At 38.8% G+C, this 144,179-nt stretch overlaps 4 protein-coding genes across 11 annotated transcripts; 1 reads left to right on the top strand and 3 right to left on the bottom strand.

Moving 5' to 3' along the window:
* Positions 1 to 1,157: 1,157 nt before the first annotated feature.
* On the bottom strand, positions 1,158 to 13,714 carry TMEM267 (transmembrane protein 267). Of its 2 annotated transcripts, none has more exons than XM_063422949.1 (4): positions 13,562 to 13,714; positions 11,328 to 11,519; positions 9,421 to 9,808; positions 1,158 to 3,338 (listed from the first exon to the last, which is right to left on the bottom strand). In XM_063422949.1, the coding sequence occupies exons 3-4, from the start codon at positions 9,742 to 9,744 to the stop codon at positions 3,003 to 3,005; spliced, it is 660 nt and encodes a 219-aa protein (XP_063279019.1). In that variant the 5' UTR covers positions 9,745 to 9,808; positions 11,328 to 11,519; positions 13,562 to 13,714; the 3' UTR covers positions 1,158 to 3,002. The 2 variants fall into 2 exon arrangements, with proteins under 2 accessions (XP_063279019.1, XP_063279020.1); XM_063422950.1 differs by having other exon boundaries at positions 13,458 to 13,690.
* A 236-nt stretch (positions 13,715 to 13,950) lies between these two features.
* Positions 13,951 to 24,512, bottom strand: CZH5orf34 (chromosome Z C5orf34 homolog). 4 transcript variants are annotated; one of them, XM_063422952.1, is made up of 12 exons: positions 24,188 to 24,512; positions 23,823 to 23,912; positions 21,080 to 21,723; positions 20,380 to 20,475; positions 19,155 to 19,278; positions 18,219 to 18,310; positions 17,936 to 18,005; positions 17,459 to 17,629; positions 16,978 to 17,066; positions 16,178 to 16,270; positions 15,318 to 15,358; positions 13,951 to 14,566 (listed from the first exon to the last, which is right to left on the bottom strand). In XM_063422952.1, exons 1-12 carry the CDS (start codon positions 24,380 to 24,382, stop codon positions 14,376 to 14,378), a joined length of 1,896 nt encoding a protein of 631 aa, XP_063279022.1. In that variant the 5' UTR covers positions 24,383 to 24,512; the 3' UTR covers positions 13,951 to 14,375. The 4 variants fall into 4 exon arrangements, with proteins under 4 accessions (XP_063279022.1, XP_063279023.1, XP_063279024.1 ...); XM_063422953.1 differs by lacking the exon at positions 20,380 to 20,475; XM_063422954.1 differs by lacking the exon at positions 19,155 to 19,278 and having other exon boundaries at positions 18,290 to 18,310.
* Positions 24,513 to 27,646: 3,134 nt separating this feature from the next.
* PAIP1 (poly(A) binding protein interacting protein 1) lies at positions 27,647 to 54,773 on the bottom strand. 3 transcript variants are annotated; one of them, XM_063423758.1, is made up of 12 exons: positions 54,635 to 54,773; positions 53,170 to 53,287; positions 49,686 to 49,867; positions 44,226 to 44,414; positions 40,767 to 40,879; positions 37,561 to 37,672; positions 35,894 to 36,019; positions 33,675 to 33,781; positions 31,577 to 31,694; positions 31,392 to 31,446; positions 30,685 to 30,778; positions 27,647 to 29,055 (listed from the first exon to the last, which is right to left on the bottom strand). In XM_063423758.1, the coding sequence occupies exons 2-12, from the start codon at positions 53,198 to 53,200 to the stop codon at positions 28,962 to 28,964; spliced, it is 1,221 nt and encodes a 406-aa protein (XP_063279828.1). In that variant the 5' UTR covers positions 53,201 to 53,287; positions 54,635 to 54,773; the 3' UTR covers positions 27,647 to 28,961. The 3 variants fall into 3 exon arrangements, with proteins under 3 accessions (XP_063279828.1, XP_063279829.1, XP_063279827.1); XM_063423759.1 differs by having other exon boundaries at positions 54,631 to 54,768; XM_063423757.1 differs by lacking the exons at positions 53,170 to 53,287; positions 54,635 to 54,773 and adding an exon at positions 51,229 to 51,563.
* On the top strand, positions 54,754 to 107,038 carry NNT (nicotinamide nucleotide transhydrogenase). 2 transcript variants are annotated; one of them, XM_063423756.1, is made up of 22 exons: positions 54,754 to 54,874; positions 55,888 to 56,082; positions 63,076 to 63,305; positions 64,397 to 64,614; positions 65,988 to 66,075; positions 66,683 to 66,771; positions 67,488 to 67,675; positions 69,014 to 69,147; positions 70,851 to 71,042; positions 72,699 to 72,852; positions 73,730 to 73,891; positions 74,657 to 74,767; positions 75,498 to 75,643; positions 85,865 to 86,060; positions 86,658 to 86,891; positions 88,731 to 88,891; positions 89,784 to 89,963; positions 94,709 to 94,868; positions 96,218 to 96,299; positions 103,838 to 103,956; positions 104,706 to 104,821; positions 106,095 to 107,038. In XM_063423756.1, exons 2-22 carry the CDS (start codon positions 55,932 to 55,934, stop codon positions 106,242 to 106,244), a joined length of 3,261 nt encoding a protein of 1,086 aa, XP_063279826.1. In that variant the 5' UTR covers positions 54,754 to 54,874; positions 55,888 to 55,931; the 3' UTR covers positions 106,245 to 107,038. The 2 variants fall into 2 exon arrangements, with proteins under 2 accessions (XP_063279826.1, XP_063279825.1); XM_063423755.1 differs by having other exon boundaries at positions 54,848 to 54,937.
* Positions 107,039 to 144,179: the final 37,141 nt, after the last annotated feature.

Here is a 144,179-nt window from a genome sequence, read left to right on the forward strand (position 1 = left end):
ACTCTCACTTTTTAATGAGTGGGGAGGGTCTTCCAACAATCCCCTTTCTGGAGCTTTGTATGCAGATTCCTTCTTTGAGTTGGGATTTGCCTCAAGGTTACCCCCTGAAACTGAAAGAAAGAGATTTTCCCATAGTCATTGGTATGGGTGAGTAAAATCAATCTCTACTTCATAATTCCTTTTGCTACCTTTGATATAATTGCTTCAATATTGCTTCAAAAATAGCGGACTTCAGTTGACTGGTAGTTATAGCTACCTATACAGTGTAGTAAATAATTCTCATTAAGATCTTTTAATCTCAGCTTTATCATAAGTAACTTATTTTTATATAAATATCTCGTTTGTCATCCTTAATCCTGTGGGACAAAGGTGTGAAAAGGTTCAATAATGCCTATTTAATCCATTTCCATAAACCATTGACAGCGTTTGGGGCCAAGGCTGGATCCTGCTGCACCCAGAGGCCTCTGTGAGGAGTTCAGAAAGCAAGAAGGTCCTGTCTGTGCCTTGTGACTCAACGGGAGGGCTTCTCTATAATCTCTGTATCACTCTGCTCACGACACATAGGCTGAAACAAACACCTAACTTCCCCTTCGTACCCTACTCTGGCTACCCACAAATCACAGCAGTACACGCCACATGTCAGTTTACTTTGAAAAGCTGCTAAAGCTGCTTAAATGTCAGGTTGAGGTGTGAGACTGCCACGTCTGTCTGAGGGGAAAGAAGTCGTGGTAAAAGTACTTGCTACTTTCCTTGATATGTGTTGGAGTTGGGTTCACCTATTGCTGTGGTAGAACTGTGATGTAAGAACATGGCCAGAAAAAATAGCGTTTCAAAAGCTAAAAGTTACTGTGAAAGCTCACACAGAAATATCTAGACATAAAGAGAATTAAAATATGTAGTTTTAAACTACTGAAGATGTACCCATTAGATCCTTAAATATAGCTAGAACAGTATAGTACTAATCTTAAGGACTGTGGGTAGACATACAGTTACCAGAAATGCTACAGCTACAGTCTGAAAGTGAGAAAGTGTAATTCTATGCTTTGTTCCTATACACATTTCCCTTTGCAAACAACCTGGATAAAGCACAAAATTATACAAATATTATACCACGAAGCAAGAATACAGAAAATTTACTACACAGACTTCAGTGTTCACCCCTTGCACAAAATTTATTCATTACTGGCATTTCATAGCCTCTAGTTTAAAATACAGGATAGAAGTAAATGAATGCTCCTCTAGTAAACTGTCATGCCTTTGGATAAAAGGCAGTTTTGATCTGAGGGCTCTACAGCAAGACATTTCTTATGCTGTTTCTGGAAAACTCCAAAGGACAGAAATCCACAACATAAGGATAACCCTCTAAGGAATGTTTTGCTCTCCCAATCTTCTTTGCAAGAAAGAAACCTTTTATTCATTTTATAATAAAGGCTAGACAGCCCCGCTGTACTTTCATACAAGTTTACATTGGCATTTGTAACATGAAGAACAGACAGGACAGGGACTATTCTTCTGGGACAAAGACACAATTTAAAGAAGTGCAACACTTTCCATGATTAGCACAGAGGGCTGCAAAGAGCCTTAAGTATTCTGCAGGCATAGAAAGTTTCTGTTACTCATTAAGACAGACATCCCAGTTTTTGTTTTTTTTTTTTACTTTATTCTAATATACATTTAATAATGTAAATGTACACATCACGTAAATCCTTACACCCACTGGTAACCTAAGTTAAGCACGTGCTACCTTATACATGCAGTTCCATAAAAATGATCCCCTTTGACAGCTATTTATCACAAGCTGGAGTAGTTAAGGCCCCATCTTTTTAATGGGCGGTGAATAAAAAATTTAAAAATTATTAATAGACATTCTCAGCTTGTACATTATAAACTACACAAGTCTAGACAGTCTTGTCTAGTTAGACAAGACCAGACAACTTTTAATTTGGGACTCTTTCTGAGAGGTGTCTGTAAATGAAAATTGAATAGTCCATAGTGCAAATTACTACCTCATAAGCTGCAGCATAATAACATTTTTCCTTATGGAACTTCTTTATGAGGAAATTTCTATTTCTGTACAATAATAATAATATTAATGCATTTTATTTTACAATTATGAGGATGACATTGCACTTAATGGAAAATGCTTTACTGAGTAGTAATGTCTTTATGCAAACTTGCGTTATAAGCAATTTTTATTTTCTTGTGTCTCCCTGAATCTTCACACAATTCTTAAATATTTATTAAAATTCCTTGGTTCCAAATTAAATAGTATTTATAATTAGTGTATTTTTAACAATTAAACAATTTGGCCAACATGCCGTAATACTATAACCAAACTGTCTACTCCTTTCTAATTTTGAAGCTAGTAATCTATAAATTTAACCAAGCAGCTACAGGGGGATATAGAATTCAGTAAAACACTGAGGTTCAAAGAGATGTGGATAGACAGTGTGAAACACAAGCAGTAATTCTTTTAAAGTGGTTCAATACAAGAGTCCAGCAGGACTTCTAACATAGAAATAAATTTGAAAGGCTGAGGGATTTTTTTAGAAGTGCCACACACTATTGGATTGTCAATAATATCTAGCATTTATATAGAACTTCACAATTTTAAAGTGCTATACAAATACTATCTGGATGAAATGTATTCTCCAAAGGCAGAATACAAATACAAAGTGAATAGTGATCAGATGAATGGCTCCATGACAGTAAAATGCAATGTAATTACTACAGAGAGGAACTAAGTACTTTATAACCAGCTCACTATGCATGAACTATCATGGAAGACTACACACTGTACAAGAGAAATGTACAGATATAAAATTATTATCATTCGTTAAATAGGTTCTATGACCACAAGAATTGACACAAGAGCTGTAATTGGCTCTACAGCCTTAAAATGCCTAACTCAGAAGGGGTAGGAAGCATAAGGAAACCCTTCAGTGACAGACAGGCAGGTTATTTCAAGTGCTAGCACAAACCACCTTTAAAAGCCATCATTCCTATACATCAATGCGGATTCCATGTTTTATAGACATTAATTCTCTAGTGCCTGTTAAATACATAATAAATGAACACAGATGAGGTAAAGATGCTGTAATTGCCACATACAGCCAATATGGCAAGGGAGGAGTTTTTCCAAATGGGTAGATCCAGAGGCCATGACGAATCCCGTCACGGACATGATGAGAAGTCCAGGATATGAACAACATCCAGGGAAGAAAGCACCAGGAGTCCTTAAGCCTGAAAAGCTGCATGATAAACTTTAATGTCAGAGCCACCACAGGAATAACAGTAGAACAGTGAAGAAGTGGTCTCCGTGGAAGAGTCAGAGCAGCCTGCAGAAGAGAAAAATATTATTGCCAATGGCTACAACTGTGACAAGAAAAGTTTCATGAGTGTCTACAGGTGTACTGTCAAGTGGAAGCAGAAACAAAAACATACTGTTCCTTTCCACTGCAATTAATTTAAAGCCAATTTTATGCATGAGAGTTGTGTGCTGCCCTGTCTCTCTATTGTATGATATGAATCATGCATCCTACTAAGTACTATCATCAGCAAAACAGGGAGGGAGAAGGATGAGGAATCCTATTTGTCACACAGTCATGTGGTACACAGAAACTTGTATAATCTGCTGCACTGATTATATGTATTTCATTTCACGATAATTAAAAGGAAAACAACCATGCAATGCACTTGAAATATTTAATATGTTTTACTTGAAATAAATCATACGCCCTAATGGCATTTACTTCCAAAAATACATCCTTTATTTTATTACAGTTGTCACCTGTAAAGTTGGTTCAGCTGCACAGTGTTTAAAACAGAACAATAATTTTCAGCAGGACAAAGATATGAAGAAAGTTACATGTCTTTGATCACCTTGAGACAGTATTCTTCATCGACAGGCAAAACAAAGTTCATAAGCCAAGATCCAAAACATTTGTGACTGGGTTTTTTTGTATCAACAACTTGTTTAACAGTAACTCAGTTGAAAGCCTGATATTTGGTTTTAATAAGGTGAATGTCTAGCTAGTGAGATTAGATTCAGCCATTTTAAGAACTGCTAATGTCAATTTAATATACATGTTTGAGAAGATATTCGGTGGGTGTACTCAGTAGCAACAGCTACAACCATGACCACAAATTCAAACACAATAAAAAATATCATAATGGTATTTTTGATTTCTATTCAACAAATAAGTAGATTCTTGTGTCTGTAAGCACAGAACAAACAACAGCGCATTCTAAGAGGTCTACAGAAGTGCTGATGTGATATTCATTGGCTCAATTGAGATACCGGTGAACACTCAGAAAACATGTAGCAAGGCACCAGAGATGTAATGTGACAGTGTATCTTTGCTGTGTTGAACACATCCCTCACTGTGCAGAAGGCAAAAAAAGCATCTCTAACCCGCTCATTCTTCAGTTGTGTTAATCCTTGCACGATTCAACTGCGAGAGGGCATGGCAATGGGATTCTCAAATAGGTTCATCAAATTCATGCATAATTTAGATAACTGCATGGAACACTATCTTCTCTGCAAGGAAACTCTGATGTAGCCTTAGCCAGTTAATGGAGAGATGGGAAATTATGGACTTACCTTGAAATATAACAGCTCAGGCTTTAAACCACAGCCAGCATTAAAAGGTCTGTAGAAAGCTTTGCTCTATTAGCTTCCCACCACATGCTTGTCTGTGACTCTCCTGATCAGGTAATGGGATTAATAAGCTCACAAACTGTCTCAACAATTTTTAACTCTAATGTTGTGGACCCAATTCCTTTAAGTTGGAACAAGAGGTGCATTTTCTTCAACTTCAGTTCTGTTTCACACAAGCAGACTCTTCACAGATCAAAGCAGAAAAAATCTTGTGATGGTGAAATTGTTTATCACCTGTCTTACAAAGAGTCAGATTTTTGTTACTGTCAACAAGAGCCTCAAAGGTACATACTAACCTAATTCTGAAAAAACTGGATATTGATATGTTTCAGCAGATAATCTGTTGACTGGCCTCTATTTCTGTACTTTGGAAAAAACCAGTAGCAAAGTCTAAATTAGTCTTTTCCCTCTGGCCTACTAAGGTTTGGTGCCAGCAGCAACACAGTGAGTCAGGAGAATTTTAATGTTACTTATGTACACAGTTTATCAGTATTGGTGCCAAGCTGATGCTTAAATTCTTTTCATATAAATTTCAGATGGCAGGGTTGTTCCTATTGCAAGACTGTGTGTTCAATTTTAGCAAGAGAAACTCCTATTCTGTAACTGCAGTACAGCCATCAAGCTTCTGACACGCTCTTGCCCAAGGTCTGAGAGAAGAACACTCTGTTTCCACTTTTACATTCTGTGACTAAGGAACACTTACATCCCTGAGTTGCCAAGCCCTGGAGACAGACAGGTAGTTCTGTTTGCTCATATAAGCTGCTATACTGTCTTCCTCTTAACAGGCAAATTTTTTTGCCTTTAGAAAGCACCAGATCTTAAAAAAACAAACCAACAAAACCAAACCAACAAACCACAAAAACCTCACAAAAAACCCTCAAAAAACTCCCCCCAAAAACAACAAGATCCACCCCCAACCAACAAAACAAAAAACAACAAAAATCCCCAAACCCCAAGCCTTTTTCACCTTAAACCTCCTGTAAAAAATTGCAAACAGAATTTATTTGCAAATAATATTTTCCATTTGCCCACATGTTCAATCAGGTGCAAGATCATCTTGCAGTTGCTGCTCCTCCAACCCCTCTCACTACAATGAACAGCTGGAGACAGGATACAATAATTGCATGCAGGAGAACCCACGCAAATTATCTGCTTTAATGGTCATGACAACACCACAGATGTTATGTAACAACAGATGCTTCCTCACTGATATTCTGTGGTGCTTCACAGGCCTCAAGTCTTTAATTCATAGTAACATACTCCATGTAACATATATTACAGTAGTAATATTAACAATATAGTAACATATTCAATGCTATATTAATTGTGCTTGTGCAAAGCTTATTCTCCAGTTCCAGAAATGCTCCTGTACAGCCCAGGTCAGTCATGGGTGGTACATCTCCCAGCAGTGCTATGAATGTTTGCCACCGACGGCATGTTCTAGACTTCTAGAATTTGGTGAGTCTTAGGCAGCAAGACAGGAATTTCTCCATGTCTGTTCTGCAACATGGGTGTCTACATGCAACATGAGGGCTGCAATCGTGGTGGGAGTCTGGGAGCATCCCATCATGTCAGACCAGCACTCCTGACTGATGACGGGCTGCAGGAACTACCACCTTTGGAGTACTGTGAGACAGGTCCTTCTGTACTTGTGTGCACAGTAAAACCACATGGAACACAAAGAACTATGAATTCCAAGTAGTGAAGTCATTGCAGACTTCATACTTGTCGCAAAAAAAATGTGGGCAAAAGGTCAGATCACGTGGTGCTTGGTACACATGTATTTATCAGCGCAAACATATAAATACCACAGGTGACTATTTATCCCAAACACTGAGGAAAAATAATGATGACCATGAAAAACAGACCAATGGCCAAACAATCCAAGCACTGAGTGGTGTCAGCAGGAACAGAAGTAGGTGACTAGAGTAGGGTGAAGGTAGCAATTGGAGGTAGGAGGCAGTACCGCCTTGTGCTGCATAAAAGGGTTACTTCAGAAAAAGTAACTCACCGTCAGATTTAAGAGTGATGATGACAAGCTTAATAGGTGATTGTGTACAGTAGTGTGAAATATACTATTGGTACAAATTAGTAATAATGGTGTGGTTAGTTAATTAGACTTATTAATTTATTAGTTATTTAGTAATGTGTTGCAAAAGCAGTAAACATGCTAGTCTCTTAAAGCAGTTACTCTCAACCATGTAATTGAAAGACAAAGAATGGGACTGTAACTACAAATATGTAGTAAAAAAGAATCTAACAAACACATAATAAAAAAGTATCCCATGAAGTAATAAATTACATATGCAGCAGCCTGAAATTATGCTAAGAAACTGAGAGGCACATCATATTCAGCCAAGGAAAGAAAAATTACATATTAGAACCAGATCTAGCTGGCCAGACAGCACACAGAAGCAAAGTTTATGGGGGTTTTACTACACCACAAACCAAAGGGACTCTCATGGCACTGCAAGAAGACAAAATCTGTAACAGACTTTTTATTTTTTTAAAGGACAGAAGCATTGTACTTTTGTGACATGGAAAGGAATCAAACAATCGTATTTGGCTCAAATAAAGTCTCACCTACAATACTACTCATGGTTTTGGACAGGACCTTTTAGAGGTAATTTAGGCAAAAAAGCAATACAGAAGAGAGGAGAAAAATAGTATGAGGTTTAGAAAAAATAAATTTATTCCCTTAAGATTATTTTTTTGAAGGTTACTTAGCTGAGAAGAGAGTCTTTGTAAAGACTACCGGCTTTGCAAGTTGGTTTTGCTCTAAGAATTAAGAGACCTACACTGGATTATTTCCTTTATTAGCCCAGTTAACATATGGTAAAGAAAGGAGTTGGTAGGCAAAACACTTTGAAAAAGCCTTCAGGCATCCTGTCTTCTCATCTCAACCAAATACATTTGGCTACTAAAAGGGCTATGATTCTACCTGCTATGTTTCGTGTTTCTGATTAGAAAAACATTTTGAGGCAGATCACAGAAATCAGCTGTCTTTTGCAAAAAAAACCCCTTAAAGAATAAGAGAACTAGATCTAACTGTCATCAACAATAATTCAGGCTGAAATAGAAAATGAACTGCTCTCTGCCTGGGAACTGAAAAAACAAAGGAAGAAATTAAGTCACAAAATTACAAAAATGTACTTGGTTTCACATAGCAGGGAGAGGTTAGCCTACACAAGCTTCCCCATCATGGAAGGTGTAAGTGTATTTAACCTTGCTTCTCTGCCAGTTGGCAGGTCACCTCCCAGTTCCATGACACAATTCAATAGTCAACTTCTCAAACAGGCATCAGTGAAGTATGACATCTAGTGGTCATAATTAAGAAAAATACTGGTAATAATCTCAGATGCATGAAAAAACAGTAATAAAATTTTAATACTTTCTAATAACCAGCCATTAATTTACTTGCATTCACCGATTTTAAAAGAAGAAAAAAAACAGATGAGAGTAATTAAAGATTTAAATTCCATTCCATATTGTTTTTCGGGTAATAACAGCATACGACCCATTAACCAAGCTAACTTTCATATTTTTATAATTATACAGCATTTCCACATGCAAGAGGTACAGAAAAGGGGAGAACTAGGGACTAGTTAGGGAAGAACGATGCCAGGCACCCAGACATGCTGGAGCCTGGCTGTCCATGTGACAAAATGGTGGTGAGTGGTATCCTGGGCTGCACTGGGAACGCAGCCAGCAGGTTGAGTGCCTGATTCTTCCCTTTCTCCTCAGCACTGGTAAAGCCAAGAGGGGAAAACTGACCAAGTGCACAAATGAAAGGCATCTTTCCTCTACCATAAATAGTGATACTGTATGTAGACAAAAACTATTTTTCCATTTTAAGTCTGATTTTTACATTTCAACTATATGCAGTGTTCGCCTCTTGCACTTAGCTGTCACCTAAATATTTTTTAGAAATTGGTAAACCATTCTTCTTTAGTTATATAAATATAAAGAACAGGATTTCCTTCCTTCCTTCCTCTGCCTTCCTTTTAGTTATTTCCCTATGAACAGTGTAATAGTATTATGAGCAAACTAGGGGAGGAAAACTACTGGAAAAGGGTGCCATCATCCTGTAGTACTAATCCTATTGAGAAACTCTGTCCTAACAAGCATTTCTGCTAATAGATGATGATCCATTCACTTTTTTACTTTTATTAAAAAGCTGATGCTTGCTTTCCTACTATTTTTTGTTTTGGTTTTTTTTGTTTGGGTTTTTTTTTTTTTTTCAGTGAGCAATATTTAAATGCAACTCAGACTGCCTTTTTAAAAGTGACAGTTCACATATAGCGTGTTCATGGGAGAAATAATTAGGGCTTATTAAACCCAATGTATTACATATAAAGACTGAATTAAATTAAACAGAAACTCCACCATCTACATTTCAGGTATTTCTACCTCACATTTCAGGTATTTCTAACCCTTATTGTAAAGAGAAGTGGAATAATCCATTTCATCCACAAAAGTGTGCAAGGCAGCACTTACCTCCTTAAGCAGGATAACAAAGCAACTATATGATACATGTAGAACAGCGTGTCCATGTGCAAAATTCTCTTTTTTTTCATTTTAAGTAACAGAAATGGAGGAGTAGATGTAAAATATTTTTATGGCTTTAAAAATCATAACTATGGCATATGAACATAATTCTTGTATATCTATTAAATGTATTTAATTAAATTATCAATGGAACCTTTTTGTCTAGGACATGGTAGAAGAACAGTAACGTAAACAGTGATAAATTAACTTACCTTTAATGACAGAGATCCAGCAAGAAAGAAGTGGTCCACATCAATGACAGAGGCAAGGAAGCCAGCCAGGGTGACCTCAGTGAAGTCACTTTTCTTCCTGAGTCCAATCACTATTGCCCAGGACCACATCCCCAGTATACCATGCACGGCATTATCAGATAAGGCTCGGAGCCAGTCATTTTGCTGAATGAAGGAAAACTGCAGAAGTCTGTCAGCTATAAAGCAGAATATCCCCAAACCTAGACTGGAAATAACTGACGCCGTGCTGAAAGTCTGGAGAAGAGCATGGGCCTTTTCAGTCTCAGATGCCATGACAAAAGCCATGTCACAGCACACAAAATGTCATCAGGATACACACTGTGCATCGTCCTTTGTATCGTCAGTTGTTCTGTAAATGTCAGAGATCAGAAAGAAAACTATTAAACAAAGAAAATCCATTTGCACAAAACATTTTGATACCACAGCTACAACTGCGCATTGAAACACCAAATTCAATGTTTGCATTTAACATTCCCAAGGAAATTTTGATTTCAATTTGTTTACTGACTTAAACACTACATCTCTGAATTAAAACACCTGCCCTGCTTTTATTAGAACCAGCACAAGTAACATGGAAAGCTCTAATTCCACTTACGGAAATGTTAAATATTACGAAATAACTTGAAACATATCTACAATAATACACTGAATATGTTTCAAGATTCCTTCTGATCTTAAATACATGATTTAATCCAATGACACACTTTACACTGTAATAACAAAAGAAGATTCAGTTTGGAGGATTCTTCGTATTGATGCTCAAAATCCCAGATTGCTCTACACAGCAACTGTTGAAACAGAGTTTTCAATCTTTAATCCAAACCACTGCTTTAATTTACACCCTTTGCTTACATATGTAGTATTCCCCTGGTACCCTTTCCTGAGCAATGCCTTGTTTAGTTTGGAGACTGGACTGTAGAATAAACCTTAAGAAAAGCAAACCCACTAAGATATCTTCACTATTTATTATGAACACAAAGACAAAAACAAATCAATTTAGTGAAGCAAAGTGATTAAAACCACCTCCTTACAGAGCTAAAGTATCTACACTTTTCCTCAGCATGTGGTCCAGCAGAGAAGTTGGCTGTTACTTTTAGGACTTATGTATTGTCTGTCACATTAGCTTCATAACTCCTCTCTTTACAGGAGAAGTTCTCAGTGTCCCAGATGTTATGCTAGTCATTTTGGGGAGCTGTAGGGACAGACCACAGTTTTAAAGCCTATACCCTACCTAAAAATGGATTCTTCCTATGAGTTCACCATTTTTGTCCAATATATCCAATACATGACAACCCTTCTTTATCAGGTAAATTTTTATTCTGAAGGGCCTTTTTGAGTGTATTAGACTTCTTAAGATGACACATAACAATTTATGATTTTAAACATACTATAATTCTCACAAGGTGTAAATGTTCCTTCCAGACTATTTACATGCTTGCCTGTTGTAGAATTATCTACAAGACAGAACTACTGGCATCCCTGTAGGAAAAGAAAAAGCCCATTGAATCATTTATTTAGAAAACATTTTAAAAAGTAAAATAGAAGAAAGCATGAATAATACATGGACTTTGCACAGAGAAGAAAAAAGTGGGTCAAGTTTAGAGTCTGTTAACCATGGCTGTGCCTCTTCTGAATGAATGTGTAGACACAAAGTATTTCCTGAAACAATGAAGTGCTGTTTTCTCGTGGGTGACCTTATGGTACACAGGACATGGCTGAATAAATTCCATTTTAAGAAAAAAAACAACCGGCAGTCTCCTCACAAATGTTTCTTCTATATGGCCATCATGTCAGATTGCATTTCATTTTAAATGACCATAAAAGCTGTGTAAGAATCCAATCTGTGAAGAGGTGATGTGGCAACATACCTTTAAAAAGCACACCAGTATTCAGAATCAAACTTCCCCTGGAACTAGGAGAACTTTTTTTTTCCTGTCACTGGTGCCTTACTCCAGTAGGAAATATATCTACGGTCTATGCCTCAGTGTTGAGCCTCTGTGTTTTCTGAATCCAGTCTGCCCAGTCCACTGCAGGAAACACCAAACCCTATTTGTTCCATCCTAAATAAAAACGAAGGCACCAGTAAGCATTGATATTGGACAAAACAGTATATATAAAATATGCACAACAGTAAAAAAAATCCAGAAAGAACAAACACATATTTAATTAATTTGTAAACAAATATAACTGAGCTAAAAGCAACTTCAGCTAAGCTTTGAAGCTCTGTGAAAGAAGGCAGAAAAAAGACCATAAACCAAGAGAAGAGCAGAAATAAAAACGGAACATGATAGCAACTAAAAGATAATAACACACAAAGTCCAAAATGAACAGTTCCAGTCTTCTGTGTCATTGCATTTCAATGGGTAGAGTAATCCATTTTTACAGATTTCTTCTTGTGCTTGGAAGATTCCCACCTAATGAAACATTTATGAGTCCCATTTGGGGATCTCTTTTTAAATTCCATCCCATCACTTAGTAACCTTGGAAAAGATAAAGAGAGATCTAGAAATTCATACAGCAACAGAGATCTGTGTCAGTTCTGTGTTAGGCTTACACTTTTGCTATGGGTAGTATTAGTACGTGTTCTTTGAGACAGAATGAAGAACGAGATGCAAAACTGGCTTCAGGTTGACCACAGTCAAGAGCCATGTCCAAGTGTTCTTTTTAAACTGTCTGTTTCAGCCTCCTTTTGAGACAAAAATGAGTGCCGCACACATGAAAATCAACTCACATTCCCAGGTACAACAGAATTACCCAGAAATATTCTGCAGATCAAGGGGGAAATCAGACCAGAAAAAGGAAAACTCTGGTCAACCAAAATAATCTCTGAAATTATAAATTTTAATGTAAAACTTGAACTTTTTTTCTCCCTGAAAAATGATGGTTTTCAGTCTCTTTACAAAACATCACAATAAAGTGTTGATTTTTCCAGCCTGTTAATCTCAGAAAGCAGTTGTGTAGCCTAGATTTTTGCTAAAACAGAAAAGTGGGGGATAATTCACACAAGAATGCTTAAAAACTTCTGTGCAGTCATTCCAGTTAACATGCTGAAGGGAAGTTCTAGGTTGGTTTTACATAATACACAACAGTTGGTGGAGTAACCCAGCTTTGAGTTGTGGTTTCCCATAACATTTTTACATTTTATAAAACACTAAGCACAGTCTCTGTCTATAGTATCAAAATGGAATTTTGCAGATATGCTTAATTTAATTTAAGCAAAATTACTACAGTAATTTTTATGAACACATAGTTGGCACTTTACTGACATAAGAAGATATTTAAATCAAAACTGTAAATATACTTTTGGGAAAACAGCTGACACTAAGAGGCCATGGTGTACAAGCAAAACAAAAATCCAATGGCTAAAATTACCACTTAGAAATATTGCTCTGCTTAATTTTTGTCCCTGTTTTGTATGACTCTATCAGATACATGAATACATATAGGAATTTAATGCATGAAGTTACAGAATCACAAAATCAATTAGGTTGGGCAAGACATCTGAGGTTATCAAGTCCAACTGAATAACACCCTGCAAAGTATATAGAATTATGCATTCTACACAAGAAGTTAAAAGACTGTAATCCCTTACAATTCTATAATCTCCCAAACCCCTCGTTATTTGATATTGGATGTTAATTTATATTAAAAACTGCAAGAAGCAGAATTAAGACACCAGCTCAAACTAGCATACAATTTTGTGGAAAAGGAGATCCCAGCCTAAGACTGGGACAGCATTTTTGAGAGAAGAACTGACAGTGACACTATTTTTGAGTCAGATAATTATAACACATTATTGGAGTGATCATGCAAATATTTTTGGGCGAGATAATTACAATGCATTGCTGTGGTGATCCAGCCAATATATTTGGGCCAGATAATTATAACGCATTTTTTGGGGGTTGGAGAGGGCAAAACCCCTCTCCAGGGGAAGGAAGCGGTAGGATTTTACCAAGACGCTGAAGAACAAACCAAATTAAACCGAGGAGGAAATTAACCTGGAGACCCGAGATCAGCAGGAGCGTGAGGGGAGGCGCGGGGCCTCGGCGGGGTGAGGGGCGCCGGAGCCGCCGCCGCCCGCGCCGCCCGCCCCGGAGCCCACCTGGAGCGCCGCTGCCGCCATCCGCCCTTCAGCCCATGGCGCTGAGCCGCCTCGATCGCGGCCGGAGCGGGCTGGAAGCCCTCAGGCACCGGGCTGGAAGCGCTTCAGGGAGCCGGTCAGGAAGCATGCGTGGCCGCGGAGCAGGCTGGGACCCGCACCCGCCTCGTCTCCTCCCATCCCCGCCCGGGGCGCTCAGAGCGGTTTGGTTGTGAGGGAGAGGTGTTAGCAGGATTATTAAACACAGACTCTGGGTGTTCGCACTTTGGTTCCTTAAAGTGCTGGGAGGGGAATTGATGATAAGAGTTGAGTGTTTTGTCACGAAGGACGTGCTGCGCCACTGACGGACCACAGAGCAGAGAAGTGTCCTCTGCCCTGAAATTAGTACTTATTTACTCAAAGAGAGCACTAGGCAAAGCATTTGGAAAACATTTTATTCGGTATTAAGACTTCTTGGTGTAAGCACCTGAATAAAAGGACGTTTCTACAGTGAAAACCTCCCGTGTCCACCCTGGTAATTTCAGCAGTGATCTATCAATCAAATTGATTCGAACATATACATTAAAAGCAGCACTGTCAGGTCAGGCCTGATCTATTTATACAGCAGTGCTCCATTATCTCAACTGTTCCCTTTGTCTCTACCAAATAAAGCACTGGTGTTATTATCGACATTACACTGGCACCTGACAGACTTCACCAGGAACATACTGGCAACTTGTCCCCCTGGCTGCAGCCTTCGATCCCCTCTCCGCTCCTCAGACACAGCCGGGACAGCTCCTGAGAGGACACGGAACACGGCTTCACCTGCCCACGGGCTTCACTTCCCAGAACCAGCAAGCAGAGATTCAATATCCTGAATGACTCTGGAAGTTTTTTCCAAAGCCTCTAAGACACAACCTTCACTGAGTTCTTCCACCTCACCCTCGTTTTCTTTTTTCCCAACAGTGATGCCAGATTGATTGCATTTTGCAGGTGTCCTTTTCAGAATGTTGCTATTGTCTAATAAAACTAGTGTTACTTTGTTAAGAAAAAAAATTCAGACTCTTCCTTCTGAAAAGAAAAATTAATCACTGCATTCGTATTCATCATTCTGCCTTGCAAAGTCTCCCACTTTGTAGCATGGTAATTACATACAGCTAAAAAAAGAAAAAGATTGTATAACTTAAAACGTCTACAACATTTATAGAAAAATGTCTTTTACACTTCAATTTATCCAAGAGTTACTTTGAAAAGAAAACGGATGTTACACCGTTTAACAGCATGCACTTTTCATACAAATAGAATTGAACACTGGCTGAAAGACAATTACAGAGTGGCATTAAGCAGATTCAGCACAGTGCACATTTGAGCTGGCTGAACACAATAGAACAATACTAAGGTAGCTGATAAACAGAAAGATACTGTACTGTAACACAAGCCCAAAGGCAACTGTGTTGTTCCTCTTTCAAGAACAGATCAGCAGATGTCTCTTAGCAAAACTGATGCAGTACACGTTAAATGGCTTTGTTTTCTAGTGACCTTTCATTTTAGTTTTGTACTTCGACACCATTTTTGTCTTTTTTTAAAAATCTTTACCACAAAATAAGTGATAAAACAAAGAAGATAAATAAGAAAGTGAGGTTGTTTTAAGAAGTGAGACAGTAAAAGAAGGTAAGATCACGATAGAGAGCCTTTGCTGATCTGAAGTGCAGATTTGAACATGCAGATAAACAGCAGAATATAAAAGTGAAAAAAATCTTTACAGCTTTTAAAAGGATACAGTTAAATCTCTGTATTTTTTCAAGCTCAGCATCAGCAGACCTGTCCAAGAAAATAAAGGTTATTAAATGATTTAGTATCATAAAGGGTTCTCAAGGATATTTTCTGTTTCAGGTTTTAATTTTAAACAGTTTCTAGCAATACTGAGAATTAAAACAGCAAAGCCAAAGTGGAAAAAAGCACGTTTTCTCTGTCTTTTATACCAATGGCTGACATTTGTCAATCATTTGTGTTTCCAAAAATTTGGTCTCTGCTCTAAGAATAGTCTCTTTGGTGTAAGTACATATAAACATAGATAGAATATTCATTTCATCAGCTCAAAAATGTATCAGCTGAATCTGCTATAATTTAAATAACAAGTGCAACTGTGATTGATTTCAATTAGCATATTTTTAATATCCCAATATGTTTGCAGATGATGTCAGTAGATTTTTGGTCAGTTGCATGTATTAAAAAGGACAAATGTCAACAAGAGGTATACAAGTGTCATTAGGCAAGTTCAAAATACTGTTTTGGACTGCTTGATGTTCTGTTAAAAGCCATCTTAGTCTGGTATCTTTTCTTTTCACTGCAAGACACTATCTTTGTAACATTAACTGTCCTTTGGCAAAGTCACTATAATTCTGATTTTTAAGTAAGATAGGCAAAGCTCAGTGAAACAACCTTCATCTGAAATTCACCAAACATTTTAAACACTGAATGAAAAATACAGAACCATATACAAAATAAATAAATATTTTAAAATAAATTTTCATTTTTGACAATTAGAAAATGCAAGATATAAAATTCAAAGCTTATAATATTTTTGAATTTTGTTTTCAACATTATTTATAGTCAATTATTTGGGATAAAGATGAATACCAATTTTCTTCAGTTACAGAGTGCGCAGTACATTCAGCAATCTCTTTCCTTTCATTCAAACTTCTGCACCATTCGATTGCTGTTCTGATGTACCTGTGTTAATATGAAAATTTTAAAAAGTAGTTATTTATGTGAGAAACTCCATTTTCGAGCAAGAAACTGAAGACACTAAGGAATACACCTGGATCTGAAAGAAAAAGCTATGATTCAAAATCTAGCTTTTTCTCCTAGATTGCCTTGCCATTTTTTGTCTAGAATCTTCTTCATATTTAGAACTATACAGTTCTAGTAAATTATAACAAGCTCTATGATTTGCTATGAATAGTGTACAAGTGTTAATTTTTGTTTGTGAAATATGTGCTTGCTAAAATGCAGCACAGAAAATTTCTGATGATTCCCATAATGAGGCTGTAATTAGCGCAAGCAGATCAGCAAAAGCAATCTGCAGGCAGAGGTCAATATCTGTAATAAAGCAAAAATTGTATCAAGTGCTGTTCAGTTCTATATATCAGCTCTATAGGACAAATGCTTTTTTTTTTTTTAATCCACTGAAGTAAATGCCAAGTTGCAGCTCTAGTTATTTTTTTAAGTGGACATTGCCATAACAGTTACAATGGAATCACAGCATGCAGTGGCCCTGCGTCACACAGGCCAGAAGTAAGATGGAGCTTTTATCATTACATGTTTGGTCCATGCCTACCAGTATATTGTCAGTATGTACTGTTTCTTCACAAAAGAGGATTTATAAAGAATCACTTTTGCATTTAAATAGTTTTAATTAAACAATTAATTTAAATTACCTTTCATAGATTCCAGGATGACTTATTTGTATTAGCTGCTGTACCCCATCAGGAGTAGTTAACTTACACCAGCCTACATCTTCATTTATCTTGGAAGAAAAGAAAAAACCCAAATATTAATTTTCCGCTGCAGGGCAAAGGAAAAAAAAGCAAGTATAATATGCCAATTTAAGAATGAAATATCTATTAACAATCCACTTTAAAGACTTGCAAATCTGTGTTTTGCTAGCGACAGAACCTGCTATAGTATGCTATGACAAATGCAGGGGAAAAACACCTGGCAAAGCTCCAACTCTTCCTTTATGCTATTCAAGAATAAATTATTTCTAAAAATGTCCCCAAACCTGTAGAATTTTCAATTCTGTTTTGTTTTTGTATTTTATTGGCATCAGAACTTTTGTTTGGCATTCTCATTTGTTTCCTAGTAACATTTTTTCATGGAAAGTTTTAGCAATAGTCCTTCCTCTAAGTCACATGTTACCTGGATCTCACTACAGGAAGAGCTGAAATCCCAAACCATAGTCACGGTCACCCTATCCCAAAAAACAGCATGGACTTTATGATCTGAGTACACAATCAGTCTTCCTATGCTGGGAATAACCTTTTCATGCAGCAAAATTGGCAACATTTCTCGTCCATCAGTCTCCGATACCTAGAACCAAATGTTTGAAGACATTAAAATACATTAAAAACTTGAAGAAAGGCTATTTACATCATTAAAGCTGTCTGTATGTGTTCCAGATTTTTAATTCACTTCTTTTTCCAGATCAGCTCTCTTCATCATGGAATTGTTTCTTAAATATAACTTTTAAATGCATGCTTTTGGTTCCCAAATATCTGCCTTCCCATCTGTCAAGATACACTCACCATTCTTCCCTCCAGATTAAGTCCTATTCCCCTTTAGCCAATATAACCATCCTTATAACACTACAAGATTTATAAATTTTCAGCTACATACCACTTTCCAGCAGCAGAGATAATAATTATGACTTAATGACAGTTTTGTTTTGCAGCAATACTGAAGTATTCTGAGGAGAGAAGAAAACCCAAAGTATTAGGCATTTAAATCCTATTATGTCTTCTAAGCACTTGCAAATTTTGTTTTGTAAGTTTAAATATGTCCTCAGTGCTAAGATAATTTCCTTTAATTTTTATACCTAAGATAATAAGCGAACTTTTTGAACTTTAACTCCGTCCTTTCTAATAGCTCAGTGGAATTAATGTAACAAAGGTAAAGTTACTTGGTTGCCTGAGTAATAATGGAGGATATAGAGTATGGATGTCCTGGCACATCTGGAGGTAGGCTGCTCACCGAATACATTTTTTCTTCCACCTGAGTAAGAGCAGAAAGAAGATGAGTTAGTTACAGGTACTGTAGCATGAAAACAGAATTAAGAGCAAGTTATAAAATTTCTAACCTCCCAGAAGCCAACCATAATCACATTTAAATCTGCCACAGAACACAGACAAATATCTGATTGAAAAGTGTCTCATTAAGCCTACATATGTGTGAGAAAATATTCAAATATTCGGTTTTATTACACTCAGTAAGAACCAGGAAGTTTTTTTGTCAGACAGTAGACTACAGGTCATTACTGAGTGGCAATGTTTGACTACAATTTAAAGGCTGGGTTCCAAAAGTACAAATCTGATGCTTAATTCTGCTTTAAAAATACAAGTTGCTGCATTAGCACTGGAGAGGACTCTCCTCTGGAGGAATTTAAAGACACAGAGGCAAAATCCTTTTTCCAGCACTGAACAGCTGGTCCATAGCAAAGCCAGAACAAAACCTGCATCTTCTAGGTTCTGTCTTCATACAGTAGAAAACACTTCCAAGTACAAAGAGATTAAACTGTAATCAGTACATTAGCTTCAAGACTAAACTTCCAAATTAGTGAGGAATGGTTGTTGTAGGATCATACTCTTGAGTTTGATAAAATAAATGTTACAATGAAGAAGAATTTTCTTACTGTGTCAAATTTACGAAAATACCTTCTGAAACAGAAGGAATAATATAATCTTTTTGTATGACTGATGGCTTGATTGAAGCATTTACAATAATTACCATTATAGTGTAGGGACTTCACACTGCATAGCCAAATGTCTTAAGGAAGATGCAAATTGAAGGAATTTGGAGCATGCTTTTAAATAGTCTTAGTTTTTAAATAGTTTTGTACCTTTTTTGTTCCTTTTTGGACTGCATAACGTATGAAATATTTTCCCAAAAATGGTCCCTCTGACTTGAAAAATGAATCATCACCAGGATAAATTTCTGTGATGTTTGTCCTACCATGGATAAATCTAAGAAAAACAACAAGATTTTTAGCCAGTATTTAAAATGCTGTGTCACTGGACAAGCAAAACAGGTTTATTACACCTGAAGAAAACAATAAGCAGAGACACATTTTCATCAACTCACATGTGAAAAATTTCTACTGTTTCATAAGCAGCAGAATGTACCAATAATCTCTTTTAACACAGAATATTAACATTACTAGGCTCTTTGTTTGCACATGTGTATGGGAGTGGGATTTAAATAAGCTAAGGAAAGCTTTTTTTTGTGTTGAGGTAAGCAGCTCTCAAGAACTGCTCATTTCACTGACCACAAAACATGGTGATCCTGAAAAGAAAAATCCAGCTTTCTTAGTGGACCAGCCATACCTAGTGTACTCATAAAACGACCTGACTGAACAATTCCTGAACAATCTGAAGGTCTTAACTGAGAAAAAAAAAACCCCAAACTCTTAAGTGCTGCTAAACATTTTATTTAGTTGAGATGAAAATTTAAGAATTACATTGAGGAAAAATAAAGAACACTCAGCAGAAAGACTAAAGGTTTAAACATCAGTGATGCTTTCATCAAAGGCTTTTAGGTGCTAATTATAGCAATTAGCATTCTATTAACAAATAGAATTATAGCAATTTCAATTAGAATTTGTTGTTGTTGTTTTGGTATTTTCCTTTTTTTTTTTTTTTTTTTTTTTTTTTTAACCATATGAACAAGGTGACTTGCCAGAAAAATCCACAGCTGAATTATGTAGGTCACCAAGACAAATATTTCTAAACTAGGAAATCTTCAGCAGCAAAAGGAGAAAACTAATTTGCAAAGAAAACAAGTACCATTATTGTAAGTGAAATCTGTAGGTTCTCCAGCTGTCCAGTAAACCTTTAAGAAATCAGATAATCAGGTCACTTAAACATGATTTCAGATTCAGACCTGATAATACACTGTGCTAGAAAATGTGAAATCCAATAAACAAACAGCAGAAAATAAGAGGCTCTGACATGAATATTGTATTCCACTTCTTGAAGAGTGAGAAAGGGACAAAGTAAGACATTTCATCTAGGGTTTTAATTCCTGTACAAATTTAGTCTTCCAGATAACACAAATGATCTACAAACCTGTAGAAAACACCCTGGTACCACACAACTTTAATTAGCTGAGGGAATGAATACTTCTCCATATCTTCATTCTGAAAGAAGTCACAGAATGTCCACCTGTGTATGTAAAATACAATGAAAGCTTCACTAAGTCCATATATTGGTTGTTCTTTTGTGTGTGTGTGTTTGCTGGTAATTATTTCTGTACCTAGGACTGATGCATGCACACTTATTCAAAAGATAAATGGTTGCATATTTTCAGAGTCCTCCAATTTCTTAATGATCCACTTTAGCTACTAAATTAAACTTTTGAGCACCACAAATATTTTTATTTTTAGTGATGCTGAGACACAAAATATGCCATTGGCCCACCTCAGAAATATTAAAATTTCAAAATGGAAAAGGAAAAACCAAACAACCCCAACACAAAACCTGTGTTCTTTTTCATATTCTCTTTTTTGTTTACATATTCATACAGCATGTCAGAAAATAATTTTTTTTTAATCTGAACTAATTACTATAGCTTCATTACATCAGGTTACAGAATGGTGGTTTTACAATGTCATGTCTTATGAAGTTCCCAAAAAAGCCACAACTGATGGTAATTTTAAACTTTCTTTTTTTATAGCTAGGATTCAATTATTTCACTAGAGGTTGAAGATCCAAATTAAAGAATTGTAAAGCATATGTTAACAAGTACAAAGCAAACAGTTTAAATTACCTGTGTAGGTGTGGGGCTCTGCAGCTGAGTGGCAAAGCTGTAGGTAAACAAGAAACTGTTTCATGTGTTTCAGGGTCAGCTAAAACATCACCTTCAACAGCTGTACAGCTGTTTTTCTCATATGTCTTCATTACATTTTCCACAGTATGTAAGTTACAGCATTTTAGTGCCAAGGACAAAGGGTATTTCCATTCTTCTGGGCACAAGGAAACAGTCCAACGCTGTGTAACCCATGTGTATTCAGAAGAACAATTTGTGTGGAACAAAGGGACTCTATCTCCATCTCTTTGGTGCTTTGGTTTGGTTGGCTCTCTGTATTTACCTTCAGCAAAACTATGTTTATTCCTATTCTCTATTCTTCTTTGTTTTGATGAGATTTCTGCAGCAGAATGTTTACTTGGTTTTCCACACTGATCTCTGCTTTGACAGTTGCTGTTCTTTTCAGCAGAATGTGAGGAAGTTGCAGATGTCTGGCTGACTTTGCATAAGAACTCCACTGTAAATTCTTGCTGCAATTCTGACAAGTAAAGGTGAGCATAGCCATCTACAGATGAGATCTTCACACTGCCATTGTCTAAACATCTTGTCAGATCAGCTGTCGCAGGGTCAGGCCATTTAATTTCTAAGATATCACTGGGAAGAATCTAATACAAGAAAAAGGATTGGAACGTGCAGCAAGATAAAAATGACCTGCCTCCCAGGCCCTGCAACTGGAGCATTTACAGTTAAATTAATTCAATCCTTCTACAAGGGTGCTGTGTGGCAAGAAATGTTGTTCTGCATGTAGGAGCTGAGAGGAAGCAAAACATCTAATCATCATATCTGCTTCCACCTGTACTAAAAGAGTTCTGTCTAGCAATAATGTTTTAATTTAATCCAGCCATAAATCAGTAAGGTGCATGGGCAACTCACCAGGCACAACTCTACATGTTTGTGTTTCCAATGGCTTCTTCAGAAACAAAGGAGAGAATGGCCAAATTATCTTGTTCATAGCAATTACCAGTGAATTTGATAAAGAATTGAAATAGGACATTAAAAAATAATAAAAATGCTGAAGGTAAAACTTAGTTGAGATAAACATAATGTGATCTTAATGGGGAAAGGCAATCCTAACTACATATATATATATGTATATATATATAAGAGTATGGGCTCCGAGCTGACTGCCACCAACCAGGATCCTGGTGTTGTAATTCTCAGTCCCATGAAAACACACTCAGTGTTCACCGGCAGTTTAATCAGTATGAAATGTTTGAAAGTTCTAGGAATAGAACAAGAGCAAACTGAACATATAGTGATACCACTGAACATATATTCACAGTTAACCTGCATTTTGAATACTAGCTGCTGTTCTGAACAGGCCAGACCACTAACAAGGTCCCCCTCACAGAGCTATCTAGACATGTGAGTGGTTGGAGTGGCCAAAAGACAGCCTAAGCATACCACAGGAACAGGCTGAACTCAAGCATAAGGCAGACTGCAAGCAATGCAGTCTAAGTGTTTTTGTGCCCATGAAAGTACTGTCACAGGTAGTAACAGGCCTCAGGCCTTAGGTTAACTCTGCAAGGCCCTGGGCTGGCCTGTCAGGCTCATTAGCAATTTGTTATGAGAGCTGAAGCTTAGTAACTCTTACTTTTTTATGGTGGACTGCTGGAGTGTGGGAAACAGCAAGGGCCTTGAAAACATGGGCACTGTTTGATAATAGGCCACAGAACAATAAAGTGACAGTAGATTGCTGGAGAAGGACGATCTCAGGAATTCTGAAAAGACTGTTTTGGCTTTAAGAAAAGCAGCAGTTTTTCTCAAACTGAGGGGGAAGAAACCAAAGCAACAAAAAAGAGATGTGGGGGGAGAAGCCAACCAACATGATAAGGTGCTTGCTGTGGCCTAGGAAAGTTATCCTTCAAAATCTTGAAGCAGGTAGTCACATGGGATGCTCTAAGTTAAAAAACAGAAACCCAGCCAACCTCCTAAAGAGCAAGATCTTTCCAGACCTGAGAGAAGGTAGAACTTACTCCTCAGTGCTAGGAACAGAGCATCAGCTCTTTGCTGCTGTACTTTGCAGTGAATGCATGACTGGTAAGGACGGATGTCTTTACATTAAATATATAGTGTCAGTGAGTGACAGTGCTTTAGGCTGCTAAACATCGGCATGAAGGGTAATACTAATGAAGGATCAGTCTAAAAACTTTAAAACTTTAATCAGTTGTCTTAAGACTCCTGCCTTGCTGTGCAGACACTCATATTCAGCGGGAACACCAAGAAAGATGCAAAGCTTCCAGAAATGCTAAATCGGTCTCTGCATGGATGTTCAGTCTGACCTGGAGTGGCCATTCCCACAGACACTTTGGCCCATTTCTCTCATAAACCCCAGCAGCATTTTCACATGGGTACTTCCATGGGGGGATGTGGCAGCCTCGGAAAACACTTTCACCACACTGTGACCTCCCCGAAAAGTTTCTACTGCCAAAATGTAACAATGTACAAAATCCTAAGTTGTACCCTTGCTAGAAATAAACTAACTGTAGTGTTTCTTTCTACAAAGAAAACGCATTAACCGAGGTCTAAGTAACAGTTAAAGCTGTAATTTTAAAAGGCAGTAATTTAAGAAAGAGGACAGCTCCATTAGCCAAACTTCACTCGATAAATCTCCTGTACTCACACACATGCATGTGATATTATATTAAATCCGCTAGAGAAGTCAGTTTCACAAAAGCATTACAGGCGTAACGTGTAATCCCACCTTTTTTCTTTCTGGAGGTATAATACGTGAAGGCAAGTACGGGCGAGAAGAAAATGTGTTCCTGAAGTCTAGCGCTCGTAGAAGTTGTTCCTGTTGAAGTGCAGAGAAAACCAAACCCTATTACGAGTTTTTACGTGCAGTGATAAAATTTTATGCTGATTTCTTACTTTCTGTGGTGCTGAGGCTATGAAACTCCCTCCTTTTTTTACAGAGAGAAACAAGAACTCCTGTTGGGGCCATGGTCCCCGGGCCGCCCCGTTCCCGAGCAGGGAGGCAACCCTGGCACCGGCCAAGGGACGCTCCCCGGGACGGCGCAGGGACGAGGGATAGCGCTCCCATCCCCAAAGGCACTGCCCACAGCATACCCGGTAGGCACTGACGACGAAGGCGACCCGCTGGCGGGTGGTCTGCACCGGCTGGAGCGGGTGGGCGGCCGCGGGGAGCGCCGCTTCGTACAGATACTCGGATCCGCAAGGAGACAGCAGCAAGCGGCCCCCCGCCGCGTAGTGCACCTCCACCGAGTCGTCCCCGAACAGCACCATCAGCCTTTCCGCCTCCATCGCGCTGGAGGCCGAGCCAGACCTGCGGGCGGTGCTCGGGCCGAGGCGGCTGAGGCACGGCGGGAACCGCAGGGCGGGGCGAGGGCCCGAACTCCCGCCGGGGCTCCTGCCGAGCCCCCACTCTCGTCGAGCTCCGCCCGAACCCGGCCGGAGCTCCGCCCGAGCTTGTCCTGAGCTCCGCCCCAGCTCAAGACGTCGGTGGAGTGACAGCGCCTTCCTGCTCTCTGACGGAAGGTGAACGCATTCAATACACGCATTTATAAAATAAGCTTGAGGAAACTGCACACGGTATCTTTATACTTTTTTTTTCAAAGTTTTAAAATAAGTTTTATTTGCTGAAAGCGTGTGTGTGTGTGTCTTTTTTTGCTGCTCCGGAAATAAAGTGTGCAGTACAAAGGCCTCCTCTTACTGTAATTGCGCCTCTCCGAGAGACGCCTCGTTCAGCAGGGTGCAGAGCGGGGCTCCGCCCAGAACTGCTTCTCCCGCATCGCTATGCACCAAGCCCACAAACTCAGCAACTTGGGCGTTCGTTCCTCACCTTCCCACAGAAGTACCTCTGGAAAATCAGGAGGCAGACTGTCCACAGACAGACTAAATAAATAATTCTCTGGGGACAGCTCCTTTTCATTCACTCTTTCACAAGGCAGGGTGAACCAACACACAGGTCTGTACCTAGAACTGAGCAGTAGAAGTGCTATCTGAACAAATACCAAGATGCCAAAGACAATTTTAATATGATGCCTAGTTCCCTTTTTTTGCCTATTATATATACCCTCCACTCCCCACCAATACTTACAGTTTAATCAAAGCTGTTTTAAGTGGATTACCAGTTCACAGCTAAGTGACAATTATTATCAACCCCCACTCTCAGCACTTAGCAGCTGAAGATCCCCACTAGTCCATATGGTCTCAACTGCAACGATCGTCCCTTACCTGCTTAGGGAAGTACAAGTCTCTCAGATCAGCGCAATCATGGACTGAGTGCATTCAGTACAACTTTCCCTTCTCAACAGCTGATATCTCAGCAGAGAGTGAATAAACACCCAGCCAAGTGGCTGCTGACACAGCCATGCATCAAAATAACCTGGTTCTATTCACAATACCCCTTTTAAAAGAGTATTATTCTGTTCAGTACTTGCCTGAAGCAAGTTCCAAAGTATATATTGGGATTATGAATGAATTATGAATACTATTATTTATGGATGATGCATTGTATTTTGCTGGCAGTCTCACTGCTCTGGTTGGAACCCTCAGCATAGGAACTGCGGAAGTAGGTCACAGAGGCTGAAGTAGAGGTGGCAAATCAGCAGTTTAGGGTACAGTGTGGTATATTCCCTGCATTTTGGCTGGAATGTCATTTTCTGTTCCTGTATCAACTAATGATCCACAGGCATCAACTGGATGATTAGAACTATAATTCAGTCAGAGAGAAGTTACATACTTGAACTGTCATTAATTCAATGAGTTTTGTGTAATAGCAAGGAAAGGCAGAATATGATAAGGGAGTAATGTTCTGGTGAGAAATAAAGATTACTAGTACAAACCAGACTGAGTGTCACTTACATTCAGTGCCACAATGGATTATTCCACTGAAAAAAAAAAATCTGAGCTATGTACAGTCTGTGATATCAGTGATACCTGATGTGGTTGGGCCAGTCTTGCTTCTCTCTGGTGGTTAATTTTTCTAAAGCCCAACAGTTAAAACCCAGTGACCTCATCTGTAAAAAAAGGAAAAAAAAAAAAAAAAAAAAAAAAAAAAAAAAAAAAAAAAAAGGAAAAAAAAAAAGAAGCCAGTAGCAGGAACTTTGCAGATTTTAAAGGATTTTAAAGGAAAATACTGAGAACAAGCTGACTTCATTTCTGGATATGAAAATCATTCAACAGCAAAGCACATGCAAAGCAGCAACTCATGCAGCTCATTTTGAAATTACTTTCAACAAAGTGTGATTTTCAAATACTACACATTTTTGCTAAATCACAATTAATTTGTCAGGAGTGGGAAAGAGCATGCATACTTTTGCTGATCTGCAAAGCTTGGGTCTCATGCTCAAATTGGAATGTGAAGCCTGTTTCTTTTCAGAACGAGTGCTAAAGAACCTCGCTTCATATCGCTCCCAAATTTAGCTTTCCATACTTCTGTGCCTTCACTGATTTACCATTATGCCATTAAGAAAATACATATTTTAAAAGGTTTACATTGTACATTTGCAAGACTTTTTCAGAAACCTGTAGATGAGAAACACTTTACACAGTGCATTTGAAATTTGTAAATGCTAAAATTCAGGTGAAATAAACTTTTAACCTCTCATGACTCATCTCTATCATATGCAGAACAATAGGCTATTAAGAGTGGGCAGACAAGCAGCCGACAAGGGGATCCTGACAGTGAGAAACCTGCTGTTGCTTTTGCTCTCTCACATTGACTAGCTCATATTGAAGTTCTGTGAGATTTAAGACAAGTGGGAAAGACTTACTAAAAGATTATCCTGTTTTCTTTATGCAGCAGGACAGAGTTAACACAAATTTTTCCCTGATACAGTAAAGATTAAAAGCACTTACAACGTTCATAGGTACAGAACATACACTTCTACACTAGTTTGAACAAAAGTCTCACTTTATGATTTTTTAGTATTTTCAGTGGAGGAAAAAATTTGTATTGCAAACTTGACCCGAGCTGCTCTCTATTATACAATTCCTAGTTCCTGGATTTTTTTTACCCAATGATTTGGCATGCTTCTTTCTACTCATAAAATTACTGTTTCTACTAGCTGACTGTACATCTGGAGCTGACAGCTACCTTACAGAAAAAGAAGACTCACCACAAATCATGCAAAACTAAAACTAAAGTGCAGTCCCTTCGAGTCACTGTTACTTTACAGTAAAGCATATATGAATGCTTGTTCCTTGGGAGTTTAAGTTCTGAATAAATATAATTTCCACAAGACATCTGCTTGTAAAGCCAGCAGAAAGTCTGACCTGTGTTTAGATTAAGTTTTGCATGAAAATTATGTTCACTTTAGAGAAAACATGTTTGAAAGTCATCTAGTTTTCACATTCCTAGTTTCTGAATTTTAGTCTTAAGACTTTGGAATGCTAATACCATATTTATGAACATACTGCATTTTGATACATTTAATTTTTCCAGTAAGAATTAAAAGACAATCATCTCTGCAACTGTGTACTTTGAAGAAGAGAAAGGAGTGCTCAGTGAAGGAGAGATAGGAGAAGATAATTTTTTTTTTGTTTTAAAGCAATAAGACAAGGTAATGATATTATGCCAAAGGAAATAAAGCTAGTTAAATTTTATTTTCCAAAACTGCAGCCTAAATAAGTATTTTAAATAAACATCCAGAAAACAGTCACTGCTTACTCTACTAGCAGATGCACAACTTAACCATACAAATAACAGTGAAATATTATCAGAATTATTTACATGCATATTTATAATGTGTGTTCTTTAGAGTAGCTAACTGTTGGGAAATACTTGTGTTTGTTTTTGGTAAGGATTTCTACTCAAGTCTAACCAGCAACAGGTAACAGGAAACAGTTCAACTGAGTTTGGCAACAACAACAATGGAATATCCTAGGAGAACTAACATGATTATGTGGAGTCAAAAAAAGAGCAGTTGGCTTCAGAATGTTAACATTTATGAAATATATGAATTTACTTCAACTACAAAATTAAATCAAACTACATAAAATTAGAATAAAAGAAAGTTACAAGATTGCAAAAGGTTAGACATGTTAGATACATTACTAGAAAACAAAGCAAAAAAAAAGCACTGCACATACTCTCAAGAGGCATGGTTTAGAACGTAACTGCATTACTATTGCCTTGAAGAACACAACAAATTACAGAATAGCTTTTTCATGTAGATTTGAAAATAAGCTTATCTGAACCAAAGATCTTGAAAGCACCTCACTTCCAAAATACTGCTTGCTTTTTCACATATCAACATGTAACATATTTATTCCAGGAAAACAGAAAAGTCTAGACCTCACCCATGTGTGTTTTGAAAGAAGAAGAAAAAGGGAATGAACAAAACAAAAACTCATACACAAAACTTTCACAAGCCACTTTTCATGTTTGTGATATACAGAAACAAAAATTTCTTTCTTATTTGGATCATACTCTTCTTGGGGAGGAAGTGGAGGAAGTAAATGCAAGATATATTGTATGTGGTAAATAGGATGAGTAAATCCCAATATATACTAAAGCAAACAAGCAAGCAAATTCAGATCATTATTCTTTCCCTTTCTTCCTCAAGGGAAGTTTTAAGGGACAGTTCCCCATTAAATTTTAATTTCAATTATAACTTTTAAATAATTTTTATTGCAGCCAAAACATTGTCCAAAAAACATTTTTCACAAAATAAACTATGATATATACACAACATTTTAAGTTACAGGGCATAAGTTTACAATTTTTGGCAGAGTCTGTTAAACAAAATGGAAATTGTATAACATTAGTACCTTGAGAAACGCAAGTTTCTCATTTTGGTACAAATGTTTTGTGTCCCCCTTCACTCGCTAAACATACTTAAAATGGTTAAATAAACTAACATTAATACATAGCATCTCACTGTTTTCTCTTATGTTCTGATTCTAGACAGAATTTTTCATATGCTTCTTCAATTTCTGGATCCATCTCATCATCAATCTCATCAAAATACCTGAGGGGAAAAAATCACCAAAGGTGTTAAGTTTACATACAGATTTTCAGAGCCAACGGATTTTTAGATTTTGTGTAGATGTCAATAATAAAACAAAGCTTTATAAATTACTTATTTATGACATTTTCTCAAATGGAATGAAAAGGAAAAATCAATGGGTACTAGGAAAAAAATAAACAGAAACCTCAAAGCAGCACTGTATATATGTATAAATACCTACAGTGTTTGCCACCTTTTTAGACCATCTTATGCTGCCCACTTTTAAAGACAGAAATAGTTTCCAAGATGATAGAAAATGCAATAATGCAATCCAAGCTTTCTGAAATTTAATAATGCAGCTGTAATGATCCATTTACAAAAAAACATCATTACTACCCTATTAATGTAATCTTGATTGGTCAACATCCTAGTTCAAAGACAGAATATGTTAATATAGAAACCCTGTGTTTCTGTTTGTTGATATGTAAAAGAAGACCACAGAAAATGTGTAGGAAAGGGTTTTTTGCTTCAAAGTGTTGTGCATTGAGGAAGCAGTCTACATATTTCTTACTCATTTCTTTGTTCTTGTAGAAGTGTAGCCTTCAGAAGAGCCCTCACACAGAACCCTCCTCCCTGATGTCAGTCATGAAAAATAGCTGACAGAGAATCAGGAGACATTTGTCTAAGCTTTTCTTAAGCCTTCAGCAAAGAAGGTTACAGTCACCTTGCTTGAAGGTTGACTCAGAGTGTTCTACATGTCACTCTTAGGATTTGCTGCATTTTTTAACTGCTGCCTGTCTCAAATTTGCATTTTTCTTCTAAGCACAAGTTCACATGGGTCTCTTTTTTCCCTTAGATGACATCTCTAATATATCTTCCAAAGTTCTAGACATTCCCCTCAGCTATGTACAAAGGGAAAGTTTTCTAATTTACTAAAAATATAGTGATCCACACCTGCACTCTTATCACATGTAAAAAACAACACTGAAAATATTCTTGTGCATCAAATCATAGTCTGAAACTTCTCCTTTGTGAGCATAAATATCAGAGCAATTTATTTTAGACCATATTTCTCCTCCTTATTTTACATATTTCTTTCTTATAAACTGGTGCCAAAAAGTCAGACTATATTCTCATCTTGTGCTTCCCCTTTTGCCATTAGGTTACTTTTCTTGCTCTACAAGAACACTGAGTCGCCCTCTAATTGAAGGGAACAGTACTTGGGCTGAGGAGAGAAAGTTAACACTTTCTCCCTTTGAAAGACACTGGAAATTTGGTAATCCTCTCTTGCTGGGATGTTCATGCACATCAGTCAAACAAATTTAGGTAGCCTCACTACAAACACTTGAAGGCTTGGTGCTTCATTTTGCTTGTAGTTTTTTTTTTAAATGCAGCAGTATGTTTGTACATGTGCATAAACATCTGAGATGTAATTACCCTACTCAGTAGAATAAACACGAAATAGTTTCAAACATGTGTTATTAAAAAACAATTTAAACACAAATAAATACATCCACTGTAGAACTAAGAAACAATTACATTATTTAGTTTCATTTTTTTTCAAATTTGGAATCCTAAGTCTGCACTATCACAGCATCATAGTAAAAATAACTATTATTAAAAAATACATCACTAAAAACGAAAACATACAGCTCTCCAGGTCCTGACAGATCTGCTCCATTTTCTTCATAATATGGAAACAAATCCTCTCTTTCAAGCAGCTCTTGGTATTTTTCTTGATAATCTGGCAAAGTAAAAATGAGACTGAGTAACATATAAGACTAGTCCTCTAAATTAACAGAAATATTTAAAGTTTGAAAATTGGCTGGTCAACAAAACCATAAAAGGCAGGAAACATTAACAGAAAAAGCCCCTTCTGCAATGTTTTCTCAGGACATGAATGGGTGTCTAAGAATAATGCCTAACTTCCCAGAGAACTGTAAAGGCAGTGGCAGATGTCTTTACCTCAAATGATGTTATGCCACATTGTACTCAGATAAAGAAACCAAGGATTTTGATTTGATTTTGATACTAACAGTGGACAGACAAAAGAAGGCTTGAATATTTCTAGCTTTCTGGAAAGACCAGATGCTGTGGACTACTCAACAAGTTCTTCTGACCTATATGAACTCCAATGCACACTCTCCATTTCAAACATCTACCTTCTTTAACACAGAATAACACAGAATAAATCATGTGCTCCACGAAACCAGGAATTAGGCAGAATTTTGTCTTGTAAATTACATAGGTTGTAGATTCTTGAAGAATAACATTTTATGTTCTTCAACAGGTCGTAAACTTAATTCCAACTTTTTAAAGAAGATTGAGAAGACAGGTAAGCTAAACTTATGCCATACCTGGGTCTGCTGCAGTGAAAGGAACACCATCAGAAGTGTAAAATGTTGGTTCATTCTAAAAATAAAGTAATACAGAAAGTTATATGTATTGAGAAAGAGGTTTGCAGTTTTGAGTAATGCAATTGTCTGTGAATCAAATCAAATTCACATGAAATTAAGGAACTGAAATGTTCATATATTCTTACCATAAAATAGTTTGGGTCATTTTCAGGGGTAGCTTCTGCGTGTGGAGTTGTTCCATGAACTCTACCCCAGTTACTAGATCGCAGTTCTACTAGTTTCAGAAGCATGTGTTTCACATCTCTGAAATAGAGAAGCATTACAAAAGTTAAAAAGTTTTGTACCAAGCAAACAATTTGGTTTCTCTTACTGTGCAAAAACAAGATAGTCAAGTTCAACAAGGACAAAATTTGGTCCAGTGTGTAGATAATTTTGAATTGAATTTTATGACTGCGAGTCTAGATGCTTTATGTATCAATTATGAGATATTCACCCTCTCCACTTCCTCTGCTGTTAAGTAAGGAGCTCACATGAAAAAGGAAATTGCTGTAGTTTTTACTGAGCTATTGAGTTTTTATTGAACTTGCAGTACAAGTTGAAGAACAAACTCCTTTTTGATAAAAGGATAATACTGGGGAAAAAAGGGAGATGATCTTCAAATTTTATTTTAATCATCTATTCTATGCTCCTAACTTTAGTCCTCTTCATCATACTGAAATGTTTCAGTCAAAAGTAAGAAGTAATGCCCTCGGTACTTTAGATACTAACACCCACTTCATCCCTGAAATAAGAGAAAATGCCTCTTTCTTTTAAGCTAGTCTATGGAGAAGAGTATCATTAAAGAATATACAAATAAATAATTTTTTCAGTTACTTTCCCAGCTGAAATTGATGCCAAAGTGATTTTTGCCTTTTTTTCTTTTATATATTCTCTATATTCTTTACACAGATATTTGTAGTTCTGTAGCCTATTAAAATATTTGCAGCTAGCATTTTACCTACTCTATTGGAAGAAAGACAAAACAAATTCCTCAGTGGCTCCAAGCTGGTGGTCCGAGGTTAGATTCTCAGGAAATGTTGAAACCAGCTCTCCCCAGACACATTTTCATAAACAAAATCTAGTTCCTACCTAAGGAGAGGGGAGGAATTCCGAAAGGGATGCCCTGGGTGGGGAACTACCTCACCACTTATGTCTCTACCTGGGGATCCCTTGTTAATTATGCTGATTTCCTAAAGATACAGAAATTGTACACACATTATGCTCGGTGTTCATCTTTGGCACTTTTCCACCTAGCGAGTTGTGCCCCTAAGGATTCTTATAAGGATAACCCCTTTTTTTTCACCTGTGTCTAGCCTGTGATTTTAGGACCAGTGAAAAGGCATCAAAATTAGTTTGTTGTTCTATATCTTTGAAGCCTCCACTTGTGCCACCTGTTTTGGTTCCTGAAGCAAAAATATCATCATCCTCCTTGGGGGCAGCTCAATTACAACCCACAGATGTTAGGAGCTACTCTTGGCCTCCCTCCACATGGCAAGAGATCAGTGTCTGAGCCCTCTACAGGTTTTTACTAAGTTTACAAGAAGCTGAGGATGAAGCACAGCAGAATCTCAGATAACACAGATAACCTCAAGCACATAGGTGGGTTTATGATAATTTTGTGATTAGTCAACCACTAATATATAACTAATACATTAGTAAACCACTTGTTTTTTTCCAGATTAAAACTAAGACCTTGTCAAAAAGGTGTGCTCTCCAGAAAAAACAAAACAAAACAACAAAAATCAAACCACAAAGTATGTTTCATTTTGTGTTTACATTTATAGTAATTTGTATGTATTTAATACTGCTACATATTTAGTACTGCTTGTATCTATTTAATCCTGTTCAATTCAAAATTAGAAGTATATAAATGATGAGATATTGCCCCTATTTTCTCTTTTATATACACTTGATCGAAGAGCCTAAAGCATTTATCAAAGATATCAAGACCTAATAGGTTAAAAAACCCCAACCAAACAGTGGAACTTGAATCTCTATTAAAAACTGAAATACAAAAATCCCACCCCAAAACAAAATCAACTCAAGTGCCGAAAAACTGAATTACCCTTCAACTGAAAAGCACCTTTTCTTTTTTTTACATGAAAAATGACCTACATATCATATTAATTTTCATAAATGTAAGTTTCAAAGATAATTTTTTGGACCTGTTCATTGTAGTTGAAGATTTTTCAAGGTGTTCTTTTTCATATAAACAAAACACTGCACATAAACTTATCTTCTCACCTACTACAGTTTGCATCCAACACAACATTTTCAATTCTCTGAATCATTTCCTCCATGTCATTCTTGCCTTTTTCTTTCCAGGCATCTTCTAAAACGGAACCTGTCAACTAAAGACAAGGGATTAGCAATTTTTAAAAGAAAATTAGAAATACTTAAATAACAGTCAACTTAAGAGATTCTGTAATAATTCATGACACTTGGACTACCTGATGGCTGATGCTCCCAGCTGCTTGTATCTCTTTGCTAAACAGATTAATAGACATCCTAAAGAGTTTATTTTTAATTACAGTATAGGAGCTCTATATCCAATATTTATGTTACCTCGAAGTTCATAGCCACTTGTTTCAGTCTTGAAATATGATTCTGGAACATCTCTTCAGTGACATTTGTCAGACCTTATTTAAGTACATACTACCATCCTTTATTTCCTTTAAATCTTATTTTTGCAGCTGATTCCACCAGTTTGCATGACAACAGCAAATACTTTATTGAACTTTAGAAACATTTTAGTCAACTTGGCCAGCATCACACATGCCAGAGAATTTCACCTGGTTATATATAAAGGAGACCAGAATGATCTGAAGAAGCCAACCTGAACTTTAATACATAAAGAGTCTATGAGGCTAAAGCTGCTGCCAGGAAAGCTTTAGCAGCAGTCAGTCTAGAACAGCTATGGATGAAAGCCGTCTACTAAAAGAATAGATACTTCATTGCCCAATAATTGCCCACAGGAGGAGTTAAATCAGAAAAAAAAATAGTTTGCCGCTAATAACAAGCTCCTCAGTATAAATTTTACATGATCAAAAATGCTTGGAAAGGCACTTGATGATACAAAGGGTAAAAGGATACAACAGGTAAAGGGATAAAATCCCAAGAGAAAAGCAAGTATATATATGCTGAGAAAAGTCAACATTTGCTTGGCATTCATAGTATTCCACAGTGGTCTTACCTTAATCCTGGATAATTAGGTAATAGCATCAAGATTAATTAAAAATAAACACTGCACAGCAAACAGAGAAAAAACCTGTTTCTATCACTGTATTAAATGAAAAAGATAAAATGAGACATTTATTGCTTCAGTAGTAAAACCAAGGTTTCATGAGGTAGCCCAGTGTAGCTACATATATACTCAACATTTGTCGATACTGTCAAACACCAGAAAACACTTGCATGACAAAACAAAGAGTCTCTTTGTTCTGTAACACCTTCTAGATATAGCAGTGTTTTAGATTACTGGTTTTCTTCTTTTCTTCTTTACTGCACCGTAAAGCTTCCTGATTTATGTATTGCTTCTTCAAAGGTTCTTCAGTGCACCTTGCCTCAGGGAAGCACTGCCAACATAAGGACTGACCACAGGAGTGAATGTGCTCACTGAGCACAATCTCACACTTGCTGTGAAGCAACCTCTTTAAACATCCAAACTTCAAGTAAAGGTTTTAAATTACAAAAATCTCTCTTCCCTACTCTGTTTATGATATCAGAAGAACCTGTCAGAAATAAAATTCAAGACAGAACAGTCTGAGAAGCAGTGGAGTATGAGGAAGTGTAAAGAATGAGGAAAAACAAACAAGCCAGCCAAAAATCTTCAGAAAAATACTGCTTAGCACTTAACCTTCATTACTAATTTAAACTCTTTTCCCACCTACATGTATAATGATACCCAATGAATATAAGAGTTTCTCCTACATAGAGGATAACCATTTTACAAGAAAAGGTATGGGTTTTGAGCGAAGAGGTTTATTTTCAACATGACAGAGGAATCTATATATTTCTACAATAGTAATGACAACACAGAATGAAGTAACTGTATTAACAACCTTTTGCAATAAAAAGTGGTGGACCTCAATGGCCAAGTGTCCTTCAGAACACACCTTAGATCTCACAATTCATTTAGACTGGTTAGTTTTCTCCCACACCAGAAGCAGCAAAATGAGATCTAGAGGAAACATTTACTCCTTTGGACCTTAATTTCAGTTCTATGGCTCATTTGTACACAAATGGCCTTGAATTTATTTTTAGAGCATCTTGTTACTTTTTTTAGTGGCTCAATTTCCTAATGGTACTATGGAAAACCAAAAAGAGTAGTTTGTTCTGGTAATTCTCTAATGCATGAACCCTATAAAAACTTTGTCATTTGCAATTTACCCTACTATTCCCTATATTAAACTTAGGTGGTTTAAAATTTTTGATTTCTTTTTCTTTTAAAACTACTGTCTCACCTTCAGCAGTTTCACTGCACATATCAAATTACTGTCCACAGGATTAGAGAAGAGTGCATTCAGTAATTCCCGAAGGCCTTCTTGAAGAATTTCTGCCCGTGTAACCTGTCCCTTTGTTCCTTTAATCTGCAAAACATATACAAAACCCCCAACATTTAAAGGACTTAAGTTTTGAAATTAATTTGGGCACATTTTCTCTCATGAATGCTGTATGATTTGGTTTGTGATCAACATAGTTGACCTCTATATGCCAAATACTGTAACCATTTTAAAACACAGACTTCCATGGAATCACAGAAGAGTTTGGGTTGGAAGGGACCTTAAACATCATCTAGGTCATCACCTACCTCAATCTGCTGACACACATCTTCTGATGCACGTTATGTTGAGGTCCTCATCCACAACACCCAAACCCTCCTCAGCAGAGCTGCTCCTGACTGATTCTGCACCCAGCCTGTATTTGTACCTGGCACTTGACCCTGTTTGCATGGTCCCACCTCCCAAGCCTGTCTTGGCCCTCTGGGTGCCATCCCTTCCCTCCACCACACTGACTGCACCACACAGCTCAGTGTCAGTGGAAAACTTACTCTGAGGAATGTCCTTACAATTCTGGCATAACAATGCATGTCTAGAATTTTGTTTCTCTGCTAACAAATTGCCAAGAAAAGCTGCCTACCAAATGCCTGCCTAATGGCCCAAAAAATATCAAAATCCCAGAACCTCATGCTCTTTTCCACACTGCATTACTTATTCTCTACACCAGTGTAGCATACTTCTAGAAGGAAGTCTTTATATAATTAAAAAATTACAGAAGATGGTTTAAAACCAAATGGTATACTCGAAGGAATATGGTATATTCTACCAATGGACAAGTTCCCCTGTTCCTAAGTCTTTGAAAATCTTCCTTTTTTCTCCCAGCAAGTGAAAAGTAGATTTCAAGGACCACTTATGGTCCAGAAATGGAAGTAAAAGAAGGATTTTCCTCGTGTCAGCAGAACATTTCTATAGTGTTTGTTAAAATCAAACCACTGAAATAAACAAGTCAAACATATATTTTTAACTACACTGCAGCAGGAAGTGAACTTGGTGAATGGACAGGCATTAAAAAAAAAGTACATATTTTTGTACATATCACAGATACAGAAAACAAATCTAAATACAAGACCGCATAGCTCATACATGAGCCAATTACTTAACTATCAGAAAAAGTCCGCATTTTTAATTCCTCATTTTGAGGATTTTCACATCTGCCTCAAGGGTTGTTAACACCTCTTATTTGTACCAGAATACTGAATTATATGTGTTATTGATCGTGACCTGCTTCTGCTAGGCATTTAATAACATTTAATATGTTGGTTAAGTATAACCATCTGGGGGTTTTGCCAGTAAAAGAAAATACCAAAAGCTCCATTGCAAAGATGTTTGTGGTTGGTTCTTCCCACAAATTCTTACACTTTATTTTTATACATTTCTCATCTAATGATTTTGTCCTTTTTTATTTATGTGTTTCTTGGACAAATGCATTATAACGAAACTGTTTTAAAGTTCTTTTACTTTACTGCTCTCTGCCTTCAGAAAACCACCTCAAATTATTATTCATTTCCTTGCTTACCTACACACAACAAAAAATTTATGAAGAACCATGTGATACCCAACTTTCTTCTTACCTCTAGGTTAAGATAAAGTTCAGCTAAGAACAGGACAAAGGCATGAAATTGTTTTCGAGTAGTCTCATCCCCTTTGGTAGCTTCATCTCTGTTTTCATACTCAGTTCGACACCTGTAAAAATTAAAACACAATTATACCATCTGTAGCCATTCCAACATATGTAACATGCTACTCACTTAAAGGAATGCTGATAAATTATGAACTGCATGAAAACTCTTACGTGCTGAATGCTGGGATGTATGATCTGTGAAGGTAATGAGAGGCCTTCAAAAAGAAACAGTGGATTTGCATCCTTCTAGAGGAACACATACAATTATGTGATTATGTCTTTAAGCAATGAGATAGCTGATGCAGCAAAATTAAAGACAACTTACAACACGTAAGTTACACAATTTATACAATTGAATATGGCTTCAGGATGTGCAACTGTAACACAGGCGGCCCAAAGAAATGAACTAGACATGTTCCCCTCTTCAGGGGACTTTCCACATTGCCTTAGATGCCTTTAGTAACATTTATTTAATAAATGCTTTATCTTGCCATGTTAAGTGACAGTGATACATAATTCATGACACCCAGCTGAGTGGTGTTAAGTGATACCCTAGAGGGAAGGGATGGCACACAAGAGGGACCCTGACAGGCTTGAGAGGTGGCCCTGTGCAACTGGGGTTGCACATGAAGTTCAAGGAGGTCATGAAGGTCAGCAAGGCCAAGTGTAAGACTCTGTATATGGGTCAGGGCAATCCCAAGCATTAAGAATAGCTTAGGCAGAAAAGTGGTTGGGTCCTGTCAAGAAGCCCTTGGTGTGTTGAGTGATGAGATGATCAGTGTGACAGTGCATGCTTGAAGGCCAGAAAGCAAATTGTATCCCACATCTGGAACCCCATGGGCAGCAGGGGAGGGAGGGGATTCTGCCCCTCTGCTCTGCTCTGCTCTGGTGAGACCCAGCTGGAGCTCTGCATCCAGAGCTGGGGTCCCTGCACAGGTAGGACACAGACATACTGATGGAGACCTAAGAAGGCCACTGAGTTGGCCACAGGGCCCAAGCAACTCTCCTTGGGCACAGGTTAAGAGAGCTGGGATTGCTCAACTAAGAGAAGAGAAGGCATGGGTGACACCTTGTAGCACCTTCCTGTACCAAAAAGGGCCCACAAGAGGACGGGAGAAGGACTTTTCACATGGGCATGTAGTGACAGGACAAAGGGTAAAGGGTTCAAACTAACAGAGGACAGGTTTAGACTAGATATTAGGAAGAAATTTTTTACGGTGAGTGTGGTGAGGCACTGAGACAGTTTGCCCACAGAAGCTTTGGATGCCCCATCCCTGTATTTCAAGCAGGCTGTATGGGGCTCTGAGCAACCTGTTCTAGCAGAAGGTTCCCTGCCCACAGCAGAGGAGTTTGGAAATAGATGATTTTTAAGGTGCCTTCCAACCTAAATAATTCTATGATTTCATAATTAAATATAAATACAAAAAATAGGATTAACACACTATGGCAGTGAGGTAAGTTTTCTAGAATTTAGCAATAGTGCCAAATATACACAAGTTTACATAACAGTACAAAAACAAAATTAAAAAATATTTCAGACAAAAGGAAACTCAAACAAATTCTAATGTATTCTGAATGATTATGTAATGGATTGAGAAATAACAGAGAAATTGAAAAATCTCATGAGCTGAAATACAAAATTTTGGGTAAAAACTTTGTTGAGAAACAGAAGATGACCTCTCTGTGGCCACATTGTTAGGTTGTTTATCTGCACACAATTTCATCCATATTAGCAAGAAAACATAAGCAACTTTAAATTACTGGCTTCAGGGTGCTAATATTAAGGTTATCCATTTGGATTTGCTTCAAAACCAAGAACCAGAAAATGCAACATTAACAGGGATTTCCTTTCATGTTCAAGTAACACACAGTTTAAAAAAAATCATAAATAATAACTTTGAAAAAAAAAAACCCAACAGAAAACAAACAAACAAAACAACAACAACAAAGTAAGAGAAAGATGAGCCCTGGTTTTAACTATTGCTTCACAGTGTTTGCACTACATCAAGGACTCTCCTGCTTCTCACCCCACCCCACCAGTGAAGAAGAAGGCTGGGGTGAAGATGAGGGGTGACACAACTGACCCCACACTGACCACACAGATATTCCATCCCATGTGGCCTCATGCTCAGCACATAACCAGGAACAAAGCTGCCTGGGGGCTGCTGCTCAGGAACCGTCTGGGCATCGTGGGTGGTGAGCCCATCTCTTGTTTTGTATATGCTAATTCTTTTACCACTGTTATATTTCCATCCTTTTCTGTTCTAATAAAATATCTTTACCTCAACCCATGAATTTTACTTTTTCCGCCCCCAATTCTCTTGCCTATGTCATTGGGAGGGTTGGAGAAGTGAGTGAGGGGCTGCAAGCTGTTTAGCTACCTGCCAGGTTAAACCACAACATTACAATGATAAAAGACCATTGGAATGCATGACAGTAAAAGTTTATCACACTTTTGCTGGACTAAGTAAAAACTTTTCAAATAAGAGGCAACCATGAAGCTTAGAAAGCCACATGTCTAAAAAACAAAAGGCAAATTGCTAGAGAATTCTGAAGTGTTCAAGTACAGTACTCCTTCAAATGTCATGCAGTAATACTTGAAAGATATATAACAATCAATTACAAAGTCTAATCATTATTAAGCTAAGGTCCCTAGAAATCTTCAGTAACTGAAACAGAATAAATTTATCCTTCTGGATTTTATACATCTATTTCATAGTGCTAAGTCAGTTAGCCAATCAGTGATAAAACCTTACACAGCAATTCCAGGCAAAAACCACAAGCACTAAAGAAAAGAATACAATGAAGTAAGTACTGGCAAGACTCAAAGAACAAGGGCAGTACCTATATATGCATTAAGTATAGTTTTAAAGTAGATTAACTTTCCAATTTGCACTATTTTGGGGATCAGTCTAATATACTCAGTGCAAAAGATCCACAGAACTTCAAAATGAGTCTTATTTTTATATTTAAAAATACTAGAATATTTTAAAATGCATGTAAGTGCTCACACATGTATCTGTACATGTGTTTTGATACTCCTCAACCTATACTATTTTAAATAAGTATCTCTTTGTGTGCAACAGGAAGAATTAACACACAAACCAGAAAGATGTAACTAAAGAGAATAACAGGCTTAAAGTGACTGATACTGACCTTTGAAGCAGCAACTGTCGGAAATTCCCACTTTGTGGACTAATGGTTAGATGGTGAGATAGATAGTTACACAATCGTGCTCCCATGTATGAAAAATTTGGAACAGATGTAGCCTTCCAAAATAAAAATGGAAAACCAAATTATTTATAAAAGTAATGATTAGGCTATCAGAAAATATTTTTAAAGCTTTTTTGAAATCTGTGCTTAACGTTGATCAGAAAACTCAAGAGCAGAAAATTAATGATTAATAATTGCTATTTGCCATGTTCACTCTTGTATTGCTTCAACAGTTTGCTATATGCATTTCAGCAGAACTTAAAAGTTAATTATATTGTGATTCTGTGGCCCTAAGAAAACAACTACCATTATGCCATGTGTCTTCATGTAACTCTACTTCTGCACTGCAGCCTACAACTAACGAGTGTCCCAAAGACTGCTTATACAGAAAAATCAACAATGGAGATTAAGACATATTTCCAAGAACACATACTCTCTCAAGGAACAATGAGTACATCCAAACAACATGATAAAAAATTGTCTTCTTTCAGCCTACAAGCTGTTTATTCCATTATCTCTTTTTGCCATGGTTAATATGCAAGGAAAGAGTGTAAGAACATGGCAAATAAAGAGAAATATTTTCTTCTATACATGCTCCAGCAGTCTGCACAATAGCAAATTTCTGAATCAGAGAGTAAGACTACACCATTACAATTAACAGCTCTTGATGGATCCTTTTATTTCTAAAACAAATCCTATTACTGCTGAACGTCTACACCTTTATAATCTAAAAAAAGGTGGTAGGAATGATATTGGGTAAAAAATCTTCTATTTTAATCTGATAATTCAAAATTTAAAGAGATGGCAACTGTTCACGCATTTTCAATCCTCCTCTAACAGCACCTGAATTTCAGATTATTTCTCAGATGCAGTTTCAGTTAAAAGAGGTTCTGCTGCAAATAAATTCACCAGCTCTACCCAAAAGAGAATGAGGTACTAAGAACTCAGTAAACTTCTCCTTTGGCTTTATCATCTTTGAATATTTCTTTTACATCTTGATCATCTATCGTGTTACAGATATTTTGCATGTTTGAACTGTTCCAACATGTTTTAAAAAAAAAGTCTTGCTAATGCAATTATACCTAGCTACTTCTTACAGGTAGAGAAAAATATGCACTTAATGTAATTCTACTATGTGCATAGAGTTGCTGGAAAAAAAAATAAGTGTCTTTGGAAGATAAATACTTTGCCGTAAGACAGCAAATGGAATTAACTTTCTAGCAACAGGCATGCAAACTACCTAAAAAGACTTTGGTGCTTTGGTTCAACCAGTTGCTCTGACTAGAAGAGGCACCCCTTTTTAATACTTTTTCTTAACAAAACCCCCTCAACCCAACAAACCCCCAGCAAACAAAAACTTTAATAACCAAACACCTACATACACCTCCTCTGTATTTTTTAGACATTATCTTCCTTATTAGTTGGTCTGTACTTGTGGTTGCACTAAACATTGAAATAAACTAAATTTTAGGTATTAAGATCTGGTGTAGCATACACAGACAGAAAAAAAAAATCACCCTATACCTTCTAAATAATCAGTCATTACATTGCAAAATCATATTCTTGGAACAATTATTGCTGGTAAAGCCACTTTATCTCCAATTCAACAAAGTCACAATCTAATCATGAAGGCTAATCTACCAGCACATAGCATATCTTGAGAAACTGCAGTTGCTGTAACAGGAACGATCCACGAGACAACAGTCAAGGTTCTTAAACTATGAAGTCAATGTCCTGCTTTTGTAAGACAAAAGAACTGGCGCATCACTCTATTCAGACATAAATAAGAACATAATATAATTAATATTTATAGATAGGTTAAGATACCTTACACAGAGGTGAAGGGAAGACCCTACAGTACTTGGGTTTACTTCATTTCAGTAAATTTTCTTTACAAACCTACCATCTGTAAATCTGCTTAGTTGGGTCAAATTTGTATCACTGAAACAGATGCTTAAAAATTTCAGCAATTTTAATTGTTTTGTGAATAGCCAGGAGATAAATACTTAAGCCTCTACTCAAGACAGAAGAATAATAAGCGTAGTTGGCTTTGCTTGAACACTATGATAGCCTGTCACACAAGGTATCTAAAATTAGATGCTTTTGGATACTAGCACAGCTTTTTGGCACTAAGCTTTATTTTTCATGTAATTTCAGACCAAAACTGAGCTTCTCAGTTGAGAAAGTCACAGTAAACCCTAACACTGAACTTGTTTTTAAAGGGGGGCACAGAGGAAGAGGCAAGATCAAAAACTTGTATTAAATGAGAATCAATGTATCTAAAATACAAAAAGATAAAAATAGCATAAAATCCTCTTATTGTCCTTCCAATAAAGTTACATGGAATCTCTTTTTAAAGAATGAATCTCTTTCTAAACTATCCTCCATCGATTCAAAAAATGAATGGGAAAATGATGCTGCCAAATGCAGCATAGGTGATCATCATGTCTAACTAAACTGGTCTCAATTAAATTTGCATTAATTCTGTATAATAATGAGAAACCTGAGACTCTACAGTTCTGTACAATGACCGACCAGTCATTCCACTTCCACATACACCAGATTAAAACATTCTGCAGGTATCTGCACTTGAGTAGGAGTCTGCATTCAAGGTAGAATTTGAAAACAACAAATCTGTGAAAGAGTGAGACACCCAACATAACAAAGAGCAAGCCAGAAGCATGGCTTCATTCTCTGCAGCAAGCCCAAAAGACAGTAACAGCAGCTCATTTGCTAAGCAACACATATTAAGCTGTTCTTTCCAATGGCTCCCCCAATTAGTGCAGAGTTCAGCTCAAGGTCTCTGTCCTCATTTCCATGGCCATGGTCCATGACCGGACCTAGATAGCCTTAGAGGAGTTTTCCTTTTCTCCAATTATGCTGTTCTGAAATAGGTATATTTCAAATAAAGAAAAAAGTCTGGCAATAAAGAAGCATTTCCCAAAGGGTGGTGTGTACAGTAGGTATGAATTTAAGTTTTTAAATACCTAGGAATTAGAAGTATCTTAAGACTATGAAGGGGTTTTTTTTGCACAAGAGAATAAAAGTGTACAACATTTTATAAGTTTCTTCAGTCTTTACTATATAAATACAGAAATTAAAATACAACTTCCTTTAATTAAGTACCATCATTTCAGCTTCAGTCTGTTACCCAGATACAAACACACAACAAAGGAAACAGAGCAAACTCGGAAAATGCATACAATTCAGGCATCCCAAATCTGAGCTACCATTTCAATTTACTGAGCAAAAAACTTCTCTATATATTTCAGTCTAAAAGGAAAGAATATCAAATAGTTTAAGTACTGAGTTGATACAATTACATAACAAATACTGGAATGCTTATCTTGGACACTGGGAGACAGAGGCAAAATGTCCACCTTGTAAGACAGAATACATTACCTGCTGATAGATGAGTTCAACAAGTTCTTGTAAAGCTTCATCTGCGATAACCCAGCCATTCAGAGTCTCAGCAAACTGCTCTATTTCCGTTTCAAAACAACCTGGCTGCTCCGTGAGGTGATTTAGGAAGTCTTGTACATATTCTGCCAGAGTCAGATAGCCATCACATCTATCTTCAAAGGAAGAATCCTACAGAAGTGAAAGAATATACCAACTACTTAAAAACAACCTTGAATAATTTTTACACCTTCTGTTTCCAGAAATAAGCATACAGCCTTTAGTTTTGAGTCTCTGCACACTTCATAGATATCTTTATTACATAGTTCTCTTCAACATTTTTACAAAGCATAGACCTCTGGACTGTAGACCTCAGAAACCTCATGTAGTTTAATCACCTTAAGAACCGGGCAAAATATTTTTACCGACATCAGCGTCTCCCAGTAAAATACATAAAAAGATAGATTAAAAAGAAATAAGTTTCCCAAGTTGGCTGCAAGATTAACTAACAAACAAAGTAAGTTTATCTATTAAAGGTAGAACTACCAAACTGAAGCTCAACACCCATTTCTGGTGTGGACACTAACTGTACTGTGGATTTACAAAATGTAGAACAAAAAAGAAAGGAAAATTTGAAACAAAGCATTTTTGGCTTAGATAGTGTGTATAGTACTCCAAATATATGCAGAAGGAAGAGTAATTGGAGAAATACAATAAATACATAGTATTGTTCCCATGTAAGAAGTATAATCAGAAAAACTGATATTTTAAAGTCAGTGTATTTGCATCTCTTGGCAAACAATGAAAGATCACAAGGCATGAAATGAAACTATTCAAGTGGAATTGCATTAATTTACAGCTACTGAGGTTTAAAACCAGACAACACAGAAAACACACTTGCTCTCTAAAGAGAGGAAGGGCTACCCAGTATCACTTATTTGCTATTTATGCTCCCACTGATGGAACAGAAGAACACTGATTTTATCCATTCAGAAATGAATCTATGTGAGAGTATCTAAAGTCAATACTATTCCAGGTTATTATAATGCTGGTATATGAAGGGAATAGCAAAGAAAACAGCATACTTTGTGATGTCACTAGTACTGACACAGTACAAATAAATCACTTTGTCATACTACACAAAAGCTTGTGTAGAGCACCTCATTGGTTTTACAAATGCAAAAAGGAGTCTGAAGAGCACTTCTAAAAAAAATGACTTACAATTATCATTTCAAGACATAAGAGTAACATAAAGAAAACCAGAATTCTCAACTGTTCTACCATTTAAAAATGTTTAAATTACATCTACAGTAAAGCTGAGCTAAAATCATAAAGGACTTTACTTAGTGTACGTAAATATATCAACAAGGATATAACTATATTCTCCTCCTCCCCCTTCTACTCCCTTAATAGGGATTTTTCATTACTTCATCTTCAAAATGCCTGTCTCTCCTCTATGGAGAAGCAACATGAATCTGTCAAAATTTTCCAGCTGGGTATGAGCTATGAGAAAGACAGATACACATGTTGAAAATCACATCTTGATATTAATTTTGTGACTTGCGAAGAATGTGTGGGTAAAAAAAGCAGACTTTCCAAAATCTTTCAGACACATAAGTTAGTGAAGTGAGGCACACACCAGTGTAAGAGAAGTAAAACTAGAAAGATTTTCTACAAAATTTAATTAAGTAGAAGATATACCAGTTAATAACACTAAAGACTAAATAATTTATTGTGGCCCACAAGAAATAGGAAAAAATGTTTGGGTTTATGGAAATAAAGGCAAATTATTACTACATAAAGCCTTTGGCAACCTGAAGGTTGGAGCATGAGCACTTCAGAAGTCCTTCCTAACCTAAAGTTTTCTATAATTCTAATGGCTTGGAATTTATAAACCCAAAAAGTAAATGCTAAAAGGTCTATGTGTGACTACTCTGCTTCACTTAGGGAAATCAGCATTTATAAGGCAATTTCAAACAGCCCAGTAGGAGTTCTGTACAATAAATTTACAAGTAGTTTGTTTCACAGAAGTATTCCATTACTGTGCAGCTACTGCAGCTTAATCACATACAGCTGAACTAGCATCTCTCTGAACAACCTGTCTGAAAACTCTCCAGCCAGGCTCCAGAGCATGCAATTTCTACAGCCAGTAAAAGAAGCTGCTCATTCTGACAGCCATCAGTGTTACAAGATCCTCAGCAGAAAGGAAGATAACTTTCACACTCACTTGGCAAGAATCCAGTCCTGGAGAACATCCTTGTTTTGTAAGGGATCCCAGCAGCATTTGGTATACTGGTGTCTGTGTTGTATACTCTTATTTCCAGTTTGTAACTAAGAGGCTAAACATAGAGAACTAAACTCTGTACCATATTCATCTACCTGTACTAAATATGCAACTTCAAAAGAAGCCTAGGTTTCAATAACTACATCAGGGAACTGAACAAATGGGAGAGAAAAATGAGTGCTTTAGAAATTCAGAAATATACAACTTCATTAAAATTATTTATACTTGATACTTTAAAAACTAACTAAATTTAACCCAATAGCTTCTAGACATAAAGTACTTGCATTTCGCATAGTTAGATTTTAAAATTTAGCATAAAGGTAGAACCATGCAATGTATCGACCCAGGGAAAACAAAGCAAATGGCTCTTGATTATTTTTCAAGAGGAAGTGGTTAAGTCCATAAGATTACACATCACTAAAAAATTATAATTTAAAGCCGTAAAAGTCAACTAGAAATTCTCTGTTGATTTCAATAATTACTCCATCAAGCCAGCACTCCAATTTCTTTCTCTAACCATTGATAGCTATAGGATGGGATCCTGGATTATTCACAACAAAAGAGTAACTGATGAAAAGATTATAGATTTGCCTCTCTTTTATTATGTGTCAGTTCATGAGTTTACATACATAAGAGTAGGAGGCTAGATAGGTATTAAAACTCATTTGATTTACATAAATATAAACAAAAAGTCTATAGCAAAAATTCATGAGACAAATCTGCTCTTAAGACTCAGTTTCTGTACACATATTGACTGCCATTTTCCTTTATCTGGTAAATTCACATTTCCACTTATTAATTTAGTCACTAATAACTTATCATTGATTTGATTCTTAGAAACAAGCTTTTTTTCCCTTCAGTTATATGAACTCAACAAGTTTTCAACAAAATTATTGCAAATCCAAGTACAAAAGACTGTTTCATATATGAAACCTCCTATGCATGCTGCATGAGGTTAAGTGGCACTCTTATGCTTGGTCTTCTGATGGAAATTACTGAAGTTAAAAAAGAAAAAAAGCAGGAGGGAAGGATTGTAGAACCCTAAAAGAGCAAAATCTCAGTCCTAAAACTATGAAGTAAGAATGTCATTATGCCCATCTGATGGAGTGACAGCCATATTATTATCATACAGCCATTCCAAGAACAAATCTGATGTTTCCTACTGGCAATCCAAACCTATCTGGTCACTAGTTCTGCTGCAGACATCTACAGTTTCTCATGGGTTGGACTCTGTATGCAAACAGAGAATTCCATGGAAGCCTTTCTTCAAAGCCCTGGTGAAGTTTTCCCGAAAATTCTAGTAAACCTTGTAAGCTGTACTTCTTAAACAGTCTTTACAGGTAATTGATAGTTTTGAGCATGAAAATCTGGAAAGACTGGAAATTAACTGACCCAATATCAAATGTTACATGGCCAGACACAGTAATTATAATGGTGCGCAATCAAACAAGAAATCAACACTATTTAAAAATAATAAATGCTTTTTGCTATTGAAAAACAACAGTGTATTTTATGAGAGAAATACAATATTTTAGATTTTAAAATTTAGGGATCTTTATAAATGAAAGCTGAAAAGTAAATTTTATTTTCATTTTAAGTAAAACATGAAGTTTCTCAAAACTTTGTTTTGATTCAAATTTTAAAGCTCATGGTCAAAAGCAGTGTAACTGTAAAGTGTGCTAAATTTCTTATTTTTATTACAAGTGAGCCCAGTTTATAAAATTCTTTCAGTTACTAAACTAAAAAAACCAACAGACTTTGTAATAGTGAAGGATGAAAGAAAAATACCACTGTTTTATGTGTATCATATTCTGATTAAAGTCCCTGCAACATGTTTTGCTAACGTTTTCAGAGATATTTTTATTAATAGATGAGTCACATTCATAGCATATTCCAACAACATAGCAACCAGGAACTCCCACATGCTTGTGTGTTTTTGCAAAACAGCTGAAAAGCAACATTGTTGGCATTGAAACTTCCCAATTTTAAGAGTGAGCTATGTATGCTGTTTGAAAGGTTGTTTGGGTTTTTTCTGTGTCTTGAAACTGAAACGCTTTATTTATGGAAAACATGTAACCAGTGCTGGGGCAAAGTGGTTATTTTTTCCCTTAGATTATCAGTTCACCAAAGCACATTCACATAGGCATTGTTGTATATTGGCTGTGGGCTTTATTATACAGGAGAGTAACTACATTCAGTTAACAGGCAAAGCTGCTAACTCCAAGGTAACATGCATTTTACTGGTGAAGAAAAGATTTCAAATTACCAAGCCACCATATTTATCATTCAGATGAAGTATTTTTCTACCAGTTATTTAAAATCTATTTGATTCAGAATTCCTTTTTTAAATCACTTGATTGCATTTGTAAAAGTTCCCACCTGTTTAGATATAGTACCAGAGTCTGACTGCTTGCATAACAAAAGGATATTCCAGGAATTCACAGAGATCTTCCCTGGAGCAGAATTACTGAAGCAGTAACATGGAAGACAATGGGGTAGAAAATAGAAGTACCAGCTTTTATTACATGATGCTTCTACAAATTGATCTGAGTCTGGCTGGAAATACATTTCTTATTAGGTGTGTGGGTAGGTAACTGCTAGGAATGAGTCTAACACTTTTTTTTTGCTCTTGGTGATACAACACCACTGAAGGAATTAAAACGCACGATGTTTTAACTAGTTTAGGCAGTCATGACAAATAGTACCTGTAGCACAGGAAATTCAGGAAAGGCTAAGCCTGTGCTCAGAAAAGCTAAAGTTCAAGCTTTCTCCTACGCTTTCTTCAAAAACCAGTGAATTCTGCATAAAAGTGAAGTTATACTTCCATTTAAAATTCAGTATAGCTGTAACTACAACAGAACTAGTCACCAAAAAAGTTTACTCTCATGTTGGATGAGAGTAACCATGTAACCAATCCTGGTGTAGTCAAAAAGGAATGTGTTATCTGCAGCAAGTTTTGGCAAAATATCCAACAATGGAGGTTCTCATGTACATCATAATATTCACCCACTACCACTTAACATCCTGGCTGCAACTCTGGAAGTTATCATCAAAATTTTTGCAATCTCTTCAGAAAATATAGAATTCAAATTATCTCACATAAAAGACCTCAAGAAAATGTTATTAATTTGAATACAAGAAAATTGACACATACTAAGGAATCAAGTTAAAACACTCACTGTGAAATTCTGATTGAAGTTCTGGTTGTATCCTGGTGGATAAAATTCAGGTGCTTTAACAGACAAGTTTGACGTTGCTACAGGATCCACGGCTAACTGAGGTTCAGCCATTTCTGGTCCAGAATCAAGAACTGAAACTTTATCTTGTGATCCAGATGGAATTCCTGTCTTTTGCAGATGTTCTGAAAAGTTTTTGTTAACAGCTTGTCTTAGAAATCACTAAATTATTATATATTCACACAGAGTAAACACATTTTATTTTTTACTTGAAGTATGGTTTTACTATAAATATACTTCCTTTAAATGCATAAGCTTACTTTAAATACATAGGTTTTATTGTTTATTCTTAGGCACAGATATTCATTTAAGCACACTCCAGATGTTTTTCTGTATGATAGAAAGCAAACAGTGTTCATGTGCAGGTGACCAAAAAAACAGGGAGAAGGGAAAAAACCTTCTTCTCCATGTAAACAAGTTTTCTAAGAGTTAATCTAAGTAACTAGTAAATCTGCTTATAGTATATTTGATTATCCTGTGATTTTTCATAGATTTTAGATACAAATACAAGATACATTTGGAGGGTCAATAAATGACAGACATCACTGACTTTTACCAACACTTATTTTCAACAAAATGCTCAAGGACACATGGCTATTATTGTCCTTATATACCATTTGCCAAAACATTCAATTGAAGTGTTTTTAAAACAGTATTTTCCACACTTCTCTTCACAGAGAAGCTCCTAAGTTTATTGAAAACAGAACCTGATACCTACCTGGAAAAGCTGACCAACAAACATTGCTTTGTACTACTGTTGGGTTGGGTTTATTTTTTTGCAAATAGGCTAGAATTCTTCAGTAGGGGGAAGGAAAAGACCAGCTGCAGTCAGATTAACAAATGGATAAAAACACACTCAGATGTGGGGGCACAAAAGGGGTGAAAGAACAGAGAGTATTGCAAGCAGCTGCAATACAACATCACACCTTTACCTGGTCCAGGTCCATAACCCAGTAATGCTGGTTTCAGCTGGGATAGAGTTAATTTTCTTATTGCTAGCTGGTACAGCACTATGTTCTGGATTTAGTATGAGGCAAGTATCAATAACATGCGTTTCCCATGCTCTGACGGTGAGCAGATGCACACGAAGCAGGGAGGCAGCAAGGACTGGACAGCTGACCCGAACTGGCCAAAGGGATAATCCATACCACAGAATGTGACGTTCAGTATATAAACTGGGGGGGAGTTGGCCAGGAGTTGTCAGCTGGAGCTGGAGACCAAGCTGGTCATCGGTCAGCAGGTGGTGAGCGACTGCACCGTGCGTCACATGATTCTCTTAGGTTTTCTTCCTCTTACCCCTCCCTAGTCACCCAGGTGTCCGCCGGCCCCCAGGGCTCACCGCGCCGCCCCGGCTTCGGCGCGGCGCCCACACCGCGCACCCAGGAACAGCACCACGCTCCGAGGGCAGGTGCCCGTGCCCCTGCGGCGCCGCGGGGAGCCACGCAGGGGCCCCGCGAAAAGAAAGAGCGGGGAGCGCAGCCCGTACCTGCCATCCCGGCGCCCAGAGGCGCCGTCTTCGGAGGCCGCAATGGTTCCTGCTGCGGGAAGAGGCCGCCCGGGTGGTGCTGCGGCTCCTCGGCCGAGCCCGAGCCGCGGGACGCGCTGCCCGCGGGGCGGGCCCCGCCGCCGCTCTCCGGCGCGCCACACCCGCGGCCCCGGCCGGCACCCGGCGCTCGGTCGAAACTCTCCGACATGCTGAGGCCGGGCGGCTCGGGCGCTCATGGGAGGGAGGAGCGGAGCGGAGCGCGGCGGGCGGGCCGCGGGGGGCGGGCGGAGCGCGGGCCCGCCCCGGCCCCGCACTTTCGGTTTCACCCCCGCGCAGCGCCGCGATGGCCGCGCCCGCGCCGAGCCCGCGGCAGCCTGGAAACGGCGTTTCCAAAGGCACCGTATTCCCTGCGACTGCATCTCCACGGTAACGAGCGGGGCGAGGTGACCCTTGCAGGGCCAAGGCTTCAGCTACAATGGGAGACCTGCAGCCACAGGTGCATCACGCCACGCTCTGCATACACAGCTGTTTCCACCAGAAAGGGATGGAAAAGCTGCAGGCAAAATTCTAAGTTTAGTCCCATAAAGTTAAGCCTTCGATGTGGCCATATTATTGTACGGTTAGGGCTACTTAATTAAAGTATGTTTGTTCAGAATAACATATTTTCATGTATCATTTACACAAGATGTGATAACAAATGCTCTTTTGATTTACTGTTAAACAACCACCTTCCACGCCAACAGGAACCAGCTGAAGAACATGGTCCATGTAGTGCATTTTTCTAATATTATCACATGAACTGTGAATGCTTCAACTCACATGTCCATTTACAATTTTATTCATCTATTCTTTTTCGATTTTAGACCAAAGTCTTGCTCTACTGGTTTTGCAAACTCTGTATCACAATCAGCTTTCAAGATAAGGAATGAAAACGTGATCTGGTGTGCCACAAATAACACCTCAGATGATCCTGCTGAGAGACAGCATCTCCCCGAACAGCCTGGTGTGTGCTGCTCTTGCCACTTGTTCCTGCCACAGTCAAAATCAAAAGATTGTGTGGCGTTGGGTCAAACTCTGTTCACCACTCATGAAGGGGTGAAAAAAATAGGAATAATGTATGAAACATTAATTAAAAAATCATAAGAGTGCTGTCTAGTATTAAAAAAAAAACCCAGCTGGATTGTAAAATCGTGCCTTTAGAAGTCAAGTTCCTATTGGATTTATTATTACATTGTTACCATTTTCAATTATTAACAGGGGAGGGGCAAGGTATAAAATATTTGTTAGTTCCCCAAGGCAAGAATTGGACTGTTTTTTGGCAAGATAAAAAGGTGTCCAAACATTAAAGGTGTCACAAGCTAAAATTAATGAGGTTAATGGGGAAAGTGTTCCTAGGCAACCCTTCTGGAAATATAGAATGGTAAACTAATAAATCTATAGTCTGCAACTGGTTTGAGAGCCAATGCAGGATGTTTTGAATGAGTGTAAAAAAAAATTATAATACTTCACTTATACAAACCATCGTCAAAACTAATTTAAGTATTATTACCAATTCTTTAAAGATCACAAATTAGCTACTAAATTTCTACATTAAAAATATTCAGTGTTCTTGTGTTATTTCAGCTCCAGTTTTAATGCCTATATTATGGCCTCTGTCCACATCTGTAGGCTTTACCTTACCAGGTGGAGAACGAAAAGCTTACATTAATGTGATGATGAAAAATTAAATTCTCTATCAGTATATACTGTGGGATCAGTTTTGGATATGCTAATCTTTTAAGTTAGCAAATCTTATTCTTTAAGGTATACACCTAAGAGGAACTGACTGCCTTAAGTTATTGAACAAGACAAGTTTTCACGTTTGGACATAAATGTGAATTTTTTTCACTTAGCAGACATTTTATGTCATATCAATTTAATGACCATTTGGCAACTACTTACCATTTAAAGTGGAATGTGATCCCAAATCCATATTTTCCTTAGAGATACACTACTTAAGTTTGCATGAACACAGTTGTGCTTGGATGGGAACCCAATTTCCTCTCCCTAGTGTAGACACCTAAAACAAAATTAAGAAAAATAATCAGGTAGTTAATTTTAAAATGACAACCCCCGAATACTACCACAAACCCTTTAGACTGCTTAACATTATGCTTAGAATGTTTTGACCTGAGTAGCTGTAAATTACTCCAAGCCTGAGACCACACAGCAGAACCCCTGAGATCACTAAACTAGCCAGACCTGTCCTAAGCACCAAATGACTGGATTAAAACTTTCACCAAATACAACTATGAACACTTCTAGGCAGCCACCAGGAGATACTTGCTTTGTCCTAAGTGTCTTACCTAATAATCTAAAACTTAGTTCAGGACCTAATCCACACACACCTTCAGTGTCTGGTGCTGAGAAGTCTGTAACCTGTAACACAGTGTAACCTTGTCACTGTTCGGAACACAGGCACTTTTACATGCTTTATTTTTTTTAAATACTGATAACATACTTCTAATTAGAAAAAGGGAGAGGGCTGGTTCTAGCTTTTGAAGTCTAATTTCTTGTTAATAGCTGGAATTGTTCGAATTGCTACCATGCTGATGAGGCATCTTGTAGGAATCAATGGTTATTGAGCCCGAAACATAAAGCACAGGTATAATATGTAGCTCTAAAGTTCTACAGATTTCACATAAGCTTATATAAAAGGACAGTAATGAACATTTAGTAGTAGAGTATCCTATTAATTACTCTCAGGGTAACTCTCATGTTTTCAGTGCTTAACTTTACTTGCTAAGTCACCATTTACAAATCTGGAAGCTGTGTGACACCTCCAGTAACATGTAGTTCACATGAGCAGCTACACAGACTTAAGTAAATTTAAAACAAACAAACAAACAAAAAAACCCAACCAAAAACCAAAACAATATACGCCTAACTCATACGGAACCCACAGATCGTGTGAAGTAAGACAACATATGCAGGATCGTGTGAAGACAGTATAGGGACGCAGTGGGCAGTGTGGCTGTCCTCTGGAACTGCCTCTTCAACCCCATGTGCTCTTAATGCAGCCATGTATTATTTCAACAGCTATAAAATCACAGGAGCACAGAATCGATTAAGATGGAAAAGACCGCTGAGATCATCGAGTCCAGCCTACGACCGAGCATCACCACGACAACCAGACCGTGGCACTGAGCGCCGCGTCCAGCCTTTCCTTAAACACCGCCAGGGACGGCGACTCCACCGCCTCCCTGGGCAGCCCACCGCAACATCTAATCACCCTTCCTACGAAGAAATTCCTCCTACCGTCCAAAGCTCCCCATTTTCTGTTCCCGTACTGCACCCACCACTCCGACACCTCGCTGCTTCATCACGCATTTTAAGAAGTAACAATAATGAAGAGGACACCACCTACGTGCCTACGGCGTTAACCACGTCCAACACACGCGTTTCAGCACGTCTCCTTCGCCTCCCCACGGCGGCCAGCCACGGGCGTTCGGCGCGGTTCTGCCGCTCTGGCCGCGGGCTCGCCCAGGATCGCGGCCGCCCCTCGCCGCCGCCCCTCAGACGCCGCGTGACGCTGGCGCCCGACCCCCGCGTGCCCCTCAGTCCTTCCGGGTTGGCGGGCGCGGACCCGCCCCCGCCCCGCCCCAAGGTCGGTGGGAGCCGCGGCGGCGGCACCGCGGGCGGGAGCGCGGCGGCGTGTGGGGCAGCGGCGGTGCGTGTGCGGGGCTGTGTGCGGGGCTGTGTGCGGAGCTCCGTGCGGGGCCTGTGCGGGGCTGTGTGCGGGGCTCCCTGTGGGGCCTGTGCGGGGCTGTGCGCGGGTCTGTGCCGGCTCGGTGCGGGGCTCCGTGGGGAGCGTGTGCGCCGCGTCGTGTGGGGCTGCGCCGGCACTGCCCCGTGCTCCCGGGTGCGTGCGGGGGCCAGCTGCCGATGGGGAGGAGGCAGCGGTGTCCCGCTGTCGGGGGGAGGGCGGGGAAGGAGCGTGGCAGGACGGACGCGCGGGATGAGGCAGGTGGCCCGGGAAGGGGCCCGCGGGAGCGGGGAGCGGAGAGCGGGGAGGGGTCGGCTGTGGAGATGTGCCCCGAGCGGGAACAGTGCACGGCGGGGATCGAGCCGCCCGCCCAAGGTCATTCGGTGGCCGCGGGCTATAAATAGCGACGGGAGAGAGAAGGGGCCGCTGCCGCGGGGGCCCGGTGGGATTCCGGGCGAAGAGCACATTCCCGGCATCTCTGCCCGCTGCCCGGCGTGTCCGGCCCCGAGTGCGTGCTCTGCTGAGCCTCCCGGGCGCCTGCAAGCTGTGTCCCACCCAGGGTGACTCCTGAGGGAGCTGTGGCAGGGATTGGAGTCGTTTGTTTGGTGCCTTGGGGCGCCGCGGTTTTTCCCGTAGCACAGTTCCTGTTTTAAAGCTGCGGTGTAAAGAGAAAGTGGTCTTGAGTCTCAGAAATGTGATCTCCACGTCGGCTGGTGACGCCAGTTGCTTTGGTTAAGAGGTGTCTTATTTAATTAGGAAAAAACTGATTTTGTTTTCTAGCCAGAAAGATAAAGATGGTGAGGAATGATTGTCTCGTGGCTACTGGCAGTCGACTGGTCCTAAACCTGCTGCGTTTACATGCCTTCTGTCCAGTGTCATTAATAACTCTTGATTTGTTTTCACATTTGCTGCAGGGATTCCATACGTGGCAAGGAATTTATTGTGAGGTCTGGGTGCAATGGCGAGCCTTCTGCGTGTTGCTGTCAGTGGGTGCTCAGCTCCTGCTTTTGGCAATGTGTTCCCACCGAAGGCGCGTTCCACAAAGATGACGTGCTTGCGAATGTTTAGAACCCACCAGGTGCTTGGGTCTCAGGCAGCTCCAAAGCCAGGTAAATTGATTAAAGTACTGTAAAAATATATATATATATAAAAAGAATATAAATAGCTTCTTTTTTTTTTTCTTTCTTTCAGATCTGCATTAGTACAGAAAAGACTTAAAATAGAAAGAACGCTCTTAAATCACGTCAGCAGCATACTTGAGTCAGTTGCAGCATGATTTTAGATTTGCTTTATAGGGCTTATGCAGAAGGTGTTTGTGTTTATATGAATACTTTGGATCCACATAGTTTTCGTGGTTACACAGTCTGAGCTCCTGCTAATACTTCCTTGCTTGAAGGAAGTATTTAAATAAATGCTTTCCTTAGTTAAAAGCCTGAGTTCCCCATGAATTTTGGTAGTGCAGCTCTTCGTGTGCATATGAGACACAATACTGACCTCAAAAAGACAGCATCTGCCAGTATGAGTATATGTAGGCATTATTATGTCATCTAATAAAAATCCCTTACCTTTGTTTAGAAAACACATTGTATTATTTTGAAAAACTATTGATCTGTGTCTTCATGTCTAGGATTTGTTAGTGTATTTGCACAAACTGCATTTCAGCAGGTAATGGACAAGTTCAGGTATTTTCAGGGAAAGAAAACTGGGAGAGGGGACACCCTTATTTCCAGTTTCTGATATGAGCCTGGTATATGAAGATCAGAACTGATAAATTTTTTTTCTTTATTCTATGCTGTACATAACCTGACAGTTGGAAAACTGAAGAATACCTAATGCAGGTTGGGTGTTATTTTTGCCCACTATTACTGCATGGGTTATGTCTCCCTTGGAATTTAGAGATTCTGCTTCTGTGCAGATGTAGAATCTTAGTCTGCAAAAGATTAATGTGGAGAGTTGGACTGATTGCACACCGGATGTCTGGTTCTTCCAAATGTAGACAGTAGGTAACTGCATTAGATACTTGAGAGTATTAAGAAAGTAGTGCTGTTGGAAACAGAAGTGTCTGGTTGTGAAAACATGTGACACAAAAGTAGCATGTAGTAGCTCTGAGAAGCCTGTGGTGCATAGAATTTGTTGCAGTACTAACAATGAATGGTGGATTTTGTGGTCCTTTCAACTTGGTGACTGAAGATTTTGGAACTTCCGAAGAAATGTCATGAGAGGAAGTTTCTTTACTCTGAGGGCTCCTGATAAATCTGTATCACTGTTGTGTGGTGAAACCAGAATTTCTTTGATAGATTTGAGATGCTCCAAATTTTTTTTTAAATGTTGAATATCTGAATGAAAGAGACATCTGTCAGTCTTCATATGGCAGATTGTCCCTCAGTTGGGAGTGTAAACTGGAACGCAGGAAACAAGGTTCAAAGTTCTTTCTGAAATATCTCAGGTAAGTACCCTTGTTTGAGTTTGGAATCAGTTTTGTATTTGACTTTGACCACAAAGTTCATCATGAAACTGAAGAATGTCTTCTATTTTACTGAAATTGGTATGCTATTCTATGTATGTGAATTTTCTTGTTTTCAAGAGTAACTTTTGAAAAATTTTCCCACAAGAATGGAGAATTCTGATTAGTTCTGATTAGTTGTGTTGAAACATTCAGTGTTGCTCCTTCAAATCTGTTGTGTGGAATCCCTTATTTAAGGACTAGTAGTTTTCATAAAATGCAGTTATTTAATATGGAGAATTACAAGTTTGGTAGTCTTTAGGTTGATAATTAAGCTGTCCTTGTAGTGCGCTTTGGTAACATGTGATTTGTCATTCAGTAGAGGACAAATCAAGGGTAAAACAGCAATTTAATGACAAATTAGAAGCAGGGCTGTTACTTCTGTTTATTTTCTAAATGGTCTTGAATCAAAATGTAACAGATAGAAAATAACTGTGTTTTATTCTCTCAGAAATTAGCTTTGATTATAATAACACTTGGTAAAATCACTGTACACTAAGAAGAGTAAGTTTTCTAAAAAGACTAGTGTCGCGGTGGTTCTTCTTAAGGCTGTATGTCTGGGTTTGGAATTGCTTTCCTTGTCTCAGATTGGCTTTCATTCCATCCAGGCTATGTTATGTACAAGAGCAATAGCTGCTTCAGGAGAAGAAATACAGAGGTACATGGTCAACTGAAAAGTGAACTTGGAGCATGGATAATTTTACTGCCAGCTATTATGTTGCTGCTTGCTTATTGGAAACATAGGAATTTTCATACAGACGTGAACAAGTAATCCCATAATCTGTGCCATATAGTCACTAGGACCAGCTGCTTCAGAAACAAATACAAAGTTTTCTGAAGCCCTGGGAAAGGTGCATATGGAGTGACTTTGAACTACTGACTTTGAGCTTCCCAGAATACTTCCAGATTAGTTGGTCCTACAACCCTGTGACTTTTATCCATCTCTATTTTGGGATTTTAAATATCCTTTTAATTTTGATGCTTTTTTCTTAAAATTTCCAGTTTTTTTCTAAACCTGTAACAGTTCATTTTTAATTAGTTCTCTAAGTAAGCTTTGCTTTATTTATAAGCAAGAAATATTCTCCTTTAATTTTTTTTTTAAATTCCTTATTTATGTAAAAGACAAGACCGAGTGTTCGTTTAATCTTCTGTACCATTTTTTTTCTTTTTGCCAACATCATATTGCTGTTCTTCGGAATATATCCTCATCTTCAGAACAGGTGAGATAGTTTGTTTAAAGGTAATTAGAGTAACATAAAAAATAGGCATCCTGTTTTCAATCCCAGAGCACATGGCATGTAAACAAAACCTCTCCTTTATCTTTTTCCTAAGTCACTCTCTATTGGTTGATACTATTTTGTTGCCGACTAGTTCCCAAAGTCAGGTTAAGGATATCAAAACCCTGTATTTTCTGCTCTAGTTTTGACTTAGAATCTTCTCTAAGATTATTGTAGATAAAAGTTACATGGAGAAAGTCAGTCTTAAGGTTGTTTACTTGAAGTTTGAATAGGTCTTCATTACACAGTTAGGATTATGGTAAGGGAATGAGAAAGTGACTTCTTACTGGTTTTTCAAAATTCTAAGTTATGTATATGCTACAGCATTTCATTGGAATGTATATTCCATTCTAAGACCTGTGAAATTTAATGATTTTACTTCTGATAGTGACAGAATCTAAGTACTGTGTATCTTCTACTTAATATATTAAAAAACTTCATGACTCAAAAAGGTGCTCTGGGTATATGTGTATCAGTCAGTATTTGGAAGATGTCCATGATGTTGTAAAGCAGTAAGTCACTAAAACATACTCAAGGCAGTTCTTAAAGAGATTATCTGACATGGAGGATTACAGAGACAACTTGTAGGCTTCACACTCTCACGTAACTTTAAACCCCTGGCAAGAATAGCAAATGAGCTTCCTCAAAATAAAACCTAAATCAAAGTCCTAAATTTATAATCAAAACTATTGACTTTGATGAAATCGCTGAATTCAACAAACCAAATCTGTGTTAACTACAAAGTTTCCTCCAGCCAGAGTATTGATCCTACCCTGTTTTACAGACAGGCAGCTGGGACAGCCACAAACTCATGTATAGAATTCAAAGGGTAAATTTATTTCCATTACTTCGCTAACGAGGTATTGCTGAAGCAGCACACGGGCAGAGGAAAACAAGTGGAGACCCAGGAACCAGTAAATCATCACAGACTTGCTGTTCACATGGGTTTATAAAGGGTTATTTCCAGCTGAAAGGGAGCTTTGCAATCCTCCTTGCCAGTGTTCTGCATTTAACCCTTTCTTCCCAAGATTCGTACTGCAATTATAAGATAGATCTTTGTTTTTGAACTGTAGATATCTGCTCCATTTTGGTGCTGAATCATATGAAAGCTCAGGGCAGCCTTCTTGAAAAATGTCCTATACCTACTCTAGCTAAAAGCTGGCAAACTGACAGTTTGCTTATGTATTCATTTGCTTTTGTATATATGGGTTACTGGAGTTCTGGTAGTGGAACAGAGAAGAAAAGTCAGTGAGGCAAATGAGACTTGTTGAATATTTATCTTGGATTTGATCTTCCAAAGCTCTGGAGAAGAGCATGTTCATCAGTGCTGGTCTGTGGTCAATCTGTTTACTAAATAAGGTGCAAGGACTTTCTATCTGAAAAAGTTGTACTAATTTTTATTACATGCAAGATGTACCAATAAAGAAGGAAAGGAATGAGGAAATATCTGGCATGTAGTGAGTGTATATTTCTGTTCCTGTTACTCCTAGCCATTTACTCTTCTATTCTGGTAATCCACACAGAGGCAAATGAGCAAAAGGAAATTAGAAGGATCTATTGCCATTTGAGCCTTAGGAGCTAAAAGAAGATTTGCTTGAGTAAAAGAAAAGCTTTAATTAAATGTCTTTGTGCCTTTACATTTGCAGCTATCTATTTCCTTTGTCCTATAATTTATTCCTTTTCCTGTTTGCTCCTCCTTTCCGCTCCCTTTTTCCTCCCCTCCTTTCCCCTTGTTTTTCCCTTCCCCTATTTCCCCCCATGTTTTCCTCCTCCTTTCCTCCCCTTTGGCATTCTTGTGCTACAAAAACTTCCAAAAGGAGAAAGGGAAGGTTGGATTCTAGTTATTTTCTCAGTGCTTTTTGAAAAGCTTTTTGTATCCTATCCTACTCTAGAGCTACTTCGTTTCTGAAATTCTGATTGGTCTCTGTTATCCTAACAAATTTCAATCTTCTAGGTTTCATTCCTGCTTCTAAAAGACAAGAGAGCTCATTTCCACCGAGTTGATTTAGTGAAAATCAGAAGCAGGACATTATTTTGTAGTAATTAGAAGAGATGAGGACAAAAGTATCTTCAAATGACAAGGGTAATTTGAGTGACAGCAACAGTTACCACAGCTGATAACAAGTGGTTAGTGTTGCTGTGGTAGGTATGGCCTGAGCTGCACGGTGATGTTTAGATTTGGTGTATGTTGGTGGAACAAATTGTTGCAAAGCTGTTACCTTTGTGGATCTGTTGTTTTAGATGTGTACTTTTGCTCCTGTTGTGCCTTTACGTTCTATGAATGTATGTTGTTCTGAATTTAAGTGTTGTATTGTGATTATAACATTTTAAGTGTTCTCCAACATATAAAGCATCAAAACACTTCTATCTTCAAATTATTTGTTACTATTTTATTGGTCTATTTTCAAAGACAAAGCTAAATTAAAAAAAAAAGTTATTAGGATCATTAAGATTGGAGAAGACCTCTAAGATCAAGTCCAACCTTTGACTGGACACTACCTTGTCAACTAAATCATAGCACTAAGTGCCACATCTGGTCATTTCTTGAACACTTCCAGGGATGGTGACTTGGCCTTTGGCAACCCATTCCAGTTCTTAACCATCCTTTCAGTGAAGAAGTTCTTCTGGTGTCCAACCTGAACCTCCTGTGGCTCAGTAAAACCTCCCCTGGTGCAGCAAATAGGAGTAATGAACTTCTTTGTCTGGTGAACTTTCATTTTGTCTTGTTAGATGTGTTAATTTTTTTTAAAGTGAGTTAGTAGGCTGAGAAGTATTAGTAGGTGTTTAAGTACCAGTTCTTAACAATTCTGTACTGTTTTTTTCAGAACATAACAAGTTGACAATATCTTGAAAGTTTCTAACTGAGAACATTTTCAGATTGTCAACTTTTAGCACATTGTAGTCCAGGCTCAATTTCATAGGTAATTAATTTTGATATTTGAAATCTAAATCTTGTTCCTCAAAGCTCCTATATTCTAGTATGTTTATAACTCTTTTTTTACGTTTCTATCTCAAAGTAAAAATGAGCCCTTCCTAAAATTTGCATTCTTTGCCTGGTACAGTTTTTTGTATCACAATACATAGTATTGCTGGACAATTTAAAAAGAGATTTTTAATTTTAAACAAGTGTGTCATCCACTTCCTCCCGTTTTTAAGTTTTAGGGTTTCTTTGGTGGGTTTTGTTGTTGCTGTTGTTGCTTGGTCATTAATATGAATGACTGCTTAGACTGCTCAAATTATATTTCATTAATATTCATATGGTGTAAATGTCTTGCATAATAATGTCACAATCCAGGTTTAAACTCTGGATAGATGTCGGTGAAAGCTGGTACAGGATTTAGCCTGTGTGTGGGACTGCATGCTGTCAGTGTAATTGAATCCATGTATTAGTTTTATGGATGATTATTCTGCTTGAGCCTGTGTATTCATAAATAATGTATTTAAACACTTGTTTGGATCAGAGAAGTTTACCTCCCAGATATGAGACTGAAAGCCCCCAAATTATACTTGAATGAAGCTAGATGTCTGTAATTTGAAAACTTTTTCTAAAACAATTTTCAGCTTCAACAGTTTCCTGATACTACTTAGTGGAGCTTTGAACAAGTTAAGACAAGGAAATAACATTGAAGAGAAATATTTTCAAAGAAAATAGTACTAGATATTCCATTACTCTTCAACTACTTCTGAATTCACATTTTCCATTTCTGTGGCAACTTTTAGAGTAGCTTATTGATGTAGTTATGCCTTTCAATGTGCTTTGTGGTGCGTATGTTGCATTCAATAATAGTGATTTTGTATAATTTTATATACGTTACAAACTGTAATGTATATTACAGCTGTAATTTGATATACGTTGCAAACATATTCATATAAAATACAGTTCCATTGTTCAAGCTCATTTATTTCTTGTTCACAATAACCTAGAAGTAACTAGAAAGTGATTTAAATCCTGGCCTGAGGCGCAGAATGTGTTATCTCCCGTACACCAGTTATTGTGGCAATCAGAATGCCACTTACACAATCAGAACTGTGTGAACGCCAATGCATATAAACTGCACCAAACACTTGTTACTGCTTGTGTGGCTGATTGTGCTCACCTGCTGACTGCTCAGAGAACAAGGATCTCTAGGAAGATGGTGTAATTTAAGGAAATGTAAACAATGTTCCTAGAAAATAGCGTTCTGCTTCATCTTCCCTTAGGAGGGAGAATTGCTAACTGTGACATGTGTCTGCATGTATCTGTACAACATCAAAGAGTGTCCCTTATATCAGTTAATTAGTGTTTAGTACAACTAATGCTGTCTTATCTGCCACTCTTACAGGAATTCCATATAAACAGCTGACTGTAGGTGTCCCCAAGGAGATATTTGAGAATGAGAAGAGAGTGGCTCTGTCACCGGCTGGAGTTCAAGGCTTGATTAAGCAAGGCTTCAATGTTGTGGTGGAATCTGGTGCTGGAGAAGCTTCCAAATTTTCTGATGACCATTACAGAGAAGCTGGAGCAAGGATCCAGGGGACCAAGGAAGTCCTGGCTTCTGATTTGATAGTGAAAGTAATTACTTTATTAGTATATTTCCTATTACATTGTTTTTGGAGAAATGTATAGGTAATTTTGTTCTGATAATCTGTGGAAAGTTCAGTAAATAAGGTCTCTTAAATTAGTATTTTCCATTTTAAGCTGGGATTCAAGTTTTGTATTTTTTTAATACTCAAGTGTGCACCTACACTAAAAAATAGTAAATGACAGTGTTGAAAAAAATGTGGATAATTTAAACAAGTTCTTAACTATTTAAGAGTTGCTGTGTTTTATAGAATGAGGTAGACTAGTTCTGGAATCTAAACAGATGAGATCCATGCTCTAAGAAATCTTTTATCCAAAATTGGTAACATATAACTCTAGTTACTCTTTAAGTAGAGTGGTTTGGGATTTTGAAAATATGATTCTGTAACTTTTCTGCACTCCACAGTAAAAGTGTGGTTAAAATTTTGAGAAAGCAAAAAGCAATCTTACTTGAGAGGTCTTAGGTTGTGCAGACCTGAAAAAAAAAAAAATACCTTTACCTTATTGAGGCTTCCTTCAGTTGCTCTGTTTAAAATTATCCCATCTCAGCATTGAACATACAATTTCTGTGAGCTGCTTTGTGAACAATCCTTTTAAGTAGGTTTCTCTTTGGAGAAAAGTGAGAAACTCAGAAATGAATATAGATGAAGGTCAGTGTCTGCTGGACATCTGGCATGGAATGCCCTGTATGTAGTCATGCACTGCAACCTAATTAGTGGTTCTAGTCTATAGAGCTTAATTGTCATATCTGTTGAGTAATCATTTTGCCTAAAATGGTGGGTTTGAGTGTAGCTGTCTGTTATAAGAGCAAGCGACTGCTAGTTAGAAGTCATCAGGTCTTTCTGAAGGTGCGTGCTGACTATTTTTGCCCTGTCACCAGTTCACCTAGAACCAATTCCATGATGTGGACTGCGGCTGAGAAGTGCAGTTACTCAGTTCAGTTGTGTAAATAGCTTTTGATATACTTTCTTCCTTCTGTACTTTTTGGATGGGAATGGACAGACTGCAACCTGGAGAAAGGAAGTGGAATGTGTTCTGATTTCTATCCTCTGATTAATTTGGAAACTTCTGTCTTTTTTCAGGTGAGAGCTCCTATATATAACTCATCTCTAGGTGTACATGAAGCAGATCTTTTCAAGACAGCAGCGACTCTGATCAGTTTTATCTACCCAGCACAAAATCCAGACCTCCTGAAAAAGCTTGCAGAAAAAAAAGCTACTGTTTTGGCTATGGATCAGGTTCCACGGGTCACCATTGCTCAGGGATATGATGCACTTAGCTCCATGGCCAACATTGCTGGGTACGATTTTTTTTTTTTTGGCATCACTAAGTATAGCTGGTTTAAAATCATGTGCTTTGATATTAGTTATATCTAAAATGATTCTGCATCTCTGTTTTCATGCAGAACTGTTTCAAGCAGGGCGGTGTTCAAATTTCTTATGGTTAGCATTGCAGCAGATCAGAGCGATGCTTTTAAAATAAACAAAACTGAACACAATTCCTCTAATGCCTTGACTATTTTGTCTATCACCTTTTTGCTTTGAACTAGGTTATCTTGAACACAGACTGCCTGTCATGGGGATCTGGTGTTGTTAGGAGATAACTAACCCACAAACAACACTCAATGTGAATGCAGTTGCCATGGCAGTTACAAACAAGAGATCAAATATTGTCAGACCATCTCCTACATGCTTTGCAAGTAGAATTTTAGGTATTGCAGTGAGTTCAAATGTTGCTGTACAACATCTTTTTTACTGGCTTATTTTATTGTTTTTAAGTTATTATTTTTTTGACTTTTTACTTAGATGACGTCTGAGGCATAATAAACAGTTGTGAAGGCTGCCAGATTTTGTGTACACAGTGTATGTCCATCCACATGTTAGCTTATTCCTCATGTTTTCATTTGGTTAATTTTACTAAAATACAGAAATTCATAATGTATTTGAAAGTATAAAACATGCAAGATGTATTCCAAATTTGAGCTAATTTTATGGCATACAGACCTCTCTGCTAGAAATGGGAAAAAGAGTGGAATGGGACTGTTGAACCACAATGCCTTTAGTAAAAATGCAAGCAAATGTGCCCAGTTGTTAAGAAAAGACAAAATTACTCATTAATCTTTATTTTCAGCTAGCTCTTCTGGTGCTGGCATCCAGCTACCCATTCTTGGATGGGGCAAATGAAGTAGCAAGGTTAAGCTATTTGTCCTAAGCCATATAGCTCTGTGAAGTTTGGGTCAGAGTAGCTTTCTTGAATGTGCTCTTGCTGGCTTAAGTGAGCCGACGGTAGAGTTTCTCTGGGTTTTGTGATTACTTTTTCATGCTCCTTTCCATAGCCTCAGGTTACAGACTTGGAAGGTAGTTTTAAGGACTGCAGAGTTAACTTTTGGCAAATTAGGCATTTATTTTTCAGGTAAAATTTCATTTGTGAGAGTGAATAGTTGTGGACCTCCAGTATACTGCAGTCCAAAAATTATGTCTGAAAATTCATTCCATGATTTAAAAAAAAAAAAAACATGCAAGAAATATGAACAAAGATACTAAGCTTGTGTTCAATGGTAAAATACTATCCTAGACATGATCTGGTCAAATGTTCATCTTTTGGATTGATATAATGAATGGGATTTTACTGAATCTGAGAAGACACTGATATGTATTCATCTTTGATTGACAGTTACAAGGCTGTGGTCCTGGCAGCAAATCACTTTGGTCGGTTTTTCACGGGTCAAATCACAGCTGCTGGTAAAGTTCCTCCAGCAAAGGTATATGCAATTAAACACATACTGTGGCAAAAGAATATGTGAATTTCTGAGCAGAGGTAGCTGTTGCTAAAACTATGTTAGAAGTTTCTTTTTTCTGCCTTTGGTCTGTTTCTAGATGCTTTAGAAATCACTGTAATTATTCTCATTCCACTTTTTGTTCACACAGGTTCTGGTTTTGTTTTGGGAATAATAGAAGAATTTGAGTTTTATATAAGTTTGCTTAGTTTTAAACATCAGATTAGCGGTATGGGGTTGGATTTTTGTTTTCTTCAAAATAGGAGAAGGTAGGGAAGCAGTTAAGAAAATTAAGAGATATTGGTAGTTCTGGTGCAATAGAAAGGCTTACTTTATTGGAATTACAGGTCGATTGGGTTGAAGAGAAATGAAAATAGAATTAGGGAAGGAAAAAAGGAAGATAAATCAAGGAGAAAACCTGTGTTTACTTAGATAAACTATTAGCTACAGAAGAGTTACCCCTTAGATATGTGTAATTAGGATTTACAGCTTTAAACTGTTGGATGTATGGGGCAATTCTGCCAAAGTAAATTTGGGTTTAACCTAATTTATCTTGTTTAAATGGCTGGTTCATGAGATTTAATCATTCTAGGTCCTGATCATTGGAGGAGGGGTTGCTGGCCTGGCTTCTGCAGGAGCAGCAAAATCGATGGGTGCAGTGGTTCGTGGATTTGATACGAGGTACGGGTGTGAAAACTGTAATATCAATCTGAAATTACTTTAATATTTTTTGTGGCTGTACTAAAGTGAAATAATTTATACTGCACTGAGTCATAATTCACTTCCTACCATTTTTATGCCATCATCAGTTCATTTTTTATTAATTTTAAAATATATCTAAAACTAAACATTTTCATTTTAATTCCCTTCTTAAGCACTCTAGATGCTTTTAGTTTGAGATGCAAGAACATTTCTGTTTAATTCTCTGTATGTTCTGACTGTTCACCTAACACTGAAATTTAGTCTCATCATTTAATGTGCTGTCATATGATGCAAAATAAGTTACAGAACACTAACAAGCCACAGGTCCAAACACCTCCTCCCCCTGGTAATTTTCCCTGTGAAAATAAGACTTGCTAGTACTTCCATCTCACAGTTAAAAGACAAGGTCACAGGTTCTGTGCTCATCTCCCATTTTAGGCACCTTAGTTTGGGCTGTAGATTTACTAAGTCATTACAACAGAAATGCATGAGGAAAGCTAATTTTATCTAAATTTATCAATGCAATTATTTTTTGCACTGAATGCAGAAAGCTGAGGACTTTCGTTATGGTCTCTGTAATACTAGAATAAGTTTTACATCTCTTGTGTAAAGATTGCTACTAAAACCACTGGTAAAGTCATGATGTATTTTTAAAGTAGTGGTTTTTCCTCTCAGCTACAATTTTCTTTTTCTAGAGCTGCAGCTTTGGAACAGTTCAAGTCTCTTGGTGCTGAGCCTTTGGAAGTAGACTTAAAGGAATCTGGAGAGGGACAAGGTGGTTATGCTAAAGAAATGTCCAAAGAATTTATTGAAGCTGAAATGAAGCTCTTTGCCAAACAGTGCCAAGATGTTGACATTATCATCACTACAGCTCTTATTCCGGGTATGTTTTATGTGGAAAATGCTAGTTGTGATTTCTAGGCAAGTTGTCAGATGTTGCATTGTGCAACTGCTTGTCACTGAGAGCGACCAGCGCCTCAAGGGGCCTGGAGCACTCTGCTAATAAAGAGCTGATGATGAAGGTGAGGAGACAGGGTCCTGTTTGGAAATCCGAGGGCTGTTTGTTGTTGGTGCTTGGCTTGTGGCTACAGCCTCAGATGTGCTCCAGGGACGAGAGCCAAAAAGGGTCTGAGGGCACAGGGTTATAAATGGGACCACTAGGGCAGGTCTTGAGGTCAGGGTCCAGTAAGAATAGGAAAAAGTGGTGCAAAGGGGTAAATATAAACTAAGGGACTAATGGGTTTACATGGGTGTAACACTGTGGCAAATTTACCCCAGTGGAGTTCAAGGGAAAGAGGGACATTATGGCATGGGTGCATATATGGTAACAGGGTGACATAAACTTAACAAGCCAATAAAACAATGAAACCTAAGAAATATTAACATGTGGCTGTAAAGCCCCATGGTTTCTTCACCATGACTTAAAAGGGTAGCTTTTCCCATTTGCCTCAGTCCTTCCAGGGTTGAGACATAGCTACCTTGAGGATAATCCCCTGGGCCTCAACAGTCATATTTTGAAGTTGCAACTGCATGAAAACACAGGGGTTAGTGAATTATGTCTGTGTGAGCATGTACCTTTACACTTCTGTGATTAAGGCCTGGTTTTATGGTGTGTCTTTTTTTTTTTTTAAACAACCCTTGTTTTCATAGACTATCAGTATGACTCAAGTACCATCATGTTTTTCTCACTAAAAAAGGAGTAGATAGTAATAAACTAAGAATATATAATTTTCTTTCATATCTCTTGCATCACTGCTACTTCTGCTATATAACTTGGGCACTGGAAATGTAATTGAAATGGTACTGTCCTTTGTAATTTAAACAAAGTAAGCAAGAACTTAGATTTTAGTGCTTTGTGTTGCACAATATCCTGTATTTTAATAACTGACAATGTGGGGTGGTTTTTTTTTTTTTTTTTGTTATGACGGAAACTGTGACATTGGATATTAAGACTGTCAGTTTGCTGGCAGAATTGGACTTATCTATGGTAGACTACCGTGCATAACTTTCTTGTATGCTTTTTGGAGCAGGATGTTCTATCACCTCTTCTGTTTTTATAAAAAAAATATTTTGTGTTTTTTTATCCTAGGTACCGATTACTTAAAAATTTTGCTTACAAAATTAAAGCTTATGTAGAGAGCAAAGAGCAGAAGTCATCTCCTAAGCTCAGCAGATAGAAAACTGTATTTTGTGTTTAACTTGCTATGCCTTGTTTTGTCAGGCAAAAAAGCTCCAATCTTGTTTAAGAAAGATATGATTGAATCAATGAAGGAAGGTTCAGTTGTTGTGGATTTAGCTGCAGAAGCAGGGGGAAATATTGAAACTACAAAGCCTGGAGAAATGTATGTTCATAAGGTGAGCATTTTAATCTGCAGATCATTCTCACTTTACCTGAACTTCCACAGTGTTTTGTAACCTGTATGCTGAGAATGAGCAGCCTAATTTTTACTGTCTTTCAACTGCTTTGGGCTGAAGTAGTCCTTTAGATTTGCATTTGATCACTATTTATATGCATCAGTTTGAATATTTTTAAAGAAACAAACACCTTTGTATAGTGTTAATTTGGTGGTTAATGGATATTAGAATTAAATGTAGCAAAGAATTCTTGCTACTTAAACTTCCAAGTCCAGTGTTTACCTCTTCTGAGTTGAAGGTGGGATTTTATATCTATTTCTAGTTCTATCTGAAAAACACAGCAGTAGCAATAGGTTCTTTGACTTGCTTATCACCTCCCATGAATGGAGGTTAACATTCCCTGTCATAGGTAAAGTTAAGCAGGTTCAGACTCTCAGTGTTTACTTCAGTAGAAAATCTCTGGCTTACTCAGTACTATTTCAGCTTCAGGGGTATGCTGGCTGTGCGTCTTTACCTTCAGCAATGTGTGTCTCCCATAGAGTAGCCAAAGCGCTTGAAACCCAGTGTAGATGTAGTACAAGTTTGTCTGGACTGAACTACTTTGGTTTTGCTCCAGTGTTCATTTACTCAGTTGAGAGCTTGTCTTTTTGCTTTTTAGGTTTTGGTTTTGGTACTTATGGGAAGCCGGCTAACAATTACAGAAATCTGAGTGATGGGATTTATAATAGCAGATTTCCTAGGCTGTAATTTGGTAATGCAAGTATATAATACCTTTATTTGGGAAGCCTATAGGACACTGCTGCCATGGTTGTCATTGACACAAGCAGAATTCTGTTGGTATATATCAAAGAATCATATGTTGCATTTGTCTTTGTGGGTTTCTAGGGCTTTTGATGTCATTGCTTAAAACCTGAAACTAGAGAAGGTAGAAGAGAAGTGAGCAGATACTTGCATGAAAAGTTTATATGGAACACTTTTAGTCAGAGAAGTATTACCCCTGGATTTAGTGTATTGGCTCTGTGCTATGGAACATAGCAGTGATAGAGAGCTATTAGGATTGTGCCAGAGCATTGCATTAAGAAGCCAGACTTGTGGAAGCATACATGGATCTCAGCTGGAAGTTGTGGGAGCAGCGTTTTAATGCAAGCCTGCTTTTGAACACTAAGAGTGTATGCCAGCCTCAGCTTCTCATTCTCATTAAGCAGTGAGGATATATTAGGTTACATTTTTACACACATAGGAACTCAGATACTTTACTTTCACAGCTCTGAGGGAGCTCCGTTCTCTCCACTGGCAGACAGAAAATGTCTCCAATGCTTGCCTTCCAGAAAAACTGAGAAGATACCAAGCATTAGGCAAATTAATCTGTTACCTGACTGCTTAAGGAAGTTAGGTTCTGAGAGAACGTAGGATTTGGAGAAGACAAGCTCTTGCACCAGTATGTCTTTCTCTTTGTGAAGTCTTGTTGCTAATAGAATTTAAGGTGCTGGATTTGATCATGTTGGATTCTGTAACTGTTATGAGTGATCTGTCCCTAACTTAGTAGTGTCAGAGCTGCAGGTAGCCAATTTAGTTGGGGTTATAAACAGAGATAAGTGAAAGGTAAATTTGGATATGTATTTCCAGAAGGATATACTGGAAGAGATGATGTTTTTTCAGAGATTGTACAAATCCTTCTTATTTTATTTGGATTTTTTTTTCAGGGTGTTACACACATTGGGTACACAGATCTGCCTAGCAGAATGTCTACTCAGGCCAGTACCCTGTATTCCAATAATATTATCAAACTTCTAAAGGCTATTAGTCCTGACAAAGAGAACTTCTACTTTGATCCGAAAGATAACTTTGACTATGGGACTCTGGATCATGTTATTAGAGGAACTGTAGTAATGAAGGTAAGCCAGTAAATACTCTTTTCTTAATTTGTGAGTAAAGACCTAACATTTACCATTTCTGTCTCTTCAAAATGCCTTCAGAGATACTGCATGTCAAGAGAATTCAGAGGTGGCTTGATGGAGCATGTGGGTAACAGCATGTTCATTCAGCTGAAAATTCCTCTGTCTTTTTTTAGTCTTGTCTTCTTGTTGAGGTTAAACTTAATGTGTTTACTAATGAAAAATAGGAAAAAGATAAAGTTTACGTGTTTCATGTGATAAAAACATAGCTACTTAAAACATATTTTACCAGACCAAAACATTCTTCTAGAAAAACATTCTTCCTTTCTTAAAAAAAAGTGTTCCTTTTATAGTAAGAGAAAAAAAAAGTGACACTAGAATATGCAGAATACTTAAACCTTTATCAGAAAATAAAAACTCAGGGCATAGACTTCAGCTCTCCCAGGCCATTGAAGTGGTGTATACAGCTCAGTGCTGATAGCTCCAGAGGTCTGAAGAGTAACAAGAAATGTGGGATTATCATCCTTGGTTCCTATCTGAGGTCTGGAAAGGCTGATTGCTGTTCACATTTGTAGCAGATTTTGTTATTTCCAAGACTGTTACGGTCCGTGGCTCTGGGGGGTCCCTGAGCACACAGCGCCTTGGGAGCGACCCTTCCCCCGGAGCTCTGCTGCTCTCAGCTGCTGCTTCTCAGGGTGCAGAGATGACACAGAGTCCAGACAGGTCTGGGTGAGGCTGAGGGGGTCATTGAAGGTGTGCCAGAGCCCAGGACCCTGAGCAGGGTCAGGCAGTGGGGTTATGAGGGGCTGGGGCAGAACAGACAACCCATGAGGGCACAGCTAGGGAGGGGTCCAAGGAGGGGTTTACATCTTACAAACTGATCAGGGGGAACAGGGGAGGGGAATGAAACACAGGGACAAACAGGGCATGGAGTAACTAAAGATTGATAGGGAAGGTTCTGGGCAGAGGGGTAGGAATACAGGGGAGTGACATCTGGGAAAGGGGGAGGTTAGGGAGAAGACAGGCACCTGGGGGCCAATAGGAGAGTCTCTGAGGAGTGACTGGCTAATAAGTGAGAGGGATTGGCATACAACCAATTGAATAACAATTAAGGTACGACACAAAATATAACACAAGCTGAAACAAATAAAAACAGGCACCATTCTAGGGAATGGGGAGGATATGCTTAGGGAAGACATACAGCAAATCCTAAAGCATAACCACAGTTTCAAGCAAACCCCTTATGATTGCTAACTCACACATAAAACAGAAGGCTAGCTGGGAACCTAAAGCAAAAGCACACTGCAACACAAGACTTTGTTTTATTTTGCATAGATGTGTTCTACTTAAGGAACTTTTCCACTTTGCTTTTCTCTTGTTTCTGCACTGGAAATGCAGAGATGTTTCTGCTCTTGTACTGTGTTTCCACCAGGTGCTCTTGGACACTAATATCAAATCTTGTCTGAAGAGTGTGTAAACCAGTATGATTAACTTGGTCATGCCTTGCAAACTTCTGCTGATGCTGAAAAGGAGACTGTTCCTGGGCATGGCTGTAGGATGTTAGCACTTGCTTGAATTGCAGAATTAAGAAGAAAAGGCTTCTCTAAGTACTAAGCATCTGCCATGTTAGGCATAACTGTAAATATCTCTTGTTAGGATGGCAAAGTGATTTTCCCAGCACCTCCACCAAACAACATTCCTCAAGGAGCACCAGCGAAACAGAAGACTGTAGCAGAGCTGGAAGCAGAAAAAGCAGCTACTATTACACCTTTTAGAAAAACCATGACTACTGCATCTGTATACACAGCAGGTAGGCAACTTCCATAGCTGGAGAGTCAGTGTAGAATTCTTCTCTTTTGGTTAATACTTTTGAATGACTCATCATCTAGCTTATGCAATAACTATTTGGGAGAGCAGTTGACTGGCTGGTGTATCCTTGTGCAAAATCAGTGTAGTGTAAGAATTGTTTGAGAGTGAAAATTTACCATAAGTATTGACATTTCAACAAGTACTGATTCATTCTCTGTGCGTATATGTATGTTTGTCTCTACTTAAATATTAGTAAAATGCTTAAAATTTTGAAGGACTCCTGTCAGGACAGTGCTTATACTTTGCAGCAGAATCAGTTCAATGTCTTTGCTTTCTTCAGATTTTACTGTATTGTGGGAGACTTAAATGACCACAATTTACTGAAGTATTGGAAATAGGGCATTTGCTTTGACAAATAAGTATTGACTCTTCATTTCATTTTTTACTCTCAGTGCATTAGAACTTCTGCATGAAGTAATTAATTAATTCAGTAGTCTTAATTTTAATGCTTGTTCTTCATACATATGCTTTGATATGCCCGAGTAATACCTCAACGTTATTGTGACTCTACATTTTTTCTATAGAACAGGAGAATGACAGGATTCAGTGTTGATGTAGAAACCTATCTTTGCCGCATTGTGTGCATGCATATCACATATGTGTGGATTATATTTATGACTTCTGTTACAAAAGAAACACTAGCACTGAAAGAACTTTGTGTATCTGTGTATTTATATCATTTGAAAAATGATCTCCCTGACTTTGAAACTAGTGCATGCAGAGAACTTCAGTTTGTTTTTGTGTCAGTACTGTTGTATACAGTTTAAATATAAGAAGTCATTGAAAAGTTACGAAGTTTTCCTGTGCTTTCCTTCTAGGTTTAGCTAGTATGTTAGGCTTGGGCATTGTAGCACCTAATGCTGCTTTCACACAAATGGTGACAACGTTTGGCCTCTCTGGAATAGTAGGGTACCACACAGTGTGGGGTGTGACTCCTGCCCTGCACTCCCCACTCATGTCTGTGACTAATGCCATCTCAGGTAAGTGGCTGTCACACACCTGCTTGTTTTCTACTTGAAGTGGGCACAACTCCTTTTACCTGCATTGATACTGCTGTGCACGTTTGAGTTTACATTCATAAATAGCAAGGATGCTGGAAACATTGTATTTCTGAGAGTATGATTTTTTCAAAAGAAAGGCAAATGTGGTGCTGTATCCTTTTAATTTTCATAAGTATTTTTTACACTTCTTGCTTAAAAGTTTGTTTTAATTGGAGTGCTGCTGTCTCCTTTCATAGACCACATCTTTCCTCCCATCTCTGCAAAAGATTGCCCTGAAAATAACTTACCTTTCCTATTTTTTACCTTCTTTTATTCATCTTCTCAAACTATGTGTTTTGAGAGAGGAGGAAAAAGAAAAGAAATCCTTAAATACTCATAAGAGTCATAATTCTTATAAATAAGATTTTATGTATCTAAGTTTGGTTATATGTAGCAGATCACAAGTGACCTACTTTGGTTGTTAAAAGCAAAGTTTCTTTTATTGAACAAGTACTTGGCTAACTCTGTGCTTGACGCACTGTTCTTCAAAACTACATTCAGGTACTACCTTTCCTTCTTTTGTAACATGTTTGTATTCCTGAAAAAGATGGTAATATTCTTCCTTTAAGCACTAAGGTGTAAAGTAGGAGTCAAAATTTTAATTGACTGGTATCTGCCCGACAGTTGAAAGAAAACGTCTTATAGCTGTAGAGCCTAGGTTACACAGCAACCTTTCCCAGTAACACTTCTTTTTCTTTTAAATAGGTCTGACTGCAGTTGGTGGGCTGGTACTGATGGGAGGACACTATCTCCCTGAAAACATTGCCCAAAGCCTAGCAGTGCTTTCAGCCTTTGTATCTTCAGTCAATATTGCAGGTATGAATGTTTTCTCCCAAGGAACTTAAAGTACTAGTGTAATTTTTAAATGTCTTCTAGCTATTTAATTATTTAATTCCAGAAATACTAGTCTGAGAATAGCATCTGAGAGCATTTATCAATAAAAACTCATCACGCCTCCAATTCTCACAGTAGTTATTGTAGGCATTTTGCATACCCTGTGGAGTAGCATTTTTCAGGAAATATTTAAATGTGCATTTCCTTTCATAGTATCCTTTGGGTGATGATTATATACAATATATTTTCCTGTATAACCCAAGAGGGTAGTTGTAGAGGATTTGTACTTGTATTAATTTTCCTACTTGAAATACATACTAGTGGCAAAGAACAAAATTCTGTTTCCTCAAGCTTTAGAAGTCCCATCTTCAATAATAGAGAAAATAAGTGAGCAATGTGACTTATAAATGCTGCTTTTGCTAGAGTAGGTGGGTACAAGAACACAGTCATAAACTAAGCTGCATCCTACAGTCAGTGTAGAGTACAGAGCCAGAGCAAGTTCTCCTTTTCTTGTGAATTTCTTCTAAAGGCTAAAAGAGACAGCAAGATCTAACTCTGATTATACCTTTGTTTCCTAGTGGTTTTCTAGGTTACTAGCTTTATTGGTTGCTGAATTGTGTGGTAATATGGTATTACTAAATATTTCTCTTGTAACTTGGCATGTGCTTGATTTCAGATTTTATTTTTTTTAATATTGCTCCTTTACTTCCAGGTGGCTTTTTAGTTACACAGAGAATGCTGGATATGTTCAAACGTCCCACAGACCCTCCTGAGTACAACTACTTGTACCTGCTCCCTGGTGGTGTATTTGTAGGAGGCTATGCAGCTGCTCTCAGTGGTGGCTATAACATTGAACAAGTAAGAAGATAACTTTATGGCTCTTGGCCCAGTTCTCAGTGTTATGTTTCTTCATGCCTGTTCTGTTGAGGAGTAAATAACAAATAATCTAAGGTCTTTCCATCAGCTGCATGTTCCCACAAGGCCAATCTGAAGCTGATTAACTGTAAGCTTGCAGTCACATAGCTAACATACTTTAAAATCTCTTTTGTTGTTTGGTTTTGTGTTAACATAACGCAGGTGCTTTTATTTATTGGACTATTTTCCTAATTTACAGTCTAAATAATACAGTAACTACAGAAATCTGTCTTTGTTTTAAGTGTTTCTAAAAGTTCAGCTTGGCATGACAGTTAAAAAACGATGGGATCAGTTTTCAGCACAGCGGGACACACAGGGATTTTACCTATAGCACCTTTTATAGTAAAATTTTGTTTGCATTTGTTTTAATAGTAGGAAAAATCAATCTATGTTGCCTTGTACATTTGGAAAAAGTGAACCATACACATTGTTATTGCAGGAGCTTGTAATATATTTGTGTTTTTTCAATTATGTGGACATATATGGTTCAGTTCATGTAAGTTTGTTTATAGTTTTTGCAAACAACAGTTTTAGAATGCCACAGAATCATTAACGTAGGAAAAGACCTTTAAGATCATCAAATCCAGCTGTCAGCCTTGTACTACCACCATGGTCACCACTAGACCATGTCCTCAAGTGCCACATCAACAAGTTTTCTTGAACACTTCCAGGGATGATGACTCCACCACTTTCCTGGGCAGCCTGTTCTAAAGGTCAGCCATGCTTTCCATGAAAAAAAAAAGTCCTAATATCTAATAAACCTTCCCAATGAGCAACTTGAGGCCATCTCCTCTTGTCCTCTCACTTGTTACCTGGGAGATGAGACCAATTCCTACTTGGCTAGAACCTCCTTTTGAGGAGTTGTAGAGAGTGATAAAGTCTCCACTGAGCTTCCTTTTCTCCAGACTGAACACCCCCAACTCATGAGACTTGTTCTCAAGGTTGCTTTTTCCCTGAGATTTTTCCTTGGGGTTGCTGGCCCACAAGGTAATAAGGGTCGTCCCAGGGTTGCTGTTCCCTGGGAGTTTCCCCTGGGTTGCTGTTCCCAGAGGTAATACGGTTTTCTGTCTTCTCTTTGCCCTGGGTGTTACACACTGAAGCCAGAGGCAGAGACGACAAACTGAGTCCGCCGGTATCCATTTCCAAGGTTGTTTATTTTTCATTATCTCAGTCTTTTTACAGCTCTGCCAGGCCTCCCTGGCAGGGTACCTTATCTTAGTTCTTTCTCAGCTCTGCAAGGCATCTTCAGCAGAGCAGGACACGCGGCAGACTGGGCGGATCAGAGAGCCCCGTACCTTATGTACAGTTCCCTTGACCCAACCACTGCCCGAGACGTATTTTTTATTTACAAAATTTTGCCAATGCCTATTACCTATACTAACATGTCAGTTCTACTCTAAACCAATCTCTAAAACCCAACTCAGCACAAGATGGGGGACGAGAACAAGAACAAGGAAGACAGGGGCCACTCCCCAATTCCTCCATCTTGTCTCTTCAGCCCCATATGCTAAGAATCCTAATTTCTATATTTACATTCTACAACAAACCATCCACTACTTATTTCAAATTCTTAGGATTTGTGATTCTTTCTTCATGTGAGCATTCACTTCCATGGATAGAAGCTCGAATCAGAGTCCTTCTGGGCTCTGTGGGAGGCTGGCTGACCCCCCTGTACAGATCCCAGACCCCCCTGTACAGCCCCCTTATTCTCCAGGGCTGTCAGAGGGATCCTCTGGACTCCAACATCTCCCCCTCCTGTTTGCACCAAAAACACCCTTCTGGCAGCTCCATCCATGGCGCGCCGCATGCACTGAAGCAAACACGGCACATACATCAGAAGAATCACAAGCTTCAATAGGGAATACACACATACTCTCAAAAGTTCCCTCTACCATGATAAAAGGTTAAACACATTGAACATTCCATCCATCCAAGGCTCAGTTCTCATAATAAGTTGGTTCACAGCCTTTTTCCAATTGTCTTATGTTCTCATAATATCTTTTCAAACTTATCTACTCGTGTCACAGCATCAGCAATAAATAATCAATTGCTGTTCTGTTTTCGTCTTACACTGTCAATATCAGTTAACAAATCATTCAGTGTAAGAGAAATGGCATGGGCATACTTGTTCTAACAACAGCCCCTTTGATCCAATAGTATTAAAATCATCCCTGATACTGTCTGCATTGCCGTCACAACTTGGATCATATTGTTCAACAGATCTTTCCTCTCTTGCTCTGTTATCAATGTCATGCTGGGTGTTAACAAAAAACATCTCTTGTTGCTGCATGGACCATCCTTGACATCTGCAGGGAGTACAGACCGAATCCTATCTTCACAAATGAAAAAGATTCATTTCGGGAATAACATTGAAACCTGGTTTGCTAGTTTATCTGACATCTCAGTGTAGTTACACCAAGGTGATGCACTTTTACAAATCATATGATTTGGAGTGACTTCTACGATATTATCTTTTTTGTGTCACTCCAGGAAGGACCAAATCTTTTGCAAAAATTCTCTTCTGCTGAGCCAAAAGTTTTCATTCCCGAGGTTCACAAAGAACCATAGAAAAGAATTTCATTTGAACATCCCATTTGTCCACTAGGTTGAAAATGAACTGTGAAATTGCTGGAGGGATGTTCTCTGGGATCGACTATTTGTTCAATCACCTGCCTACTAACAAACTCATAAAGCATGATGAAAAGAATTTCCCCGATCTTAAGTATATCAAATGAAAGATGTTCAACTCTGATGCATTGGCCAGAGTTTCCCAACCATTCTCCCCTGACTGAATCATGGGCAAAACTATCCCACTGCCCAAGACAATCGGTGAGAACACAAGGCACAGGTATAACACTTAATTGAACTGCTTGTTCAAAGGCCTCACTCTCTGTGGGAATCTCTGAAATGCAACACCACTCAAGTCCCAAGAGAAATCCCAAGTCCCAAAATCTTTTGCATTCCGAACGAAGAAATGTCCGCAGTCTTGACAGCCACGTCTGCATGCCTGCTTTTCCATTTCTGGACCGACGCCTGATGCTGTTGACTTTGGCAGAGATTCTCATGCCTTGCTGATGCTCACTTTCGGCTCCTGTGAAAACACAAGCACAATCCCTGCCCCAAACCTTAAATTTAAATGATTTTCCAATCCATCCTGTCTCTGGATTTCTGCTCAAGACTAAAGGATTCTCTTTACATTTCTCTTCCCGTTCCACTTGCTGCTTGGTGAAGTAGACTCTACAAAAGAACTTATCAAAAGTTTAAAACGTACTATTTTTTTCCTCAACATTCTGCTTAAATTTACACTCAGCATTCCTCCCCTCTCCTTTTGCATCATGAAGGTTATTTCAATTTTTTGGAGATATAAAACATGACATGAGTACTATAAAGCATAACAAAAGACTTCTATAAAGAAATGCTCAACACAAAGGAAAAATTCGGTATACCAATGAAAATGAAAGTGATTATCAAATCATTTGTGCCATCACCTCAGAGACTGCAAACTGCTGAAACACTTTCCTTCAACGGAGATCCCGATGTTCTTTCCCGGGCAAGACATCAGGTCGCACGTCAAAGTTGATTCAGCTGTTATATTAATAAGATCAAATTGCCAAGTCAAAATAACTTGTATATTATTTTTTGGAGCAGAAATCTCTGGGCTTTGTTGGCAAACAGCATCCGTCCAAGTTAAAATCAGAGTTTGGCCAGAACTCAAACTTCAAGTTGGAGTGATGCTCTTTAGCACATTCTCCAAATAAATCCTCTAACAACAATGAGCATCAAATGCCTAAAATACAACAAACTGTTATAACATTTTTACATAAAAGAGACATTTAAAATTTAAGATTAAAAATTGATCAGATCACTCAGGAACTCATCTTTTCTGGAACTTTTCTTGAAAACGGTTGAATACCAATTGGAACAATTACAGGATCAACAGCTGATGGAAAAATCATCAATGATGCTTCAGGTATCTCTCTTCAAGACCTTCTGAAAAACACTTAAAGGTTTAACAAACTGAAATGCAATGTCTCTGCTCACACAAGAGGTACCAAAACAAGCCTAAAATTTCATTTCAAGCGAATGCATAACACAGTTAAAAGAATCAAATGAAACTTCAAAAGGACATGCTAAAATATTGCATAAAACATACAAAATCGATTACAAAAGAGACAAACTATATACTTAAAATGAAACTTAAGAAAAAATTCTGACTTGCACTTAATAATACAACTACATTTTTCAACAACAGCATTTACAAAATACTTAAATGTTTAAAAAACAAATGGAAAAAATTCAAAATTACAAATGTCTTTTGAAAAATCCTATAAATAAATGACAAAGCATAAAAGCTTAACTGTAATATCAACTTACAAGTACTATCAATTTTTATATATATTTTCATACTATATAATCAATGTATCAATACTTAACATGTTAAACCGCATTTCAAAGCTCTTATACCCTTGTTAATTTAAAATGAAACACAAAAGACTGAAACAATTCACAACCAACAATAAAATCAGGAATCTAACAAATTGTATCTTCTCCTCAAATCTTATTTATCAACGTTCCATCATCATCATTTCAGTTGAAACTGTTTCTTTGTTGAAGAAAAACAAATAACTAAACTTTGCAAATTAAACAAACATGTCTTCTATAAACTGTAAATCACTTTTTAAATCAACCAACACTTGAATTCAACACAAATAAATCTTGATAAAAAATCTACAACTTGCAGTAACCTTATAAAATCCATATATAATAAATCAATAAAATATAAATTAATTACTAATTAAACCTCATGAAACTCAAATACAAACTTAATGTAAACTCATCAGGGCCCAAACCTGAAATAAACTTTAGAATTATATATTTAAAAATATGTAACTTAAACTCAAACCAAACTACACAAGAATTTCAACAACAGTGAAATGTGGAAACATAACTCAAATTAACACACAATGAATAATTCTGGCTAAAAGCTCATTTCCATTTCATTTTCTATTTTTCTTCTTTATGATAGGATGTCCCTTTCTCACATTTTGTCTTTCTCACACAATGACGGATTGCTTCACAACAAAGGGACAAATGATTGTATTTTCTTCTTCTGATCTTTTTTTACAATGTTCACATGCTGTTCTGTTGAATCACTTGTTGAAGTGCTGTGAGAATTCCTTCATCCCGGACTTGGAGGATCCTTTCAAGCTGGTTTCTTCAGATGCCTGCCTGCACTGATGTGCTGTGCTGAGGTGTGTCCACTTCACTGCATGCTTTCACCATCTCTGCCTTCACCATCTCTGCCTTCACCATCTCTGCCTGAGACGATCGACCAGGCATTGCATTGATGATGCATCTGCATTCTGCGTTGGCATTTCCAAACGCAAGGAATTGAAGCAGGTGTAGCTTTGCTATTTCATTGTTTACTTGCCTGTTCATTGTCTTGGTGAAACAACCAGGGAATGACATGAAAGACTCTGAAGGTCCTTGCTGGATTATTATATATGTATATATATATATATGTGTACAAATGTTTTCAGGTGTCTCAATCAATGGAACTTACAAAATTGTTTTTTGTGATGTATTTCTGATGTCTGCTGGCACCTGTTGTGACAAATCCCTGGCTTGGATTTTGGCTCTGTCATGTGATATGTCCCCTGCCACCTGCAACATGGTGAGGGTTGCATTCACTCCTTGCTATTTGTTCTTTAGTTCGTCAAGGGCTTTCCTCCATTTAGCATTCCTTCAAAAACTGTTTGAAGTACAGAAATTTCAAACTATTTTCTCGCATCTCTTTCTTTCAGTCTCTGAGCACCTCGTGATTCAATTGCCCCTATCTCGAGTTTGCATCCTGTAGATCATAAGTAGTTGGTAACACAATACTTTCCATGTCTCACTATATCACAGTTCTTCTCTTTCAATGTTCTCTTCTTGATTTCTTTACAGTCTGTTATAATTCTTTCATTCTGTAAATTTGCAGGAATGTGATTCAGCTGCTGTTACCATGATGCTCTTTCTTCCATTTTGGAGCTTGCTAACATTTCTAACTTTTCTCCTTCTCCTGGATGAGGAGTGGATATTGTGAATCATTTTCCCCCTCCTATATGAGGACTGGGGAATTACTTTCTCTGTACTGCACATTATACCTGTGTAGCACGGTGAAGGGAAATCACGGCTGAACTTGCCGCTGACCCAGCAGGTAGCCTTGATATAAATGTGTAGAAATTGTCTGCAGAGGATTCAGAAAGGGTGTGACTACCTTATGCTGGAAGGGGTAACTGAGGGAAATGCATTGCTAAATTCGGATAAAATTCCAGAGCACAGTCTTTCAACTGAAGAAATAATTGCTTTTTCTTATATAAAAAAAATCTTTTGAAAATAAAGATGATTGTGATTGAGTGGCAAAAGAAGCTTGAGCTACAGTCCAAAAATCATGTGGAGTTTGAACTGACTTGCTGTCACCAACGGTGAATATTTGCTGCTGTTTCTGAGCTAGCATATTTTGAACTTTGTTGTCTTCAGGAGTTAATGGAAGCTTCCTTTGCTACTATTTTTGTTGTTGAAGCTGTGCAATCTGCTTAGAAATTGTTGCAATGCTTCTGTTCCACCATGCATGGTGGTGATGCTGAACCGGCTGGGTTCAGTTTCAGCTTGTCCGGCTGGCCAGGCCGTTCTGACTGAGCTGAGGGATTTGGGCTTGATAAAAAAAAACATTGAGGGGTCCCTGGCACGGCCAATCCGTGCCAATGTTGTGATACAACGGGCATATTTATGAAAAATTCTTTGCCCTGATAACTGCAGCTTTTGCGTGTTGCTGCGTGTTTCTTATAAATCTTAAATGTGATACGTTGCCATCATGCAACATCATCTTCCCCCTCTCCTTTCTGAGGATGGGGACTTACAATTCTTGTGAAGCATGCTTTAAAAAGCTGCACTTTCACAATTTTGTCACTTGCGAAGCACCGGCTGGGTGCTGCCAGCATATTTGCTGTGTAGTTTTAATAATTTCAATGCCTTGGCATTGCTGCATAATTGCTTTTAATTTTGGTTGTGCACCGGGGTTGCTGCGAGAGCTCCCGCTGCCTGAGCACTGCTGCTGTGGGAGGGAATGGGCCGAACGCTGCTTGCAGTTGCTGCAAGGGGGTGGGGCAGGGGGAGGGTGCCTAGAGGGAGATCCCACCCTGGCCCCGCCTTGCCCCTGTCTGCACCGGCATGGGGGCATGGAACGAAACGCCTCCGGCGTGGCCATGCCCCTCCTCTGCCTGACTTGGCGTGGCAAAGCCCGAAAAGACGCACTCTGTCTGCTCTCTCTCGGGGTCCGCCTCGCCCTGATCTGCGCTGGCGGCCCTTACAAATGCCGCCGGCGCTCGTGCTTCCTGCATCCCCGCAGCTTGTGCTGGAGTGGTGCCCCCAGTCACTGCTCGATTTTCACCGTCCGCGACATCAGCGTGCGCCCTGCCCGCGTTTCCGCATCCCCGCGCTCGGTGACCGCTGCCTGCGGTCTCTGTACTTTTTCCCCTTCGTCTCTCCCTGTTCCGCTGTGTGGGGGGGGAACGGGGGGGGGGCAGTGCTTCGTCCCTCCGTGTTCGATGTTTGGAGGGAGGGAGCTTTGGGGACATGGAGGCGGGGTCTGTGTTGGACTCCCCGCGCCTCCTTCCCGGGGAACGCGGGTCGTGGCTGGGGGGGAGAGGGGACCAGCCTCCTTTTGCTCGCGCGGTGCCATGGGTCTGTTTCCGTCCCTCCACGCGCGCTGCCGCGGCACTGCCCCGTCTCCGCCTCCCTGCTGGGGAGGCAGCAGCCTCTGCCACCTGTCCCGTCTTCCCCCTGCACGGCGGCACCGCCCACCGCCACTTTCGCTCCAGCTCTGAGTTGTGCGAGCAAGCACGGCCACTAAACCTGCCCTGTTTCCAACCCCTCTTCTCGGCTGTTTCCTTCCCAGCGCGGGGCGTCTGCGGGCCGCCCTCCCCCGCGCGTTCTGTTCTCCCCCCGCCCTGGCGGCACGGCTGGCATTCCTTGTGCCCTTTCCCCTCTTTCCCGTGCTGTTTTGCAGTGGGGGATGGGGGAACTGCACCGCACGGCCGCGCGCCGCCCGCCTCAGTGTCCTTCCCGGGGTGCGGGGTAGGGTGCGGAGTGGGGGATGCCCGAGGAGCTGTTAGGGAATGCTTTTGAGCGTCCCCTCCCTTTCTGGGGTTGCGGTCGACATGTGGGCTTACTTGCTCAGAGGGCTGGGAATCTAATTCCCCTTTGCCTCTCTGTTGCCGTGGGAGTTTTAATTCTTCCCCGGAATTTTGTGTAATATCATTTGCAGCAGTGCTCTTGCCAATAATTTGAGAGCTTCTTTATCTCTCCTTATTGCTTTTTGATATAGTTTTTTTGTTCTTTGTTCACCTCTTTCCAAAATTCTGTCTGGAACTTTAGTTCCGATCTGCATTTGGGATCTCGAGGCAAACTGATTATTAGAGAGCTGCTGGCTCTTTGTTAATTAAAGCTGCAAGTTATGCAGCAGTGATGCTTTGCCAAGTTGATAAGATACGTAGCTATTTCTGGAATGCATTCCCCCCGTGTTCTGGGTTTTTGACCGGTCTCACCTAGGTGAAGTCTTTGCTGGCTGTGGAACTTGAACCGGTGTTGTCCCTGCTGTCCTGCAGCTGTAGGGTGACGCTGGCCCTGGGCCCTGGGTCCTCGTCTGTCCGGCTGACGTTTCAAAGTCGGCAACTGCTGAGTCTGTTCTTATCTTCTAAGGGTAGAGTTTTTGTCTTCTTCTGAGGGTCCGTGGCTGTTTGGATAAGTTCGGGCGCCACTTCTCAAGGTTGCTTTTTCCCTGAGATTTTTCCTTGGGGTTGCTGGCCCACAAGGTAATAAGGGTCGTCCCAGGGTTGCTGTTCCCTGGGAGTTTCCCCTGGGTTGCTGTTCCCAGAGGTAATACGGTTTTCTGTCTTCTCTTTGCCCTGGGTGTTACACACTGAAGCCAGAGGCAGAGACGACAAACTGAGTCCGCCGGTATCCATTTCCAAGGTTGTTTATTTTTCATTATCTCAGTCTTTTTACAGCTCTGCCAGGCCTCCCTGGCAGGGTACCTTATCTTAGTTCTTTCTCAGCTCTGCAAGGCATCTTCAGCAGAGCAGGACACGCGGCAGACTGGGCGGATCAGAGAGCCCCGTACCTTATGTACAGTTCCCTTGACCCAACCACTGCCCGAGACGTATTTTTTATTTACAAAATTTTGCCAATGCCTATTACCTATACTAACATGTCAGTTCTACTCTAAACCAATCTCTAAAACCCAACTCAGCACAAGATGGGGGACGAGAACAAGAACAAGGAAGACAGGGGCCACTCCCCAATTCCTCCATCTTGTCTCTTCAGCCCCATATGCTAAGAATCCTAATTTCTATATTTACATTCTACAACAAACCATCCACTACTTATTTCAAATTCTTAGGATTTGTGATTCTTTCTTCATGTGAGCATTCACTTCCATGGATAGAAGCTCGAATCAGAGTCCTTCTGGGCTCTGTGGGAGGCTGGCTGACCCCCCTGTACAGATCCCAGACCCCCCTGTACAGCCCCCTTATTCTCCAGGGCTGTCAGAGGGATCCTCTGGACTCCAACAACTTGTTTTCCAGATGCTTCACCAGCTCTGCTGTCCTTCTCTGGGCTTGCTCCAGTGTCTTTATTGGAGTGAAGAGTCCAAAACTGGACATAGACTTCAAGGTGTGGCCTCTCCAGTACTGACTACAGGGGAATGATCACAGTTTTACTCCTGGCCATACTATTGCTAGTAATTCAGAACCGTCTAAACTATTTCATAGTTCAAATCTGCTGTAACCAAATTCTGAAACTATTCCTATAATGAACAGGACCATTTAGCTTTGGTTTGTGCTAAAGGAAAGGTTACTTCTGAACTGATGAGGAAAATTGTCTCTAGTTAATATTCATTCTGCAGATAAAAAAAGATTATCAAGCGAGGAAAAAGCTTTATAGATATCACATTTTAGTTGACCAAAAACACATCCTGTATGACAGTTTCTCAACTTCAATTGAGAATTGTGACTTAAACACATTCTGAAGAAATCAGCTCTTTTGTGCTGATATACACAATCAATAATTGTGTAGCAATACAATTTGTCAGTACTTCCTACTGACAGTTTTCTTATTTTAAAGGTGATGTATCTGGGCTCAGGGCTGTGCTGTGTTGGTGCCCTGGCTGGTTTGTCTACCCAAGGAACAGCTCGTCTCGGAAATGCCCTGGGTATGATTGGTGTTGCAGGAGGTTTAGCCGCAACTCTTGGAAGCCTTAATCCTTCACCTGAACTGTTGGCACAGATGTCAGGTGCCATGGCACTTGGTGGGACCATAGGTATGTGTATGATGAACTAACAATCTACGTTCCATGCTTGCATATATGCAACCTGTATGTACATAAAATACTGTATAGCTCGCAGGTGAATTGACTAACTGACATTTGTGGCTTGTGCAAAACTATTTTACAAATGTGTGAACAAAATATCATAATTTTCAGGGCTTTTATTAATCCTTCAGAATGTGATAGAGAATGGGCTGACTGGTGGAAAAGCAGGAGCACATCATCTCTGATAGGGAAACTGTGTCCAGAGGTAAATGATCTTGCCCAGCTTCATACTTCTGTTCAGTTCCTGACCAAATACTGCCAAATTCCCTCTTTCACACTGTGCCTGTGTCACAGAAAACAATGAATTTCTCAATATTTAGTGGAGCTTCTTAGCACGTGATATGCTTCAATCTTTCTCTTTTTCATGATGTCCCCCTTGCACAAAATACACATGTGCAGCCTTCAGTTCAATGCCATATCAATTTCTAGTTGGAACAGGCTTATGTGTGTGTAATCATTGCACACTGAACCATCCTGTACCAATTTCTAGCTGAACAGGTAGGTTGTGTTTTCTAAGACTTCTCTTCTGTCTTCAACTCCCAACAGGTCTGACAATTGCTAAACGCATCCAGATTACCGATCTGCCGCAGCTAGTTGCTGCTTTCCACAGTTTGGTTGGTCTGGCTGCTGTGCTCACCTGTGTGGCAGAGTACATGATTGAATACCCTCACTTTGCTACCGATCCTGCTGCAAACCTCACCAAGATTGTGGCATATCTTGGCACGTACATTGGTGGAGTGACTTTCAGTGGCTCTCTTGTTGCGTATGGAAAACTGCAAGGTGAGACCTTCTATTCAGAATTAAGTATTTGTTAAAGGGATTTTCTTCCCTCAAAATTTAACTCTACTTTTAGACTGTTGTGTAATTGGAAAGAAACATTGTATTTTGCACCAGGTAAAAGTTTATATGTTTAATTTTTACAAGTGTACTTTTTTGTTTCTAATTCTGTTTAATTTGGGTACAACTTTAGTTATGAAAGGTTTTCTTCAGAGCTTGGGCATATTACTACTATTCATCTTGTCTAGAAATAAGTGTTGCTTTGGTGTTAAGACATTACCTGATGCTTTTTCTTGAATTGATTTGATTGAACTTTTATGATCACAACTTTGCATTTCTGAGGAGACATTTTAATTGAAACTCTCATGTGCTGGATTCAGTGAGCACTAGTAATACGTCAAGATTTTGCTCTTAACACTGCAATCTTCATTGAGGTAGGCAGCTTGCAGTATTGAGGCTGCCTCACTTTAAACCATTCAGTTCACTGTCTATTTACCTACTGCTCAAACTCCATGCTCATCTTGCTGTTTTAGCAAATACGCTTTCTAAGTTAAATACTCACTAGTTCCTGATTCTTATGCATGTGAAAGTTTATTTTTTGCATTTATTTTTGGTTTTGTAAGCACACAGCTTTTGAGAAGCTAAGGTAATACTTGTACTAAAAATTTAAGGCTAAGAGCTTCCTGTTACTAATCCTGTTGTTAACTTTGCAATAGTTCCTTTGGGAAACATCTGTTTGCTTTCTTCAGTGTTTGTGAGACCAGCCATTGAAGGAGGAAATATGACAAGGATGGAAAGCTGTCTTCTCTAATAATCTTTTGAAGGATTTGTCAGTAGTATGTATTTCTGGTGTATCTCTGCTAAGTAGTTATTCATGTATTTCTTCTCAGTTATTTTTTTTCTCTCCATTGTAATGCCTCAGTGATTTGTGCGCATGTCCCTGGTGAACTTCACTGCTTGTTTGAGCCTGCTCTCCTGTTTCTGTTTACTTTTTTCTCCCTTGCATTTTCATATCATCATGATATGAAATATGATGCTAGTCTATACTAGTGAACTACTGATCTTATGGTGTGGAAAAGAGTAGTAAGTCACACATTTGACACCCCTGCCTGAGACCATCAGTTCATTATTTCTCTTGAATTCAGCTAAATTTAAATGAGACACTGTAATTTCTGATGTAAGTAATTACTGGGAAACATTGCACTTTGTCGTGTGGTTTGAAAAAATCAAACCCTAGTATGAAATAAATGTGACTGTCTTTTTAAACTGAATCATACAAGTACTGAACCCCTTATCCCCCTCAAGTTTCTGGAGATGTGGGAAGCTGTGAGAGTTCCATGTGACTGAGGATTGTTGTAAAATTAATGCATTTAAAAGTAGGAGTGTTTCATACTTGATGTTATCTGTGTAGTCGTTTTTTTTAACACACAGTTTTTGAGAGCTAATCCTTGTGTAGAAGTTCCAGCTAAAAACTTCCTTCAATTGTGTGTCATATTCAACATACAAAGACCTGGAGACAAAGTGAAAGGACTTTGTTGAAGGAAAAATAAAAGGCTTTTCAAAAGGAAAAGAGATTTTTTGGACTATTCTGGTGCACTTGAGTGAGATTAGGAAGTAAACACCATTTGAACAAGAGTATTTGAGAATCTATTTGAGAAGTTTGAAAGTGTTGCAATTCTGAGTCAGCAGAAGAGCTCAGCTTCAACTAACTTGTTTTATCTTCTGCCCTTCCCTTTTTCTGTTTTTTAATTTTTCTTTTGTTGAGTTATTCAGCCTTCTGTGAAGGTAAGAAACAGGCTTCCCTCAATGTACCCATTCATGTCTAATAATGTTTGACTACAGGTATCCTGAATTCTGCACCTCTGCTCTTGCCTGGTCGACATGCACTGAATGCAGGATTGTTGGCTGCCAGCATTGGTGGGATGGTTCCCTACATGATTGATCCTTCTTACACCACAGGAATGACTTGCCTGGGTTCTGTATCAGCACTCTCAGCTGTCATGGTAAGTTGAGGAATTGTAGAAAGTAAAACAAGTTACACAAGGGCTTTATTCTCCAGTTTTGCAAGTCTCCTCTTTACCATCCTGAGTCACAGTGGCCGTGGTGCCTGCCTGTGTAGTAACTTGCAGTAGCAAGTAGCAACTGACTTTTCTAGATCCAGCTGCAAACCAGAACTGTTCCAGAGAACTGGAATGCATTTTTATAATTACTTTTTGCAACTATTGATTAATGAAGCTTTTGATATGACAAAGTGATATTTGAGAAGACTTTTGGGAAAGTTAATTAATCCCTAAAATACTTAAAAGAGCTCTGGATCTACAGATTAAAATGAGTTCCATGTGTAACTTCCCTCGTTCACTCACACCAGTGTACACCAGTGTTGCAAAATTTACCTTCAATATTGCCATTCTGTAAACTGAGTCTTACAAAGACTGCTCAATATTAATACCTTAATGGTATGAACAGTTATATGGAGCTGGTAGGATAATTTTGCAAGCAAAAAAATATGTGACTAAGCAGAGCATGAGTATAGTGGCATACCTTTCTATGCTCTCTGAAAAGCCAGATTTGGTAAGTCCAATCCTCAGGCCACAGCCTGAATACCTACACTGAAAGTACTTGAATAGGTTCTAAATAACTTGATAGTGGCCTAGAAAGGTTGTGGGTGCCCCATTTCTGGAAGTGTCCAAGACCAGGCTGGATGGTAAACTTGATTTAGTGGGTAATATTCCTGTCCAAGGCAGGGCAGTTGGAACTGGCTGATCTTTAAGGTCCCTTCCAACACAAACCATTCTATGTTTCTATATTTATTTTTCAGTGCTGCAGGCTGAGTGTCTTCTCTAGGTGCTCTCCTTAGTCCTTGCTGACACTGAGGTATTTTCTTTCCTTCTCCAGGGTGTCACTTTAACAGCAGCTATTGGAGGTGCTGACATGCCAGTAGTTATTACTGTCCTGAACAGTTACTCTGGATGGGCTTTGTGTGCTGAGGGCTTTCTCCTGAACAACAACTTGCTGACCATTGTTGGAGCACTCATCGGATCCTCTGGGGCCATCCTCTCTTACATCATGTGTGTGGTAAGAAGTCAACAGAAACTGTGCTTGTTTGCTGAGTAATGCAAAAACTTTTTTAACCCTGCTTTTCTGGAAGATAAGCCATTGGATCTCACTCTTAGATGTTTATAGACTAGAAAATTTTTGATTGAAACTGTTGGACTAGATGTCAGTCATTTTTCTTTGGTTTTGTGAAAGACATATCTCAAAACTGAGGAAAGCCCTTGGACTGACTTAAGCATTAAGGGTTTGAATCTGAGCTCAAAGAGGTATGGTTACTTGTAGTCAGCTATGTATTTTTTAGTCATACAGCTTCTGAAATGTAGTTAGATTTAAGCTACATTTAATATGTAGTAGGAGATCCTTTAAGTAGTGTGTTTGTTTAAAAAGCTATTGGTTAGCCAGGGATTTATAGTTTGATTTTTGGAGTGCAGAAAGGTACCCTCTTTTCTTCAGGGCAGCTACTTTGGACTACCACGAGGTGGCAGCAGGCTTGCACGATTCAGTGTGTCAGCAAGGTTGAGCTTCGACTTGGTGTGAGAGTTGCATTGCATTGTTAGTAATGATCTCCTTTTCTCTAGAACATTTGTATAAAAGTCTTGTATTCAGAGATGGAGAGGTAAGGATCTAAAGAAAATTGTTTGCAGTGCAACAGCTGCCAGCCTCATTCTCTGTTGTGTAATTCTGCTTCCTTTCTGCTCGTGTGGTATCAGTGCCACTGTTCTCCTGTGTGATGTTTTCCTCTGGTCAGCTCTGGCAATCATCTTTTACTTCATCTCCACTGATAAATAATATTGTTACCGTGTTAGGAATTTTCAGTATCATTCTTTTTCATAATTTTTGACGAAGAATTTCAGAAAAGCTTAAAAAGGTATTCTTGTGCAACTACATGAAAGTGAGTTCAAATGAACAATTCCAGGTATGAATTTCAAAGAATCTTGTTCTTTCCTGAACATTTTCTGTCTCCTTATCAAAAGCAAATCAAATTATGTAGTTAATATATTTAACTGTATACATTCAGGAATTTTGTCAATATCAGTGGAAAAGTAGTGCTTATGGGTAACACAGGTATAAAAACTCTGTTCTTTAAGGATTGAATTCTTGTAAACCTTAGGGAAAATGCGAACTGTTTGGTATGTATTCACCAGTAATCTATCTATACCTTCATTTTTCTTTTACTGTCTCCTTCCTTTCTTAATATTGCTCATCTCTCCTAGTACTCACAAGAGAGTTTTGAAATACTTACAGAAATGGTTGGGGGAGCCCAGGTAAATAGGAAGCCTGGGGGAGTAGTTAGCAAAATAGTTAGGAAGTGACAGAGTGGCTTTCCTCTACGTTTCTCAGATTACAGGAAGTTTAGTTTTTGAGATAGTGTCTAGAAATCTTGTGCTGCTTTTTATAAACTTAGACAACTGAAGTTCATCAACCAGTAAAATGAAAATTATTTTGTATGATTTCTGCACAATAAGCAGAATAACATGCTCTTAGCCCAGAATTTTTCTTTTCTGCTATATTTCCTTTAGTGGAAATCATTACTTTTAAAGCATTGTTATAAACAGGGGATTCAGTATCACTACCTTGAAGCTGCATTTCAGGAGACGGAAATGCTCCAGAGTGTCAATAAATTCTGCTTTTGGTGTTTCAACCTGGGCTAATGAAGCAATGGTTTTCCTTTCCCCTTTTTGGTATCCCCATCCTTTTTTTTTTAAATTTGATTTGGCTCCGTTTGGTTTTGTTTTGTTCCCTCCCACATTGGTAGGATTTCTGTCAAAACAGAAATACAGGTACAAGTGAAAAGGTATTTGTGGAAAGAACTTAATAGCTGAAACCTTATTTTTACAACATTTTTATCACTAATTTTGGTAACTGAGGTAAGGACAGAGAATTTACTGTTGAATTTACTGCATGTACTCTTTGCTCATCCTGTGAACTGTGACTCTTCTAAGACATCAACAAAAATGTTCTTCAGAACATTTGATTGTTAGCATGCCCTTGGTCCCTCTTTTTTCCCCCAGAGGGAATACTTGATGATTGCAATTCTGGTATTAGAATAATTATAAGAGGCAGAAGAAACTTAAGGTTGAAGAGGAACCATTAACTGGGTTGATGAAATAGAGCAAGAAGGGGGGCACACACTGTTAGTCTTACAAATTGTATGCTGGCTACTCATGTGTTAGCTATGTAGTTTCTGTGGGCACAGTAGAAACGCTTACAGTTCTCAGGATTCAGGTATTTGATTTTCCCTGGACTGTAAGCTCCTGATCATTGTTACTTGTCTATGCACAGCACAGAAGGCTTTTTTCCAGTTGTTGGATTATCAGTGAGTGATGAAGCCTGCCCTTTATACCTCAGTAATTGTGGTCTGTGGTGGTAAAGAGGGTGGAAGAGTGTACAGAAGACTTTTCACACTGTCCCAGCTATGTTGGTTAAGCATTGCTCGATAAGGTCTTGGCTCTTCTGTGCCTTTCACATTTTCTCTTGGAAGGGAAGTTCTTCTTGGCTCTTTGCAGTGGAGCCAGGCAAGAGTGCTTCAATCTCATGCTTGCTTTTAGCTGATGCTCAAATTTCTAATAATATTTTATCTTCTTTATTTTTTTCCCTTTGACTTGGTCTAGCTGTTGTCTTTTGGTTTAGATATGTGTGGAAAGTGCTCTGCTTCATGTAAGCTTGGCATGTGCAACATCTGAAGAGGGTATTCTTCTGTCTAGGCTGTCTTACCTGACACAACTGCTGTAATGTTGAGACAGATGCCAAAGACAGTGTGTTCTTAGGGCATGTGAACTATTGTGTGCTGCAGACAGTAAAAGATGTTGGTTTCACTGTTTTTGTGTGCGTCCCTTACATATCTGAAACAGTGATGACTTTCCAGGAAAAACAAAATTTCTGACATCATCGTTCTGCTTATTTGCTACATGATAAACTTCAAAGAATGACACATCTTCTGAGTCTATAGCAAAAAACCTGTGGAACTGTGTGCTTTGAAATGTCAGTGGAGAATGGATCTCTCTAAGCACAATTTTGTGGGGGTGATTTCTCCCACTTACATGTGTGTCTCTCCAGATCCATTGTAAATTTTATCCTGGTTTCTCAGCTAGTACAGAAGACATATGACTCATATATGTAATAAAAGAAACATTTTATCCTCTTCTTTTTCTGCTTCTAAAGTTTTTTTTCCCTGTAGTTACAAGTTTTGCCTATTTCCAATTATTGACAGATATTGCTTTGGAACCACATTAACAAGTAGACGTGCCAAAGAAAGCATTTAGGCAATGGCTTTTCCTGGCTATGCGTCTAATGGAGCCAGATTTTCAGGGTGTGTTCTTCTCTTAAACCTTCTAGTTAAAATGTCTTGTTTTTCCTTGGTGGTCAGCCAGTAAGTTAGTGGCCCTCTTCAGTTCTTTACAGTGTGGCTGGTTTTGTGTGGCTGATTGGCTGCTTTTGTGTTTTCCTGTCTTGTTAACTCTAGGAGTTTCACTCCAGTACTACCTGTAAGGACTTTGTGGATTCCATGATGTCATGGAGCAGTGCTGTGCTTACATGTTGAATTGATTAAACACTATGGAAATTATCTTGCAAAAATGTGTGTGTGTATATACCAATGTAAAAAAAATTTAGAAACTCTGTCATCAAACATGCATTCTTTCATATTGCCTTGGTTTGAAAGACAGATATCTGCTAGGAAGGGGCAGGACCTCCCTAGAGATGGAGAATTCAAATCCCCTCCCTCCAAATTATTCCAATTAAAAGGAAAATTAAAGGAGCTTTCAGGCAGAGGTATGGGGGTAGGAATAACAGTTCTTTACTAGTATATAGGACAAAACGACAAACAAACAACAACTACAGCATCAATAATAAACAGAATCGAGAACCTTGAGGGTTTTCTTTTACAAAAGCCCAGAGCAGTTTGATCTGGGTGCCCCTGCAGGGCTCCGAGAGGCCGAACTGGAAGGGAGGAAAGTCCCGGGCTGGTGGATGAGATGAGATCTGCGCTGGCAGCTGGAGCAGCAGGGGTGTCCCGGCAGGGCTGGGCAGTGCAGGGCTACAGAGTAGCAGGGGAACCTCAAAGGTCCGAAGAAGCAGCGGCGGTGGGGGGAGAGGCTGGAGAAAACGAGCTCAGGATTCCCGGGTACAGGAGCAGATGACGATAGATTTCCCAGTATGAGACAGAGGCAGAGGGCAGCCTGACCGTCCTCCTCGGCGCTGAGAGCAAGAGTGCCTCCCCCTCCCCCAGATCTGTCTTTTTGCCTTTCCCCAAAGCTCATCCTCTCTCCCCTCTGAGGGACACTCCCAGGGACTCAGAAACAATAGGTGTAGCCTCGTGCTGCCATATCCCTCAAGTACCCCTTTTTGTTCTGACTAAGTAGTCATTAAGGCTTCTTGGAAACTTATGGGAAGAAATTCTGTGAGAAGAAAAAAAAAAACCAAATCTAACCCCCAACACATATTCTTCCCTTTTAAGAACAAAAAGAGACCAATATTTGCTATTTGCATACTTTTGTTCCTTGTTTTGGAGAAATATTTGTTTTCCCCCACTACATGTGTAATGTGATGTGTTCAAAGCTGATGTTTGGTGATTGCTGTGGTAGACGGTTTTGAAGGGCCTGTTTTAAGAGTCTTTGGGTTACAAGAAGGCAAAATCAGCTTATAAAGACTATTGTCAGGAAGCCTTTAATATCTTCAGAAAACTTTCTCAGAAGTTTTTTTTTGCGGACTCTCACCTTTACGTTTGGATTTCATCTTTATATGATCAAAACCATCTTGTCTTTCAGGCTATGAACCGTTCCCTTGCAAATGTGATTCTTGGGGGCTATGGCACTGCATCAACAGCTGGTGGGAAACCCATGGAAATTACTGGAACTCACACAGAAATTAATGTGGACAATGCAGTTGAAATGATAAAAGAAGCCAATAGTATTATTATTACTCCAGGTAAGAGTCTCTTGAGTTATACAGCAAGGTCTTCAGAGGATGTAATTAAAAAAAAAAAAGACCCCAACCAAACAAAATCACAAACCAAACCACAAAAAAGCAGTCTGAGGTTGCAGCATGGCAGCAACAGATCAAATGTTGACTGGGTCCATGTGATTTATTTTTGCTCTCTGGTCAGTTATCATTTCCCTGTGCAGAGATGTGTGCCGCTTCATTTTCTTTTATGTATGTGTCTTCAAAGTTTGTCCTTTTTATTTGCATTTTAAGTTCTTCAGAACAAAGACTATCTTTTGTAATTAAGCTTACACCACAACAACTGGACACAAAATTAACTGAATTTTCAAGCACAACTACAGTACCAGTGGTACCAATAAGTCTATCTGTTAAATCCTGAAAGACAGGATTTTGTTTACACCTCTAATGCACTTGCGCAAGCCTGCATTGGTTTATGAAAAAAAATCAAAAATCCCTATGCAAAATATAGTTAATATAAATATTGTAATTAAAGTAAAAAAAAAAAACCACTACCTGAAAAACAAAACCTGAATTGTCTGAACTGATTATGTTGTTTGTTCACATTATTCAGTGGCACGTTCCCTGAAAGGAAAACTCAGGTAGGGGATGGTTCAAGACTTCTTCAATTGAATGGCATGATTATCATGTTAAACTCATTTTAGCACGGGAATGTGAAGAATGCTAAAATACCAAGTCATCTATCATTTTGCTTCAATTTTAACAAGACTGTCATTGAAGTAGGGTTGTAGCTTGGGAAGCTACCTTTGTTTCTAATGCAGCTTGCAATCATCTTCAAGGAGTTTGCCTCTTTCTCCTGTGGTCAAACCTTGAGGACACCATTAATAATATATGTTTTTTATTTTTCTCCTGGGTATAGTTGCTCTGATGAATTAGCTCAGACAGACTGAAAAGATTATTTGCTGCTACAAGCCAAATCCAGATGGCTAGATTTGCATTATACACATTGAAATTCTGTTGAGGGTAATGGTTGTGAAGTAACCTGGTAATTGCCCTTTTGTCAGTTTTTCAAAATAACATGTCTGAAACATCTTCTTCTGATAGAGAAAGGAACATGACTTTTTGTGAAGGTGAAATAAGTGCTTTTGTAGTTTGATTGGTCAAATCACTGCACTATAAGTGGTCAGGAGATCAAAAAGATTAATTGCAGTGGTCAGGCTAGCAATATATGAGAATCTGATGTCTAGATTTTTTTATTTCTTTCATTTATTTGTAATTATGAGAGCATATCTTTGTGTGGAAAGTACACTATTGTTTGCAACTAGTCTTTCTGCACTGAAACAGGAAAATAGGTTAAAATTTCGAAATTCTTTCAGGTTATGGTTTGTGTGCAGCAAAAGCTCAGTACCCAATAGCTGATCTGGTGAAGATGTTGAGAGAACAAGGGAAAAATGTCAGGTAAGTGCTTTCCTTGATGAAAAGTATTACAGATGGTTTGGTTTTTTCATTCCATTAAAACCTCTAAAAAGTCTTTAAACCTAGTTTTGGTTTAGCTTCTTTTTCAGTATTGATAGAGGCACAAAATAGCAAAATTAAAGAGATCTCTGGAGCTTGACTAGTTCATCCAGTCCCCTTGCTCAGAATCAACTGGAGAAGTTGCCTAGAATCTTTTCCAATTGAGTTTTGAATATCTTATCTCCAGACATGGAGACTGACAGCCTCTTTGGGCAGTTTCTTATCATGTTCGGTCATCCTTAGGGTAAAATCAGTTTCTTCTGTTTTGCAATTTGCAGCTGTTGCCTCTTGCCCATTCCCTGGATACCCCTGAGAAGAATCTGGCTCTTTTTTACTGCTCTCCATCTGTATTTATGCACAGTGATAAGATTCCCTTGATTCTTCTCTTCTGCAGGCAGAAGAATCCCAGTTTTCAGTATCTGTTATGGCAAGTGCTCCAAACCATTAAGCAACTTAGGCCTACACTTATGGGGTTCCTGTGAGATTTTGCTATTGCAGAGAAGACTGCTATTAAAGTTCTTTGAGTATCTCATGAGAAGATTATGGGAGTGTGTGTCTCCAGTCTTAAGAATTTATTCTGCTGGAGAGCTGCTCCAAAAAGCAGAGAGACTTCTTAGGTTGCCAGTATTGCCCTCAAGTCCTTTCCTCTTTCAGCTTTTCTGTAGACCTTATGGATTCTGAAAATACTGAAAAGCAAACATTATGTCTTTCTTGCTGATGGTTTGAAATTTTGCTTGTTTTCTAATTATGATAACTTAATATTTTAAAATCAATCTGGGCTCAGTGTTTATTTCAAACAAGGTATTTTGGCAGATGCTGGTTAGCCAGACTCATTCTCTGATTTCCATATGTTTATGTCAATTAGATGGTGACTTCCCTTTGGAATCAGTCCTCCAGTAATTAGCATTTCTTGGTTTTGTTTTTCTTCTTCCACTGCTTTTCCAACCTTATTAAAAAGTTGCATGTAAGCTTTTGCAGCATATTACAGCATTGCATTGGATAACAGCAGAGTTCTAGGGTTTAGCAGCAATAACTTGTTAGTTTTTTACCAGAATTTTGCAATTTTGCATATAAAATCGCTTTATGGATGTATTTGTTTGTGCATACATGGGTAATGAGGGTGTGTGGTGGTGTATTTGCTTCCTGGAGCAATCTTCACACCTTGTTTCTCCGTGTTTAGCAACAGCTCTGTGTGTGTCCAGATCGCATTAAAACATTTGAAGACGTCTTAGTTGTGCAACAAAAAAACCCTTTCATGGCTAATGTGATGACAGTCCTGTATACTTCTGGCTTTCCTTTCAGTGCTTCTGTGGGGGGTTAGCTTTTTTTTGACCAACCTTGGTGAAATAAAAAAAAATAAATAGTGTTTTTGCCTTTTATGTTAGCTTTGCAGGAGAGAAAAGTGAATGAGTCCTTGAAATAAATGGCTTGTACTTGAAATGAGTCAATTTCAGGAAGGGATCACTGCAGTGGTTACCTAGTATTTTAATGAAATAAATCTGTATTTACAGTTTGTGGTAATTCAGGCCTTTCATCACTTTGCTGAGCTCCCATGGTGTTCATTGAGTGCAGCTGTTGTCCTCTGGTTTCAGTAGGCCTGGAGTGCCTCGGGACCCTAATGCACTCACCATCCAGATGTAGTGACACTCTCACACACACGCTGTGGAGGGCTGCCAGCATGGACACAGGATTGCATCAGTCTCTAATGCCCATCGTGTGCCAAGAAAAATTGCGACTGTCATATGTTCTGGTTTTTTGCTTCATGGCTCACCACTGATCCAGAGAAGCTGTTGTTTTAATTTGCTTTGCCTATAGCCATAACATTCTCAGGGAAGACCGCAGATTATATAACATGATGTGTAACCTTTGACTAGGGTTTAAATTTAGAAATACAGGAGAGATTTTGGAAATTCTAGACTGTTTTAGTTACTCAGTTGCATAGCTAACATCATTGTTCACTTGAGATGGTCTTGCAGCAGATCACATCTTTAATGCATTAGTAAAGTCACAGAGAAAGCTGCATATTACTGAGCCTTGAGTATAGCTTTCCCTTGTCATGGATGGATAAACAACAAAACTTTTAATAGGCTAAATCCTATAGCCCTCAGAATCTATTGGCCTTGGAAAGGAAATGGCTGTTCTACAACTGGTGTTGTATTTCTGCAAAGTTAGAAGGAAGTAAATTGTTGAAAGTTCTTGCCTTACTAAAGTTCATCAGCCACATGTTATGTTGTTTGTAGAACACTGCCAGTGAAATTCTGATTTTTTTCTATATAATAAAATTATATTCTATAGTAATTTTGTGTATAGAAACATAATTACAGTTTAAAACTGTATGTTCTCATATATGCAAGAGTTGTTGATGCTCTCCATATCCACATCCACTTAACTGTCCTAGTTTTTACCACAGTATGACTTTCCTAAGACATTTTCTATCAATGTGTTTTGTTCTCCTGCATTGTAAGACGTTCTTGATAAGAAAAATGCATTTTTGGTGTGGAAGGACTCTTAAAATTGTGTTGCATGTAGACTTTCTAAATAATTACATAGTTAGTAAGTTCATTTTCTGGGAATTCATAGTTGAGAGATATGCACATCACCTCTTTAACAGCCTTTCAAAATAGCTGCTAGTAAGTTAGTGTTCTGGTTTGAGGTTTCTTAACCTTTTTTATAAGTAGATATCTTGAAGGACTTAGATTTCTGTCTTTTGATGCTGGAGAATGTAATTACTTTTGAACACATGAAAACAAGAGTTTTCTACATTTTTGAAAATATGGTAGTATTAATTTAGTGTTGTATCTGTGTTTTATAATATTTTTTTTGATACCCCAGTGGTTGAGCTCTAATCAAATGTGTTTAGTGTTCTGATTTTTTTCTCCACTCTTTAATTTCTTGAAAGTAATAGAACATGTGCATGAGTATCATTACACATTTATCTGCAAATTAATAAACAATACTGATTACTTAAAACTGTTTATGGTATCAGTTTAAAGCCATCATCTGTTGTGGCTCTATAAGAAAATCTAAAAGAATTTTAAAGGATGAGCTGTCCCAAGCAGCTTTAACACACTGTATAGCTCACACGCACAAGATGAAAATTACTGTCACTGATGAGTGGCAGCATGAGAACAATGTGTGCTGGTGCAGGTTTCTGGGAAGCTGAGTTACACACAGTGTGGAAACATGAAGTGTGTACCTGTGTGTCAGTTCCTGGTTTGTTGTAATCAGCCTTAGTGTGTGGGTTCTGAATTATTAATGCTGCAGATGAAGGGACAGCCGGAGTCCCAACAGGTCTGTTTGGCTCCAGTGCTTTATTGCTGTAGTTAGACCGTGCAAACCAGGCAGTGCCTGATGGCTTCTGCAAGGATGAAGCTGTAGCTGTGTGCTCCTTGGGGAGCATTTTTGGTGTGCTGTTGGTTCCATATGGGTCAGCTCACCTCTGGATGACCGTACTAGATCAGTATGTGATGCTTTGTGGAAGCATCTTGTTTTTTGCCTGTAGTAGGGTTCTTGGGAAAGCTATTGCACTGTGCTAAGATCCGTCTGGATCTTGCTCCTGCTGTCATAAACCATAGTGGTTGGCAAAAGGGAGCCAGTATCAGCCGCCATTTAAGTATGTGTAATTTAGCTGTCTAACTCAGTTTAAATTTACCTGACTTGACTGTGCTTGGCCTGTGCTGTTGGACTGATTTTGGGGCATATGTTGCCTTCAGCATGACAGCAGGTCTAAGCTAGCTGGGCTAGCTAGCTCTGTGTGTTGGTGCTTGCAACCTATAGTCATCCACAGGTGTGATAAACATTATACTCTGAGTCATGCTGCACTGCAACAGTTACATGGCAGGATTCAAGCTATGGGATACCTGAATGATGCACTTCTCTGTTCATCTAGTTTGTTGGTGGTTTTTTCTCTTCTTGTTACCTAGAGTAATAGATTGTTGTTTGTACTGAAAACAGAGCTGCGGAGAGGTGTCTAAATAAAGTGAATGAGATGTGAGGAGCTGTAAGTGAGGCAAAACCCTTGGGGAAATACGACATTTAAAGTGTTGAGTAAGCTAAATTAAGCACCAGCCAGATGTTACTTTGCTCTGCCCAGCTTTGGTATAATGACAGGAACCTTATCTTGACATTGATGAAGTGATCCTGAAACGCTTCTGCACTGGGTTAGGTGCTGCTCTTGTGAGCCAGCTCTTTCAGTATTGATTAAAGAATGCTATTTAGCCAGCTGTAGTAAGGATAGATACTGACTTTTTGAGCTGTACGAAGAGTAATTTCTATTCCGAGATTTTTCAGTAGTTTTTCATGCTACAGTTGTGTTTTTGATATTACTAACTTCATACTACTTTGGCCACCTTCAGTCCTTTCTATCCCCCCCCAACTTCAGATGAAGTATTTTCTGTGCTGAAAGTGCTAGATATGTGTATGTCAGGAGTTTTAGATATTTAGTCTAAATTAAAAATAAAATGCTGCACTTTATGTATTACTTGAAAAAGTTCAAAATGTAAAGTTGTGTGCTGTGTTGCCTTTATAAAACAAAAAGGTATCCAGTAGAGGCTGGTTAAAAAAGTTGAATATCCTTACCTCAAGGTGTTTACCTATGAAGTGTGAATAGCAAGGTGATCTACACTTAATTCAGTACTTGACAACTGTTGGTGGTAAGCAAGCCCCATGTTATGTTGTCAGGGTCAAAAGAAAAAATTCTTGTTGAATAATGTGTTTCAGTGAAATACCAGAATAAGGTTTCAAATCATACACAACATGATTGTGACTGTTGTGATTTAAGATTTCTTCTTGATTTATAAACAAATCAATCAACCTAAGGGAGCTCCTGCATTACTGATGACAAAAGAATATAAAAAAAAGTAGCAATTTTTCATTTGCAAGCATTTTTTCTTGCCATAAAACATGTTTCTATTTTAAAATAATTTCTGTTAATTTTTTGAATATGAATGAGGTTCCTGTTATAAACACCTGAGACAGCATATGTAACAAAGTGTTCTTGCTGAAATGCACATAGCTTTGAAGAACTGCTGCTGTTGTGAGTTGGAGGCAAGATTGCTGCTTTTATTAGACATGTTATGAGCTGTTAAGGATTTTTAGTATCTCTTTTGCATGGTTACCTGAATTCTGAATCCTGCTTTCTATTTGACAGACTGATTTAACTCCAGGGGTGTGTAAATGTTACCTTGTGACATAGTGAGAGCCGTAGAGAAGCTATAGTTTTTAATTATTCTTTTGGACGTTCTTGCACACCCAGTTTTGAGTAGTACTGGCAAGCCACTGTCATATTTGGTTAACAGACTCTTACAAGCAGACTTTTGGGAGTCATTTCAATATTTGTCCAAAAAAGCTTTTGTATGAGCAGCTTTCTCAAACTTTGTGAATACACAGTATGTGGTTTCAAGCAGAGTCTGTCAGAAATCTCTAACTACTGATGGTTCATGCCATAACTCTTCCTTCATGAAGATAATTTATCCCTTTCTTTTCTTCTTTCCTTGCCTCTTGCCAGGAATGGTGAAGTCAAAGGTGAAATTCATTCTCTTGGCAGCTTAAATTTTGGCTTTCCAGCCCTTGAAATAAAATTGTATATGTATATAGTACTTAATAGAAACCTCACGAGTATTTTGTTTTGTGTATTGCCAAAGCAGCTTTGGTCACAAAGGCACTCAAATAATTTTATTAGACACAAAAGAGAATTTTGTTGGAAAATCTATTTTCACTGCCAGAGGAGTGATGAGTTTTTTCAAGGATACTTCAGAATAAGAGTTCTCCTACTGTACTGTTAGTGATCAAATTTGGTATATTTAATCTGCAGATCTATCTGCAGTACTACACATGGCTTGTGTTACTGAGTGAGTGGTGTGAAACATAAGCTGTTAGTAATTTGTGCTGTATATTTGCTCTCCTTCTGATTCTAGGTAATAGCCTTTGCAACAGGGTCCCAAGTGTTTGCTAGCTGAATACAGTATTCCCATTCCTCTTTAGAAGCATTCCTTTTATCCCACTGTTTGACCTAGAGCTTAGTTGTAGTATATCTAGTATTATGCGGATTAATCATATGTCCTTAATTTTCTTGCTGGAGTTCCAATTGTCTTAATTTTATTGTATTAATGTTGCCTTGATGATGGAGTGCTCAGTTGCCCATTTAAGGATGTATTTGTACAGTCTTCAATTCACAAGTGATCTGTGTTGATTGGACTGTGACTTGTGGTCCGTCAGTGTTGTGTTATCCACTCCCATCATAGTGGTGTTGAAAATAGAAGTATATGACTATCCATCTGTCATGGCAAGTTGATTTATTAGTGATTCTCTCCTTTCTGAAGAATTCTGAATTCCTTTCATTTAATTCCCAAGTTACTTGGATTTCTGTTCAGAAATTTCTCTTCCAAAAGCCAAGAATTCAAAAATCTGAGTTTTTTCTTGACTATTTTCCTTCTCTTCCAAAGTATCTGAGCTTCTGAATGAAACATCTTCAGCCCCATGCAGTGTTAACCTGAGGCACTTCAGGCATGCGTGAGTCAGCATTCCGTCTGGTGATAGCTCCCAAGATGGAAAGACAGAACGTGCACAGGACGGTAGACATAGATATGCCTTGCTTGTAAGGGCCAGCAGATGATCAGAAGAGTACCAACAGGAAACAGATTTGCTTCTAACCAAACATACATTTGGTGGTTGCAGCTAAATCAGTTTATCATCTCCATTCTGGCTCTTCCAGGTTTTTACTCTTAGGGAACTGCATGCATGCCTGAGCACCCCGGGTGCCACTGTGTTGGTCTGCCTGAAGTTTTAGTAACTTTGTATATTCTTTTAAGTTTTTTTGAGCTGTTTTGAAAACTTTTTAAAAAAATGTTTATACTTAAACTACTACAGTTTCTTAGCTCTCCACCTTTTCACTCCCCATCCTTTTTTGGACCCCTTTTCGTTTCCTCCTAATGTCAATTCTGAGAAGAAAGTGTCATGTTAACCTAATTTAGCAAGGCATTGTCTTGTGCTTGAAGTACTCCTTGTGCTTGAAGATTCCCTGTTAACTTGTCTGTTGCATTGAAAGTGCTCATAGAAGTGTTTCTTGTACTTCCTCTAGACATACCTTTGTCAATAAAGTCATTGCCAAGGGCATCTCTAGGTCTAGGAGTGGTTTTGCTTCAGAAAAGTGGCATGACCTCATGGCTTTTTCATGGTGATTTTATTTGGACTGTGGTGTTTGCAGTGATGTAGGTGACCTGAAAAACTTATTAATGTGGATGGTAGTTTTGGAGTTAAAAGGTTCATTTGTTTCATTTGTAAAAGCCCAAAATAATCTGTCACAAGGTTTGAAATATGGTACTGCTTGGAAGGTGAACTGTTAAATTTTAATAAGTTTCATTTTATTAATTGCCATTTGTGCTTACACTTAAGAACTTCTCAGCCTTGTAAGTCACAGGTGACAATTTTAATGGACAAAACACAGTGGCCCAAACTTATTAATCGGGTTTCTTCCCTTGTAGGTTTGGTATTCACCCTGTGGCTGGCCGTATGCCTGGTCAGCTGAATGTACTGCTAGCAGAGGCTGGTGTTCCCTACGATATTGTACTGGAAATGGATGAAATCAATGAAGACTTCCCAGGTTAGCATGTGAGCGATAAGTTTCCAGTAGATTGGATGATTTATTTGATTCTGTTTTTGCACTGCACAGGGATTTTTAACAATAGGAAGACAAGAAGTCAAGCCATTCAGTTTATCTTTGTAGAGGACTAGAGGTCTTTTTTGGGTGGGTGAGTATGGGGAGCTTTTGTTTTAATTGATTGTAGCTGTGAAGTAAATGGCCATGCATCTTATATTATCTTATATTATCTCTGTTACTGCCCTGTCCCCACAGAGGAAAATTATTGTTACTTCTTTAGGTCAGGTATTGTGGATGCCTTGGACCCTGACATGTGCTTCAAACTTGTACAACATTGTACTGAAAACTTGCTTTCTTACATCTTTATTTAAAAGGCAGGTTGCTGCTAAAACTGGTAAAAGGCTTTTTAGAGGAATATTCAAAAGAAAAGCCAGGCACAAAAAAAAATGAAAGTGATGATACTATGTATACTATGTGTGTATTCAACCATTTTTAAATATCAAAAGGATTTAAATTTTGTATGGCAGGGTGGTCTAATGAGTCCCTTGGAATTGGGTTGTGGATGTGTGCAGTTTGTTAGAGGTAGCTGGCAGCATATTTGAACTCTCACATAAAATTTGCCTGAGAAGTTTGTAAAATACTTGGGTGCATGTTTAACCATTAGGGGTTCTTCTGCCTAGAATGTGCATCAGCCTCAGTTTTCCAATTTCAGACATTCTTTCATCAATGTTATTTTCTTTGTCTTGCTGCAGAAACTGACTTGGTCCTTGTAATTGGTGCAAATGATACGGTTAATTCAGCAGCTCAGGAAGATCCGAACTCTATAATAGCTGGAATGCCAGTTCTTGAGGTCTGGAAGTCCAAACAGGTGAGATTAACATAGCTGAGCAATCACCTTCCTTTAGCAAACTTTTAAAACGTGATTTATAGGATAAGCTAACCAGATTCTTCAACTATTCTGGTTTCCACAAGAAGCTTTTCTCCAAGTTGTCCAACAAAATGGTCAGTGCTTTCCTTTGATTTTATAATCATCATCATGTGCTTCAGTGAACTAATGATGACTGCAATAGAAAAGATCATTTAGAGTGCTTCTACTAGGATATGATTAGAATAAATGGTGGTCTGCTTACATCTGCAGCCCTGAAACATTTCTGTACGAATACCTGTTTTGTTAAGTTTGTAGCTGACAGCTTTAATTCTGAGGTGGAAATACAGAATGAATGATATGCTTAAATAAAAAATAATAAATAATTTGGGGTTTTTTGTCCCCTCACAAAAAACCAACATCCCCACCCAAAATGTGCCCACCCAAAACCCCAAAAAAACCCCAAAACAATGCATGGCTGAGTCATATAGAACACTGATACTGTCCCAGTTGAATCAACAGTTTAGTTACCTTAACAGTTTTGTTCTCATCTAAAGTACATATACTTGTGTTTCCTTGATGTGAAATCTTTGGTACCTTGTTGCAAATGTAGTCAGAATGGCTTCCCTTGTTCTGTGGTTTATCCATTCAAGTACTCAGTCACACACATATACATTTATCAGCAGTGTGTGTAGCTATATATTGCAATTTGAGAAATAAACACAGACACAGTTAAGGTAAAACTTTTCCATTTCTCTGGTGAAGGTGACAAGGTTAACTAATTTGACACTTAATAGCTAAAACTGGCTGTTTTTTTTTTTTTTTTTTTTTTTAATGTTCCACCTATAAAGTAATGCAGATCAATAGTAAAGATACTGTTGCACGAAGTATTGATGTGAAAACTTACCTGAATTTTGTTGCTATCAGGGAATTGAACATGTCAAAATTAAAGTCTCAAAACTCTTCAATGTTGTGGTCATCAGTGGACATCTTGCTTTGACCTTTTTACATGGAATAAAGTAAATGCATGTGTAATGTTCACAATCTTAATCTGAATTACAACATTGTTTTTAACAACAAAATGTTTGTGAAATTGGTCTGGATATCAATTTATCTGCTGTATTAAAATTTTAATACTGTTTCATAGCAGTGAGCATCCTGTTTTTGTCAGAGATTTCTTTTGCTTTATTTGTGGAGGTTGGTGTTGCGTTGCCTTTGTTTGAGGAAGGGTGATGGCTGTACTTTGCTGTTTCAAACATGAACTCTTTATGTGCAGGTCATTGTAATGAAGAGATCTCTGGGAGTTGGCTATGCAGCAGTGGACAATCCCATCTTCTACAAGCCAAATACTGCCATGTTGTTGGGAGATGCTAAGAAGACCTGTGATGCCCTGCAGGCCAAAGTCAGGGAATCCTACCAAAGCTAAATACTGATTTATATTCTGCTCATATTTCCGACTACAGTTTTGTCACAGAGGTCACAGAAAATGAGAGGTAGAAGAATCTCTCACTCTCATAAGGCAGCTGGCTTTTGGAGAAGACTGCATTGACTCCTAGGAGGTGTAGTTCGGTCAGGGGATATAGACTTTTATAAAAACATGGGCAGATTAGCCCTTCAAACTAAATCTCCAATGAGACAATGCATACAAGAATAAAAATGTTATTTTTAAGATCAACATTGTGCCATTACAAGGAGGAACTAATAACTCATGGCCATCTTTAACTAGTTACTGACTTCCTCCTCCTTACTGTCTGTACTTCTGTCATGGAAATTCACTAAAAAATACTGTGCCAAAACTGTATTCAGTCTTATCATCAAAGCTGTTTTTTGGCTCGTATGGACAATGCAACTGTTGATTTCATCAAAACTTAAAAATAAATTTCAAACAGATGCCAGCAGAAGCAAATCCTTGCATGTCCCTTCGAACTCAGGACATTCTCTGAAATAGATGCTTATATGATTTGAGATCTAAGCATAATGTTGTTTTTCTTTTGGGGATGCTTCTTTTTCATTGTATGGATGCTGTGAATCAGGAACATTTTAGGAAAGTTACTTTTAGCAAAGAGAGGAGACGTAAGACTTTTTCATTTGTACTCAGAGAAAAACCCAATTGTTTCCTTGTATCAGTAGTACTAGGGTTCTCTTTAACATATGCTTTACTGTGGAACACTAGTTAATTGTTGAAGTGCTAATAAAAAGTCAGTTATTTTTCTCTGTTGATCACTGTCTTTGTTTTCTCCTGTTGTTTTTCCTGAGTAGGTAACTAGTCCAAGATTACTTTTGAAACTTAAGAGAATCAAGCTGCCACCAAAGGATATTGAGATTGAAGGCTGTAGTGAATGGAAATCATAATAAAATATTCTTTTTTCTTTTATAATTGCATTGGTTCTCTACATTTTTTCATTCTAGGTATGACTGTCACCTGAACATACCAACTTCACTTAGCTTTCCTAGTAAATGAAGAGGGCTAGACAACTGAGAGTGATTGAACAAGATATGTTGCTTTTTTTGAGATGAAAGAAGAGAAAAGAAAAGCTAGAATAACTGCCTGATCTGAGTAGTTAGTTTTCCAGTGGCTGAGGTGTGAGATGAATTCTATCCCTTTGAGCCAGGTACCATATAGATTTGCTTCAATTGTTTTTTAGTTCTATGAGACCGTTGAGTTGATTGCTGTGACAATTTCAGTTTCTACCTTCAAAGTGAGTGATAAGTGAATAATTTTCGCCATCTGACAGTTTGTTCAGTAATATCACATGTTTTCCTCAAGCTTCAGTGAAGCCCAGACTGCAGATCTCTTCCAGAGGCTGCAGCCTGGCATTGGCTCATGAAGCAATCTCTCTTCCCTCTGCATGGAAAGAAGGAAGCATATACACAGAGCCTGTGAGCTTGTAGTGTGACAGAGGGTAAAGATCTAGCCTATCTCCTGTGGATCTGGCTGCTGCTTTGAAGGTTTTCCCCTCCCTACCCTATCTCAATCTTCTTATTATCACCAAAGAGGTATTTGCTCTAGCCTAACTCAAGCAGGCTATGGAAGTCTGATCAGGTCATGGCAAAGCAGTGCAGCAAGAAGGAGGGTATGCAGGAGACTCTTCTCTGTTTAGCTGTAGAGCTTTTGCAGTTTGCAGTGTGTGTCCATGACTCACTGAGACAACTTTAATCTTTGCTGTGGGTTTTTTTTTCTCTCTCTCTTTTTTTTTTTAATTATTTATTTTAATATAAATTGTTACATTACTAAAGTTACAGAGACATTTAGTTTGGAAAGATTCGCTGATTTGGCCCAGTTGCCTGCTGAAAACAGATCCAATTTGATTACACTGGTACAGATTTTCATTTGAACTTCTTGGTGGAGATGTCAGCCTCCCTGTTGTTACAGTGTTCAATTCTTCCAGTTGGGAACAAATGATTTTTTTAAAAATTGTTATTAGCTTTTCTTTTTCAAATTTAATTAGAATTTCCTTTACTGGAATTATTTGCAATCTCAGGAGACCAGTTTGCCCAGTTGTCTGAGTCTCTATCAGCATTTCATACCCTTTTGCAGGCTGATGTGCTCCCCCATCTCTGGAATGCATTAATCGTGCAAGCATCCAGTCCCCTCTGCAGTACCCACCTGGTGTTCTTATCTTAGACAAACCACACTGAACATCAGAGGCAGCTGAAAGGGAGGGCATGCGTGGGGGGAAGGTGGGCTGAAAACAGAACTGAAGCCTAACTATCTTTCATCATTTTTCCACTCTTCTTGAGCCAGAGACTTATTTAGATCAGAAGTTAAATTTATAAAATATGGTATTTCTAAGAAACACACTTCTTATTTTCTGTACTGAGAAGTACAAAATTTTTTGTGCTGTTAAACTGTCTTTGAATCTTTTTGTAAGTAGGGGAATTTTACTGTTTACAAAATGACAAGGTTTCTGTTATGTGATCTATCAATCTGTCTCAGATTCTTACTTTAGTCTATGATGTGGTTTCTGAAATTCCAATCTAATGAGTCGTGTATCCTACTTTATTGGTTTCACGCAGCAAGCATGCAATTCTGGTCCATTCAAATAGCGAAATTGGCAACTGAACCTGCTTCTGTTTTTAAGTTTTAATAAAACCCCCAGCATTTGGAGTTTTATCCACTTGCTATGTTTTGGGTTCTGTTGCAGAGCACTCTTGGAGTACACAAACCTGGATGTTTTTGAAACTAAGATAGAAGTTATATTAGCACCATGAAGGAACATTTAGTCTGTAGGATTTAGATTGGAGGTCGTCCATGGTAAAAACCCTCAAACAAATAGGAATGGATTTCATATCCTTAGCACAGAAGGCCTTGTTTGCTGGGTTTGTTTCTAGAGTGCCAAAATAGCTGCTGAAGTAGTCTTCCAGACCTGCAGTGCATGAGAGACAATGGGGGATATATTTCAGTTTCTCCCATTTTAAGACTCAGTTATTTGTAGTAAGTAAATTTAACATTTCAATTCAAAGAAACGCATGAAATCAAGAGAGTTTTGCACCACCAGCACATGTGAGCTTTTGTGTAAGCTTTCAAATTCTGCAGAAAAACAGAAGGGGATTTGAGTGGTAGGAAGTCTGAGTCCTCTGTTTGGTACCTAAGAAATGCAGTTCAAAGACTCATTTCATAAGACTTGCAATGAGTATTGTTCCATCAATATGATTAGTGTGGGGTGGTTTATGAATAAACGAATTACAAATGGTAATAGTTTGCATAATCCAACTGCTCTGCAGCTGCCCAGAGGCTATATTGCATTGCTGTCTTAGGCTGTTGGGATACATGGCTCTTCGTGAGAGGAAGATACATACCTAGAGGTTTCCATAAATGGACTTCATAATATTTCAAGCTCCAATTTCTGAAAAAGGTGATGTTTTGGAGCAGCAGAAACAATCCTGAAATACTAATTTAGGGTATTACTTGATAAATTTATAGCCCTTATTTCAGGGTGATCATCCTAATGACTTCTAAAGAAAGAGCATTTTCTCCAGTTGCAAAGATAGCGAGGAATGTTAGCTAATGGGAAGACTGTGATCAGGGAAAAGTGTTAGAGGAAACAACTATCCTGCTTTCTCTTTTTCACTTTTGCCCGGAGACACATTTTCCTTGAGAATGAGTGGGATCATGTTCTTCAACTGAACATATGCAGAGATAGTTTTGTGTTCTTCCTTTAATGTTCTTCCTTTTTGTTTTACCTCATACACTCCAGGGCTGGATGTAGGCCTCATCACTTTTAAACCTGGCACTTCAGAGTCCAATTTTCTGCACAGCATATGTAAATTACATGTTACTACCCATTTTTACTCACTTATTACAGAAATGGCTGTGTAAATTCTACAGTATTAATTTTTAACACCTCTTGACACTTGTTTGAACTTTATATACTGTAATTCTGCAAAGTAGTTTTAGTTTGAAAAGTGTATGGAGAATAGCTATTAAGCCTTATTTACCAACTATAACTGGGTTTAGAATAGTATATAAAAAAAGTACAAAATATGTCTGTTACTTTTTTTGATAATAGGGTCAAAATAGGGGGGAAAGGAATTGTATGTCAGTGAATTAAAGGAGTCATGCTGTAAAGATCAGCCCTTTATGTCACATGTAAGTATGGATTAAAAAAGGTTATACATGATGCAGTTCTGTTAGATGTGCTAAGGATGATATTTACTGAGTGTGATGTTTTGCAGTTAGATGTGATACTGTGAAAAAGCCTTGTCTGTCTCCTGACCATTTTTCCTGCCCCTTGATGACAAAAAACCCATAAAACTGGTTATTATCCGACCATTTCCCTATTAAAGGAAGAAACAAAGGAACTGGAGGACAGAAGGACTGAAGGGGCTTCACACTCAGTAAAAATTGTCTTCTGAGAGAAGATTGAGGTTGAACTCTAGCACAGCATGAAATTAAGTTATTCTATTTCATGGTCAGTCTAACCCATAATTTTTAAAAAATCCCCAACAGAATGGAAACTAACAGCTAATGAACATAAAAAGCTCAAGCAGATGTTAAAGCTGTCTCATGGAATAATAACTAGCAGTTCCTTTCCCCCTATTAAAATGTTACAGATGTGGGTAAGAAAAGTCATTTAATTTTCTGATTTTACATTCTCAGAAGCTCATTTTTGTTATGGACCATAGAACAATGAACTTCACTTTTCAAGAGTTTTATGGTGGATTTGTTGATGTACAGACACAACACAGGAAGTATCTAATTAACATCAACAGTTCTTATTTTTCATTAGCATTTTGTTCCCCAAAATAGCCATTGAATGTTAGTTCAGTGAACTGTATAATTTGATGTGATTGAATTGTATCTGAGTTTTGAAACCTGAAAAAAGTAAATGCCAACAAATGCAATGTGCTATGTATTGCTATAATTTTCATGTCGTATTGCTGATGCAACACTGACTTATTTTTTTAAATTTTCAGAGATATCATAAGCCACATTTTATACCTGGTTAATTTGATCTGTGAAAAGGGTTAAGCTGATCCATAGAGCTGCTGAACTTTGGCTGTAGACCTCGGAACCACTTTTTTTCTGCGGGATGATATAGCAAGTAGCATCTGTTGCCTTTTTACTTAGTCATTTTGTTTTGTGTTTTGTGAGAAATTAGATTTGGTACTTAAATGCTAACTCTGTCTGAGGCATCTAGTTTCTGTTGTCCACCTTAGGAACTAGTAGTCTTGGCAAATTTTGTATGGAGTTGCTCTTACAGGAAATGCTACAGTAGCCCCACCTTATTGCCCTGTATTTCTAACTCTGCTGCCAGATTTGGAAAAGAGAGGGAGCTTCCCATTTCTGCTGGACCAGCTGTTGTGGTTGTTCCTAAAATATTACTTGCCCGGTGCTCATTTGTTTTTACAGTGAGGGTGGTGAGGCACTGGCACAGGTAAGCCCCTTACGTTATTACAGATCTGAATAGAATAAATACAGCCTGGGTGGGAGATGATATGAGTGAGAAGCTTCAGTTTTAATGTGGAAACATGCCCTAGGGTATTGTGTTGCTTTGGGACTATATAGTCTTCATGTTAGACATATGTTGCAATTCCTCAGGTATGTTAAAATTAATTTTATTAAAAGTTTAAGTAAAACAATGCTGGGATGAAGTTGAGATGACTGAGGACTAAAATACAGTTTGAAAATCTTAGTGTAATAAATGGTGTAACCCTGCACATAAAAAGCCTTGCTTTGGTTATCCTGCAGATGTGTTGGATTGATCTCCCTAATGAATTGCAGTGCATTCCTCTGGATAAAGAGGCATCTGAAATTTAATGTCTTTTGTTGATGACATGAGAAATAGGAAAAATTTCAAGAAGGGGTGATTTTGACTTTTGTAACAGTCAATTCTCTCTCACTCCATTTAGGGACCAGTTCTGTGGCTTTGGGCTGAACAGTTAAATCTCAGTGTTTGGAGGGGTGTGATGTCCTTCCATCTCAGAAAATGTACAATGGCTTACAAACAGCAACCATTTTTTAAATAAAGTAAGTAGTAGCCTTAGCAACACATTGTTTCTGTGCATGCATTCTTCTCAAAATAATTGTTTTCAAAATTGTCAGCTCTTAAAAAGAGAAAGAAGAAATCTGGATCTTTTGCCACCCAGAACCTGGAAAACATATAGTCTACAGACTGGTCCCATGCTGCTCTTGTGTTTGTAAGGTGGTATTCCACCCTTAGATATTAATAAACCTGTAACACAGGCTTCCGTGGATACGGTAACTCCTCACTCCAAATAGCTGTAAAAGCTCTTTAGCCTGCTTGTCTCTTTAATTTAGAATTAAATTCTAAAATGTGAAAGACATGTATTTGAGAGGATATTTTGTTAGAATTGTTCCTGCAGACAATGCCTTTTCTTTCCTCAAGAAATCCCACGACAGTGAGGTGCAAAATTTAGTATTTGAGCCTTAGTTTTCAACCAATATCTTTTTTATTCAATATTCAAAATATACTGATTTGACTCTCATCCAGACTTACCTAATATATTACAAAGTTAGGACAGGGAAGTACCTCAGGTTTTGATACTGTATCTGTAGACGTATGTTCTTTGCAGGAAACACCAAAGCATTCTGCCAGAGTTTAAATTCATTAACATTTTTCCATTTCCAAGCAGAGTTAGAATCAATTTGCTTTCGTATGCCTAGCTCAAAAGATAGTTTCCCTCATGGCTTTTGCTGGAAGACTAGTTGTAGTTGCCTTGAAAATTACTGTGATGATCTTGCAGTATAAATTTTAATGCATTCATTTCATGGGTGAAAATTAGTTTTGGTTATTTTCTTAATTGTCTGCATTTTGTGTTGGAGGAGGTGACCATAGTTTGTAGGAATAAAAATATGGGAAAGAATTACCATGCTTTGCAAGCAATTAAATTGTGGTGAATACAAGTATAGTAGGAAGGGAACAAAGGGGAGTTGGGTATTTAAAGCATCTTTATTCCCAAAAAATGTTTGGTATTTTTATAATAGTTTCCACAAAATAAAAAAGATACTTTATCCAGCCTGAATTTGATGCTGTATCCAAAAATTTCTGTGCTCCTTATAGGAATTACTTGTGATTTATTACAGTATTCACAAGCTTTCAAAATAAAAAAAAATACATTCAAAAAATCTAAGTGTTGAGATGTTTATATATGACATTTATGTTTTCTGATTAATGAGTAGATAAACCATTATCCCCTTACTGGATTGTATTTACTGTGTAGGAAATGTTTTCAGGATCCCAAAACTAGGAATGGTGGAAAAGAAAGACCCTTAGTAACAGACCTTTCTGCCCCAGGGCAGGTTTGATACTCTGAGTAGGGGAGTCCTAATTTGCTTCAAGTCTGCACTGTGATGGTAGCACTACTTTACAAGAGGACTTAGGATCTTTGTCACCCCAACCACTAAAGTGTTCAGGGTATTGAACATGAGTTCCCACCAAATAAGAAGATCTTTAAAGGCTAATGCTTTGCCTACAGTAGCCTTTGTAGATTAATAAATCTACAGGATTTATTAAAATCCTGTAGAAATAAATACTGTTGAAGTCTGAGCAGTGGGGGTAGAGCACTCTGCAAATGTATCTCTACAAAAACATTTTGCTCAAGTATCCCAGACTTTTATATATGTTGCTGCTGGTTGCATATTTAGAGAGTTTTTCTTAAAACTGGTTCCAGAAATGTAAGTTAGATCTCTGTGACTTAAGTTGTATTTGCATTACCACTGAGAATTAACCTCATGCAGAATGTGTAATGGAGCAGCTATGGCATTGTCTTCTAAAAAAGACCTTTACCTCTTGGTGGATTGGTTGTTGCTATTGTTTGGTGGTCTGCTGTTGTCATAACAGACTAAAAATGAAAGGGAGAGTTGACATCTTTTATTAGACAACTGCTGTAGCTGGGAAAAGAATAGACACATTTTTTCAGCCCTCATTTTCTTCCTCTAGTCAGAAATGGCTTTGTACTTAGTTTTGAAGTGTGCTTAGCTTGAAATATTCTAGTCGTTTTCCAAGCTATATTGTTGGCTCTTACATTATTTCTTCTTACAAAACTTGCTTTCCATGGCATGTCAGGCAAACTTTTATAAAATTTCTTATTGCTGTGGCATCTAAAATTATTGAACATTAACATGGTACTAAATATATCTAGTGTGTTTTTTTCCTGGTATTTATTCTTAAATAAAGGCCTGGTTTCCTTTTTCCCTAGCAGAAATATTTACCTTACTGTAAATCCTAAAATCTTGAAAATTCTTAAATAAGAATTTAAAATGGAATGCACGTTTCTACTGACACAGCAAAAATGAATCATGTTCCTCTAAGTAAGCAACAGCAAATAAAAGGGTATGTGCATGCATGTTACATAGGTGTAGACAATATTTCAAGATAGAAAAAATGGGCAAAATTTTTAAAATACTGTATGGTGTTTTTTGGCCTTTGATGCCTTTCACACTAAAGTACTTGATTGAACATATGCAGAGAGAGCTTTTATTAATATGTCTTTAAAGTTAACTGAAACACTCACTTCAGTTTCTTACAGAATTACATACTGTGTAGCATTCTGTCCTTACTTAACTGGATCGTGGTGTCCAACCACAAACTTGACGCTCATCTGTGTCCCTAAGTGACATGTAGTAGTTTTCATGGCACATATGGTCAGTAGGTGCCTTTTGATAGGAACTGGCCTGCTTTTCTGTGCTGTGTCCTTTTTCACTGAGTTCTGGTGGTAAGAACAACAGCAAGGTCTAAGCCCCTGATGCTGTGACTGAGCCTTGTACTTGTGACTGTCACAGGAATCACTCCAGAGTGTCCAGGTGGAGGATCTGCCATCCCCATCTTCTCTGGTATATGCATTCTGCCTGTGTGATACTACTGTGAGTAGTGTTCAGGAAAACAGATAAATGGGATGATTTCCTAGGTCTAGGAAGTTAGTACGGAAATGTTTTTTGAGCTTGTAAAGATGAGGTTGAATGTAGTTTATAAGTATGAAAATACACCATAACAGAATACCGAATACCCAAGAAAAAATGCCTAATGCGGCTTCTGTGTCCAATTTCCTAGTCCTAGAATAGTCTTCCTGGGATTTTTTAGACACAATCTCTAATATGCCTTCTCAATTCAGCTGTTCAGCTGTGGTTTTTCAGAGTATTGCAGCACCATGAGAACTGATGAATATCACAGACATGTAGCAAATTTCACCAGACTGCCTTTGAGAAATCAATTTTCATTCTGCCTTTTTGAGGATTAAAACAAGATGCAAAATAAACAGCCTGATAATCAAATTCCACTGCAAACCTGAACATCAAAATCCTCATTTAAATGTGATCTGAGCTATCTCTGTGCCTCCCTAATCCTTGTGCCAGTCTCCCATGTGATATTTCTAGTGAAGACCTTGAAGAAGTTATTTTCAGTCAGAAAAACTGGTTTGGGCACTTGGAGTAAAGAGGGAGCAGAACAGGGGAAGAAGAAAGATATGGATGCTGGAGCACCTGGCTTGAGAGGTGAATGGTAATTGACTGTACTGGCCACTGGATGTCACTTGTTCCACATAAATACATCTAAGAAGCTAACTGGCAGCAGAGACAATAGTTTGTGTGTTTGTTGGGAACTTGCAAATAGTATCTAATTGCGTGTGGGCAGCAGAATATTTCTTTCCCTGCCTTATGCTTTTTCATCTGAAAATCAAGAGAGCTTAATTTGAAGTGACATCTTGTTACTTTGGAGCACAAGATGCTTGTGGCTGACTTTTGCCTATGCTACCCATTCTTAATTTTTGGATGCTGGCTTTTCCTGGAATGTGGAACCATGAGGCAGCCATCAGGAGGGTCCTATTTCTGCCACCACAGTGCTGGTCTCCATCCCCTGTGTAGCATTAACAGTGACTTGCACCGTGAATTAAGTCAACAGAAATGTGGTTTTCACAACAGTCCTTTTGATCTGTGTGTAGGTTTGCCTTAAAGATGAAAACGTGGGTGTAGAGAAAGATCAAAGTCAGAAAAGGAAAAAAAAAAAGGCATAAAAACCCAAAACAAAACAAAAAGAGAGAGAAAAGATAGAAAGGAACAAAGCCCAAGAAGGAATATTCAGTTCTTGATGTTGTGACCATTCACTGCAGAAAAGCTAGCTCAGGAAATTCACACTTTGGAAAAAAAATGTGTGGGCAATGTCAACACCGGTCAAATATTTACTGTCCTTCTGTCCGTGTGTTGGCTTGTGTAGTTACACTTGGTCTTGTCATGTGCTGTGCAAACAGAAATGTGCCTGAATGTACAGCCCGTCTGCCACCTCTTGAGAGGAGGCTGTGGCCCGGTCAGGTCGGTTTCTTCTCCCAGTTAACCAGTGACAGGACAAGAGAACACAGTCCTGAACTGTGCCAGGGAAGGCCCAGGTTGGACATCAGAAAGAATTTCATCACAAAAGGGTTGATCAGACATTGGAATGGGCTGTCCAGGGCGGTGGTGGAGTCACTGTCCCTGGAGGTGTTGAAGGAAAGATTGGGCTGCCAGTCAGTGCCATGGTTTAGTTGACAACATGGTGTTGGGTCATAGCTTGGGCTCAATGACCTCAAAGGTCTTTTCCAGCCTAACTGATTTTGTGATATTGTGTGATTCTGTAATGGCATCATCTATCTGACAGCAATCACAAAAATGATATAAAAGGAGGAAAGGCCTTTTCTGACTGATCCAGATAACTGAGTTAAATCTTTCACTTATATATCAATGCACATGCAGGTAACCCTCACCCAGAGCACATTGTCCCATCACTTCTTTTTCTGGCTAAATTTTCTAATAAGTATGTAAACTATGTAAAAATTTGTATAACTATGTAAAAAAAAAAGTCCAAATATATTCACGAAATGCAATATGAAGACTTGTAAAATAATCTAAAAGTTATAGAATGGATAATATTAGTTATATGTGTATATAATATCCCATAGTTAGTGAGTTGATGTCAATACAGACTTTCTGCAGTGTTAGAATATTATTTTCCACTGAAATGCTTCCTGCTAGGTGTCAGCTCTTAAAGTCTTATTTGTATTTCAGATGTAGAATGATACTTTGTCCTTAGTGAGGTGAGGACTACCTCTTCAAAATACTTCAGGCTAAGCATGTTCTTCTCATGTGAACTGAGTTGTTCTGAACTATTACTGCATTCTTGGAAATAAAAAAACAAACAGCCAAACAGAACTGGTCCCCGTCATCTGGGAAAAAGACATTTTAAAAATCACCCAGTGAAAAATCAATTTTGATTTTTATTTCTAGCCAAAACTTGTTCAAAATAAAAATACATGTTTCGTCTTACAAAATTCTGTGTATTTGACTCGAAGAATGGGAGTTCAAGTCTGGATCCAATCTACAAACCAGTAATTATTGTTAACAATTTCCTCCTACTTATCATTCCTTTGAAATTTATGCATAAGTTCACTTATGTATTGTGCAGTGCATAAACACTGAAGTGATAGTGTCTTTGCAGGGTATATGAATACATTTTTAATACAATTGTATTTGTATGTTTTCATTGTGTTTTCACCTGTTTATAGTAAATTGCTATCCTGAAGTTTTATTTACTGCTTTGGACAACTTTCAGGTTTTTTACAGCACTGTAATCACACACTGCAAGTGTTTAAAACTGAAATAGTGATTATTTTCCTTCTATTGGTATTTTTGGCATCTGATGTAATCTGCCATTAAAACTCAAGTAAGGGTCACTGCATTATAGAATCTTAGGTAGCTGCTGCTTACCAACTCTGCTGTTGTTAGAGAATGATTTGTTAGAGAATGGTCTCTTTCCAAGAGTCTTTCAGTGATCACATCTTTTATAAAGGAGTGTTGTCTCATCAGTTCTGTTGTGTCTTAATACTCTACAGTGAAGTCTGAAGTCCTGTTTTTTCCTGACTCTGTATAGTATAAATTTCCCAACAGCAAAGGTTGTCTCTGTCTGGTTATTATAACATCTTATTAGATACCAATGGAAACAAGAGAGCTTGTTTACTCTTAACTACATACAATTCAAGCAGTGTATAACACAAACCTTTGCTAATTTTGTTTCAACAGTTAAACATATTGGTCAAATTTGGTAAATGATGCCCTAAAGGAGTGTGCTACAGATTACAAGAGCTGTAAGAGCTTGTAAGCTGCTTTCTGGCACTGAATTTTAATTAAAAATATGAGGGGACCTTTTTTAATCACACACATGTGAGGACTGGAAAAAAACAAGAAAGGCTGAAAAATTCACCTTTAGCTTATAGTTGTACACTTTAACATGTTTTCTTCTTCTAGCAGCTATACCATGATATTTCAAATGTTCCCATTGCAATTAGATAGAGAAGGAGACAGCTAGCTATTCGCATGACAGCTGTTCATGGAGGAAGGCCTTCATGTGCTGGGTCTCCCTCCCTGCTTTCAGAAGGAGCCGTATTTACAGTTTGTCACTTCCTGTGATGGCTCCACTAGTATTTGTGTCTCATTTCACATTTGGGGAGGGCAGGGACTGCAGGTAGTTAGTGACATGCATTATGGCTTCACGTCCTCTTTCCCCACTTGCCTTTTGTCCTCTGAGCAGTGCGAATTTCACTACAAGCAAGCTATTCCAAGTAGTTTTACTTTCGTTGGGGCTTTTCTGTGCAGCCTTCTACTTCACATAATAAGGAATTTCAGGAACAAGAATAAAAAGGTGGCAGGGTTAGTGTGTTGTGAAGTTTCCACTTCTCCCTTGCTTTCCTGGATATCTGAGGGACACCTTGCTGTATTTTTATTAATTTACTTGTCTAGCAGTCTATAGGTCTTTTTGTTTTGGGGAATTAACCAGTTTTAAATTACAAATGAGCAACTTACAGACATAAGCAACTTGGTCATCTTGATTTGTATCAGCTGCTTCCAAAGGAGCTCTTTCACAAGTTTCACAGAGTATCTCCTATATCTGATCCATAATATTGAAAACATAATTTAAGGAAACATTTCCTAGCTTTGAATTCAGATTATGTGAAGTCATAGATTGGTATCCCAACAGAAACACATGCAATGGTACCAAAAATGCAGCACATCCTTAGAGTAGTACTGTTTTAGTCCTACAAGAGCCCAGGGCTGTAAATTTTACTACAGTCAGGTTACAGACACTGTAAGTGATGAAATGAAACAGTACCTACTTGAGTTCCTCTTCATGCAAACATTTCAAACAAGCTGAGGCAAAATGAGTAATGTGTGCATTAGTGTTCTGCATGGTGATATATTCATTAATTCTTTTAAAGTGTATGGTGGATCTGCATGTGACTCATGAGAAAATACCAAGTACTTCCAACATGCTGAGTGCAAACAAATGGTAAGAAAATTATACTCTTTTTTTTTTTTTTTTTTAACAACAAATAATGAAGCCGTTCTGCCACTGGCAACTCAGAAAAGAAGTAGAGAGAAGAAATTTCAGGCAAAATATTGTAACTAAAAGTCATCTTTCCAAAGAAAACAGGCAAGGAGATGAGACTATTTTGAGTTCTGGCAAGTATCAAAATCACTCATGTTATAACAGTGTGTACATTTAGGTTCTTCCATGCTAACACCCAGGAAAGCTTTGAGTTCCATGTCCTGATAGACTCACCATTGAATTGGGAAAATAAGTCTTTGCATGGAGTGTGAACACCCTCTGTCAGAGGATCCAGGCTGGTGAGGTGACCATAGCTTAGAGGAAAAAGGTATCTTCTTGACCCAGCTGAGCAGAACTCACTTCTCCCACACTTCTACCTCTAGTGAGGAAAATTTTGGCATCAGCTCTGTTATACTTGTGTGAATGACCCCTTTGCAGCAGAAAACCTTTTCGACTATGGGCTCAGGAGGGCCAGCCCAGCTGAGAGCTCCAGCCTGGAGTTAACACAGCTGAGGCACATCAACATTCACACAGTCTGTGTGGGTGACCAGCAGGTAGCACTGGATTTCACACTGCACCTCTGTGGGCACAGACCTCTCGGAGTCTGAGCCCGTGAGGAATCTGTCTGTAGAGCTGCAAGGCTTTGGAGAAGTTTCATTCCCCCAGGTCAGGCAGCGGGGAAGCAACTGCTTGCACACAGTTTGTGAAAAGGCAGGCATTCCTTCCAGTGAAACTGCGCAAGTGAAACTGCGCTGCAAATGGACACTCGAATGCATTTCAATAGGCAAAGTCACATGTAGTGCTTTTTCTAATTAAAAAAGGTTTATGTGAATAATCTCTTAGGGAAATGGGAAAAACTATCATTTTTCCCACATTTTGAACTCTAGAATGTGACCCTGATAGGAGAATTACTTTTGCCAGCGGATTTTTTTTCATGAGCAATAGTCTTTGGTCTGACATTTGAAACTTGTGCCAAAACCACTGGGGTCAAAAGGTAGAATTAAAAAATTCCAAAACTCCTTTTCCTTTCTTTCCCTTTTGTTTTTTTTAAGGAACAGGTATATCTCTCAATACAGAAATTAAAGAGATGGAGTGTTTTTTCCTTTCAAAAAGTTACTTATTCACTAGACGTTTTACAGAAGAAAAAGTTATTTACATACTGGGCAAATATATTCTGTTTATCTGCCAAGACAATTCTTGCACCATAGTAATTCCTTCTGAAGAAACAAATGTCCCCTTTCACATTACAGCTATGCACAGTTTACATGAATTTTTCCAGGACTCCACTTTAGAAAACTGCAGCAACACTTACATGTTTTTCTTTTCCTTCAAGTGTAAGCTGTGACCTTTTTATCATGGCCCCATGCTTATACAAGTCAAAGCACTGGTAGGTGATAACCTGTAGGTGTTATGAAAAATTCTTTGCTAAACAGGAGCACTAAAAATTTTGTCAGAGCAAATAGTTTTACCACATCCATGTTAGACCAGCAGATCAGAACAGGATTTAGGAGCTCAGACTCAGCAAGTGTGGGACTATCTGATCCATGAAAGACCCTTGATTTTTTCCTTTCATTGGGTCCTATTCTACCCATGTTAAGAAGGCCCTTATATGCAAAGCAAGTCTCCCAAGATTTGTTGAGCCAACATATTTGGTATTACCTAGCAGAGAATTCTTTAAATAAAATCTTGAGCCTGAGCTGAGCGGTGTCCTTGGGATGCTAATCAGCTGGGAATTGTCCCAGGACACTTAACCCCAGTGGCTGAGTGAAACTGTATTCCTTTCAAAACAGAGTTATACAGATGCTTTATCTTAAAACAGGATTGACACACAAAATGTCAGCAAATAACTCTAAAATAGCCTCCTGCTCAGAGCAGGCTCTGGAAGTAAAGTGTGTATTCCATGAGGAGACATCTGCCTCCTCAGAGGACTAAGACATGTCTCCAAGGAAGTCCTTAAAGAATGGACTTCAAAAACATCTCTAACTTTTATTATATTTCAAACTAACCTTGTGTTTTGGTTTGAAAGAAAGCTGTTTGCCAAGGGAGGTAGGAACCTGACTTGGAATGGAGACTATGACACCCTTCTCTCTGAATTATTATAACTTTGAAATTAAGGCGCTTTCAGGCAAAGATATGGGAGAAGGAATACGAGTTCTTTAGTAGTGTATGTATGGATAACAAGATAAGCAAACAGGAACAGTGGTAACAACAACAAACAGGAGCAGAAAGCTCAGTGAAGCCTCTGTTCTTTAAGCACGTTCCCCGTGGGCGCAGTTCCGCTCCCGGCCGGCGGGGGCGCTGCTGGCTCCCGGCCGGGCAGGGGCGGTGTGGTGATTCCTCCGCGCCTGCAGGGGGCGCTGTGGGGAGGGCTCAGCCATGTCCCCTCACCTGGCCATGGCGGGCAGGCTGGATGGGAAGGATGGACTGCAGCAGGAGCCTCTGAGCGGCGGCTGGAACGCAGGGTGGGCTCACCAGGGCAGCAAGAGGCAGCAGGACTCAGCAGCTGTGGCAGGAACCACAGGGCAACCCAGCACGCAGGGAGTGTGTAGGTACAGTGTAGGAAAAACCCCACAGCAATGGCAAAAAAACCCCCGCAGGGACTGGGCAGTGGCAGCTGGCCTACTGAACACAGCAGAGAGAGGCTCCCTTGGAGGGGGAAGGGGCTTGAGGACCCTGGCGTTTCCCCTGAGGCACCTGAGCAGATGGTGAGGGGCCCCCTGTTTGGCGAGGTTGGGTATTAATAAGGTCCAGGGCAGCAGCCGCTCGTACGAGCAGAACTCCGCTCCCGGTAGGAGAAGGGCAGTGGGAGACGGAGCCTCGCAGTGGTGGTGAGTTCTTCCCACAGCCACTGCAGCCTCTGTTCCCCCCAAATGCCAAGAGAGCAACAGTAAGCTAGGAGCTGCACCCAGTCCCTTCTTCCAGCTCAAATCTTGCGCTATCTCTACCCTTCCAAGAGAAACATCTCAGATAAGGGCAGCCAGGTGCACTCCTCCCCATCCTTTATGGGTACATATATTTTATCTCTCTTAATTACCAGTCTTTATTGTCTCTTTTGTCAACAAATGGGACAAAAATCCCTGAGAGAAAAAAACAAAAGAAAAAATCCTAACCCCTAACACATTGGCATTTTAATTATAGCAGGCACACACTTTTGGAAAAGGGGTGCATAAGTATGAGTTGTGAGAGGGGAATTGGTTCAACTCCATCTTTGGTGAGTTTAATGCTGTAATTAAATTCATTACTCCTGCTGCCCATGTCTGTAGATATCCCAAACCAACTGTGCTCAAATAAACATCTGTAACACAAACCTTTTGTGGAGTGGAGGTCTCTGACCATTACGAGTGGCCAAAGTAAAGCTGGTTTTGCTGGACTAACACCCCGCAGGTATATCGCCTCCACCAAGAATTCTCAATAAAACCCAAGAAGCATTTTTTAAAACTCATAACTACTCAGATATTCCCAATTGCATATCTTGAAAATACTTTGCATATCACTAGGATTAAGCATTATTTGGTTTGAGTCACCTGTGCCTTGGAGGCCAGCAGTTACAGATTTGCTTTTACTCTTGATAGTGCCTTACTTTAGTAAAAGAGTACTGGTTTTCCTTGCTAGCAAGTTCCTTTTCTATTTGTATCGTGTCTCTCATAAAAGACCAGTGACATTATTTATGTGATATATGTGATTCACAGAAAGTCCTCATTGATTTTAGCTGTGCAGAGTGACATTATCTTGATAAGCAGCATTTTCCCAACACCTTGTGGAAATTGTAACTTTCTTATGTTGTCCTGCATTTTATAACAAAGGTAAAACTTATCAGAAATTAAATGTGCAACATGGGTTTTATACAGTAAGTTCAAATGGAGATATTTCCTGTAAGAAATGCTTCACTTTATAAACATATTTCCTTTTTTTCTGGAGAAGAATTTGATCAGTATTTCCTGTGTTTTAATACTCTTGACGTATTTGTTATGATTGGTCACAGGAAAAGTAGCTAGACATTTGGCTAGTGGAAATGGAAGATATATTATTGTTTTCATTACCAATGGTAGCTTCACTGTTAAGAAAAAGGAATGTATTTTCTTCTAATGGGCTATAGGTTTCCAGATTGTAGGTGCTTTAATGAAAAGCAATTTTGATATGGTGTGTGATTGATATAAGATAAAACATTAAAAAAGAAAATTCTGAAAATATTTCAGTTAAGGTTTTTTTCTCCTGCATTTTTTTACTGCCTGTGAAGTGAGAGCCTGTATGTTGGACTTTAGAAAAAGAATCTATTTGGTTTCAATTATCAGCTTTTATGGAGTAAAATGTTTCTTAGAAATGCAACAACTTTAGGGAGCATTTAAAATTTGAACCGTTCTTTTTGCTGGGGCAGTTTAAAATTGCCTTCAATTTTGTATTAACCTTACATTTTTATTTAAAATTCTATTATTAAATTCAAAATTTAGGTCTAAGCTATGCTGACACTGCCTCTTTAAGGGAATGTCAGCATATAGTAAGCACTCTGGATATGCTTTAAATTTTATTATTGTAGAGGGTTCTTTGTGGGGGAGGGGAAGGCAGGAGGGGTGTTGGACAATTCAGAGCAAAGGGGAAGAAAACCTAACAAATTCTTGGGTATTGTCCAATTCCTGAGCTAAGCCATGAACTCCATATTTGGCTTGAAATAAGGAATTTTCTCCTCAACAGCTGTCCCTGGAGTCAATATAAACTATTCTAAAATATTTAGTTACCAGGAGAGAGATACTACAGGAGACACAACCAAACTGTTATGAAGCACTGGCCATTGCAAGGGAGCCTTGATTCACAGACTGACATTGCATAAGGGTGCAGCTATTCCCTGGCATGCTTCTAACGCTGTGACATGTTGCACAATGAGAGGGCTTCCGAGGCACCCAAAACATTCTTTTGGGAGGAATGACACAGGGATCAATAAAGCTGTTTGTAAGGAAGGAATGCAGATCTAGGCATGATGATAGAGGCTGAATTACCTTTCCTTTATTCCTAAGAAAACTTAAAAAAAGAAGGATGGTTTTCACCTCTTGGTCTGTCTTGGTACTTCTGAAGGACTTACTGCTCTAATAAATAATGATTTCTGGAAACAATATTTTCCGACAATGGAAGGAAGCCAAAATCCTGTTAAAACCTAAATGGAGCAATAGAACTGAAAGTACCCTTCGAGTAAAATTTTAGCATTTTGAATGAACTATGTATTCAGTCAAAGTCTTGAAATGGTACTTAAAAATGAAGCCTTAAGAAACACAGTGCTTTTCTTCTTCCACTTGTAAATCTTCATAAAATCAGGACAAAACGTTCTTTGTAATATGCTGCTTGACTTCTCTGCTGCTGAACTGAAACCTTATGCTAATTCATTATTCAACTGAATAATGAACTGAGACTGAGATTACCTACTCTAGGTTGTATATTTATACTCCTAGAGAAGCAGCAACCTTACTGTGTATTTAAACAATGTATAAAAGAGGGTGCATGCAAATAAAGAATGTCAGGTAGATATAAACCAGAACTGGCTGGAGGAAGGCGACTGTGGAGCTGCATCTTCTCTTATGGAACATTTTGCAGTCTGCTAAAAACTGTGTGTATTTTATCATCAGCAGGGAAGATGACTATTGTTGAAACCTGAAATATTGACATAGAAGGCTTGGATATAACATCTGCAAAGCAAGTATTAACAAAATGCACCACTGGAAAGAATGGTTTTTGCAAGATTTCTCCCCTCGAGGGCAGTTAGAAAGAATGCAATAAAGTGGGTTAGTTTTGAACTGAAACGCAATAACTGGAAAGAGCTGTCTTGCAAGCCAATGTAAAAGATTAAACCTGTCTTGAGGTTGAATGTTGTACAACAGTAAGAGGTTGAAACTATAATGTTTAGCTCACAGGTATTAAATGAAGATTGCTGGCAACAAACTCATTCACGTTTTGGATGTTGTCTGTTTCAGATGTGGTTAGCCTCATTCTGTTAAACTGGAGGACTGTCTATACCGTTACTGGAAAAGCACAGCACAAAACCAACAGCTTAACTTTTGTTGCGGAGCACAGAGACGGTGTCGGAAGGTGATGGTAAGGCACAGCAAAACACAGACAAAGTAGACATAGAAATATATGCAATATATAAGAATGCAAATAACTGTGGGTTCTGAAAAGATGAGAGTTTTTCTTGTATTGCCCATAGAATCCGGGGACTGAGCAGTTCCAAATAATGAGTAAATTTTATATTTTCTAAACGGAGGAAAAAGTTGGTATTAGACTTCTGTACATAATTACTGTCTTCCTCAGCAAAACTATGGCCATGAATGAATGACACTATAATCTTAACATTATATCAAAACATAGGAAACAATTTTTGTCATCAAATGGATCCTATGTTTTCACGGGCAATACCTTCTAAACAAAAAGAAGCCACTTCCTAGGGACAGTCTTCAGGAAGGGTTTTCTCTGAAGCCATGGCACTGGTTGGGACAGCTAGTTCATGTGGTCTGGTTCTCACCTCTTCCCAGTAGCCAACTGTCAGATTCCTCTGGCAGGCTGGTGGAGAGTCCACAGTAATGTTTTCCATCCCTCCTAAAGCTGAGTGATCATCAGCCTGGGACAGCTAAGGCAACCTATAAGTAAAAGCACTGAGGGCCACATTGTATTTACTTACCTTTGCTGCCTGTAGCTGGTTTGGCCAGCTTGCAAAATGATGCCTTTCACTTCTGCCCCTTGTAGAAAAACCTCCCTTGGCTCTCCAACTTCAAACTCTACATGGAGAATAAATAAATGGTGTTCAAAAGAGATTCAGTTAAATTTAGAATGGATGTAGAACTGAAATGCATACTCGTGCTATCAGTAAAGAACCTGCTAGAAAGCAGAAAACTCATGTTAGAAATATTAAAATTCATGCAATTGGATCTCTGCTGTAATCCCTAAATGAAATTAATTCACTGGAGATAAATCAAAATTTTTATGTGTGTGCATATTCTTCTAGTAAAATGCTGATATTTTCTGCATCTGCTTGCATGATCTGATCCCCTGTAAGAATTTATGTAGCATAAGAATATTCAACATTTTGAATGAAATCTCCTTGCGGAATTTATTGTCTTAAATTTTTCTTTTTGTGTAATATAAATTGGGCTGCTGACATAATAACAATGGCTCTAATGAAAACAAATAGTATTTTAAAGAGTGTGATAACTTAATTTAAAAAAAATAAATTGAGGTCTGTTCTGAGAAGTTCTGAATTCAGGGTTTTAATTTCATTACATTACTTAATATATAATTTAACTTTTCTATACAAGTTTCAAATTAATAATGTGTGGTTTTCAAGTTCCAGACAATTGATGATTTGTTTTATTATGGGACCTCTGCAATGTAAGAGGTTGTTTCAGCTTTAAATCTGCAGTCTATAGTAAATCACATCTTATTTCTGTGAATTTTACTGAACATACACTTAACAAATGAAAATTAGCTCTCAGCTATCACATGTTGGTAATTCATGTTTGCTGAGGCAACTGATTTTATAAAAATATCGAGTAGAATGTATACTTGGTAATTGTGCACAACCTGCACTAAATATGAAAGCAGGTTTATAAGCATTAATGTGATAAAATTTATGATGCCAGTAATCTTTCATTTCTGTGAATGTTAAACCTTGAGTTTTTAAATTGTTTGCTGTTAGAAACAAAATGAACTGGAAAATGGACTTCTGCTTTAGACTCAGAAAAGCATTTTATGGGACGGTTAGGGGGATTTTTTTTATTTTCCTCTGAGGATAGCACTATGACCATAAGCATCAAGGTCTTAAGCAGATCTGGTTTACCTTCATTTGGTCCAAGTTTGCTCTAAGTGGCTACAGATATATTAATGAGATGTATAGCTGTACTAATAAAACAGCTCTCATGGTTTCTGGCTGAGGCACAAACCAGCTGGTACACTCACAGAGGAGACCCAGCTGGGAGACCTTCCAGGAACCATTCGCAGGAGCTGGTTTGCATTCTTCTATCCTGTTTTCATGGCTGGATAGGGAAGGGGGAGCATGTGGTGTGCACTATGCATGGCTGTTGGCCTCAGGGCCAGCAAACTGTACCAGTCCTTCTGTGAATATAGCAAGGCTGAATAGAACACTCCCCTCTTGCTTATAGAAATCTTTTGTGGGCAGGAACAATTTAGCAGTCCCTTCTGGAAAAACACCGAATAGGAAATTTTTGTTATGCCCCAGAAAAAAAAAATCTGTGCACAGCACTTTAGCAGGAAAGTGTATTTTGTAGGGGTCTGCTCTTTAGGAACTATTTTCTCTCTGTTCTGCCCAAAGCCTGCTTTCTGAGAAACTGTGATGTACCTTTCCTTTGCCATTCTGGGTCTTGTTTCACTCCTGACATGAGCTGGGACTGTTTCTTTGCAGATCATGCAGAGCTAACATACCCCAGGACATTACCCTGCAGAGTGTCCCATAAATGCAGGTGGACAGACAGCTCCAATTATCTCTCAAGCAGATGTATTGTCTCTTCCTAGTAGCTCATCCTACTGAAAACATTGTTTCTTACCCATTTTTAATCCCTTTCAGAAGGAAGAGTGAAAAAAAATCTTCAAATCTTATGACAGTAGTTCTGTAGCAAGAAACACCATGTATGACCATGACTTTTGTGCATAGAATTATGATGAATCTAAGATTCGGTACCCTGAGCTTGATTTCACATTAAGTGTGCCAAAATTAGGACCTGCAATACAGTCTATTGATGATTTCAGTCTCCCAGAGAGAGGTGGGTTGCCAGGGCACCAATTATTTGAGTTATAATATATTTGGCATTCCAATATCACCATTTGAAATTCATAATCCCTGGGACTAAGAAATCAAAAAAAGATTTGGAAACAACAAAAAAAGGGGTTTTCTTGTTGTTACTATTTCTGGGATTAGTGTGAAGACGTTTATCTTCTGCAAACTTTAATTCAAAGTGTTCTGCCACTGCATCTCTAGTCTGAGTCTTCTTGTGAAGAAACTAATATCTGTTGAATAGACCTTAAAATGGAGACTATGCATGGCCACAACACCTTCTTTTGGGCTCTTCCCAAAGCTGACAGGCTAAGTAGGGTAGGGGGAAACTTCTGAGGAGAGTCTGCAGTTGAAACTAAGGGCAATCAGCAAGTTGCTTTTTTCATAGCTTTCCTGGGCTTACACTTAGTTTTTCATACAGGTTGTTTCTCAGTGTGACTGAGACAGTGTCTGGTCACATGCTCAAGTTCAGCTGCCAGGTTTTTGGGTCATTCAGTGATGTGTCAAAATGCTTTGCATCCACACCACCCTTGTCCTTACCACATCATCATCATCGCATGGTAGACATTGTGCAAGCTGCTTGTGAGGTTTTTATTGAGTAGATCCCCAAAGTATGGTGGCTGGGACTATCCTAAGCTGTTGCATAATGATGTGGTTGTTGTACATCTCTGAAATGTGTATGCTCTGCTTTTAGGGGCCTCCATGGGCAGCCCAAACAGGCCAGTGTATTCATCACCCTCCTGCTTGCACTCCTATGGGCTGTGAACAGAGCCTTGAGGGACTGCAGGGAGCCCCTTTGCTGTAGACAATAAGAGTGATCACGTTTCTGCTGGTTCTACAAAGCTAGGCATCTTTCCTAATCTGTTTCATGCCTTGGTTTGCCACTGATTTAAAACATCATGCCCTTGTCTTTGAGAGGAGCTCTGAGAACAAAGTGCAATATTCTAAGCTACCATTGCAATAGAGGCCATTACTGTACTTCCTTTCTTCTATGTGAAAAGCCTAAGATTTTAGAGGTCCTTTATTAATTTCTTGGCTTTTAAAAGTTTCCCTTTGGAAATGATGTGATAAGTAAGTCCACTGTCATTTGGCAACATTCATGTTAGAAAAACACCAGCTAGAACCTGGTAAGAAATTATGGAAGGCCTAGTTTGTTCTTGTGTGTGTTGTAAGTTATGCACCAAATGACACATGCCCATAAGACAAATAGTTTTTCACTGCTTGAATTTTTTTTCAGCACTATCAATATGGTGTAAATTTTGTTAAATAAAAGTTTTGAGTCTGTCTGCATTTGTATTTTCCCAGGCTCTTTTAATACCTAAGGGAATAATTTATAGGCCTGTAATTTTGTGGGTTACTGTGTTATGACCATTTATAAATGTCTCCCTAGGGCACTAAAAGGGCCAAGAATATGTAAATACAAACACAAACCAGAAATAAATACCTGCAACATGAAGAAACCTACAAGGAGAGAGACCATATGGCCTAACAGTTCAACTCCACTTAATGGCTCCATTCACCTCCAATTGAAATAAAAGCATGTTTTTACTATTGACCATGGTGAAAGAAGAACTGAAAGAAAGAACGTCATCTGTAATGTGACAAACACCAAACTCTGTGTTTGATAGTGTTCATACTAATGTATATATTTTTTTATTATTGGGCATCAGTTCCTTACTACCAAATATAACTCCTTGTTCCCTTTTCCCTCCAAGTTTAATAATGAGCATTTTGTGATATTCCTTTAGCGTGGGCTGGGCTGATTAATAAGCTCTGTATGATTTTTTGTTTTGGAGTAGTTAAAGGGAACTGTTGGCTGGGACACCTGATGGGACTCAGGCACTGTGGTTCTTGTTAAGTGTTTATGGAAAGAGACACATGTTCCCACGTGGAGAAATGGCACCTTTGCTGGGCTGATCTGCCCTGTGGAAGCACACACCTTACAGTCCAGAGCATCCAAGAATCAGTCATGGGCAAAACATTTCTTCTCAGGGCATTTTTATTTAATCTATGTCCAGTTCACATCAACTTCTGAACACTGATATGGCTAGAGGGGAAAAATCAGCAATGAAAAATCATGCACTAAAAACTTTCCCCTCCCTCTTTCCTAGGCATGACTTCCCCTGTATTTGTTGAGGTTAAACTCAGTCTGTCCTATTTACTCTGGTCAGATGATAGGTGACACAGGTGGTCTGGGGTTGGATGTATAACTGTTTTTTCTGCTGTGTGCTTCACTTATTTATTTTGTTCTGTTGCTCTTTGCTTCTTACAGCATTTCCTCTGCTGCTGTTTGTTTCTTAATATTTTCCTTTGCTGCTATTTGCGTCTTTTTGGGTTTTTTTGTTACAGTTTCTTAGTGTTTCATGTGGATTCCTGTTGGTCAGTCTCTCAGGTGTCTCCCTGTCTTGTGGAACACCTGGGCCTTTTGGTCCCGCAGAGAGGTCCCTGCTGCAGTGTACCCTGAGGGCTGCAGTCCCATGGGGGTGTCCCTGCTGCAGCTTCAATCACCTGTGGGCCACTCTCCTCAGGGGACTGAAAGGTACCATGTCCTCAAAGAGCTGGCTACTCACAAAACCTCCCTTGAGGATTTTTGAGCCATCTTGGGAATCTGGAGATGTTGTAAGTGACTGGAAGCTGGTGAATGTTGTCCTGGTCTTCATAAAGGGCAAGAAGGGACCCTGGAAACTACAGACCTTAGTTCAGTGCCCAGAAAAATCATAGAAAAGATTATTCTGAGAGGCATTGAAAAACACCTGGAGTAAAACACAGTCATTGGTCACAATCAGTACAGCTTCATGAGAGAGAAGCCCTGCTCATCAAACCTGATTTCCTTTTATGACAAGCTAATCCACCCACCTGGTCTAGGAAAGCCAGTTGATATAATCTTTCTGGACTTCATCAAAGCTTTTGATACTGTGTCTCACTGTATCCTTCTGGACAGAATGTACAGCTCACAACTGGACGAACACATCATGTGGTAAGTGAGCAGCTGGGTCTGTGCAAACAGTTACAGTCAACAGGGTGACATCAGACTGGTGACCTGCCACTGGTGGGGCTCCACAGGGCTCCATCTTTGGCCCTGTGCTTGTCAGTATCTTCATAAATAACTTGGATGCAGGACTCAAAGGAGTACTAAGTAAGTTTGCTGGTAACACTAAATTGTGAGGAACTGTTGACCCTCTTGAGGGTAGGGAGGCCCTGCAGAAAGACCTCAGCCAATTAAAAGACTGGGAAATCACTAACCATAGGAAGTTAAACAAGTGACAGTGCTGGATTCTGCACCTGGGATGGGGCAACCCTGGCTCTGTGTGTGTAGACTGATGACAGGATGCTGCAGGGCAGGGCCATGGAAAGGGCCCTGGGCTCCTGGTCCATGGCAAGTTGAACAGGAGCCAGGAGTGCCCTGGCAGCCAGGAGGGCCAAGCGTGTCCTGGGGCCATCAGGGACAGCATGGCCAGGCGGGCAAGGGAGGGGATTGTCCCCTCTGCTCTGAGCTGGGACGGCCTCACTGGCAGTGCTGGGGACAGGTTTGGGTGACACAATATAAAAAAGGTATAAAACTGTTAGAGAGTGTTCAAAGGAGGGCCATGAGGGTGGTGAAGGGTCTGGAGGTGAAGCTGGATGAGGAATGGCTGAAGTCATTCAGCCTTTTGAGCCTGGAGGAGACTGAGGAGAAACTTGGTTGTGGTCTTCAACATCCTCACGAGGGATAATAGAGGAGCACACACTGATCACTTCACTCTTGTGACCAGTGACAGCACCTGAGAGAATGGCCTGAAGCTGAGTCAGAGGAGGTTTCAGGAAAAGGCTTTCACCCAGAGCATTGGAACAGGCTTTCCAAGGAAGGGGTTGCAACACCAAACATATTCGAATACAAGAAGCAGTTGGACAATGCTCTCAGGCACGTGGTGAGACATGGTGACACTTTGGGTGTCCTGTGCAGGCCAGAATTTGACTAGATGATTTGATGGGTCCCTTCCAACTCAGCCTATTCAGTGATTTACAGTTCTATGTGAGATCTTGCTTCACGTCACATCTTTTGAAGTTTCTTTCCTCTGTGAAGTGAAAATTTCTGGTGTGCTTCTAATTCCTTTGGAATTAAGTTTCTGAAAATACACAGAAAGGTGTTCCTTTGCTCTTTAATTCTCCACTGTTAAAAATGAGTAGACCACATGTATATACAGCATACATTCACAACCTATAGACTCTGAGGTACTCCTGAGCTTGAGGTCATATGGACAAATATCTCTTTGAAGAAAAGACGTCTTCTCTTTTATTCCATAATACAATTTTGCCTACCTGCAAAGGCCTTATGAGCCAAATCATGGGCAGTAATCCTGCACTGGACTAACCTCCTGGCTTTATAGAGAAAAATATTAGATAAGATCTGTGATTAATGATTTAGGACAGTGTTTTTCTATGAAGAATCTGTGAAAGACAGTTAATGGAATCAAGGCTTTGCTTAGCTTATGTTTGCCATAAATGTCTCCCATCTTTTCTGCAGAAACTTTGAAGATCCAGAAATGGAAAAGGCCAAAAATCACTGCTTTGCCATTCTTCTTTTTACTACAGCTGAGTTTTTCAAATAAATCTATTTGAACTGGGACAGGAGGCTTTGTGAGAATGTTTAATGGGGCTGAGGCAAACAATCCTACCTTTTTCCCACCAGAGAAAACTTTTACTAAATGGTATAAAAATGAAAAGAAGTGATGTAATGAGGAAGCTTTTTCAGCTACACTGATGGTTTGCAGAAGGGTAGGTGCCATATGAACAATGCTGCATGAGCCTTGAAACGTCCTGGCAAGGAAATCAGTTCTAAATGAAAAATTCTTGCCAAATGCACCCTGTCATGTTTTCCATCACTAAAACTGGATATTTGTGTATAATTCTTGTGGGATTGGAGGATGGTAATGTATACACACAGAAAAAGTTCAATTTCAAGTAGCTGCTAACATCCAGTAAACAATATGTTCCAAATTCCTTTCGAAGAATATACCAGATGGCCTTGTGACAGTCCATTTTTAACATCACAAAATGGGGAGAATCTAGGCCCTTGTTCTATAGGGCATTGTAACCAAGGCAGGTGAAATACACAAAACTGCTGTTGGTACTAGAAAAGAACAGAGTGGCAGGGCCACTCCCAAAAGCGCTTGAGATGCACCTGTAGGTTCAGTGACTTTTAAAAAAGAAAATAAAATCCCTTTTCAAGGTTTCCTGCAAAGCTTGACATGCTAATGTTTGTGTTTTTGCGTGTTCACAGTGAGCAGAACTTTTGGTCAGCCACATGGCAGCACTGAAATCCTTATTATCAACACTGAAGTTACAGAAGAAAATTCCTCTGTGTTTAACTCACAGTTTGTTTCTCGACACAGCACAGGCCATAAACATCAGCCACCAAACACACTGCAGCTCATCCAAACACACTGAATTCCTTTCTGGCTTTGAGAGTGCATGGAAGCATGTGGTCAGCCCTTTTTACTCTTAGACAGCCTTTTGCTCACTTGCCATTAATGTCATCAAGCAAAGGAACTTCTCAGTCTTCATTTAAAGAGAAAGACATGTGATGGGCCATACTTGAGAGCCAAAATATTTATCCAAGAGCTTATGCAGTACTTCTAGATGTTAAATAAACAGACTTCAAAAATAATGAGAGTAACTTAAAAATCATGACTTGATGCATCATAAAATGTCCCATGCTTTCCCCTTGGACTTTGAACTTTTAGACATAAGGGACATTTAGGCATTTTCTAAACCTCAGCATGAGAAACTTCATGTTGTGCCCAGGTCACCTAGCCTGCATTTTAACCACATTAGGACAGTCTTCCAGAATATCTTTCCCATGAAGGAATGTTTTTGGAGGCATGTAGAGAGAGACTCTGTCTGCTTAAATTCTGTGGAAAGTTATCTGTAATTTCTTGGGCATACAAGCTGAGTGTTTAAGCTGAATGCCCTTCTTGTAAGGCATAAACTAAGATTCTTCCTGAGCTGTGATTTTGACAAAATGATAGTGTAATGGATTCTTGAGAAAAACTTGTGGGTTGCTAACTCTGTGAAAGAGAAGATGAGAGCAATCAGTTTTGTTTGAATTACTTAGGACCCTTAAATTCTTACAGCTGTAAGCAGAGTTACCTTCTCCTTACTTTCTCCTTACCTGCTTACTTTCTTTCCTTTTCTCCTCCTTACCTTCTTCCCCAATCAAAAATGATGATTAAAAGTTTTGTTATATTATGATTAAATACTACTCATTTTCAAGCCACAAACAGTACTCAGACGTAGTTGCATATATGGCTAGCCAGTATTTTTAAGTTGATTTTCCAGTACTTACTCCAAGTGCAAAATGGTGAACTTGTTCGCATTATTGCAATGTGTCAGTAGAGTAGCAAGATTGTTACTGACTGCACCTATCACACTGGATGGACACACGGGATTATGTGTGTTTACATCCCTTTAGATCATCTTGCTATTGAGAATCTTATGGAGCGCCTGCTAGGAATTGACAATGCAGTGTTTCCAGTTCTCAAAACCTTCTTTTGCCCTTATACTGGTAAAACAGGAGCTCAGTCTTCTGACTCCTACCAGTTAACTTCACTAGGCGCTTCTCCCCTCTGCATGCAGGCTAAGATGATCTTTTTCATGACCTTATTTGTGATTATGAGCTGAATGTGTGTGGCAGATGATGTTTAGCTAACAGCAGACTAAAGGTAAGAAAAGAAATTTTCCCATCACTTATAACAGAAATGGCCAACCCTGAGATGTGTGAAGAGAGATCATTACCTTTTTTTGTTGTTTTTGTTTTGTTTAAGATTTTTTTCAGGTTGAAAACAAATCTTTTGCATTGCATTCAGTCCTGTACAATGTGGGCAATTCTGGAAGCTAGCACCTTCGGCTATCAGTCTTGCTCTTTGAAATAGGAAACAATTTCAGTAAGCAGGATTCAGTTTATTTTATAAGAGCTGTCTTATGTTAGCTACTCTATCACTGCTAACATTGAATACTGTCCTACACAATCACAGAATCATTTAGGCTGGAAAAGACATCTAGTCCAAGCTTTGACTGAATACAGCCTGGTGTGTTCATAGGCACAATCATAGCCAGCACTAATTGCCATGTCCAAGTGTTGCTTAAACACTTCCAGAGGTGGAGACTCCACCACCTCCTCAAGGCAGCACATTCCAATACAACCCTTTCTCTGAAGAAATTCATCCTGATGTCCAACCTGAATCTCCTTTGGCACAGCTTGAGGTAATCTGCTCTCATTTTGCCACTGGTTGCCTGGAGAAGAGACTGACTCCCACCTGGCCACAACCTCCTTTCAGGCAGTTGTGGAGACTGATAAGGTCTCCCGTAAGCCTCCTTTTCTCCAAGCTAAACACCCCCACCTCCCTCAGCTGGTCCTCACAAGACTTGTCCTTCAGATCCTTCACCAGCTCCAGTCCTTCTCTGGACTTGCCCCAGCACCTCAGTGTTTTGTTCTGTGGGGCCCAAAGCTGTACACAGCACTTGATGTGTGCCCTCACCAGCACAGGGGACAATCACTGTCCTAGTTCTGCTATCAGCACCACTGCTGATCCAGGCCAGGATGCCCTTGGTCTTCTTGGCCACCTGGGCACAGCCTGCCTCGTGTTCAGCTGCTGTCACAGCACCCTCAGGTCCTTTTTCACCAGGTGGCTCTCCAACCTCTGGTGCTGCCTGGGGTTGTTGTGACCCAAGGACAGGACCTAGCACTTGGCCTTGAACTTCACATCACTCAGCCTGTCCCGATCCCTCTACAGAGCCTTCCTGCCCTCCAGCAGATCAACACTCCCAACCACCTGCAAACTGACTGAGGCTGCACTCCACCCCCTTGTCTAGATCATCAATGAAGATATTAAACAGGGCTGGCCTCAGGACTAGGGAACACCACTTGTGACCAATTGGATTTATATCCATTTATCACCTCTCTGGGCCCTGCCATCCCACAAGATTTTAATCTAGTGAACAATGCATCTGTCCAAGCCATGGTCTGCCAGTGTTTCCAGGAGAGTGCCATGGGAAACAGTATCAATGGCTTTACTGATGTCCAGATAAACAACATCCATGACCTGTCCCTCACCCACCAGGAGGGTCACCTGGTCATCAAAAGAAATTGTCTTGGTCAAGCAGGACCTGCCCTTCTTACACCTGTGCTGATCCCCTGGTTGTTCTGTATATGTTGCATCATGGTACTTTGGATGATCTGTTCCCTAACCTTCCCTGGCAATGAGGTTGAGATGAAAAGCCTGTAGATCCTTGGATCCTTCTGTCCCTTCTTTTGAATGCGCACCATAACAGCCAACCTCTAGTCAACTGGGACCTGCCTGGTTAGCCAGGACTCAGATAAAGGATGGAGTGGCTTGACAAACTCTTCTGCCAGTTAGTTCCCTCAGAATCCTCAGGCAAAATCTGCCCAGCCTATTACAGCTGTGATTGTTTCCATGATGCAGCAGGTTACTGACTACTCGCTCCTGGTTTATGGGAATTCATTCTGCTCCCCATCCCTGTCAAGTGGTTCAGGAGGCCTGTTGCCCTGAGGATCACCAGCCTTTCTGTTAAAGATTGAGGCAAAAAAGGCATTAAGTATCTCAGCATTTTCCTTACTTATCCTGACAGTGTTTCTCTGCATGTCCAATAAAGTATTTTCCTTGGCCATCTTTTTGCTGTCAATGTATTTATAAAAAAAAACCAAAACAACCTTTCACAGCAGCGGCCAGATGGAGTTTTAGCTGAGCTTATTTCTCTCTAATTTTCTCTCTGCATGGCCTAATGACATTCTTGTACACTTTTTCAGTCACCTGCCTGTTTTTCCAAAAATCATAAATCCCATTTTTTTTCTGACTTCCAGCAAAAGCTCCCTGTTCAGGCAGGCCAGTCTTCTTCCTTACCCATTTGTCTTTCAGCATATAGGCATGGCCTGCTTCCACGTTCTTTTAAGATTTCCTTCCTTAAGGTATTTCAGTCTTTGTTTCTATGGACTGTTTCCCAGGGGACTCCCCAAGGCAGTGTCCTGAACAGGCCAAGGCCACCCTCTGGAAGGTAGAGGTTCTGTTGATCATCTTTCTTACTTTGGTAAGAATCAAAAACTGTGATTTCCTGGTCACTATGCCCAAGACAGCATCTGATGAGCATGAACAGCTAAAGCCCATTACTTTTTTTCCTAGAGGTCACACCTCATCTTTTGATTTTATGAAGGACTTCAAACAAAAAAAGTAGGATCTAACAGGGGTGAAATTCCACTAAGCTGGAGAAGAACATCTTCTGAACTTTATGAATAGAAGCTGAGTTTCTATTTTAACTGGTGAAAAGCATTGCCTTGCCATAAATAAGCTGTGAAATAAAAAAAAAAAAAAAGAAAAAAAAAAAAATCCCAATTTTTAAATATGGCATCAATCTTTATGACATATGAGCAGAAAGGTTCATCACATTGGTAGTTTTTTTAGTTGTGCAAGCAACCTAGCTTCTCTTGACAAAATAACAAGTGTGCCTAACATGGTCCCAACACTACTGTTTAGATATAGCTATAAACTTGTGAAGCAGTTTTAATATGTGTGATAATGCTTTGCATTTTATCAGGAACTGTTATCTAAGCCAGAGGACTTACAAATATTAATTAAGCTTTACAAAATTCTTATGAAGTAAGTGTAATAAATATAGCGATGCTAAGTTTAGATGAAAAACTATCCAAAATGTTAAGCAATGTGCCAGTACAATAACCCAGGGCTTGTTTAGGGAATACAGCTCTGCAGCAAATGCCCTAAGCCTTTAGGCTGCACTAGATGACAGTTCACTGGAACAGTAAATAAGCTTAGAACAGTTCTAATATATATGGAAAAGATGCCTTAATGTTCTCTCTCAGCAAATTGCAAGGCAGGAAGTCAGCCACACTGGAAATTACCAGAGAATTTGATGCTGGAGCAGTTGGATTCAGTAATGCAAACTAATGATACTTGATGTGGCATTATACGAGAGGGTTCTCCAGCACAGACAGAAATGACATGGTTGTTTTGAGAGCAGGAGAATCCCATCTTGGGAAAGTCAGTTGAGTATTCAGGCTTGACTTTGAAGCCTTTGATGAGAGAATCATGTCTGGTCTAACTTGTGAGTGACAGGTTCATCAACGCACACACTACAGTTGATACGCTAATGGTCACATTATGCTCTGCTGATGTGCTTTGCCCTGCTCATTTAATTTCTTTAGAAATTTCAGTGCAGAGATGAAAGAGAAAAATGCACAGTATGTTGTGAGGTCCAAAATGAGATTTTGTTGGCAAATTCTCTTTTTATCAAGCAAGGCACCAGAAAACTAGCAGCTCATGTAACTTAAAGAGGCCATGTAGCATGACAGAATACTACTCTTGTAGATGAAAATGTGTTAATGTCAGTGGGAGGTAAATGCAGATTAGCAGATACAATGTCACTGAGAACTGCAGGCCCCTGTCTTCAGTCTCTTTGCTGGTCATATCTCTGGAAATAATTTGCTACCAAATATGACTCCCTCTCCTGCTTTATGTGATGATGTGACTAGTAAGCAGAAAAACTGGTTTCACTTCTTGCTACGGAATTTTTCCAGAGAAGTATGAAGCACGTCTTCAGGAATTGCAAACTGATGGTGAAAACAAGGGTTGCTATGATGCTGTGGTGATACCCTTACTGGTAGCTGCCACAGCAGTGCTGGAACTCTGGGCAGCTGGAACAGGAATGGGGGTAGCTGATGAGTGGTGTTAATACAAAGCAGTGCTTTTGACTGACCTCTCTGACTGAAGATCACTGACGTTCTGTGCACCTAGCTGGCTAAAATCCTGTCTTTGTTGCTATTTACAACAGATGGTAATAAACATTACTAACACCATCACAATAGATGTTTGGAATCTTTGTTTATTCCCCTTCCAAATCTAATGAATTTGTAGTGATAGTCTCATTTCAGGTCCAATGGCAAAAATCATCTCTCTTTAATATCTCTGAGCTTAATTCTTGGTACATGTTTTTCTTTTACAAAAGAGGATGTAAAATTTTTAGTCTTGCATTCATAGGCAAGATGGTCTTGCCAGTTTCACAGACGTGAAAAACTACCTTCACACTGATGAGTGAAAGAAAAAATGTACAGCTCTTCTATCTATAAAATTGAATTTTCTCATTTTCAAATATCCTCTCATGTGTCAAAAAAGTAACTACATTAATTCAGGGATATGTCATGGTGTGGAAAAGGGCTCAGAGGTGTGATGCTGATTTATCTCCAGCAATGCCACTCTCTTGTTTGTTGGCCTATGGTGTGTGACATTCCAGCTTATTATGTCTGGATGTACCCTGCTCTTTGTTCACTCAGACCCAACACACTCTTTCCTCCACATTAACAATAAAATGGTTGCTACTGATTAGGCATAAAGGGCCACTCCAAGAATGAAAGTTTATTTGCGCATGTTGAGAGAAAAGACAATAGGTAGGAATCCATCTGATGTTCTGTGCTACTCTTTACTCTCTCTTCTCCACTACCAAAGTGTGGAAAGGACTAAAAGTCTCCACACAGAGGTACTGCTCTCTCCTATGACCTCGGTGGGAACTGAAAATACAGGTCACAGCTGATAATGGCTTTGGAATCTGTTTTCTGTTACAGGAAAATGCATTGCTCCTCCTCAGCCCTTCCTCCAGTTTGTGTATATCTGTTAACTGACCAAGGGAGTTGCATTCTTCTTTGACTTGGATGTCTGAAAATCCTTCACCTTGGTCTACTACTGCATGACACTGAAGTTGCAGCCTGTACTTTTTTTACAAGCAGTTGTGGCTGTAAAAATCTTATCAAATATTTGATCTTGGCTGTCTATCATAACTGTCCCCAAAAGAACAGTCTACTAAATATATCCAGTTGTAAATCTAAATTATGATTATAACATTATAAAATGGCCTTCAGCTGACTAGGTCAGATCAGCAGATAAGTTGTGATGGTTTTTACATGTATTTTACGTTGGACAACTGTATGCTTTGGATTTTTGTTGCAATGAGTCCAGACACAGACAAAAAAGAAATGCATATGGATTAGTTAATATTTGTGTGAACCCTTTGTGCTGTTTCATCCACCTCTTTAGGTCATTACATGCATGGTGTGGTCCTAATGATGTGTAAGGTACTCTGTTCTTCAAGGCAGACTGTCCTTATATGCACTCTGTAGTCTTGATGATTTGCCTTCGGATCCATCTTGCTAGCAAAACATTTGGTCCCATTCTTTGTGCTCTTGGGCAGTCAGATGGATAACAAACAGCTTGCTTTGCTTGATGCCCTCATTGAACTTGATGCCTCAGCCAAGTGACATTTAATCTTCAATCTGTGTGGAGCTACAAGAGCTGAACACAGGACACCAGACATTTCTGTTCCATCCTTAGGCTGTCTTTGGCCCCTAGGTCAATGCCAGGACTGTAGTGAGCCTCACACATATTCTATGCAGGGCCTCTGAAACCCTCCTGGGAACCTAAGGAATCACTCATCCTAATGGACTTAGAAGACCCTTTTAACCACTGGTAGGCTGTGTTAAAAGTTGTTTTGTCATGGCATATAGGAAATCAAAATAATTTTCTCAGACCTCTTGTTACCACAAGTAACTAATCATAGAGCAGTTGTAACTGAAAGTCTATTGTAATTTGGAATAATTTGCTTAATAGTATCAAATTTACCTAGTAAATTATGAAAAAAGCAAGACACTTTCTGCCCCAGACTCCTTTATTCAGGAAGGGTTTTTATTGCCATTTATAAACAAAAATAACACAACAACTTCCTCCCATAGGGTAATTACCAAAATTGCATCAATAGCAAACAGAGAAACAGAATTGGCATGCAGACACAGATAGATGCAAGTCTTTGCAGATGAAAAGTAACAAAGATAGACAGGACCCTGAAACAAAGACAGCAAGTAATACTTTTCACAAGGAAAATACATTTTAGTAGTGTACACTTGTTTTATAGGAGACTGGAATAGGAAACTGAAAGGCAGAAATGTGAAATCCTACTGTGTAGTTATCTGAGTTTGCAGACTTCCAAAACCTAGCTACAAAGTCTACTGTGGTTTTAATTACAATATCAGAGAATGTGTAGAAATAATAAAACCTAAAAAATTAGGGAATAGGGAGGTTGCAGAGGGTTATTTCTTGCATACAAGGCAAGATAATGGATTTGTGTATAAAATGAGTGATTGAAATTTGTTTCAATTGATCACTGTTTCACTTTTGTGCTGTGGTTTTCTAACTGAAGTAAAAACTATGTGTAATAATGCCATATAGAACCACATCCTGGTTCTGGCCAGGACAGGGTTGATGTTTGCAGTATCCAGGAGGGGGCATGGCCAGGATCCAGAGGTTATTCTATAGCACCTCACCACATTTTCTGGGAATGGTGGAGGGGGTCCCTTCCAAGTCAGGGTATGGAGAGCAAGCTATTTTCAGGTTCCTCATTACCATGGTGAGCATTTGCATGAGAATCCATTGCCTCTCTTGTGCACTTTTGTTATTGTTACGGTTACTGTTAATTTTCTTGTCCCACTGCTGTTTCCAGTGTATTGTTCTTATCTCAACCTGTGATTTTTACCTTTGGTGCCTCCAATTTTCCTGTCGAACCTGCCTCGAGGAAGGGAGAGGGGAAGGGAGGAGTGAGCAGTGCTGCATGGTTTGGAATAAATTGGAGAGTACCATTCCTAAACTACAACAAAACATGAATAAAAATGGGTACACAACTGCTAGCTTTTAGAACTTAACTAGTCTTATTATTAAGTCAACAGTGAGACTAAAAAATTAGAGAAACAAAACTACTATGTTGTTCCAGAGGAAAGTTTAGTAGCATGACAGAGCAGTTGACAAGGTGGAATAAAATATTTGAAGGGATAAAACAAAATGTATAGAATAAAAGAATTGTTAGTATCAATAGTTAGTATCAATACTCATACTCTGAACAGAATGCCAGAGCTTATCACTGTAATGAAGCTGTAATGAAGCTCTGAATGGAAACAGAGGCTGAGTCCTTTAAGAAAGCCTACTCTGCAAAAACTAATGGACTAGAAGGCCTTACTAGAAGGAAACAGACAACTAGGAAAAGTAATGCAAAGCAAGAAGATACAGCCATGGAATCAAACATTAAATGTGGAGGAGAAATGTTAAGGATTACATAGTGAAGTCAAGAGTGTAAAAGATAAGAAAAGTAATACTAGCAAATGAAATGAATACGCCGAGATTAAGATAATAGAATTTCCAGGAAAGTGGATAGTACATGAGAGATGAGAAGTCAGTAAGGGAAGAAGGGCCTCTAAGCACAGCTTGGATTAATTTACTGCCAGAAAAGTTAAAAATTGCTACAATCTCTTCCAAAGCTCTGCCCCTACAAAAGCAATTTAGCACAAATAAAGAACCTAGCAAATTATGGAGCACTTGAAATATTATATAACAAACTTTCCTGACTCTTAGAGTGACATAATTGTTAGCCTGTCAGTTCTTTGGGAAAGAACAGTTAACTTTCTTTGAATGTAGACCTAGCTTGTAAGCAAGATGTTACAGTGAAGTCTTTTCCTTACTGTGAGAGTGGATGTTTTATGACCAAATCAGTTTGATTGAGCTACTGAGTTTTGGGTATTGGTCAGTCCAGTTCTACCCCTCAGGGCTGTGAGGCAGCACTACAACTCTTGGGCAGTCAGTTCCATCTCGATAAGGAGGCTGGGTCTGCCACAGACTTCACTGACAAGAGGCATTCCCAGCACCATGTTGCTTGGATGCATTTCCAGAGAGCCTACCTGGTGGTGGAGCTCTTGTTTCTAGTCTTTAGGGATAAAGCAGCGGGTAGGCGAGAAACTTGGGTTTAGCCAAGCCACAATCACTTTTACTCTGGAAAACACTAGACAGTTACAAAACAACATCCTGTACATACCCTCCTCCCCCGCTTAGTGTGATCTCATCTCTCCTGGGAGTCATGTTTTGGACAACATCTTTCCTGACTTTTCATCATGCATGTGGTAGTGGTTTGCCCTTTTTACTCACACAATCAACTTTTATCATGGTCTCTGTCGTTCTTTTGCTCACATTCCTCAACTGGGAGTGGTGTAGTTTGCATACTCTCCACCCTCCATTGGCTTCTCAACATGGATTGTCAAAGCAATGACTTTGCTGGTAGAAAACCAACTCTTCCAGTAAAAAAAGATTATTAGAGACCAATGTATCTTGACTGCTTTCTCAAGCAAGCAAGGATATGAGTAAATGACATGACAGAATGACATTTCCCAAAGGAGGAGTCATTCCTGGGATAATGTGGGTGGACTCCAGTGCAGAAGTACACTTTCAGTCTCTATACTAAAAAAGGAAGCACATGGTCATTTCAGCTCAAGTATGACACACTGCTGCAGCATAAAGTTTTTCCCCCACAACCACCTGTTTTAGTGGTACTTACACATTAGCCACCTCCTCATATATTTATAAATTGTGCTTGTCAACTTCTAACCCACTTTGTTCTTCAGGTTCTTTCTTAAGTCAACAGAGAAGCTGATGAGCTCCTCATGTACTCCAGAGATTAGGCTTTTTCTTGCATGGTCTGTATTGTAATTCTTTCTCTTATTGACCTTTTTCATGTCAGCTTGGCTTCTTTTCTTTCTAAGTGTTCAATCTGTAGCTAACTTAAAGCCTCTTAGGTTGTCTTGGTCCAGATCAGCATGAAGATGGATTTGCATCACAGAGGAAAACTGCTACTATGTGTGGCTTTAGCTGAGATCCTTGCTGACTCTTTGAGAACATAGGCCAAGGATTTAATT

Source organism: Prinia subflava, chromosome Z, assembly GCF_021018805.1.
Source record: "Prinia subflava isolate CZ2003 ecotype Zambia chromosome Z, Cam_Psub_1.2, whole genome shotgun sequence".
Taxonomy (NCBI): domain Eukaryota; kingdom Metazoa; phylum Chordata; class Aves; order Passeriformes; family Cisticolidae; genus Prinia; species Prinia subflava.

Excerpts from the sequence above, each read along its gene's own strand:
- TMEM267 (XM_063422949.1), bottom strand. The coding sequence starts at position 9,744 with ATGGCTTTTGTCATGGCATCTGAGACTGAAAAGGCCCATGCTCTTCTC. Across the intron at positions 3,339-9,420 it reads CTGGATCTCTGTCATTAAAG|GCTGCTCTGACTCTTCCACG; the intron begins GTAAGTTAATTT and ends TCTCTTCTGCAG.
- CZH5orf34 (XM_063422952.1), bottom strand. The coding sequence starts at position 24,382 with ATGGAGGCGGAAAGGCTGATGGTGCTGTTCGGGGACGACTCGGTGGAG. Across the intron at positions 19,279-20,379 it reads TACCAGGGTGTTTTCTACAG|ATTTATCCATGGTAGGACAA; the intron begins GTTTGTAGATCA and ends TGTTTTTCTTAG. Across the intron at positions 18,006-18,218 it reads ATTATTACTCAGGCAACCAA|AATACTTCAGTATTGCTGCA; the intron begins GTAACTTTACCT and ends TTCTCTCCTCAG.
- PAIP1 (XM_063423757.1), bottom strand. The coding sequence starts at position 51,436 with ATGTCGGAGAGTTTCGACCGAGCGCCGGGTGCCGGCCGGGGCCGCGGG. Across the intron at positions 49,868-51,228 it reads TCTGGGCGCCGGGATGGCAG|AACATCTGCAAAAGACAGGA; the intron begins GTACGGGCTGCG and ends AAAACTTTTCAG. Across the intron at positions 31,447-31,576 it reads ATGACCCAAACTATTTTATG|AATGAACCAACATTTTACAC; the intron begins GTAAGAATATAT and ends CTTTATTTTTAG.
- NNT (XM_063423756.1), top strand. The coding sequence starts at position 55,932 with ATGGCGAGCCTTCTGCGTGTTGCTGTCAGTGGGTGCTCAGCTCCTGCT. Across the intron at positions 94,869-96,217 it reads TAGTATTATTATTACTCCAG|GTTATGGTTTGTGTGCAGCA; the intron begins GTAAGAGTCTCT and ends AAATTCTTTCAG. Across the intron at positions 104,822-106,094 it reads AGGTCTGGAAGTCCAAACAG|GTCATTGTAATGAAGAGATC; the intron begins GTGAGATTAACA and ends CTTTATGTGCAG.